Genomic DNA, 121,896 nt, shown 5'->3' with positions numbered 1-121,896 from the left:
GCTGAGACTGGGACTGCTCTCCTCAGCCAGTCTGGCAGTGGCCACTTACACGTGCAAATGCATTGCTGCTGAAATTGCAGCACCTCTCTGGGTGAGTTTATCTATTTAAAGCTTGCCTCTGGTGGGAGCTCATCACAATCCCTGGTGATTTGGGGCGGTGGTCAGTCATCCTTGGGCACTTCTCTGGATGGACATGCACTGGGACCTCCTGCCTCTTCTGACCTTCCCTCACCTCTCTGCATTGTCTTTGCATGGAAACTCTCAGCTGCAGTCTCAGGTCTCTCTTCTGAATGTCAGAGCTAAATGAACAGAGCTCAAGCACCTCATAACTTCTTGCTAAGCTGACTGGAAGGGGATCTTCAATTCCTTCATATCTTTGTGATGTTTCCAATTTTATCTTCTCCACAGTTGTTTTTAACACCCTCCTTAAGCTGTAGTACCAAAAGCAGCCAGTGGTTCCCCAGGGCTCTCCCCAGTGTCAGTGAAGGCACTGGAGAGCATCTGGTAGCTGCTGCCTGTCTCCTTACCTGAGGATTGCACTCATCCTTCTGCATGGAGGCTGCAGCTGTCCAGTTTATCCAGCTCGCCCTCCCATTGTAACTCCTGCAAGCATTGCCAGTGGGACTGTTTATATTCCAACCACCCTTTGAAAAGATGTAACACCTTAGTATCAAGAGCCAGTCCTTGCATAACCTTCCAGAGAATATTGTTCTGTCACTCTTGTGGGAAAACACTTTTTGAGACCCATCTGCAAACCAGGGTCAAATCCACTTAGCTGTCGGTCACCAATGCTTTGGGATGATTTAAAATGCTAATCCGAGAGTAAAGCAGCACCAAGCTGAATGCACTACCAGAGCCTGCTCCACTGATGTGCTTTGTCTTTATTGAGAGAGCTGCCAGCCATCTGCGTTGGAATTAAAAGTCAGTGTCAAGGCTGTGGCACCATTTGTTATCTGGAAGGTGGCAGCTTTTGGGCTCCTGGTGGGAAGGTCCAAGTCACTTTCTGTGCAAGAAGAAGAGCCACAAAGAAGAAGGAGGAGGGAAGCGGCCACAAACTGCAGAGGGGAGAGAAGAGCACTGCAGTTTGTCTGAGGCACCACGTCCAGTTGCTTGGAGACGGCGAGCCCAGCAGATGGTACACAGCCTCAGCAGCCAGCCTGGAACCTCACTTCCCTCCCTGGGCTTCGGGAAGGGCTTGGCTGGGCCCTTGTCCTGTAGTCCCTTGCTAATCTTGAAGGGTGGTGTTCCTGGCAAAGGACTGGCCTTGCTAAACCAGCTGAGCACAAAGGCTGCAAGACCTGACTGCTGCCAAATCCAAGCTCTGCTAGGAAAGGAAAAATGTGTAGGTGTCAATGCCCCACAGGGCACAGCAGGAAATCCAGGCTCTGTCTGGGTGTGAGTGTTGTACAATGCGGGACTTTGGAGCAGAGACCAGACCCCCAAAACAAACTCCTGCTGGAGCTCATCTCAGGTGAGAGTACGAGTGAGTGCTCAGGGCTGTAAGGGAGAACTGGACTTCACAGCAAACACCTGCCTTGGGCCAGTACAGGAATGCAGCCCTGGATCTTGCTGCACACCCAGCTAATTCCTGATGCCCTAGCACAGATATTTCTTGGTGTATGCTATGGCTCCCTGAGTCTGCATGCAGCTGGGTAGTGTCCCATGCAGTCAGTGGAGTTAAAGCCTTCTCTTCCAGGAATTCTCTGCATCACCCCTCTGCTCACAAACTCCAGAGGTAAGGCTGCATCCTCCAGGACAGGCGGGGAATGAACAGCCTCTTCTCTTGTGGAAGCTTGTGGGGCTGCAGCAGAGCATTTCTGAGCGGGGTGCTGTGCCCCGAGAGCTGCAGTGGGGCAGTGTGCCCCAGCCCAGGGCCGACTGCAGAGCCCCCTCACTTGCTGCTGAGTGAGAAACTCTGGCTGTGGGCAAACAAGCCCTGTCCCCAGGCAGAGCTGCCTGGCAGAGCACAAGCGCCCGTCCCAGCTGAGGAGCCACAGGCCCTGTGTATGGTGGCAGGCCCAGGAACTGAGAATGAAATGGATTGCTAAGCAGAGAGATTGAAGGGTTTGGGCTTTTTGCCTGTTTTTTTTTTCCCCTAAGCAAAATTTCTAAAAACTGGTAGAAGGCAGGAGTTGGAGCAGGACTGTTCATTGTCCTGACCTCCCTGTGCTTTAACTCACCTCCAAGGACTGAGCAGTCACAGGGTCCAGACACCTGCTGCTGACAGAGGGACAGGTGTGTGGCAGGTGCTGTGAGAGGGACACGGGGGCTGCAGGAGCGAGGCAGGGCCAGGTGTGTGCTGGGAGCAGCACAGGAGCTTGAGAGGAAGCAAAGGGCATTCCCACCGCTCTCAGCAGATCCCCTTAGCACCCTCCACCACTCCCCAAGGGCAGGCTGCAGCCAGGTGGGGGTTGGTCTTTGCTCCCAGGTAACAAGGGAGAGGACAGGAGGAAACAACCCCAAGTTCCATCAGGAAAGGTTTACATTGGATTTTAGGAAAAAAAATTCTTCATGGAAAGGGTTGTCAAGCCCTGGAGCAGGATGCCCAGGGAAAGTCACCCACTGTCCCTGGAGATACTTAAAAGATGTGGCACTTGGGGACATGGTTTAGTGGTGGACTGGCAGTGCTGGATTAATGGTTGGACATGGTGACTTTAGAGATCCTCTAAATCCTAAAAAATTCTATGATTGTTCCCTCTGGCATAACAGCAGCCGTGCCCTCCTCCTCCCTTCTGCAGCTCATTCCTGTAACCAAATCCGTTGCCAGCCCAGAGTGCTCAGGAGGAAGATGGTGCTTACTGGAAAAACCCAGGTGATTTGAGAGTGTTTTTACTCAAGATCATTGATATTGTTTGGAATGCTGCCATAAGTTAGCAGTCTTAGGAAAAGGGACTGCCCAGCTGCGGATCCTTTGGACCATCTCATCCTTTACACCTCTTTTAAGATTTTTGTTTCACAGCACCAGGCCTAGGAAGAGGTTGGTCAATGGAAGCTGTTTCTGCTGGAGACAACAGATTTAGGGCCGCACAGCAATAAAAAAATGGTTTGCATTTGGCCAGAGGCAGAAAAATTACGTTGGCAGGCAGAGAGAGGCTTCAATTCAACAGGTAAGGAACCAACGGGGTGATTGTAAGAGGCTGTTACTGGCTCAGTAACAAACAAAAGGGAGATTCTTAGGATCAATCCTGCAGCAACCCATGGAGAGAGCAGCAAATGCAGCTTTCAAGTCTCTACCACCTTCATCTCACTGCAATTGGCACCGCAGGGGCACCGCACGCTCCCCCAGCCACTCCCTGAGGACAAGGACCAACATCCCCAGCACTGACTGAGGAGCTCCAGAATAGCCAGGAGTGCAGGCTGCCATGGGGGAATGAGAGGGGATAAATCTCATCTGGCCGGGCTCTGCAGGGGTCCAAACCGCTGTAGAGCAGTGGGCAACTGCAACAGTGGGTGTTGGAGCAGCCACAGCTCTCTGGTCCATTGGGGAGGGTGTGCTGAGCTGAGTGCATGTGGATACAGGTAAGCAGCCCTGCAGGAAGGAAAGGACAGTAGGACATCACTTCCAAGTGCTACTTGAAGGATTGGGATGTGGCACATGGGAGGAGGCCAAGAGAAGTGGCCTTGACTCCAGCCAGAAGTGGAGGAAAAGTTGTGTGGGGTTGATGCAGCGTGTGGGAGAAAAGGAGGAATGAGAGGAATGAATGATAGGATCAGAGCAGAGAGCTGGAGCTGCCCTGCTCCACGGGTTTCAGCGTACACCCTTCCCCTCGGCCTGCTGCTGTTTTCTGTCTCAGGCAAACAGATGTCTGCTGAGATGCTTTCCTTGCCAGTTCTGCTCCAGGCAGTGCCTGGGAGGAGAGGTGGGAGCCTTGGTCCAGGGTGGTCCCAGGAAAAGTGAATTTACTAATCCAGGTGTATACATTCTGTCTCGGGGAGTTGGCAGTTTTGGCAGGTGTTCAAACCAATTCCTGCCTCTCTGGTGGGGTGGAAGGCAGGCACAGGAAACAACAGCTCCCTATCCAAGCCCAGGCCCGACACAGGAGGGCACTGTGGTGAGGAGGCTGGATGCCAGCACAATACTGATTCACCAATCATTACAACACAGGAAAAGTTGCATGAGCAGGACTTTGGTGAAGGCAGGGAAACAGGACATGGAGGAGATAGCAATAATGCAATTAGGCCTTGTTGAAAGCCTTGAGCATGTGAGGACCACACTTGTAGGGTTAATCCCACTCTCCTAAAAAACAAATGGTGTGAGGGCTGAATTGAGCCCAATGAAGTACCAGACAGATCCTGCACACTTGCAAGACCAGGAGCAGAGGGAACTGCTGTGCTCAGAAAGTGGCAGAAACTCTTTTAACAGCACCACACCCAGGTCTGTGGCTGCACCTTTTGTGATGGTCATACTGCTTTTAAGGGAGGCAGGAGAGACGGGCGAGTGTGGGTTTGGCGTGGCTTTCTGTTGACAGAAATGCAGACACTGCATTTCCAGTAAAGAAGGACCCCAAGTCTTTTTTGCTGAACTGGATTTTCTCCTCCCACACCAGCAGAGCCGTATCAGCCAGGAAGCCCTGGAACAATTTGCATTCATTCATTTACTGCAGAGACCAATTTTTCACCATTCTCAGGGCACAGTGACCCCCGAGGCCTGTTTGGCTCAGCCTTGTCTCCCTCACCTGCCAGGAGACAGGAGCCAGGAGAGCAGCACAGCCAGGCTCCCTCCTTGTGGGCAGCTGGTGAAAGAAAAGGGACAAGCTGAATTTTCCCTGTGTTTGCACTGTATTGGTGCAGCCCTGGAGGCATCTGCTGTGTTTGTTTCGGGTATGGGCTCCTCCCCAGGGTTGTTCTGTCTCCTGCTAGGAGAGGGAATGGTGCATTCTTATGCTGTTGATTTATGATCCCAATTCCCTCTCACTGTGCTCATTTTCTTTCTCAAAGTACATTCTGTAAAGCTTGAGAAAAAAACCTCACATGACAATTGAAAGCAGTTTCTATAGGAGAGTTTCCTGCAGGAATCCTGCAGTGGCCTTCAGTTTACATGCAAGGCAATATCATGTGGAAAAGACTGCTTTACCCTGATGGTGTCCTTTAAATCATAATAGAAGCTGAGACATTTATAGCTCAGCCTGTGCACAGCATCTGGAGTCCCCTGCCCCTTCGTTGTCATGCAGAGCCGTGTCCCTACAGAAGACCAAAGTGCTGCAACCTCTGACCATTCCCACACCTGTTGGAATACTTATCTTTCTAAAACCACATCAAGTTGTACAATGAGCCACATGCAGGACGTTTATTTTGACAGACCATCTTCAGACATACAGCAAATGCCTCAATGGATGGGTCTTCCTGTTCCGCTGTTCTGCTGCATCAAGTTTTCCATGTCTCTCCTATTACACTGGATCTTGTGATTCATGTTATCCCCCCTCCTCTTACCCAAGCTAAATTTGTCCAAGGTGGCCTGAGGCTACAGAGCTGATGCCTGCACAGCTTCTCCTCCCACACTGTGGAGAGTGTTTTGTTCTGTATTTTTGTATTTCCAGCCTTCCCTTTCACTGACTAGCTACAAATGCCATGAGAATTGCTCCAAATCCCCAGTCCCTGATGGGACCATCCTCACAGAGTCCTAACCAAAACTGGTCACCCCTCTCTGACTCCTTCCAGATGTTGCAGCGTTTCCAGAGGCTGCCTGACCCCAGCAGTCCCCTGGTGCCCCTGGTTCAGCGACCTGGAGACCAGCAGTGGTTTGGTACAGCTCTTCTTCCTCTCTCCAGCTGTTATTTACTCCCCAGTAGAATACAGAGGTATCCAGACTCCTTTCTCCTCCCTCTTCCCTCCCTGTAATTTTCTTTTCCTGCACCCTTCCCCAGCCTATCCCACAAAACAAAGACCCAATGCAGAATTTTTACAGGAATGCATTAATAAGCATCATTTTTGACCAGCTGCTGGTTTGTGTTATATAGGAGAGGCACTTTGGCTGGGATTAGCCAAACCACACCTGAGCTTTACAGACCCAGCACAAGGAAAAGGTGATCCACAGGGAGAAATGATGGCAGCGGGGAGGGATCAGCCTGTTACCACAGTGGCACCGAGGGCCAGTACTGCTGTTGGCTGTGTAAGCTGCAGCCATCAGTGAAGGAGCATTTTGGGTGTGGTGCTGTGGCTGTGCCCGCCCCTCCAAAATGCGGTGCTCGCTGTAAATGTCCCTTGATGCGCTAAGGCCACAGCCCTCGGGAATTCTGACACGTGAGTGCTGGAGAACTGAGTAAGCCTTGAGCTCTGTGACAGATGCACTGCGCCTGTTCGAGCCCGCTGCTTCCCGACATCTGGAGCTGGAGCAGCCCCGTGCCTGCAAACACGGCAAAGCCAGCACACAGCAAAGCCAGCATCCTTTCTGTGCAGCCCTCGGAGCTGGAGAGCCAGAGGGACTAACACTGTTCCAAGCAAAATCAGATTCTTTCCAGAACTGCTCTTTGCAGTGATAAAAGCAAGAAGCAGGAACACTTCAGCCCGAAGAGGAACACTTCTGGAAAATGCATCGGCCCTGCCACACCCGTGTCATCCTGCTATCACCTAGGTTTGTGCCAGACACTGCCTGCTTGTCAGAAACCACCCTGCTGAGGTCAGGGGCACCTTTTCTTTCTTCAAGGACTAATGATGTGAAAAGACGATGCAAAATCTGGCTGGTTTTGTTCAGCTCCTGTGCTTTATTAATAGCAGTGCTAATGCAGGAAGCCCCTGGGCCTTAAACCACTAAGGAAATCAGTGGGACAGGCTTGTCTGTGGATGGTCTCAACTCCAAATTTCCCACTTATGGAGTATTTTTCATTTAATGTTATTGAAACAAGGAAATACCACCAAAAGCCCAGGTGCAGATTTTTATTGGTCTGTGCCAGGAAAACAAACAAGGAATGCTAACACTGCTTTCTCACTCAAGCTTCTCTAAATAATCAGAACAGAAAAATTAGCTAATGAAATCCAAAGCAAGTTGGGGAAGGAGTGGAGGGAGCTGCCACACCAAAATGTATACAGAATGATTTCAGGACAACACTGCTGGCAGGCAGCAGGAGGGACACCCAAGGGAGAGAGAGAGAGTTTTCTGTTCAGGGTGCCCTGAAAAAGTAAAAACAATGTGCTTCCCTTTCCCTCAGCATGCTCCAAACTCAAATCATAGGGGGGAAGGGAAACCCACCTCACTCATCTTCTGTCCTAGGAAGCTGTGGGATCCTTGTGGAAGCCTAAGGATCCTTGTGGAAGCCTTGTCCAGGTTCACGTTCAACTGTGGCAGGGGGAGTGCTGTCAGCTGCACTTGGTCCAGCAGCTGTCCCACTCAGAGCTGTGCTGGCTGTCCCAGCAGGAGAATCCTCCTCTCTCCTGGTGGCAGATGTCTCCTGATGCAGTGCCAGATTAGCCAGAGCCCTCTCTGTGCGCCCGTGGATGATCTGATGAGCAGCGTAGATGTGTTTTCTTTGGGACTGCCTCACTGTGCATAAAAAGAGGTAAGGCTTTTATTTGGAAATGTACAGCAAAGTGTTCTCTGTAGGGGAGAAGGGAGGAGTAGCTTTTAGCAATCCTGCAGCTGTGGAAAAGTCTGTCTCAGGAAAAAAATCATGCCCTTCCAACTTTGGCTGAAAGCGTTCTACTGCCACCTAATAGCAGCAACCAACTTTGCATTTCACTTGAAGGACTGGCCCCCACAGTGGGAAGCACAGCCTAAGTGTTCTCCTTTCCAACTTTGGGAACAACAGGCCAGGACATATCATCAGGCTTTAAAATAACTTCTCCTTCAGTGTCTGTTAATTGCAGCAAGCCTCTGGAAGAATCCAGCTGAAATCTGCCATCTCCTGTGCCAGGATATGACCTGCACTGAGAAACTCTTACTGAGTTCAAAGTAAGACTCGGAGCCACAGCTGACACATGAAGTCACCTGCCTACCTTATCACCTCTCCTCAGCTACTGCAGGATTGCCTCCTTTCATCCAAAGTCATTTGTATGTATTTCCAACCCATCTCCTGGGAAATAATTAGCCAAGCCTAAGTGTTCACCCTACAGCTCTCCTTATTGCTCTTCACTATTCTTTGTTGGCCCTTTCCCTCTCTATTTCAGTCACGGGGACTGAAGTACTATGCGCCTTACAGAGGGTGTGAGGAATGATGCAGGAACAAGGGATGGCTGTCCTTTGTCCTGTCACTTCCCTACAGAAGTCCAAGACTTACTTTGGCCTGTTCCAAGGCTGAGCTGCACTTAGACTGTGAATCTGAAGCACTGGTGTCCTGGATGCTGGCACACAGTTCTGCTGTCCCTGTCTCAGTCACTCAGCGTTACCAACCCACCCTGTTTATGTTTATCCATCTCCCAGGTCCAATTTGTCAACAATGAATGCAACTGGATCTCACTGCATTTGAAAAGCTGACCTTTACCAGCCAGCCCTCATTCCCAGGAGAGGTTTCTCTACCCCAAGGCATTTTGGCTTCAATCATGTTTGTATCAACTGCATCAACTATACTGGGAATACTCCCCTGGAATTGCTGCAGTCCCTTTCTCCATCCACACTAAATTCCATCTAAAGGACAGCGTGCTGAAATTGGTGGGTGACTGTCCTTTTCCAAGAGAGGTTTTTCATATCAGCACAGTGACTTCTACTTCCACTGAGGTAGGGTTCAGAATCGAGGTGCAGAGGTTTTTCAGGGTGAGCCAGCATTGGATAATCCCTGCTTTTATGCATCAAAATTCAACAAAATGAGGAGGGAAAAAAATCCCAAACTAGGTAATGGCAAAACAGCTAAAGTGTAGGCAAAGACTGAACCTGCAGCCCTCAAATCTTTGTTCTACAAATGGATTTGCTCCTTTGACAGGTCAGATAACTGCGCTCTGAGATCACTTCCTGATAGTTTCAAGGAAGGTGAATGCTCAAGCATGGGCCAGGTTGCTAAAACACAGTTTCATAATGAAAAATTTAGCTCACTGTAAGGAAGGCTTTAAAAGCCACCACAGAAATGCAATACACTATTGTGTTTATGAGATCTAATGCCATTCTTTGATACTGTTGCCTTTGGATTTCCATGGAATAGTTAATGATTCTGCTTCCCTGAAAGTATCACTCTGGAGGGTTATAGCAGGGTGTGTTCATCAGAGTGTACACCAGGTAGAATTCAACTGTCTTAAGTGAATGGAGCCCCCTCCACCCCACGCAGGAATAGCAGAAGAGAGTATGAGCCAGGTCTCTCCCTGACATTTGATTTCTGCTGTCACAAGAATATTGTGACAAATTTCTTCTGATCACATTAGAAGGAGCTCTCTTACTTAATTGTCTGCTGCACTATTCCACCAGCATCCACTTTAATTTTTAAATGGATCTAGCTCTGCTTTCCAGGCAAACTCACTGTAGCTATCACAGATTCTGAAGATTTTTTTTCTTCTGTTGTTTGAGAGTGCATCTGAGGTGCTTTGTTCATTAGCTACTGTTGCATTTAAGCCCAGTATATGTTTTGAGCCTTGATATATGTCCTCACCATGTCCAGAATCCTAAGCCATTTCCAGATCTTCTTTCTGCTCTTCTTTCTGAGACAGGCTAACCTGTGTGCCTGAGCTGCAGCCTTCACTGACTACCATTACATCACCTGCTCTGGAAGGCAGGCAGAAGCAGTGCTGGAGTGAAGGGAGCTGATTTAAGCTTGTGCAGAAATGCCAGCTGCAGAACAGGTCCTGTTCTTGTGGCAATACACAAGCCAGGAAGAAGAAAGTTTGCACAATTCAGAGACCACAAAATGCATACTCAGGGCTTGTGTTCTCATTCACAAAGCAATACAAGAGGCAATGAACTAAGTGCCTTTGTTCTCAAGGCAGAGAAGTGCACTGCAGCAAGGACCCCTTCAAGCTCTATTGTGATGCAGTTGCCTTGCTTAGGTCATATTCACCACCTGTGTTGGTCAGTGGAAACATCCCAGTTAGGAACAGCCACTTACTCATGACATCATTAATGTAATACACATTATTTCCCTCTGTACTTTGACAGATGCTATTCCATTTTTGTTTAACAGAAACATCCTTTACAACTGCAAGGTTATCTCCTTACAACATGATGCCACTACAGTCAACCTCAGAACTTTATCACCTCTTACTCTCAGCCCACTGAGAAGGAGAGGGAAGCATAGGAAAGCATTCCTCCCATATATGACATATATTTAAGTAATTTGCTTGTTAAAGTCTTCTGCAGTTTTAGAAATTGCCATATAATAACCCAATTCACAGCTGTGCTACTTAAAGATTTTTGCCAGTTTGTTTCTGAACGTGCAATGGGCTGCTTCTTTTCAGGCAGTTTTATTGTTGCAGAAAAACCAAATTTATCATAGCAAGCAAGAAGAAAGGCAAGATGGAAGGCACCTCAACGATTATTTGATGCAAACTTTCTTGGCAAAAGCACGGGTCACATCTTACAGCAGGTCTGAATTTCAGTCACCATTTAAAAAGACTAAAGCTCATGAGAAACTGGAGAAAAAAGGGTGAAAGAGTTTAACTTTCTACCTGCAGAGTACCAAAAAGGAATCTCAGGGAACTGAGACAACTCTTGGCTGCATCATTCCTTTCAGGGAGCTAGAGTAAGGAAAGTGAAACAGTTCACAAAGAAAATAAAGTTACTGGACTCCTTACCTCTTTCTCTCATGAAGTTTTTCTCAGCTTCTGGGATCAGGAAATTATAAACCAGCTCTGCTACAATCTCTTCTGACTGCAGGCGAGTTCGACTACAGGACAGATGCACAGTGGTATTAGTATTTTAATTTTCTCTCCAGACCACCTCTGCAAAAACAGGTCTCCCATGTAAATATCCTTACTCTTTCCAAGGGAATGTATTGTCATGGCAGCAGTTGTCAGCTGGGTCTCCCTTTATCCTATGAACAGGTGACAGTGCGACTGCTCCCCTTGGCACTGCCAGTGTGTACAACAGCACACTGGAAAGCAGGATCACCTTACATTCCTTGTCCTCAAAGGTACTGAAAAGCTCAGTTCCCTCTGATGACAGAGTTAGGCACAGATATCGCTGAGGCTTTGTGTCTTTGTCAATTTAGTCTTTGGTCCATTGCTGAGTTTGCTAAATTCTTCCCTTTTGTGACTCTGCACTTGGCTGGCCCCCATGCTCTTTTCCATGCCAGTGTTTGGGGGGTTCCCAGTTGGCTCAGGGGCTGCATGCATTATCTACGCTTCACTCCCCCAAGGATTCCAACGTTCTGCTTGTATTCATCTAGATACAAAATACACAGCTGCTCCGCCATAGGAGAGTCACTGTGTCATTGGGATTTTTATGGCTCAATACCAAAAAAAGAGCATAGAAACTGAACCGGGGGTTTGGCAGGTCCTAAGAAGTATTCACTGCTGATGCCCCAGCCAAACACAGACTGGGGTGTTCTCAACAACTTACTTTACTCAAAGTGCCTCGTCAGGCAGCCATCAATATGAGTGACCTCCATGGAAATTGGCAGTTCCTTAAAGAACAGCCACCCCAGAATGAAAGGCTGTGTATAGCTGTATCTTTTAGGATCTCTTTCAAATGGATTTTCTGTAGTAGTGTAAATAAATGAAAAGATCGGTATGAATGGGTATTGCTTTAGGCAGTTCCCAGATTCACTTAAAGCTCAGTCACAGCCTCACACTGGTGTGGAGAAATCTAAAAAGGGTGATTCACAGATCACACAAGTGATTTGCAAAGGGAACCTGGCACACGCTGTATGGAAATAAGGCTCTGACGGATTTATATGTGTGCAGCAGGTAGGAGCAGCGTGGTTCCCATACAGCAGCCACATTAATGAAGCGAATACGAGCAGCAATGCTCTGCCCTTCCCATGGCTTGGATGATACACACAGCCACAGATGCACATGGTCAGGCAGGTTCTAAACTGCTGTGAACAGCCCCTCACGTGCTGTTTAATAACCTACCGACTCTCCAGTTCGTAAGCAATGTCATTGATTTCTACAGCCCTTTTCTGAATCTCTTCCCTGGCTTGCTTTTCAGCTGTCCTCTCCATGCTACTCAGGATAACATCTTCCAAGTAGGTGTCAATAGTTCTGTCCTGAACATCCACCACCTAGAACAAAACACCAAGATATTGTTCCTCTGCCTACTGCTGTGCCAGGAACATAGTGGAAGATTTTGAGAGAAGCGTGAACAACAGATTTTCACAAGACTCTTGTTGCAGGCAGGCCAACCTGAGATTTGTTTTCAGAGATGCTTTCTGTAAAAAATCATTTTATAGTAATTCTTTCTGAGAACTGATTGAACAAGCGCAGGTGAAAGAAAACCAATTCACAGATCCAATTCTGGTGCAGCAGGTTAGTCCTGTGAATGCAATGGCAGTTGCTCTCTCAGTTCTCACGGTCCCCTGAGCAACAATTGCCAAGTAATAATCATGGATATTGACTTCAGTAAATAAATCAGCTTTCATTCAAGCAAACCCTGAATGAGAACCTTCCATCAAGTCAGTCAAAAACCAAGATAAAATTAATGGTTTCTTTATAATGGTTGTAGAACTGAGATTCTAGAAATGGGTGTTTTCCATCTGCTAATCTGCAGGGCATAAGCTTATGGCACCTTGGCCTTACCTGCTTAACACTCAGAAATACATAAAAGATGAGAAGCTAAAATTAAAAAAAAATAAACATGATGCCAGCCCCTTTTGGTATTAACCACCTCCCACAAGGTTTGAAAATTATTGTTTTAGTCAATTAGACTCCCACTCACGTCTTTCAACAGGGAGAAATATGCTTCATGCAGTCAAGAGCTAGGAAATAGGAACAGGACTATAGAATAGTTATGGAATATGCAAATTCAGGGGGGTTTTTTGCTTGATTTCAAGGTAATTTTATCTATTGTTGTTACTTCAAAATAAGTGTTGTACCTCTTGTTATTTGCAGTCCACTTGGGCCAGGGGAGGGAGGGGCAAAATCTTTCCAAACCCTTGCTAAAAGGCATCCTTCCTGGAAAAGCACATACCAGTTCTGCTGGGCAGAACAAGTGCTGACAAAACACTATCCCTAGAGATGATCTAGGTACATCTGTTCTCCATAGGTGTTTACTGGAGAAATTTAGAAACCTACACCCATTCATGACAGGCCTAACAGGACTGCCTGTAGGGGTATTCAGATCATCATTAGTTTAATGGGCATGATTCTCTCAGGAAGGAATCACCCGCTCTCACCAAGCTTTCCCCCTCTATTTTAGAACTAGCCATCACCAAAATCAGCGCTGAAGCAGCTCCCATCCATCTGGACCTTCCCACAAGGAGGCAGCTCCTACAAACTGCCTACAGTCTCAGCAGTGTCCCTCTCTTGCCTGTCTGAAAAGCTCATCTTCCTCGTGCCGCCGGCTCTCCTCCAGCTGCCGCCGTCCGCTCTCCTCAGCTTCCCGCATCCTCCTCTGCCTCTCAGCCAGCATGAGCAAAGCATGGATCTTCTGTTCCTCTTGAAGCCTCACCAGCTCTTTGGACAGAAAATCAAGCATGTTCGCCAGTGCCCTTCCTTCTACCGTGGCCAAGTCTCTTTCCAGTGCTGACAGCTTTCAAAAGAAAAATGCAAAGAATTGTGCTACAAACCCCAGGAATGTTGTACAAAGTCCCAGGACTACCACAGGCATGTGAGACAGTTCTGCAGCATCCACTCAAACCAGCCATGGGACAGTCCCAGGAGTTTGGCACTCTTCATGTGTTACATGCCTGACTGGTTTCTGCACATTGTAACCATTAATACCTGCAGCTTCAGGCATTGAACCTAAAACTGTACAAGTTACTAACTGCTGACAAATTCAAATTGACAGTAATTATATGAAGTTTGCAGAAGTGCAAATGAGACCTCAAAATTCCGGATAATGGAAAATCAGAAAGTCTGTGACAGAGTTGAGACAAGATTCCAGGTGTTCAGCATTACTGTGCCATTCACTCCTTGTTCCAGGCACATCCTGTTCTATGGGCTGCGTATGTGTGATTGCACTACAGAAAGAGACAAGATCTATGGGGAGCTCATTATCTCCAGAATGGACTCTGAAGCCACAGGCCTTGGCAGGAGGGAATGTCTGGAACTGGCTGGGATGTTGTGTTCTGTTGAAATAAACAGGCAATTACAGAATAGACCTAAACATAAAAGTTGGAGCTGAAATATCCCAGACAAGTAATAATAAATCAGCTTTCCTATACAGCTGTGCCATTTGCCCAGGCAGTGTTTCAAAGGAAGTGGGATTGTCAATGAGGCACACATCTAGAAGTGACAGCACTTAGCCCACAGGTGTTTCAGATGGAAGATGGTGATGCAGTAACTGCACCACCCCACAGGGAGGGATAACATGGAACTAAAGTGCTCCCTCCTCTTCATTGCTCCAGGTGCTGCATATAAAACTGGTGTGAAATTGAGGAAGACAACTCAGGAACACTCTTGTGTTAGATTTTTTTTATATATGAGTCCAAAATTTTCAGCTCCTCATCTCTGACTGTTTTATGTGGAGTTTCCATCCTCTTTAGGCAGGAAGCATTTATTTTACACTGAAATGGTCAAAAACGTGAAAAAACCTGTGACGACCAAACCCTATAGAACTGAGAGTCAGCAGTGACTTTCTGAAATAGCCACACACATAGAAAACTACAGCACGTGCGTTCCAGAGAGTTTTGAAGTTCAAAATGTTTGAAAATCTGAACCCCGGACTCTGAACCTTCAGAAACAGTTAAAAAAAAAGTGAGAGAAGGCCGATACCAGCAGAGGGGGATAGTGGCACTCCAAAAAAGAAATTCTGAGATCAGAGGTCAGGATCTTCACCATTAGCTCTTTCTCCTTCTCTAAGAATGTCATTATGGTGTTTGAACTGCTTTCTCCTTCACTCTCACCTGGGCTTCCAGAAGAAAAAGAGCACTGCAAATTTCTAATGCCTAAGGCTTTTATTTTTCTCTTAATTCCTCAGCAGAAATATTCTGTATTCCTGCATTCCACACCTGAGTTTCCTGTGCACAAGGGAGTATCTGGAAATGCTAAATGATAAAACTCAATCATTTGGTTCAATTTTTACTGGGATCTAGGGGGAAATTTTGTTGTTGCCCTACCAGGAGGAAACAGTGGTCTGGCCTCATCTCCACCAGGTCAACTTGCCAGTGGATGCTGTTATTGTAAAATGGAAGCTACCAAATTGCCGCACAGCTGGTTATTGAAAAAACAGCAGAGTAGTAAAAATTACAAGAAAACTTGCAGGAATGTGATAGATACTGCATTCTCTGAATTGTAGTGAACTTTGGACAAAATTTCTTTATGATCCACTCCTAACCAGCATCTGCCATTTCTTTCACTTTCCTCTGGAAGGCTGTGGCACTGTAAGGAAACAGGATGGGAATTTGCATCCCTGGCTGTCACTAGATCCTTGGCAGAGAATGGAGCCCAAAACTTCTTTGCTCTGCATACAGTGGCAGGTACCTCAATGGTGACCTTAGTCACCATTGCTAAGATTCTAGAAGTCTTGAGCCCAGCAGGATTTAAAAAATAAGTTGGTTTTGGCTGCCTTTGTGAGGTTTTATGTGTGAGGAAGAGCCTGAGAGGGTGCCAAGCTAGAAAAGGGACAGGAAAATGACAGAGCAGTAACAAACACTCAGGAAAACATCCAACAGATGTGAGTGACAAGCACTTATTGTGATACCAAGTCATAGTACCCTCAAATGGAGCGAAATGTGGGAAAACTGAGGGTCGTCTGACACTGACGTTTGTTCAAAGCCCTGTAAATATAAATAAGCACTCTGTCTGCAAACAAAGCAAACATAGGCTGCATAGCAGCTGTGGTCAGGGTGCCTCAGTCTGTTTCTGAGATTCCCCAGAGCCTCCAGAGCAGTGAGAAAGCAATTTTAGGACCTCAGGCATTCAGTGCCTGGCCTGTGCTAGGAGAGCTTTATTGCTATTGGGATGCCTTCTGTGCTGTGGATAATAGAAAACACAAAAAATTAAATGTGAAAGTGTTGTGGTACTGCAAGCACAGAGTGTCTGGTCAGGACAGAGCTGTGAATCAACCTTCCCATCTATGCAAGCAAACCTGCTTCATCTGTGAGTCACGCTGTCGCTGTAAAGACAGTGTCATTTGCTTCTGTGCCTTCAAGAGCAGCTGTCCATCCTCCTGGAGCGCGTGAGTGGTGCGCAGCTCTTGGATCAGATCCAGATGCCTCTCCTTCCCTTCAAATATCTTTAAAATAAAGGTGAACAACTGAGCATATTAAATGGAGAATATAGAGCAACATGTTTTTGCCAGCAACACAAATCCTTCTTCTCAAAGTTACAAGGTCAGCTGTTACCAAGACCTAGTTCTCTGTAACAAATTTGTGGTTGCACTTAGGCAAACCTGACAGCTGTCAGGTAAAGCTGCTACTTTTTTTTTAATTTTTTTTTATTATTATTATTTTGTTTGGCTTTACCCAAACTCAAACCACTGGAATGTGGGACAATACCACCTATGTCAAAAGGGTAATAGTCTTCTGCATACCCTATTATATCAGCCTCAATGTCAAAGCTTCACAGTGTTTCAGCATCTCATGTCCTCTGACCTTCATTTTGAGGGAGCCCAGCAACAGCCCAAAGCCATGAATTGGTGGGGAGGCTGCAGAAACTGCTGCCATCCCTGTTATGGGGTTATGTGGCCCAGCCCACTCTGACACTGTTTTACTCTCAATCCCACTCTCTTCCAACAGGATTTCCAAGAGCAACAAAAGATCGCTCAACCCTGCTTGGTCATTCTCCAACTCAGTAATGTAGCTGGAAAAAGATTCCTAAAATGGTGGGACATTTCATGCTCTGAAAGTCAACAATCCTTCAGTGGCCTCAACCATCCTTCTCACAGATCATCACACAACTGGAGAACACTTGGGAACTCTATATTCCACCTCAAGCCACTTCCACAATATTGTATTGTTTGCTAAAGCTCAGGGTTCTGCATGGGAACACTTAAAAACATTAAATAGTTACTGTAAGAGAGAGTATCAATTGTACTTTTTGGGGACACAAAAACAAACATTCAAGACTGGTCTGGTCACAAGTGACAGACTTGCTTAATATAAAGCCTGCCAGGCACGGCTACTGAATTAATTTTTAGTAGACCCCCTTCTGTTCCCCTGAAAGCAGAATGATGGGTCCTGCACATCACGGTGGTAGGCTTCAGTTGCTCCTCATCTGGGGTCCAGCTCACCACCAATGGAAACCAGAAAGATGGTATGAAATACAAGCTGCCCTGCTGGGATGTGGGAGGTTTCTTGTGCCTGGGACCTTGGCATAATCATGGCAGAATGTACTCATGGTCCTGTCCAGTCTAGAATTTGCTATTTGATTAATTCTGCTGTGAAGAGCCTCACTACACCTGATTAGTGCTGTGGAAGAAAGACTGCAAACACCCTTTGCAACCAGTCATTCCCACCATCATTCTAAAGACTGACATAAAAAAAGAGGCAGAATACCATGTTCTGAAGAGCCCTGCCTCGGAGCAACTTCTGCAGACAGATCACTGCCAGGTCTATTTCCTCTTCCTCCTGCCAAAACATAACAAATATCCACACAATGATCAGCTATTTCTTTGTAAACTGGGATTTCTGTAGATTATCTGTCTAACTGTTTAACAGTCTAACTCATATCCTGTCTTTTCTTGGTTGTTTCTGAACACCATTCTTCAAATTTGCAGGGAAAGGAAGGTGAGTCAGAATAACATGTGTACTTTCATGTTTTACAAGGGATGGAGAAGAAAGATTGTATAATTAGATTCTATTTGAAATTGTAGAGGGTCTTTAGAGATGAGAACCTAATGATAAGGAGATATTGATGGAGAAAATTACTGTGTGCATTTTAAGTACTATTTGTAGTTTGACTGAATCTAAGTTTGCAAAAAAAGCATCAGCTACCTTAATTTAACAAGTCAAGACACTAAGAGGACAGAGTATGTCCAAGAGAGCTGTTAACCATAAAAAAGGTTTTAAATTAAAAAGGAACATTTACAATTTTTCTTTTGATATTTATTCCAGTGGTGATACTTATCAGAGTAACTGAGAAAGTGAGAGTCTGGAAGCAAAATTAACCACCGTCCATTGTGATTTGTCTCTTTGAGAGCTTTCCTGGCCTAGCGTTGTGTGATTGATACCAACTTGAAAGAATGATGGAGCATGGTAGGAAAAGGAACATGACCACAAGAAGGTAAAAAAAAGGGGCTTATTTTAAATAGAGGAAGTAGACAAAGCACAGATGGCACCATTTTTTCTAGGTGAGGGGTTTTCTAGTGGAGTTGATAGTAGGAAAAGGAAAAAGTTCATTGGGCCCCTGGGAAAAATAAAAATAAATCTTAAAATTGGAAGCATGTTTTTTTTTTTTTTTTAAATAAAGAACCTATGAGGTCTGCATTGACATGTGGTATTTAAGAAGTGCTGGAAAAACAGGGAAGAGTGTGGGATGAGAGAAGTTGTGTGGGCTTGAATCTTAGTTATCTGTTTTTTCTTGGGTGTTGAAGATTAAGTTTTCCAAATGCAAAAGGAAGCATTCCTGCCTTTCCACACCAGCACCCCACCTGGGAGGAAGAAAGCAGAACTAGTGAGAGGATTTGTGATTTGATATGTTCTTCTTCTCTGGAAAGAAGGAATGAATTTCCAGTCCTAGAGAGCTAAACTCTAGCACATCACCTGGCTACAGTGTGAAATCCCTTCAGGATAGTTTTGGAGATGGTGATGGCACACATACTGGTAAGCCAAACTGCTTGGTGTGATATTAACTAAGATTAGGTTTGAATTTTTATGAGGAGCATTTTTCTGTACTTCTGTTTTTGAATGCCGCAAATGATGCCTTAGCAAGTGTAATCATCAGCTTGTCCATCTGCCTGCTACAGACCAGCAGGAAAGAATGAGAGGAGATGAAAAACGTATCATGCCCTGCAGAAAAAAAATAGAAATCAAGGATATAGAAGAATCTAGGAGATGGCTGCAAACTAGAGGAGGCTGGAGGAAAGTTATAAAGTAATGAAGGAATTCAGAGGTGCTCTGTGAGCTTGCTGTGACTATTAAATCCATTATAAATGACCAGGAGAGAGAAGCTGAGGATGTCTCCTTCTCTCCACTTTATCCTGGCACAGTTTCTTTCCAAGATCCTCAGTTCCAGTGGGAAGCATTTAGCAGTTGGTACTCAAATGGGTGTGTGGCAGGAAGAGAAGCATCAACAACACAGGAAAGCCTTGTTTTTAGTGCTCCTCAGAGCCACCTGGTAGGAGAAACCTTACTTGGATTTGGCAAGGCAGGAGATTTTAGTGCTGCTCTTCAGTGGCTTAAGTGGCTTGATTTTACAGATGGAGCTTCACTGGAGAGCTCCATCTTTTATGTGTTCACACATAAAAATTCTTGAAAATAAACCAAATGTTGAAAAAATTCATGAAAATGGAATTATATTGTATTGGAATTAAAAAAAACCCACCCAACTACAATCTGTGAACACACTCAAGAATAGCTACAAGTGGTAGAATTTTTTTCTGATTTCTTTACATGTTACCTCAAAGTACATAAAAGTCTGCCAAAGTGGTAAGCCTAAACAGTGTAAACCCACCACTGCAATACGGTATCTAATGCTTAGAAGTTGGTAAAGCTGTGGAAAGCTCTCCCCAAGGAGAGAGAAAAATTCTTGTTCCAGTCATCTTAAAATAGACTGCATAAAACATAGAGTATCATACTGCACAAAGGAACACAGCAGCATGGATGATTTAATAAGACTTTCTCTCTTCACTTTCATGGTTGTGTGACTCTTAAATTCACAAGTTTAAATGGTAATTCTGTCTGATTCTTAGTACATCATGAAAATGGTGTTGGTAAGAAGACAAAACAATCCACTGGGGCAACCAACTCTTAAGTATGTTAGTTTAACAAAGGAAAGGAAGTTGCAGCTTCCCTAAAAAGTAATTTTTTCCTACAGCATATCACAGCCCCCATGACACATCATTACTGCTGCTTCAATCTCTGCAGGAGAATCATTATCTGTGAACTAGTGCATGCTCATCAAACACTGCATCCTGCATGATGACAAGAGCTTCACTCCAGAAAATTAATGAAGTGCATGCTCAGTGCTAAGCAGCCAATGTCTCTCTGACTTCAATAAGTTTAAACTTAATTGCCTCACTGGATTACGATAGTGTTGTCAGATCAGAAGGTTGGAAACTACTGAATAATAATAATGATAATAATAATGATAATGATAATGATAATGATAATGAATAATAATAATAATAATAATAATAATAATAATAATAATAATAATAATAATAATAATAATGAAGATTATTATGATGATGCCTTTTTGTCCCTCAAGAACAAGGGAATAACATGTCTACTAATTTTTGTCTTTATAAAATAAAGTTTACTTCAGGATTTGGCCAACAGATACTGTAAATTATTTTCAAATCCTTGGCTGCCAGTATCCTTATAGAATAGAGACCAACAGAGTCTTACAAAACAAAGATGACTATTTTTAACATGGATGCACACAAAAGTGATAAAGCTCCTTCTTTCATTCCCTGGGCATTCCTTTAACAACTGTGTAGGAAACAATCAGGGATCTACAGGGAAAAAAGTGCTCACAGCTCACTTACAATTGATGGTTTTTCCAGGATTAGAGTGGGTGGCTTAGGAACAGGGCTTTCTACTTTTTCACAGACAGGGGGAGGCTTCTTTGGCTCCTTGGCTTTATTCTTCTTCTCCAGTAGTGCCTGCAAAAGACACCCAATTTAATAAGAATGTGGGTAGATAGAACAACATAACAAGGCCAGTCCTCTAGATGCTGACTGTTGCTGACTACACTGACTACAGGGAGCTGAAAGTTTTGCAGGCTTGTGGCTTCTATTTCTTACTGCAGATCAGCTGAAAAACTGACCATGGTCAGTAGATGAGGTTATTGGCTGGTCAGAAGACATTGAAGGCAATGTCAAAATCATATGTAAGAAGGAAGCAGGAGTTATTTTACTGTATTTGGTAATAAGTCATCAGCACTTGTGAGTCACCTAAAATTAATCTAAAGTGGGTATGAACTTTATCTCTAATTCTCAAATAATTAATTTTCTAGGAATGCTATAACTCTTTTCCTTTAATGATAGGTAATGCTCGTTACTGTGGCTTAGAAATGTGCAGTTGGGAGGTTTTATGAAGGGGTCACTTGAAGAGGGTATTGTCACTGTTCTGTGACAGTGAAATGTCTTTGATAAGCTATTACTGCACAAGAATTGAACCAAATGACCCCTTCCTAGGAAAATATGTTTTGGAACTCTGCTCTGCTCATCTACAACTGCCCAGCAGCCCCATGGCACCCACAGCAACTGCACAGGTGGACTGGGAGCAAAAGAGAAACTGTCTTGTCCAAAAACTTTGTTCTACCAAGAAAATGCAAAAGCCAATTAAGTGTGGGTTTATCTTGCTTGCAGCTGATTGGTGGCAGATGCCACACTTTGTCAGCAGACTAGAGTGGAAGTGCAACCACACTCTCAGCTCTTTCAAGACATTTTCAAACTGTTTAAAAAGCCCAATTCCTGACAATTTCCCACCACCAGCCCCTTAGAACTAGATATTCAGACAAGCATTTTCAACTGCATGACAATGCTTGCCTGCTGCAGGACGTAACACTTTGGCTTGCACAGAAAGGCAAGGGAGTATATCCATTTAAAGCTTCTTCAAAACTATAATCCCACTACTGTATGGGTTAGATCTTAGTCTTATTATTGAAAGATCATATTTCAGCAAGGGAAGGTGTGCCTTTTCCTTTTTTCACTCTCTCTCTTTCAAATGTTCAAATACAGTATTTCACCAGGGAGGGAAATCAAAAGAAAAACTTAAGAAAAAAGTTCAGTGCTGAATTTAGCTCTCCAGTAACAGGAAAGTGATGGCATTTGCACAGAATTTAATTGTGAAATTAATGAAGTTTTGAAACTCCAGTAGTCATTGTACAAAACCCCTTCTTGCAGGTAGGATCTGATCTTTCAGGTCAGGATAATGAATTGCTCCAGAAAAGGAAAGAGGTTTCTAGGTGGAGGGGATAAAATACTTTACTATTGAAAGCTTCTTAAATGCTCCATGGTAATAATGGAAGAATCAGAGCTATAAACTGATTTTTCAGCCATGTGAAACGGTTATAGCTCAAAAATGCTGAGAGATTTTCTGAACTGTGTTTTGTGTGTGAAGACCTTAGAGCTCCCTAGCATGAAGATTATAAAGGAGATTTATAAGGAGATTTGCAGGATGGCAGGACAAGAGAAGCAGAAAGAAAAAGCTGCTGTAGTTGTGACTCTCTTGAAAACAATGGCTACTATGTTTATTAGTACAATCTTGCATTCATAAGAATTTTCCTAATAGAACTGTGGCCTCCAAAAATGTTTCCTGCTAACCAGAATAACAAAATATAACCAGACTAACAACCTTTAAAGACAGAAAAATCTATGATTAATTTGGACAAGAGGGAATCCTTATTAATGCAGATTTGAGATATACTGCAGTTCTTAGAAGGGGCTTTATGTTTTCATGTCAACACTACCTAGTGCCTGCGTGACTATCTTTACTAAGTAAAAAATAAAATGCTTAGCATTTGCTTTCTCTAATCTGATGCTTTAAATGATTTTAAGATTTTAACATGAGAAAAGAAAAAGAAAATATATGGGTTTTGCCTGGACTGGTTCTGCCCAACTTAACAAGTTCTCATTTTTGGGAACAGAGACACCAGGACTCAAGAATCATTACAAAAATACTTGATTTTAAAAGATAAAAGTGCTAAATTTCTGACCAACATACACCAAATATTACTGTCTACATATCATACTCCAATTCTCCTGATACAGACTACATTCCTTTATTCAGGTAGCAGGTTCAGAGTCAAGGTAGGATCTGACTGGATTGGACAGCGGAAGAACAAAGTCATCTCTTTTCCATTCTCCTGGCAAATGCAGTGAACAGCAAATGTCACTCATGCTTGTCACCATACACCTTGGCTTCTCAGCCAGCTTCTGACAGAAGCAGAACTCTTGACAGGATAACAGCTTAAGCAGCAACTCTCCATTCAAAGAAATCATTCAATCCATTCTTTAGATTCCTCCATTATCTACTCTGTGATCCTCTCCATTCCACAAGATCCTAGGAATATCTGATTTTTGTATACAGCACAAAGTATGCAGTCATGGTTCTCCTTCTTCCTCTTTGCTCACAAATGATAATTGTGGAATTACACAATCACAGAATCAATGAGGTTGGAAAAGACCTCAGAGATCATTGAGTTGAACCTATGACTGAACTCCACCATGGCAAGCAGACCGTGGCACTGAGTCCGTTTTTTTTTTCATGTCCAGTCTTTCTTTAAACACCTCCAGGGACCGTGACTCCACCACCTCCCTGAGCAGCCCATTCCAATGTCTAATCTGTGAAGAAATTCTTCCTAATTCCAATCTAAACCTCCCCTGGTGCAGTTTAAGACTGTGCCCTCTTGTCCTGTCACTGGTTGCCTGGGAGAAGAGGACAACCTCCACCTGGCTGCAGCCTCCTTTCAGGTAGGATCACTGAGGACAGGCTGCCAACCTGTTTAGCAAAGCAGCGTGGCTGCTGCATCTTGGCTGATCAAGACTGACATAAAAGCTCTCAGAGCCTGTCTGAGCATGAGCCAACCAACACTGTGTGGAGATCTGTTCTTGAAGAAATATAACTGCTTATACAGCCTTTCCTATGCTTTCAAGTTGGCAGAGATTTTCTCCAGAGACATTCTTGGCCCCTCTACTTCTCTACCTCTTTCCAGCAACCGGATGAAGGAAAACAGACATGGTGAGAATTGCACCGAATGCTGAGGTGAAAAGTTTCTGGTTCTGACCTCATCTTGATACAACACTTTAAAACCACCTGGTGCTTCATCCCTCTTGAGTCACCAGAGCATAAAGGGTCTGCCTAAAGTCATGTATTGTTCTGCACTGGGATGTCTTCTATCACCTCCTCCACTCCTTGGTGTATTCACTTACTGCTTTTATTCCCTGCAGGAGTTATCTGTATTGGGATGTTATGTCCTTAATGCCTTGGATTTTCATACTAGGCTGTGTATATAATGGCTCACTCGCACTCCTTAAAGCACTGCTAGCTGTGCTGGCTAGGAACTATCCTTCTCTGTCCTTTTACTGATCTGGCTTAAAATAAAGATTTTTGTTTTTACTGTAAATTTTGGGTTACTCCTGTTTCTGCCATGTTCTCTTATTTTAGAAAATTATTCAAAGACTACTGAGTGTACATAATATTTCTGCAAAAGGTTTCAGGATGGTCCTAAAATAAGTTTGCTTTTAAAATCACTTATTTTGGCTTAGTTTCATGTCTGAAAGAAGCAGCTCTCAGTCTTAGGAGGCCACAGATCCTTTTTGTACTTACTTGAATTATTGCTTATCTCTTCTAAAAAGCATTAAGCCTAAGAATACCCTCAATATGGCAAACAAAAAGGCATATGATGAGGAAAACTCATCCATCTTTCCTCATGTTTGGCCAGAGAAGCAAGCCTTGACAACTTCCTTTATTAAAACTAATTACTTCTGAGGTCAGTATCTAGCATTCCTCCTATATTTGTCACTTGTGTCTAGATAATCCAGGAAAAATTTTAAAAACTCATTTTAGAGCTAGATCTCCATGAACTCTGAATTTTCTAGGATTCCACTTTATTTCTAGGATTATGGGAGAGAATTTATGGATTAGGTGTGCTAGGAGAGTATTAAAATAAAGCTTTAGAATAGAAAACTGATCTGGCTACTCAGCTATAGAAATAAGGCAAAGCAACACAGTGCCCTTGCAAGATGATCCCTAATTACCTGCTTTACACTGCTCTTCTACTGTGTGTGATGGGAGGTTTGTTGGCACAATTGGGACTGCTTATTCCAAGTGGTCAGAGAGCTCCTCTCAGGGAGGATTGTCCTAAATTCTGTTAATGCAAGTACTCTGCATGCTTTACTGCTCTGTTTTTGACAGCTCCAGCAGCATTTGAGCTGGACCTGTCAGCAAGGCTCTGCTAAGCCAGAACATTCTATAGCCACTGAACTTCAGGAGCAAAAGCCTCTGATGGGAGAAGTGACCAGGAACAGCAGCAGAGAGCTCAAGAGCTAATTGGGGCAGTCATTTCTTGATTCTCTGAACAGAAAAATTGTTTAAATCTAACAGTGGAGGCAGTCTGGGTGTTTCACAGTGTCAGTACTTTCTGCTTGTCTGGACCAACCAGCCTGGTGTCTTCTTCTGTATATCTAAAAGCAGCAGTTAAATTTTGCATAATGGATTTATTTTATATTTTTTGTCTGCAAAAGAAACAGTTTGTGATTTTAAAAGAATATACATTTGGCATTTTTGTGGTGGGGAAATGAATATTACTTATGTTAGCCTCTCAGTTGCTATAACTCAATGCAGACCAAGGGATCTACACTGATTTAAGAAAGAAAATGTGCAGAATTATCTGCATTTGTTCTGCATTCCGTCTTCCTTTGTCCACCAGTTTTTCTTTGAAGAGACATTATTGTGTGAGCAGCCAGCATTCAGCTGCTCACACTTCTTCTCTCTGGCTCCAGTTTAGACATTTCACCACAGTCTTTCAAACCATGAGGAGTATTTTAAACAGACAGAATACGAGTGCTGTAACTGGAATTCAGCTCCAAAAGCTTGGACTAACATTCTGCTGACAATGAGAACCATGTTATGATGCAGACTACACTATTACTTCTTGAATTTTATGCAAACCCACCCAAACTCAAATCCCTTCAACACTTCTGTGTCTTTAAAACTATGAGTTTTGTCCTTACTTATGAACAATTCCTGTAGCACTCAAAATTTTCTTTGGAAAGTTTCTTTCTAGATAATAATGAAATGCAATACTTCATCTTTACAAGATCCAGCAAAATTTAAATTTGAGAAAATATGATTGATTTTTCAGACCAAGATTTCAATTTAAAATTCAGCAATAGCAGGTTACTGTCTGCTTTGAAATTATTATTACATTACACTAAAACAAAAGAGGTGTGTATATATGTGTATATATATATATATATATATATATATATATATATATATATATAAATGTAAGTGAAACTTGCCAAGCTTTACAAATTAGAGTCACTGTTTTCCAAAGATACAGCAGCCAGCCAAGGATATTCCTGATTTTACATGAAGGTAACCCTCAATAGCATCACAAGAAGTATACTTAAAAGTATATGTAATTTACAAATATTGCAGATTGCAGATGCAAATGAGGCATTTCTTTCTTTGGTGGTTAATTGCATATATGGACACCTCATCTGCATGAACAGTTGTGATAAATTAAGATATGCAAAATGCTATTAGCATGTTTGCAAATCAGATGCTGTTCTTAGGGAACAACAGTGATATGCATCCACCATGGTGACCTGATTTTATGAGTGGGATCATAAATCATGCTTTTAATCATGCTTTGCTACAGATGCTTTTACAATATATACTTTAAATGTACTTTTAAAAGAATGTATAAAATTTTTAGAATATGAATCCAGATTTGCTTCCTTTAATTATTGGAAGCTTGACAGTGTAGTCAGTAGTGTATTATAAAATGGAGCAATGAGAATGAGAAAATGGTGAGAATTTCAAATTAACATAATATGTTCCAATCCAAATATCTGATCTGTAGGAAGACGGATTTGTTTGTGCTTGATGTCTATAGGATTGGAGCAGAAGTAGGAGTGAGAGTACTGATGGGCTGAGTATCACAGCAGTACTGGCCAAGCCTGCAACAGTCTGCATGTTTGATTCATTCTGTCCTAGAAGCTGTTTTACAGAATAAGAATTCAGTACAGAAAATTGGGAAGAAGCTTACACATCTTCCCAATTGCATTAATGAGCAGTTCAAATCTAAGAGGAACTGACATGCTGCTGGATGCAGCTTCATACCTGGTGAACTTGTGCCAGGACTACCTCTAGTCTTCCTGACCTTTTAATATAGCCAGTCTTTGTGATAATGCATTTAGGTTTCGGAGCTTTAATCTTGATCGGGAAGATAGAAGGCGGGGCAGATTTTTCCAGTTCACACAATCCTAAGATTATAATATGAAGAAAGATTATAATATCTACAAGTGGTTAAGATGGGGAGGGAAACTTGAATTTTGGCAATATCTCAAGTAAGTACCTCCCCCAACTAAGTCTTCCAAAATGCCTTACCTGCAAAGGTGTTAAGATAGTAGTTTTTTACCGCATAGTAGTCAGAATTGTTGTCTGGGAAAAAACCAATCCGAGACAAAGGAGCGTATGTTTGTGATGCAAAGTCATTATACTCTCTGATGATATCTCGTCTCTCCAGCTTTCCCATCCAATTCTTCCTCTTAGCTATCACTTTTCTGAGCACTGAAAAGGAAATACAAATGTGAGACAGTTCACACAAATAGTTCTATAAAAGCCGTATCTTTGTAAATTCACAAGAGCTTTTGCTAGATATAATAAAAACATGACAAACCAAATGCTGGCCATGCACATTGATACTGTGGATACAACCTATTTAATTTTGAATAGATGGTAACCTTGTGAAAATAGAAATGGCTTGTCTGAAAACTGCCTCATACCCCTCTCTTCCTGTCTTTCAGACTTACTCAATGCACAGTCATGATGAATCTTTCTCATTTTCTCTTCTTTAGCCTTCTGATGATTTTGCCAATGGTTGTCCAAGCGCATGGCATTCAGCTCATTCCGATTCTCCTCTCGCCTCTGCAGCACCTTCTTAAAGACTTCCATTTGAACCTTCTGCAACCTGCAAGGAAAGAAAAGGTCAGGCAGTATTGAGTGTACTCTGCAGTGTTCTGTGCAATGCTGCCACCATCAAATCCTACATACCTTTACAAATAGCTCATATTGCATTTCTCATATTCAATCTTTCATTTTAAAAAGAGAGTTAAGCACTGATAAAATATATTGTGGTAGCAGACCTGGAGACAAATTTAAGAAAAATATCCTTTCCCAAAATCAGAGTATTTTCCAAGAATTAGAAGGCTTGTTGTACCCTTCAGCCAATCCCCTAAACCTTCTTGCTCTTCCTCTATTCAGCAAACAATTAAAAGAAATAAAAGAGTATAAGCAGACTCCTACTTATCTATTTCCTCTTCTCTATAGGCCCACTCCTTCCTTTCCATAGCCTCCATCATCTTCAACCTCTTTGCGATGTTTGAGGGACTGTCCATGGGTGGCAGAGCTGCTTCCCAAGCGTGTTTTTCCCGGATGCGATCAATAATCTCCATCTCAGCTTGTCCTGCTGGCAGCCCCCGACCTTACAGGGACAAGAAGCATTAGCCCTTTGGGAGATTGGCAAATCCTACAAATAGCCACCACCAAAAAGTATGAGAGGGCTGGATGGGTACAGGCCCATGTGGTAAACACAAGCAGAACTGTCAAAAGCCAGAAGAAAATACTTCTAAGGCCACCAAGATGGTAGGACCTGCAGTTGCTACAGTTCAGTGCACACTAACACTGGCACTTCATTCTTTTACTGCAGGCTGCAAAGGGAGAAAAGCTTTTCTAGGAAGATACTTTCTGAGAATGAGCACTTTCTTTGGTATGTGCAGTGTCATCATTGTTACGGGTGAGACACTGGGAGATGAGAATCACAGGTATGTTCCGGGCAGCTTTTTAATGATGTTCAAATCTAAGAGCAGCTGGAGAACAGTGGGTAAATGGAAAAACTGCTCCTAGTTCCCATTTGTGAAACATGACCTTTCTATATTGAATGGTCCTCAAAACCCTTCATGAAATGCTACAGACCCATTAAGTAGTGAAATATCATACTTATTTTAGAAACAGACAAAATAATTGCCCCAGATGCACACAAAAAAATCCTCTGAATTGAAACCTGACATTGAAAAGAACTTCCTGGTAAAGAGGTGTCATGATTATTATAATTTATCTTAATTTCACAACTCACCCCAAGTGAGTGTAGCAAGCATCAGAATTTCAGGGACTGAGCCACTGCGGACTACATATTCAGGGGAATAGGGATCTGTCTGTGCTTCACCATCCCTGTAATCTGTCTGTGTCCCCAGGGTTCGGAACATGAGGCCAAGGACCTGGCTGTCCCCTGCAGCTGACATGACACGCGACTCTGTCCTAAAAAGAGGTGCAAGATGGAAGATTGGTCACATTCATTAAAAAAACCTCCATGCAAACAAACCAGAAACACGTCAGTCAAACGCGGGAGTCTTAAATGTGTTTTGGTTTATCTTCACATTATTCCCATTGACATTAACTCCATTATCTTTGGTAAGAGGAGACTGAGGCTATACTGAGTCTGAAAGACCCTCCCTAAGTAAATAATGCAGAAATCTTCTAGTTTCAGCTTTCATGATTATTACATACAAATCTTCCCTACCTATCCATTCTACAGCATTGCATTTAATGGACACAAAATCGTTGAAGTAACATGAAGAAGGACTGCTTCAATTTAGTTTACATGTTTCTCTTTCCAACAATTCCAGAATAAAAATTTAATTCTTATATAAGCATGTGCAATTTCCATTAACTCCACCAGGAAGTGAATTTTATTATGTGACCTCAAAATTTGATACTCTCTGAAAACCACATTAGACTACATTACTGATGCTCTACATCTCTGAGCAGCATTACGTCTATCACAGAGATTGTAATAAAATATCAGAAGACTTTTCAACAATACTACTCTATTAGAGAAATCTTTTTTGCAATGTTATCTCTTCTAGAATTCAGAGACACCTAGCTTTCTGTTTCAAGCCTCACAGCCTTAACACACTAGAGGCATATCCTTTATTCACAAAGCACTACTTATATACTGTAAGCAAATTCTGAAAAAGTCCACCATGTATTTCCTCTAGAATTCTCAATGATGAGAGCAACACCTTAACCTCTTAACAAGCTTTTCCTGTCGGTTCATTATGAAAAACAGTGGTCACCAGACAAATAGTTTCCTGATCTTTTTCTGCTGAGATGTTACCCATTATAATAGTAATTTTCCAAAAGTCACTACTTACTCGCTCTTTGTATCAGCAACAGCTTCTGGAATACCTGCTGGAGGCAGCCTAGAAGACCTGAGAGGTCTGAAGAGAGAGAATAAAAGTAAGACAACAAGGATGAGCCTAAAATATCATTATAGTTCAGAAAAACTGCAGTCCACTAAATTCAATGGAGTTAATACTAATTTTCCACAACTGTGGTTCTGTTAGTTGCATGTTTAAGAATTGAGCCTAAATATTAAAGCACTCTTTCATAGCTCAGGAGGAACAAAGAAGATTCACCAGTAAACATCAGGACTGAGTGTTATTCTTGTAAGTCAAAGCAGAAACTGGAGTTGCAAAACAAGACAATTACTAAAGTTAGTTTTGAGTGTGTTCCCAATATTTTGTGTATGTTCACTAATTAGCTGACTTTTTTTACTTCACTTTTACTTTTTTGAAAGAGTAGTGGGTTTTTTGAATAACTGCTTGAAATCCTGAAATTCATTCCTACAATTTGCTGATAAGCTGGTTTGGACTTACTTAATTTTATTGTTTCATTTTTTGCAATACTTTATGAGGTATCTTGAAAGTGATTTGGGCTCAACTACATATTAATAATTCCTTCCTAGGCATTCTTATAGTTTGCATATTGCAGTTCTCCATCAATTTCCCTTAACCTTCGGGAGACTTTGAAGCTAATTTCATATTGCAGATGATAACGTCGTCTTTGTTCTTTTAAAACTGTTGATGAAGGAGCCATAATAAACTTCAACTTATTAAACTTTGAAAATTTTTTATATTTAAAGTGGATATAGTGGCCAATAGCTGCTGAGTAAAATAGTGAACGCAATTCAAAGTGTATGTGACTAAGTCAAGAATGCTTATATGGCAGCTGTTAGTTCAGATCTTGAGTCCATTGCTGATCTGCAATGTCTTTGTGAAAGGAGCAGAGCAGACCCACAGTAGGGGACATGGATGAAAAGTTAATCAAGGCTTCCCTTTGCTCCCTTTCTGCTCCTGGAAGAAACTGGGAGTTAAAGGGTTCCTTCTTAAGAAAACACCTTTCTAGGGGTCTGGAGAACCACTCTGCCTTTGTAAGTATCTTCTTCCTTTGCACAGGACGATCTACAGCCCAAAGTTTTCTTATTAAGTACAGAATGTCTGATATATTTGCTTATATGGTAACTCATAACTGAAAATTCTGTCATAGTGTGAATTTAGAAAGTCTTTGTATTCTAAGACCTGGTTACTATTAAAATTTTATGTTTTATCAAAGAACTGATCAAAGTACTGACAGAAAATACAGAAAAAATAATGCTCTGACCTTTACTTAGGTGCTCTTGAAAATGCACAGAAAGAAGCTGAACCCTGTTTCAAATCAGCTCATTCCTTACCGTGCAAAATATTTGTAGCGATTCCTTCCATTAACCTCAGGATCTTCATACACAACCTGAGGTAGCTGAAGAGAAGACTGACCTCTGAAAGACAAAACACAGGACATCATTTAGAAAGTACAATCAGAGCAGTTATCTTTTTTCCTTATGCCTTTTTTTTTTCTCTCTCTTCCCTCTGGTTGCACTATCCAACATGCACACTACAAATTCCCCCCAAGCCTCACACTTATGCAAGCAATTATATTTTGGTTTTTTCACATTTACCTATGTAGCAAAACAGTTTGACACTTTATTTCCCACTATGTATGGTCAAGAAATGGTCTTTACTGACTTCATTAAAACTTTCTTATGAGCTTGTTATGAAAAGTATTAACCACTTGCACATGCTTAACTTTGTAAAGGAAACCATTTTTATTGGAAGTGGAGGGAGCAGGCTTATTGTCTCAAGAGTGAAACAGCTTCCAAATATGTGTAAAGACAGAATGAGCAAAGGAGAATGCACCTTCTACCTTTGAAAAGTAGGTAAAGATATTTGAGCAAATATTTAGAATCAGCAATTTCAAGTTCTCCAGTAAAGGAGAAAAATCAGGACAATCATGGGAGTGTTTCAAAATCTATGCTGAAACAACCATATCTTTTGCAAGAACACTTTTTTTTTTCCCCATTTTGAATTTAAATTTTGCTGATGGTTTAAATTTTTCACTATAACATCTTGAAGAGTCTTCTTTAAGACTCTGGAAGATCATGTGAAAAACCTCATTAAGGCAGCCAGTGAGATAACGGGTAGAGCTGAGAAATTTGAAAGTTATTAATCAGGATTGCTATTTGATTTCACAACTGCCTTATATTCCAGTCTTACTCTTCTCAGTCTGCACAGCTGTTAAAGACAAAAAACAGAAGATCTTCCTAGAGAAGTTGTAGATGCCCCATCCCTGCAAGTGTTTGAGACCAGGTTGGATGGAGCTGTGAGAGGGGAACTAGATGATCCCCTGTGAAAGGGGAACTAGATGATCTTTAAGGTCCCCTCCACCCCAGGCCATTCTATGATTCTCTGATGATTTTATTTCTTTGAGCTATGTATAAGGCAAGTCCTGAAGGCCAAGTTTTCTATAAGTCCATTTTTTGGCAACTTGTATGAATTCTGACCTCTAGATGTATGGACTTGTGGGTACTGGGGTTGGTTGCTGACGCCTGATTTTAATTACAAAGATATATTTACAGAGATACAATTAACAATACTTAACATTGCTCAACAGCTGAGATCAAAACAGAGGATTACATGCTGAGACCTGTTGTCTTCCAAGCCCTCATCTAATTCCTGCAAACTGTGCTGTGGAATCTGGGGAGGCACAGTATGGCTACCTGCCACAGGAAAGCTTCGAGCAAGATGCTTCATTAACCTCCCGTGACACACAATTTACTGCCAAGGTAAGTTTAAAGTCATCTCCTCCCAAGGCTTTCAGTCACATCACATGAGAAAAGAGAAGGGAATATTTTGAGATGCAATGTCATAACCTGATATACTTGCTCAGCACTAATCAACCTATTATTGTGAAGTTGTGTTTGTAATTCAAATGAGTTAATTGAGCTGATGGCTAGTTCCATTAGCTGACTCTTTATATATCAGACTGTTGCTCCATCCAGATGGATTTGTGTTTCATTCAGCACAGGTGGGCACTTATTCTTATGATCTAAGTTTATTAGCATAAACCGTTCATCCTGTTATGGTATAGTTATAGGCACAATGGGAACCCAGGGAAATAGCCCTTTTTATTCCACAGATCCTGCCTCTTGCATGTCCTTGACTTATATTTGCTGACTTTGCTGAAATAAATGAGCATTTATTCCCAGTAACCTTGAAGAGGCAATGCAACTACTGAGAAGACAGCTGGCAAATATTCTGTCTTCCGTATCAGCATCACTGTCAATCAGTGCAGGTTGAAACAGAGAGGATGTATTTCTCATTTTTTGTTAATTGCAAGACATTTTGCAAATACAAGTTGCTCAAATGCAAATTAATTTTAAAGCAGTGCAGGCGTCAATTTACTACAGAATTGCAGGCAAAATGTAAGAAGCCACTGAGGTGTTCATGTGCTGGGGACCGTTTGAAACACTGAAAATAGTATTAAGAAAAAAATACTCCAAATTTTTTTTTATTATGGAAATGAGAAGAATATGCCTTCAAAACTGAACAAAACCAGGAGTGAAATTCACTGTATCACTCTTGAGCATCTTTGAATATTGTCTGGCATGTGGCAGAACTCAGTTACCAGCAACCCCAGAGCAAGCACCATCTGAAAAGCCTACGGTCTAAACACAGTTGCTTAAAGTAGAAAGAACCTTTGAAGACAAAAACCTAGGCTGACGCCTGCAGTCTTGAATACAGCTACAAGAGGAGTTAAAAAACCTGTGGTGTCGCAAAACACATAATTTTTTTTTAATATCTGCTAAATCAGAACCCAAATTGTGACACCAGGAGAAAGCTCAACTAAGAAACCCCTGCACTAAAAATGTGGTGCCCTGGTTCAGGCCCCAAGGACCCTGGAAGGAGCAGCAAAAGCAACCTAACCAGCTGCAATTGCACGGGACTAAAATCAAAGAGCTCCCACTGAAGTAACACACATGAGTCACTGAAGTCTTCATAACTCATCTGATCTGCAGAGATTGAAATAACTCTCTTCTTTTTCATGGCAACCGCTGCAAAGCAGAGAGCACAGGGATGAAGGAATGTGCAACATCCACCCTGTAAGAAACAGATGGGTAACCATACCCCACAACAGCTGCAATCTCTTAATTTCAAGGGAAATATAAGTAGGAGCAAATTGCAGTCATCTCCACTTCAGCGTGCATGGCTTTTTGTTGTTTTTTTTGGTGTGTTTGTTTTAAATTGTCCAACCATAGAACACTTACACAGCAAGGCGCTGAAGAGCCTCCAGGCGCTGCTGAGCCCTCCATCTTTGACCAATATATGCAGGCACTGGATCTTCACTCTTGACACACAAACTGCAGGCTGGAAAATGAATCAGTCCAGTAGCCATGCTTCAGAATATTGGTGCCTTCACCTAGCATTTGTGTGGACACAAAGAAGAGAGGCTGTAATTTTGCCACTTCAAACAGCGTTAAAGAGAGCAGAATTCCAGCCTGCTGTGATTTACAGGACTGCACATTTGGGATGGGGAAAGAAGGCGGCATACGTATGCTAATGATGTCAGCTAGTTAGATGGTTCTTCTCAAGATGTGGAGCATACCAGACTAGCAGCAGATGCACAGATTTGTCTTCTGGCTGTTTTCCAGTGCTAAACTTGTATTGAAAACCAAAAGGTCTAACGGTTTGTTACATGAAGAAGTTAGTGCGCAGTAACTGTGAATGTGCGGCAATGTGAACTTCTAGCACATTACCCCATGTAACTCCCTCCTATTTCTAGTGCTCTAGAAATTAAGTAACATATTCTACTTGCAGGGTAAAGTTACATTCTTTTATACTGGAACGATTTTAGCATTTGTTAAAAATAACTCAAAGGGAGCTAGCATACAAAAATGATCACATTAAACATCTACACCCTTCCTTTTAAGGAATAATTTCCCTGGGTAGATATGCCTTAAATTGCTAAATTTATGGTTGCCAATAAATCTTTGCAATCATAAGTGATATAGCTCTATTGGCTTGAGCTTCTGTACAGACTAAAATCAGAATTGAGTTGTGAATTGCCCCTTTCATTTCAGCAGGTGCTAACTCAAATGCACACAGGTGACATTTCAAGCATGCTCACCAGAATGTAAGACAGTGTCAGCTGAAGAAGATCTAGGCACCCTACCATGTGTAGCTGCTTGCTGTGCACAAAATTGCACAAAATTGAACTCAAAAGGAGTTCAACTTTTGAGCATTTGGAGTACCCTATGAACTAATACTATCACAACCTCCGTCCATCTCAAATTGTGAAGCTAGAGAGTAAGAATTCAAGGCTGTAGGATTTTGAATTGTACACTATACACTTGCTGATTGATTCTAAAACATGTTTTATGCAACAGTCTGCCACCACACCCATCTGCACCAATACACCTGTGACATGGCAACTTTAGTGACAGGATGCCTGTTTACTTCATCTGGCCTGAACTGTTAGCACAGCCATATTGTTGCAAGTGTCTCACTGATGACAGGCAATGTTCCCAGCTCTGTCTCTCTAGGGACAGGCAGACAAATACTTTTTGTTTTCGTGGAGATGTAAGAAATATTCTGAGATAATGCAGTAAGAGAGATCCAGAAATATTCTTGAAAAAAAAAAAAAAAGCTGCTTGACTCTATTGTTGGAAAGCTGCTCAGGGCTTTTCTCCTTGCTGTACAGCAATGAAATCTGAGTTCAGAATATCTGTCTTGCAGACTCAGTCACATGCATAGCTTCAGGAGGACTCTGCTTAAAATCCAATTCATTGTGCAGTTGCACCAAGTCTGTTTTCCTCTGGCATTCTACCTCTATGCATCCCATGCAGCTATCAATCACTGCTGTCTGAAGGTGTGACTGCAACCCCCACAGACATACCCTAGCTGGTTTTAAAGTAGCTGAGGGGAATACTGACAGCAGGGGAGCAAATGCAGTAGGAAGCTAAGCATGGGCTAGCTAGGTAAAGATTAGGTAGGAAGTTAAACTCTTCTAATTCTGTATGAACAATCAGCATGGATTTGCAGTCTTTATTGGCTGCTTAGATGTTGCTGGATATTTCATTTTAGTCTAAGTAGGCTACATTGATCCATAGTGTAAATATCTTCCAAGGTAAGTAAGGAACTGACAGCTCTGCTTGAACAACAGCCCAGCCGATGCCCACTTATTTTATTAGATCGAAGTAACATATACAAGCTATAATTAACAGCATTTGAAGACAGACTATTAAAAATACTGACACACAGTTTAGGAAATGACTCAGAACATGAAGCTGGGTATTTCTAGGCTGCTGTTAGAGTCACCATAGGCCAGCTACTCCCTGTGTTGTCTTGGTTTAGATAAAACTTTCTCTGCTTTGTATTTTGCTGTTTTAAGGGAGCAGCTTAGGACTGAGACGGAGTTTCTACCCACGTGTATGCAGAAAAAGACAAGGTGAACATGGGAGCTGTCTCTGGCCAACACCTACCAGTCTATCACCAAGTTGAGCGTGGACATTTGACTTTGGAGGGTCCCTCTCAGTTCACAGTGTGTACAGAGTCTGAAAGACAAGTGAACAACTGGAACTAGTTACATATTTGAGGAATCAGCATGAATAATCAGGCTCCACTTCCTTCTGTAAAAATCTGTCTATAAGAGAGAGGAAAGAACTGATATATGTCTCTCTATCAAGCAGATGTCACCATCATGCAAAGGAGCCTCACAGCTGAAATCCTACTGCTCCATGGCAGATACAGGTGAAAAATCTAGTAGAAAAATCGGTTTTCTTTGGAGGCACCGTCAACTTAAAACAGAAAATGTGATGACATGAAACAATAAAAGGAAGGCATGGTGCAACAGTAACCAGTGGAAATACCAAACTGTACATGATGCTTCCCTCTGGGACACAGAGCTGGCTTTGCCTCAGCTAATGTTTCACGGTCCCAGCCTCGCTGGAGCCGCCAGCCCTATCGCTTGCCCGCTGCTCGGACGGCACCCACCTCGTGCCGAGCTCGGCGAGGGCCCCGGGGCGCTGGAGCAAAGCGTCCCTGGGGCGGGGGAGGCCTCACGCCCCGTCCGGCCCAACTCCCGACCTCCGCCCGGCCAAGGGCTCGGCCTGGCCGTACCGGGGCCGCCGCCCGGGGCTGCAGCGGGGCGGGGCCGTGGGCAGGGCGCTGCCGTCTCGGCCGGGCCCGGTACCGAAGGAGCAGCCGCACGTCCGGCCGGGAGCCCGTCCCCACCGAGCGGCTCTGGCCCGGCTGCCGTTCCCATGGCCACGGCGGGCGGGCGGGGCCGGGAATGTCCCGCCCCTGCGGCCGGGCGTTGCTGCGGCCGGACCCTGCCCTGCCCTGCCCTGCCCTGCCCTCCTCGGCTCGGCCCGGCTCTGGGGGCGGCTGATCGTGACTCTACCGGGCGTAAACGCGTCCTGCGGGGTTTTCCCCGGCCGCTCCCGGTGGGCTGCTGCTTGTGCTCCTGCTCCGTCCAGCCCCCCGCTGCCGCTCTCCGCAGAGCCCTGAGGCTTCGCCCTGCCGCCTCCATCTTGTGCCGCCTCCGGAGAGCGGCGCGGGCGTGGGGATGTGGCTGGACTCTAAGGACAGGGCACGGGCGAGGCCGGGAAAGGAAGGACACGTGTATTTCTGCTTTTCAGCAGCCGCTGCTGGAGTTGTTGCATGTGATGCTCCCGGGACCCTCGCTTAGTGCTTAGGAAATCTAGTTTAGCAGTTACAGTTAGGGATAGGATTCAAGGCTGGATATTTTTATTTTTGGCTTTGCTTGTTGTCACCTAGGACTTCTGCAGCTGTGAGGTGGTGAAAGTGAGTCCAGAGAAGGGCAAGGGAGCTGATGAAGGGTCTGGAGCCTAAGTCCTGCGAGGAGTGGCTGAGGGAGCTGGGCTTGTTTAGCCTGGGGAAAAGGAGCCTGGTGACCTTATCTCTCTCTACAACTCCTTGAAAGGAAGGTGTAGCTAGCTGGAGATTGGCCTCTTCTCCCAGGCAACCTTGACAAGACAAGAGGACACAGCCCTATGATGGAGGAGGTTTAGACTGGACTTTGGGATGGACTGCACGGGGAGGTGGTGGCAGCACCGTCGGTGGAGGTGTCCAAGGAAAGACTGGACGTGGCCTCGTGCCACGGTCTGTTTCACACGGTGTGTTTGGTCATAGGTTGGACTCGGTGATCTCAGAGGTCTTTTCCAACCTAATTGCTTCTCTGGTTTTGAGAAAATAGACTTGGTACCTACTGCCCAGAGAGGCTGCAGGGTTTTTTTCATCTGTAGAGCATCTCAAGAGGCATCAGGCTTTGCAAAACATTGCTATTTCCTCAAGGAGGGGCCTATCCTTTTCTATAAGAAACAAAGTTGGAAGCTTCTTCGTGCTTAATGTTAAAACCAGAAAAGACTAATGCTTTTGTGAACATAAGGAGATTTGCAGGCAACGCTGCCTAGGAATAGGACACAAAAACCAGAGAAATTGAAAATGGGCCTTCTCCTCTGTCTATAATCTTGAAGCAAGTCCCTTATGTTAGTTATTTTGTGTAGAAAACCATATATCAAAGGGTTATTCATAGCTTATCATGTCTGACATAAAATGCTGGCCCCTCAGTACCTCATTACAGGAAAGCAACTTGAGGACTGTAGTTCCAAATTCCTTGGCTCTGTGAATTTACTTGTAGACAATTTAACCTTGAATGCTAGTTTACTTTTTTAAAGGCCCGTCCCTTGCCTGAAGCAATAACATTTTTAGGTTAGTGGGTCAACTGAAGATGTATCTGAACTAAAAAACGCTGTCACAGCTTTGTTTCTGACAGACATCATCTACATCTGCACATCTGTAGGATGTGACTTCCCACAATGGATTGATCCATGCCCTAAAGATACCCAGCAGGCTGTAAAGACCCTCATTTTACTAAAGAGTTTTACAATGTGATACCTTACTATAATTTTTGATGAAGCAACAAAAGCCACTTTTCAATTGGCATTTCTCATTATCAAGTTCAGTTTTCCTTTCTTGTATCATGATTTCCAAGCTGAACATCTCCACTGGGGTAATGGGGTATGTAAACTGTACTTTGGCCAAGAAATTATTCTTTGTTGGCTCCACCCTCTGATATTTTTCCACTTTAAGCTTTTCAGAGATTACTAAATACAGGCAGCCTGGACTTCTTTTTTTCTTGTGTGGAATGGATCAGATGGAAACCAAGTAAAGAAGGAACGATGGAATAACTAAATAGGTTCTTGAGAGTTCTACAAAATACCAGGGCATAGCCAAACAGGTAAGTACTCTCTGGAGTCATGTACAACCAAAAAGGTGCAGTCCCATTATTAACTTTTATTGCATTAAATTGGACTAAATGTGAAATGTTGCCACATTTTTCTTTGCTCATCATGAGCTGCCTGGCCCTGCTGCCTCTGATCTATTGAGTGCTGGCACCTGAAAGACTATGTAGGGAACCAGCTCTGGAGACTGATCTGGCTGAAAACTAACCTGTCAAAAATAAAATAAGTTTTTAGGTCACTGCATAGGTGCCTGAAGAGCAGTGCTTATTCATGGGAGGTGACAGGTATATGTGGCTGAGTGATAAAGCTCAAGGTTAAGGTTCATGGAACTTGCTTTGATTAAAATATGTGTCTGGGTAAAATATTGGCTAATATTTAGCTATATTTCTAAGAAATCTCTGTGAACTACAGGTATAAACAGTGGACAGCCTTACAAGTGTTAAAAGTTTTGTTGATCATTACTATATCGAATGTTCTTTGCCTGAAATCTCCATATTCTTCTGGACCTGCAGCTGTGTGAGACCTGGCCAGGGCCCCTAGCACACTGCTGTGTGCTGTGGAATGCACTGCAAGGGCTGAGTGGCGTGGTTTGGTCTAAATGGATCTTGTTTGTTTATTTATTTATTTATTTATTTTTAACATAAACCACACATTTCTGAAGAAAAATATTCCATACACAAGGCTCTGAGGAAATATTTGATCCCAAGCATTAAACTTTGGCAATCTTCTCTATGATCAGTACTTTGGAAGAGTACTCATAGCTTATCTGGTAGGTTGATCTGTGTATGTCAGGGACATATCCTGTTGCTTTGGTGAGAGGGAGGTGCAGTCAACTGAACTGTAAGCAATAAAAAAAGATTCCTATTTCCTAAAAAAAAAAAAACACCTGACTGATGAGCTTTCTGCTTAGATCTGTGGGCCATAGAATTGGGTTTTGGTTTCTTGGTGTTTTTTTTATTAATAACTTTTCCAGAACAAGACTCTGTTGGTGAGCTGTGGTATTGTCTATCTGGATTTTTTTTTTCATAGCCACTTGGCTGCAGGGCACACCAGGTGCTCAGATGTATGAGTAAGCTGTCCACACCCTTGACTGCACAAAGTCTGAGTGGATTAACTTTGCATGTTGCAAAATGGCAGAAAAGTGCACTAGTTTAGCTGCCCGTGACAAAGGCTGAGCCAAATTAATTTTACTTCACATTAACCTTGAGATAAGATGGTTTAATTTGCTGCAAGATGAATTACTGCTGCTCTTTTGATGGGCTTGTTATGCTGTGATGACTTGCTGATGTGTTTGAACTGTGAAATCAGACAGGGGGAAGTAGAAAATTTAGCAGGGTAGGATTAGATACTAGTTGGGAGCAGAGCAGTAGCTGAACAAAGACAAGATGGATTGGACATGAATGTGTGATTTTAGAGGAAAAACTTGGTTGGCTGAGCAAAGAACAGATAGTGGGAGAGTGGAGTGGTAGAGAACCAGTATGTTACAAGGAGGAGGGAGAGACAGGGTGAGCAGCCAGTAAAACAGAACTGAAGAGATTTGGACAAGAAAATGGGAGACCTTGGTGAGGAGCTGAAAAAGTGAGGAAGGGTGCGGAAAGGCAGGATTAGGGAGGATAAAGCAAAGAAGTTGAGCTAAACAGATTATAAGTCTCTAGTCTGTTTTCCTTCTGCCCTCCAAAGCCTGGGAAGGAACAGGGTTTCTTGAATGTGACTTTTATCCTGCAATTAATGACAATCTGTGAAATCCCTGACAAGAAGTCATCCATCTGGCTTTAAGTTTCATTCCCTAGATGGTCATCTTCCGCTCTTAAGCAGGCTCTTAAGCACTGTCAGGGTGTTGGATGCCTGTGATGCTTTGTGGTGACCTTTTCTAGTTATTAAAAAAAAATCTAAGCTACAGGCAACAAAAGTTCTAGCCTTTCAAGCACTGTTGAGGCTTTGCTATCTGGAAGTTCCAAAAGTAATCTATTTAAAATAGGTAACCGTTTGTGTGCCATTTCCCATTTTTGCCACAGGATGTCACAATTCCTCCATGTATGGTCCTGCCCATCACAGGCTCTAACCTGGGTGCCCCCAGTTCAGCTGTTGTATCCAAATGTGAATTGATGTAAAATAGATTCAGACCCATCCAGAATAATCCCTTGGATTACTGTTTGTTCCCTGTCCGTGCCACACAATTCGCTCTCTGTGTATAATAAACATCTTTTCCAGGTGTGTTATTCAAAAGGAAAGGAGCAGCACAAGGCTGCAGTCAATGTCATTGCTAAGTTTTTAATTCAGAAAAAGGGAGCCTTCCTTCCAGCCAGCAAAAAGGAGGAGGCAGATGTGGTCACTATTTTGATCAGAAAGCAGAGGTAAGTGCCAAAAAGATGTGAGGAGACAGATGCTGTGATATCTACTGCTTTGTGCATTGAGGCCTTGTCTCTGTGTTGACCTTGGCTATAGTAAGGCACGGTAACCACTGTGGAATACCTCACTCGTAACTTGTGACATCTTTTGTAAAAATGGCCTTGGAGTACTGATCGTGGTAAATGGAGCTTCACTAAGGTGAAGTCTGTGGTTAATTTGTGCTGTTTTTACTAAGAACCATGCTAAGAGAGGCATCTTCTCATACAACAGCTGAAATGGAAAAAAAATAGATGAAAGTGTTTATAGGAGACCTGTTCTTGCTTGCCTTCTTTTTCTCAGTATGACTGTGGGCATATTTCCTGTAATAAAAGCAATACACAGATGAGGATAGCCTAAAAAGTCAAAGGAAATTAAGTAGTAGTACTTTGCGATCACAGTTAAAGAATTCACTTCAAAGCCTGCTAAAAGACTTCTGTAATTTTTTTGATTAGCACTTTATAAGTTTTTTAAAAAAGAAGGCATAATTAAGGACATTTTCAGCCTATGGTTCAAATTGTGACAAAATCCAAATTTTACCAATATTTCAGACATCCTCTGGAGGACATTAATATACTTAACTTCACTTGGATTGGGTCATCTTCTTAAATGATTATTCTTAAATAATAGAGCTGATGTTTGGATGATATGCAGGACTGTAGTCAAGCATGTTGTCTTTCCTCAGGAAAGGAGAAAAAGGACCTTGCATTGAACTCCTTAGGGAACTAGTGAATTTCTAATGTTCTCACTCCTCTCATGTAATATTCAGAGGATTAAATGCCTATACCATTGTGTTGGCTTGCAGGTTCAAGTCTCAGTGTATTAAGACACTTTTCTGGGGACTGAATTTTTGTGCTTGCCTGATCTGAAGCAAGCATTAGAAACTTCCGATCTTCTGTGACTATTTTAGCCACTCCTTTCACAGAAATTAAATATCTGGACAGAAATTCTGTGGAGATTAACTTCAGTTTATTATGACACAGTATAACTCTTCCATATATTACACTCTTATTTACTCTTAAACAATTAGTGCAACATAATCTTAATACAATCTATTAAAGCTTTCAGCATTTTCTTATCATCTTTCATCTTTAATAAAGCTTTCAGCATTTTCCTATCATCTCTCAGCTTTAATTGCAATCCACCAGATGAAGGCCAGGTGAGGGCTAGCATGCATCCAGGGGCCCAGGGGTTCAGGCCTACCAGAGACAAAAAGGTGAGGAAGCAGTAACAGGATGCTGGGGCCATTGACAAAAAAAACCTAGAATTGGATGGAGTCTCAACAGAGCCCTTTCAAGGACTGGGGAAGAATGTAGAAGTATCACTTCCCTCGTGTAAGAGAACACAGCCTGCACTCTCTTCAGTCTTGAAAGTTCCCCTATCTTTCCCCTCTGCCTTCGTCTGCACGCACAAAGTCCTTCCCTCATCACTTCCCAGTCTCACATGTGGAGACTGAACCAAACAGGATCTAGAGCTCATCATTATTGACGTACCAACTCTGAGAACATGAGAAGAGCTCAGCCTTTAGCATGCTGAACTGGAAACATCCTCTCTTTGATACAAAGTCTCTGTATGAATGGACACCAGACCTTGAAGAATCCATTCTCATTTTAAATAAGGGACTAGAGCAGTTAATGCCAGACCATACAGGAAGCAAAGATTAAAATGTAGAGTTATACAGAGTAAGTACAAACCTAAGACAGTACTTGGATAAAATACTGCACAGCATATTGAAAATCAGGGCAAAATAGGATGTGGGCTTGAGCTGAGTGATTGGATGAAATTTTCTGCCATGTAGATGACATAGGTTCCCATGTCACTTTAAAAAAAAAATAAATGTACTCCAGATAAGTACTGTATTAAGGGAGATGCCAGTGTAATTAGGCTCTCTTGAGAATCTCTCCACCTGCATATGGAGTTGTTCTAATGCTTGTTAAAATCTGACCATTAAGCACTTGATAGTCAAGTCCCATAGATTTTGGTGGGAACCAGGATTCTAAAGATCCTTGAGAAGAAGATCAGCAAGAAGAAAGTTCAAGTAAACAAGTGTAAATGAGTATTTAAAGTTGAAATCTATAATGACCACTGATGTGAAAGAAACAGCTTCAAAGTGACAGAACTTTCTACATTATCTAGTAACTTTGTGAAAAACAGCTGTGGGGATTCTGAATGGATTCAGAAGGTATGTGATGTTGCAGGCTCTTTATAAGCAGCTTGCAGCACTGCACAGCATATGTCTTGATGCAGTATTTAAAAGAAGTGAGATGCTGGAATGTGAGTACATAGAAGCATGCAGCTGCAGTCAGTGACATCTCAAATATGGAATGACTCATGTATTTGTAAATATTAATGATTCCTTCCAGGCTTCCAGTTAGGTCCTGCAGTTCATTGAGAATGTTCAACCATTTTCTGTAGTGGAGCTTCACATTTCATAAATATGATCATGAGAGACTTGAATAGATTCAAACAAGCCAGGTTTGCCACTGGCACAGGCATCAAAATGGCCTGCCATCAAGCAGAATAAAATTGTTATAGCAGCAACACTTACAGGAAAAAAAGGACAAATGGAATGTGTACAGTGGAAAAGAAGTGGCCTTACAGTTTTGTTGCTTCTCAATTGACTGACAGCTTAACACCATTCACAACAGTTGCAGAAACACTGCCTGGTTTGCAGCAGTCAAGGTTATAAGTTTTATTTTGGAGGATTTTATGGAACTACAGTGAGATGTTTTTTCTTTAGTACACAGGCTCCTGGACTAGGGCTCTGAATGAGGTTTGCTGTGATGTACAAGAACAGAACTTAGGTAGCATTTACTTTTTGTGGGGTGACTAACTGGAGATGCATGCATGTTATTATGGTTATATTAACAGTGGCTCAGCTGTCTGATTCTAGTCAGTTCTGATAATTCATATGGGTCTTCTTGCAGAAGTTTGAAAATCCTGCTCTTTCAAGTCATGAGAAGTGAGAATAGAAGAGATTTCCTCTTTGAGAAGATCTTTATAGGCCCCTGTCTTGAGTAACTCTGCAATATTGGGGGGAGGGGGGGGAAATTCCCCATGGGTGACTAATGTGTATCTGCTTCATGCCTAAGTGTTTTTAAACGTGGGCTATTTTTTTCTGATTTTTACCTGAAAATAGTGAGCCTAACTGCAGTATAGGAACAGTCCTTTGCAGATTCATGTCTTTTGGAGGACTAGTGATGTGATTTCCCAAATGCAGATTAAAATTTTCTAAGTTACTATGTGTAGAGACTATCAGAAAACAGACAGTTGTCTTCTGTCATGCTCTTTGGGTGTGTTGGTAACACATGCAGCCACTTGAGTGCAAACACCTGTCCTTCCCATGAGTCTGTGCAATAAGATTTATTCCAAAATGCTCAGATTTTCATGAGTGTTCCCTCCACAAAAGGGAACAGCTGGTCAGTCACCCCAGCAAGCATTGAAATAAGCCTGACCAGCCTTTAAATGCACATTGAACATCAGCTGTTGCATATCTTCATTGTGGAAAAGCTGCCACATGTCTTGTGTCTAAAGGCTTGTAGTTCCTGCTTCTAACATATGTGGGGCAGGCAGGGTATTTTGTGGCACAGAACAAAGCACCAGCTTCCTTCTTTTGCCTTATTACCAGAGAGACTGCACACTGAACTCGCTGATCCAGATTTTGCAGTGTTGCATGCATGGCTAATTCCTAATCTTTACTAATATGAGTGGATATGCTTTCAATGGACAGTGATAAGAAGGGGCATAATATGAAAGTGATGATAGTCCTAATCCTATCACATATTGGTGAGAGATGTGCAGAAAACATGTAAGGAAGGCATTAATACCTTTTAAGTTTATACCAAAGCTTGTAGGAAGGTCACTGTCTTCTTTACTGGGGAGGGTGGGACCAGAGTCCTGGTCCCAGAATGAGACCCCAGAATATATGGGATGCTGTGGGCCAAGTCTTGCTGTTAGAGACAGCAGTTCTTGCTTTTAAACTAGAAAGTGACTTCATCCTTTCAAACTGCCTTCCACCTCCAGGCTGATGCTCTGAAGATTTGGCTGTGTTTCTAGCAAGAGATGTTCTGTTGCAGTACTGGCTTTGTAGAGCATTCAAGAGACACAAAAGCTTTTAAAGTAATCTTGATTCTGCTCTTGTGTTTTTAAGGGCTTGCTTGCCAGTATACAAGGAGACTTCCTCCATACTAACTTCCAAGGTGGTCTCCCAGGAAGGGGATGATTCAGTCCTGTGGTACAGAATCCTTGTGTACAGAATTCATGCTGTAGTCCTGAAACATGAGGATTTGCCTTTTCAGTCTGGGAATGGACTGATGCACTGCTTCTCGAGGTGATATCAGTCCAGTGTTTGAACCCTTTTCCTTCACCTAAAGGTGGAGTTTGAAGCTTAGAGGGGTTGTAAATAATAACCTTAGAGTCTCTTCCATGGTACTAGATTGGAGCACAAGCCCTTCTATCCCAGCATTCATTTTCTCTCTGCTCCCATGCTGAGTGATAGCATTTGGTAGTTGCAGGTCTGCAACTCTGATCAGAAAGAGAAACTGTCCTGTTCTTGGGCAGTTAATATAAGAGGCAGCAGGGTCCTGAAAAGACATCTTGCTCAGAGCTTTGAAATCCTTTATTTTCATGTTATCTAAGCATTGACAGAAAACACAAACAACTTATTTGACAGTAAAACACAGCATATGGTTGACTGGGCTGCTGGACCATTGACTGTCTTATGTATATACTCAGTCAAAACAAAAAATGTTTCTTTAGACTATAATGAACAAGTTTCTTTTTTCAAGATGATAAAGTGGTTCCCAGAATAGGCACTACATGGAAAATATCAAAATACCTTCAGCTCGGTTTCATCACACAAAATTTCCACAGCTTAATGTACCTTCTATCATGTTTATTAGAAGTGTAAAAAATCTGGAAAACCCCAGACTACCCCAGACTGTTACTTTCAACTAACATTGATAGGGGTTTACCCAACCTAACAGTAACAATGAATGTAAATACATTTTTGAGGTTCCTTGAAAAATCTGTCCATTGGAGACAAGTAGATATTTTTTGGGTAACCATTCTTTTAGTGGGTGAAACTGAAGACACAGGAAGCCAATGGCAGTGACTGCAGTGCTGCTGTGATGTTCACACATTATGAGCCACTGCTGGATGTTCTTCAATTCTGATAAAAGACTGTACAGGAGAAATAATTTGGAAACCCATGACAGCTGGGCAGTCTCTTCCCTATTTCACCCATTAGTCCTCTAAGTCAAGAGCTGTAAATGTCCAATGCTACTTGCAGTCCTTGTACTCTCGCATGTGACATCAGGCTGGCAAATGATATGGCAGCTTGAGAGAGGGTCTTTTCTCATTATCTCTTTCAGAGACTGAGATTTTCACTGGATCTTTTTTCCTGGGTACTTGTTCTGACAATTTTCTCACAGTCTCATCTCAGTAGCCTGCCCTTAGCTATTCCTTCTTGACTGCTAGATAAATCTGTTCATTCTGACACATAGCTCTCCAACATAATTCTTCTGCCACTGTCAGCAGGCAGAGGAGAAATAGAAAACAAAAATCACTGAGTTAACAATCAATTCTTATGCACAATGCAATATCAGAAGAGAAATGGCTGTGGTCTCACCTCTTCATTGTACTCCAAATTGGTGCAATCAGTATCAAAATGTGTTAACCATGCTTTAATGGGTATTCTCTTCCTTCTCCTCCCTTCCAGCCTCTTTCCTTTCATCCCACCAAAAAATTATTCCTTCTTCTGGGGCAATTCTGTTACAAACTGTTACCCTGCAGGGGGCATGGCCAAAATAGCAGTGCTCCACCTTAATCTATTTTGAAGGCTGCTAAGAGTGGAATGTTTTTATTGTGTACTAAGGGGGTCCAGAATAGTAGGAACATCCAGAGATGTTTAGTCTTCAGAGGCCATACCTTTGTGCAGACCCATCTGAAGTCATCTCTCAAGATGACTAAATTTTAACCTCCCTCTGCCCTTGGCATTCTCTAACTTGGGCCAGAGTATAAAATGTATTTTGTTTTGTGTCCTCCTGGTTTCTACAGGCCAAATCAAGGTCTTTCAGACTTTCTTTTTAATATTAAAAAAGCTAAATAAAAGATTCTATTCAACTGCAAACTTGAGAAATCCTCTTGGAGGTTTTATTACAGTCTTTCCCCCAGAGTTTGTGTTAGAGCTATCAACAGCTCTATCTAGGCCAGCAGATAAAGCTTTAGGAAGAAAAGACAAAGCTATTTAATTTTGAAAGAAAACATGCTTAGTGTGTTTAACAAACTAGGAATAAGGCACTGCTTTGGAGAACTTATGTGTGTGCTTTTGATAGATGTTTCAATCTCTGCTTTTATCTTATAGCATGTTTGTGTGAATTTGGGAAAATCATATTTTGGTCAACAAGTGCAACCTGTGTATGTTCCAGCTCATCACACCTGGCTGCACGGCCTTACAATGCACGTGTGCTGAACCAGGAGGCTGCGTGGGTGCCAGTCACCTGAACAACCTTGCCAGAGAAATGGCATGGTGGGGAACAGGCTACTGAGCAGAGATCCATGGATAATTCAGTGGTGATTAGGTGAGTGAGTGAGTGAGTGTTGCATGACACTTTCTGCTCCTCCTTCTTCTTGTCCATGTTCCTACAATTCTGGACCCCCTTAGTATACAATAAAAACTGGCAGTTCTTTCTTGACTCTTGCAACACCCCACTGAAAGGCACAGTAGCTGCATCCCAGTGGGCATATTAATCTTTTCCCTTTGCAAGGTCCAGCAGTGTCACATCCACCGCTGTCCTGCCTTCCCCATTACCTGTGTGGGTCATCCCTTTGGTCTGAAGAGGGCCTCTGTAAGTATCACGCTGGAGTGGTCAGGACTGATGGCAAACACAAATATAGCACAGGGAGGTGACAGACCGTGGCCTAACAGTCAAGCTGTGGCTTGTATGTGGCAGATATCTAAAAGGCAAGAGTGGCTACTGATGCCGTGATTTGGGATAGACTACAAAGGAAAAGCAGGTCTGTATCCTCTCCCTTATTGCCCATGCTGTTGTCCACAAAAGTTAGATTCATTACCTGGTGTGCAAGAACCGTAATTACATAATCAAGAGAGACATTGATTATTTATTTTAGAGTTGTGCAAGCCTGGGTGTTCTGTGGTATTCCACAGATCAAGCACACCAACTACCAAAGCTTTTTACTATTTACACATTTTAGCAAACAAAGGAATTTTTGTTCATTGGCTAGAATTTACATAGTTCTCTTATAAATTAATATTCTGTCTTCTATTGGTTAACGATTTTCTCACTTTTCATGCTAAATAGTCTGCACACTCAGTCTTCTACTTGAGTCAGTGGGTTTCTGGAGTCAATGGTATCTGACTTGATGGTCACCATCTCCCCCTACCAGAATTAACTTTTACCCAGTTGGAGCTATTTTAACACAATTGCTGAGCTGGCTTTATTACTTTCTTCCTTATCTTGGGCAGTTCTGCCAGATGTCCTTGTGGCCTGTAAATTCTGCATTCTTTGTGTTCAGTGCACATTCTTCTTTCCCAGACTTGTTACAATCCCCCCAGGTCTGAGATCACTGAAGCATGTCAAGCATGGACGGCACTTGGAGCTTGTTAGTTGCTCTCTGTTTCACAAACTAAATATCCCTTCTTGTTGATTAGGCTTGAAAGCATTAAAGATCAGGCATCAGAGCACATCCTTTTGAAGCAATGCCAGGGACCGGCCCTGCTGGGCCGCTGCCATGAAACCGTGACATTAATGATCCCAGTGATGGTGACTGTGCTTGATGGTGTCCGTGTAGCCACCCCCACAAAGAACTGATCCTCCGTTTTCCCCGCTGGCTGAGTAGGAAGAAAGAGGTTTAGGTGGCTGGTCACAACTTTCAGGGTGGAGCCCGGCGCTGGCAGAGCCGAGGGCGTCACTCGCGGCTCTTGCTGACAGCGGCGGGAGCCAGCTGCTCTCGCCTGACCACGCCATTTTTCCTCCCCGCTGCAGCTCCCTCCTTCCCCTCAGGGCTCGTTCACTACCGAGCGTCTCTGGAAAATGTCACTTTGGCCCCGCCTCTGTGTGGCAGCGCCCTGGGCTGACGACCAGGAAGAGGCGGGGCAGGCGCCGGGAGGAGGCTCCCCCCACACCCCTCCCAGCAGGCCGCGGGCCGGGAAGGGGCGGGAGAGGATTCCCAGAACCAGCCGCGCTCGCACGGCCGCTGCCGGCCCGTTCTCCCCGCGGGCTGAGGGAGCCGGGAACTGCCCGCCATGTCCTCGGTGGCCGCCGCCAGCTGCGACGGCAAGGTCGCGGGGGAGGCGAGGCAGGAGAAGAAGCCGCTGAAGGCCTGCTGCGCCTGCCCCGAGACCAAGAAGGCGCGGGACGCCTGGTAGGGACCCGGCCCCGAGCTCCCCGCGGCCGCCGCTCCCCGCGTTCCGCCTTCCTGCCCCGCCGGGGCTCCCTCCCTTCCAGGGGTTTGTGCCCCTGCCACCGTGCGCCGGGCATCTTGGGGGCGCTCCCCATCCCGGACGGAGGGTGCTGGAGCGTCCACGGAGGGAAGGAGAGGAAACTGTCTTGAAAGGATTATTTAGAAATGAACTCTTAGCCCGTGCTTAAAACAGGTTTCAAAGATCAGCTTTTAATACTGCTTGTAATTCTTCACTATTGTTGATTGAAGTAACACGTACCAGCAGGTGATAACTTCTTTGTTGTTCACCCGAGTATAAATTACATTCTCTTTTAAATACAACAAAATACTCTGGGTTTTTTGAGTCTCAGAGGATGATATTTCCCAGAGAAGTTCAAAATTTGACAGTGACCTGTATAGCTGCATTGGTAATTATAGGCTTAGTCATGATCATAGGACCTGTAAAATCTTATGAAATGCACCCTCCAAATGGAGCTCCTTTGTCTTTGACAGTGAATCTTAAAAGTTTAAAAAAGTTTAATCTGATTACCAAGTTGTATTTTTTTTTTTTTTTATTTTTACTTTGCTGGTGGTATAGGTGGTAGGTGACAGGTGGCATAATACTGAACACTTTTTGCTAATTTTAGGGGAGCATGTCTAATTACATGGTAAGAGTGAAGGTGAATCCAGAGCCCCCTAAGAAAAGGATGGTAGGAGGGATGTTACTGGTTAGATGGAAGTGCTCTGGGCAGCCAGGGGACGCATCCATGCTCATTGTAAAAAAACCTAAGAAGAAAATGAAACTTTGTGCTGTCATTCAGTTCTGTCATTCAGTCAAAAAGCAAGTCTGAACTGCATTTGTGGTATACGTGATATACCAACAATGAGAGGCTCTTACTTGAATAGATGAGTTACATCAAAAGTAAATGGTGAATCATTTTTTCAACAATAGCTGGACAGGTGTTGTGTTTTGTTTTGCTTTTTGCTTCAGGGTCCTTAAATTGCAACTGAAGTTGGATTAAAATATCATTTACTGGTTAACCTGTTCTGTATTGTTCTCTTACTGGAGAAATTTTGTTGCTTCCCTACTGAATAATTTGAAACTGGCCAGCTCAGCGTACTTGATGATGTGACAGCCTTGTGTGGTATAACAAATCCCCATCCGGACTTGCCCAGAATAGACCCTGGCTGTTAACAGGAAGTTCTGTTATGCCTGTTATCAGAGTTTTAGGTGCACATCTCCTTTTATATTGGGATATTAAACTTTTTTATATTGGGATAGTTTTATATTGTCCAAAACAGTACTACCCTGGACAGGATAGGAAAAAAAAATCTCTGGATCCTAATAGGGATTTTTAATTGTCCCCAGCAGTTTGTCAGTTATATTTCTTCACTAAAAGTAAGTGAACATTTTATTGCTGTACCCTGGAAATCTTTTTTTTTCTTGCAGCATTATTGAGAAGGGAGAAGAAAATTGTGGGCACCTAATTGAAGCTCACAAAGAGTGTATGAGAGCTCTGGGCTTCAAGATATGAGTGAGATGAGCAGGACTGAGTGGGGTGAGTACAGCCTCAGGACCTCTCCCTCTGAAGTGCCCTGGCACCTCAGCTGGTGCCACTGGAAGGCCCAGAGTAGTGTTTGTGATGGTGTTGCCCTTATGAGAGAGAAGGCAGAGCAATCCTCATTGCCTCTAAGCCAACATTGCTGTCCTGTGAGGGTGGTGAAGCCCTTGGCAGCACACAGCCTCTGTGAGTCACCCTTCAGCAGTAGAGAATGGTGCTGCCTCTGCTGTCTGCTAAGAGATCCAAACCTCAATTTAGATTTCTGGTGCTAGGACACATGGGAGTTGGTTTTTGTGGGTTTGTGCTGGGTTTTCTTTTGTTGGTTGTAGAACTGTTGCTCAGTATCCAGTGGAAATCCATGTTTTGTGAAGCTGTGTTTCCTTTCTCTTCTAGATGATGTCTTTGGTATGACTGTGTTCTGGAAAGCTGCAAAATAAATTATTTCTGCAAGTTACTTCAAAGAACAAATATAAACAAAGAATCTATTTATGAAGAGTCTTTAATGATAGAGTATGCATCACATCCATAGCTTTTCCACTGCTTGCTCTTGACCACTGCTATAGAAAATATATTTTTTCCTCTTAATAAAAGCCTGAAAATGACCAGTGTTCCTGACTTTTGTTTCTTTTTAAGTAAAGAAATGACAGTGCCCTCCTTACTGAAAACAGCGTGCTGCAGGAATGAGAGACAGAAAAGCCTGCTCAATCATTAACATAGGAACTCTTTCTTCCTACTGATTACTGTGGTGGTGCGGTTGAACAGAGAGAACTTTGGTGGGTTTTCCCACAGATGCAAATTGTGAAATCATGCCAGTAGCATTGCACTCTTGCAGCTTTCAGTAGTTGTGCTGAAGCTTGCTGTGCTGTTTGTGACAGTAGCTGTAACTATGTTTGTACAAAGGCAACCACAGTTTTATGAAATAAACTTCCTTAGAGTCAAAACTGTATTTAATTTCCCCATGTTCGAATTCTTCTGGTTTTTGAATACCATTACCCGAGCTTCATTCTTTATAATGAAAAATTAGGTACTTCCCGTCTCAAACTCGCTTGAGCCAGTAGTTCTTCAACAGAAAGGGAGCAGAGGACTTCTCCCTGTCACTGCAAGTGACTTGTATGTGTACAGGTTACTTGCCTGAAGATAAAGCTTTTTCTTATGCTGAGTTTTTGTTGTGTTGGTCTTGTGCTATGCATGCACGGGCTTTGTTTTCTGGCTTCTTTCAGTTGTATGAGATGATAGTGTTGTATGAGATGGTAGTTGCTGCTTTTGATTCCTTCTTACAATCTAGAGAAACATTAGGTGTAATTTCTGGCTTGTTACAGGTGGGGCTTTTCTGGTTTCATAATATGTAATTGTGCAATCCTAATGTTACTCTTCCTGTAGTGAGTTGACTTTCCTTACTGGTATCATTAATTACTTTTTCTCCAGATGAGTTTTCTCTTCAGAAACTGAAGAGACAAAATCTGTCCTTTGTCTTGATTTTTCTCCTGGCTTTGATCCTGCTGCAGGGGTGACTCCAGTCATTATTGTTTCTCTGCCTGCAGGGCCCTGCGTATCATGAGCAGTTTTTGGCTGTGGTACTTGGTGCTCCCTCTGCTGAGACTCACAAGTTGTGTGAGGAGAGTTTAAACTCTTTAGAATTCTCTTTAGAATGTTCTGAAGGTCCTATCTTGAGGCAAGAGTTCTGTCCATGCTGGCTTTCAGCCTCAGAGTAGGGATGCAGGTGTGGCTCTGGCAGAAAGCATTCAAAGCTGCCTGTGGCGCTAGCTGTTTGAGGAGCAGGACCTCGTGCTCCTCGTGGTGTTTATTACTGTCTTGAGGTAGGAATCTGAATATGGTTCAACAAGGAATGGCCTTTGTGTATCAGAGCATAAACTGAAGAGAACGCTAGAAGGTGGATGAGCACCAGCTTTGTGGTAGCATGGTCTGGTAAACTGTGAAAATGGAGCCACAGAATAGAGCAGGGCAGGAAGCGGCCAAGTGAGAGTGGAGTGCTGCTTATATCAGGTGAAGAAAAGAAAACATATTCCTGCACGATTTTACACAAATTCTGTTCACTTAAGAATTGGGATGTTTAGACCTCCATGAGGGTAGAAGCGTGGCAAGTACTTCAGAAAGTTTTTGCTAATGTGCAACATGTACAGAAAGGATACTGGACAACTCTACATTTAAAGCAACAACAGAAGAACATTGTATTCAAATTCCTTGCTGAGTGCCTTCATTTCTTACTATGGTATTCCTGTGGAGTGGATTCAGGGCTTCATTCAGGGAGTGGGAGTTCCTGTGTTAATACTTACTGACAGTGTTAGTGACAGACACTGCCCTGCACAGGGTGGTGTGTACCTTGAGGGTGTGTAGCACACACAGCAGTAGCAGGAAATGTGACTAAACTATAGAGCACCACAACTAGATACAGTGCATGCCATCTTTGAACCTTTGTAATTCACTGTGAGCTTGTCTGGAGTAGGCTTGAGACCTTTCCCAGCAATTGTAAATCCAATGTGTATATTTTGGAGCTACAGTGTTATTCGTGTGTAAGTAACAGTTCTACAGACTAATTCCAGCAATGCACTATATAATAAATCAAAAAAGAGGTGTTTGATTATTCCCTCTCTGACTTCAAGCCACCAAGGTCTTAGTGTCCTCAACACAGTGATTGAACTAGTTTTCAGCTTATGGGATCAGAAGTGAACCTGTTGACTTCCTAAAGGATGGGCAAATAACTAGTCATGCAGCTGCTGTGAGATTTGGTGCTGATAATCTCTGTGTTGTGTGGCTCTCAAGGACAGAGGATTTATTTGCCAAACATAGTGCAGGCTGTACCTGTGTTGCATCATCACATGCAGCTAAATATTAAGTGCTACTGTTTGAGTCCATTTTAAGTGGGGAAGTCAGTGAAGTACCTGTTTCCACACTGCCTGTTTCAGTGCTGAAAAGCTTGACACGTCTGTTTTTCTTTTTCACAAACACATTTTGTAGTAATGTTTGCGTGTTTACTTCCAGGGAAGGGTGTTAATGTTGCTCAGGTGTTTTCTATGAACTTTCCATCTTCATTCCAAATTGTTTTCAACTTTGCTACGTCCCTTTCCCATTGAATCCGTACTGGCTTTTGAACACTTGTTGTGGATGAACCAGTGTCCTTGGATGAAGGGCATTTAATCCAAAGCAAGGCATGAAAATAAAATGTCTATGTGGTAATAAGAGGTTTTTTTACTTTTGCTGGGTAGAAAACTGAAAGTGCTGTGAAGATGATCTGTATGGCCATGGTACTATCAATGGAGAAAGGAAGATTTAGTCTTGGTAGCTCAATCACTTTACAAATCTTCCTTTTAGAAATTTGAGTCTGAAAACACTAAGTTAATCTCTAGTGTGTGCTCTGAGATCTACCTTTTAAAGTGCTGTATCATTCTCTCTACAATGTCACATTGGGACCCAGCAGAAAAGTTGTGTAGTTTCTAATGAGAGCTTTGTGCTGTTATTGCTGTGGGTTGAAAGCTTCCTGTCTGCCTTTCACAGAGAAATCATAACAGGTCATCCTCACCCACAGTTCTGGCTTCAGCATCACTGCAACTCCACTATTTATGTTCTAGAAGATGTCAGATGAAGGCCTTTCTTGTCCTAATGAGTCACTTACACTGTGTTCCAGTTTATTTTTTACGCAGGAATTTACCTAACGGAAGAATGAAATTACTAACTTCCTTTTTCTCCACTTTCTTTGATGCCCCTGCAAAAGGGTTTTGGTAGTATGAAAAGGTAGGAGAAAATGTGGTGGTGCTTCTCAGGATGCTTCCTCTAATGTAGTTCTACATTTCTTCTCATAGCAGAGAAGAAATGTAGTTTTGTCTCACAGATCTTAAGTATCTTTCTCCTTAGGTGTTCACAATCTTGATATCCCAACTCCCCATTTTATCGGATGTCAGCCTATCTTGGAGAGAAGGCTCCTTACAGATTTTTTGCAGAGGCCTAAAGGCTGACAAATTGTTGTCGGGATCATATAGCGAGTATATGGCAGTGGTATGAAAAACAGAACCTGGATCCCAAGATTTTTATTGTGGTGCTTTAGCTATAAGATCATCTGTCCTGCTTTGGAGAGGAGGTTGAGAGAACGGTTGAGGCTCTTCATTTCCCCATAACACTCATCTTGCAGATGAGTGTTGTTCTGCTTCAGTAGCTAGTATTTATTTCTTCACTTAGTTAAGGGGCCTCTGAAGACCAGGTTCCCTGTTTCACTTTATCCTTAACAGAAACCACCTTTCTGAATGGACTGTGCTCCTGTGCAGAGCTTAATTTGTCTTCTTTCTTTCCCGCATGTCAACCTGCCAGGATGGCTCTTATGAGCCATGCAGCTCTGTATTGCACTTGGCCTCATCATTGCAGAAATAAGATTGTACTGGCCAAGACCTCAATGAATTCTTGAAGGTTGCCATAAAGCATTGCTGCAGCCTTGCCCAGGAGACAGTGTTATTCCAGAGCACTGTTAGTTAGGAGACACAATCAGTGTGTCTTTAACTGAATGGTGCCAATGGGAATGGCATGTTAGGCAGGGCAGCTGCAAGCTCGGCCTGAAACACGACCACCCTTGAAACCCTATCTCTACCCCACTGACCCATGCAGGCTGACTTCACACTGTGATGGGAGACCACGTGGGTTGCATCAATGCCTGAAATGTAATTGCATCCTGGCAGTGGGGCAGATCCTGCCTGTGTGACTGATAATGTGTTACTTGAAGCAGGGGAGGAATTGCATTTATGCATTTTTTGTGTAGCTGACCATGGAGGACTGACCTCAAAGGCTCCCTCCTGTGCCTGTGCCCTGTGTTACCTGAGTGGGAAGTGTTGGCTGTCCTCTGAGCTAAATGAAGGTCTGGGGCAGGTTCTAAACAGCTATTAGAAAAATGAGAATGTGAGATGATGTTTCTCAAGGGTGTTTCCCAACAGAGCCTGTAATCCCTCAACTAGGATTTCCCCACAAAATGTGCTTCCAAGTGTTACACGCTCACAAAGCTTTTGGCAGGCAGGATAGTGTCATCTTCATGATAGATGAAACTGGGTGCCAGAGGCTTGTTTGCTCTAGTTTTATCCCTTGCATTCACAGTTCTCTGGCTGTGCAAAGCTTTTCCTTGTGCCCCTTGATCTAAAACACCCCTGAGAGGAAGCTCCCTGGAGTAAGAGGAGGCTGTAATGGACCTGGAAAGTAATTGAGAGCCAGCCTCTCTTCTTTTGCCAACTTCCTGCCACAGTTATGAACCACAGGGGGAAAAGGGGGTGACCTTTTCCCTTTTTTGTGCTGGGTGAAAGTCACTCTTTTGCAGGAGTGCAGAGCGGCGGAGAGCCCGATGTGTGACTGGAGCTCGCCACGATAAGCTGGTTGTTTTCCCTTCTCCTTTCCCCTCCTCGTGCTGTGCTTATCTGGCCGCCTGAGTTATGTTAAGTAGCGGGTGCATGCTTGCTCTCTGTTCTCCTCACTGCTTTTGCTCCTTGGATTTCAATTCCAAACATGGTTATCCATTTGGGGTCTCTCTCCGTTCCACTGCCAAGAGATACACATTCCACACTCAACACCAGCTCCCTCTGCTGCTCTCTCACGGTCGCTATTCCATTTGCTGCAGTGCAGGCGAGACAGGCAGTGCAAGGAGATCTCTGTCCTGTCCGTGAGTTTTCCAGCTAATGGCCCCGACTCTTTTTCTGACTGAGCTCTTTTGGCCTCACGTTTGCCAGCTGCTTTTCTCACTGTTGTGGCTAAGAAGGGGGCCAGCCGACGTTTTGTGAGCCACAAAGAGGAGAAGCGAACGCTTTTGGAATTTTTTGAGTGCAAAACCATTCGGCAGCACTTTTTTAGCATGTTACTTTGAAACACTGCTGTGGGACCAGACAGTGCACAAAAGGAAGAGGAGGAGAACAGCTACCCAGCAGCTCTGCTTTCCAAACTCTGCAGCACCCTTTGTGTATGACAATTCATTTTGAGCACAGGACGGCTGGGGAGGGTGGGGAGTGGGGCAGGATGAGTGCAAACAGCCCCTCTTGGGACCAGGCTGTTCTCCAGCCTCCGGTGTGTGATGCTTGGAAGGAGATTACGGAGGAAGCAGCCTACCAGCTGGCCAGCTGCATTGTCCTCCTGGGTTACATGGGGGGAAGTGGCATCTTTGGGTCCCTCTATATCTTTGGCCTCCTGGCCCCAGGCTACTTCTGCTATGCTCTGTGGGGCTGGCTGAGTGCTTGTGGGCTGGACATCTTCATCTGGAACATGCTGCTGGTCCTCGCCTGCTTGCTTCAGCTGGCTCACCTGGCTTACCGGCTCCGCAGAAACACCATCCCAGAAGAGTTTGACCTCCTCTACAAGACCATGTACCTGCCCTTGCAGGTGCCCCTGGAAGTCTACAAAGAAATCGTGAAGTGCTGTGAAGAGCAGGTGCAGTCGCTAGTCAGAGACCAGAATTATGCAGTGGAGGGCAAGACGCCCATTGACCGCCTCTCGTTGCTGCTGTCTGGCAGGTAAAGGCTCCCCATTTCTGAACAAAGTCTGACAGCAAACTGCTGTGGCTTATTGTTGTATTATCACCCTCTGTAGAAACTGGGGTGAGGATTGTTTCCTTCCTCTGAAAAGGATCTGAGAGATACATCAGTTTGTTGGGGAAGGGGGAAATTTGCTTTTTGGGGTGTTAGTTTTGTTTTGTTTTTCTAACTTAAAAGTATTTCAGGGAATGGTTTGCAGACTCGAGCTGTGGGCAGTGAAGTGGAGCTCAGCCTTACCTGTGATACTTTTGATGAATCCTTACCCCTTTGTCTGTCATTTTGAAGTGATCTTAATTCTGATGGGAGCAGACTGGCTGTGAGAAAGTGTTTCTCACAGGAGAGCAGTGTGTCTGGACCTGGGGGTACCAGGCACACCTCTGTGTTGTGAGGAGCTGTGTTCTGAGTGTGCTGAGGCCTCAGTTCACCTGCTCTCCCTGGCCAGCAGTGTTCAGGGCGAAGTTCCTGTTCCTGACACCCCAACCCTCAGTGCTTTGACATTTTTCACTTTGAGCACCATTTCATCAAAAGAGAGAGTATTTTCCTGTGGTGGATCCTGCCTAATCAGGTGTATTTCTTTCCTTGTGCTGTCAAGCATTTGTGATATTCCTTCTTCTGGACCTCCAAGGAGAACCTCAGGGACCTCTAGAGAGTCACACTGGAGAACTGAATGATCAAGTTCACCTGAGATCCTGTGGCATGTCTTTAGCAGCATATCCACTTAATGATTTGCAAAATCCAGATGTGTACAAATAGCAATAGTGTTGGTTTCCAGTCTGCTGCCAAAAACTTGGCACTAATGTTACATAAGAATGGGAAAGGAAGAAGACCTCTAAATAGGATCAGTGCTGAGCTGCAGGAGGTGTGTCTCACAAGGATTTTCCTTTGAAAATACAAAACATCACCTGGGGCTCCTGTTTTAGTACAGTGGCCAATCCTCTCTGGTGAGGGAGTTTGCAAAGAAGAATGGCTGACCTTGCTTTTTTTGGTGTTGGTCCCTTTTCTAAGATGTGTTAAGAGCACCCTGGGTCCACCAGGATATTGAATGGCAAAGCACTGGAGGTCAATTTGATATGTGTGTTTCCAGTAGTGCTTCACCTTACCAAACATTTCTGGTGAGCAGCTGGCTCTGCAGTTTACTGTATCAGTAAATAATATTGCTGGGGAAGAGTCTGTGCTGTCTTGACCTGCACTGGATAATGTGATGCTACTCGGTGGGCATGAAAGTGCTACAACAGACAGTAAGATGGTGATGGTGGGTAGTTGTTGGGCTCTCTTTTGCAGTGGGAAGTATACATCTTGGCTGGTAAAGGATGCTCCGTGGAGGTGGGCATGGATTTACATTTCCTAGTACCCACTCTATTGCCTTGTGAGGTCCTTGCTGATCCAGCAGCAAATTGCTTTTATGGTGCTCTTTCTTAAACTGAGCAAGTGGGGTCTTGGAAATGCAGAATATGCCTGGATTGGGAAATGTGCTTTACAATCCATGACCCTTGCAGGCAGCACTGCCAGCTGATTAGAAGCCAAAGGTGAACAGAGTCTTTTAACTCCTGGAGGCAAGAATTGCCTTTGTGTATCATACAACAGGGGGACATGGTGACAGGAAAGCAAGAGGCCCCAAGTCTGGTGATGCAGAGCTATGAATAGAACTGCAGAGTGCCCTGGCATTGTCCTTGCTTCAGGTCTGTGCAGGTCCTTCTCTGTTCCCACAGCAGAGCTCAGTGCACGTTTGACCTTGACCCTGGCAGGCAATTGTAGCAAAAGTAGGTGAAAAGGATACTTAGAAGGCCAAGAGAAAGTGAGCGGTAATGTGCAGCAAACTATGAGCTCTCAGGGTGATCTGTGAGGAGCCATGGGCAGTGGGATTTTGGGGGATCCTGAGTGTAGTGACTTCCCAGTACCAAGACTGGGAATGCCCTTATGCAGTCCTGGAGACAGGAGGAAGATACAGGCACAAAGAGCCACAGGCTGGCTCTTAGAAGTACCTAGAAAGCAGCAGTCCTGTGGGCTGAAGAAGTCCTGGGTTAGGACCAAGCATCGCACCTGTGAGGGCTTCTATGTAGCAAGAAACAGAACACAGATGGAGTATGGTGAAGTGGCAGCAAATCCCACAGAGAAAGGAAGGATAGCCTCATCACTAAAGCACCTGCAGCTGTCCCCAGAGGGTATGAGACATCTGTGAGACAAGTATTTCTTTCCTCCTTGCTTGGGACACACTGTTTGAGCTATCAGATTTGTGTGACATCTGTTTTGTGGCCTAAGCCTGTCTGCCTCACCTGTCCTCTGCAGGATCCGAGTGTGCCAGGACGGACAATTCCTTCACTACGTCTTTCCATACCAGTTCCTGGACTCTCCAGAATGGGAGTCACTGCGACCTTCTGAGGAAGGAACTTTCCAGGTAACCGCAGCTCAGCTTCACTCCTTGGTGCTTTGCTGCACGTCTGAGAAGGAGGTAGAGAGGCCCCATTGTGCCATTCAAAGCCGACCAGGAATACTTTCCTCCCCTTCCTCGTGGTTTAGCCAGCACAGGATTGTGTGATCAGCTGTTTAACCTTTTTTCCTACCTAGTTCTGAAGACCTCAGGGCATGCTCCTACTATCTGCTGATGGCAAGGAGGGTGGAGCACGGGGCTCCTTCCTGTTTATCAGGGAATGGAGGTGTCAGATTGCCAGCTCTCTTCCCTTAAAGTGTTCTCTAGTACCTGTACTGATGCATTTGCCCTGCATGCTGCTAGCAGGGTGCATCAGGATGGCAGCCGCGGCAATGTGCAGCAGTGATGTAAATCCATAAACATCCTGCTCCTCACAGAAGTTTCTGATGGTCATGTGTTTTGGGTGGAGAAGCAGAAAGGATGATTCACACCCGAATATGGTTCTTTCTGAGCAGAAAGATCCCCTGCCGAGAGGCCAGACCAATTCTCATTTGCAGTAACTGAAAGGATTTTGGCCTCGCTGTCAACAGCCCACAGTGTTTCTTTGGCTTTCCTTCTGGAGAAGATTACTTAAGCCTACATCCCTCTGTCTTTGGCACACATCCCAGGATGGCCTGATACCTGTCAGGATGTCAATCCTCATTATGTCAATTAGGGCATATGAGGAGGGATTTTGCTAATCCCTTGGGAGCATGGGAGGGTCATGAGGGAATGATGCTTTCTCATGAGGGTAGCCCCAAGCAAACTTGGTTAAACCAGGGCAGCTCTCCAAATCTGCTTTCCTAGGGTCTGAATTTGGCTCATGTGTGAAAGGTTCGTGGTGATTGCTCCTGAAAATAGTGCCATCACCAGTGAATATAGTTGTAGGAGGTAGCTGGCTATGTGACTGTGGCACAGGGCTATAGATAGTGAGCAGAAACAGGGATGTTGGACCAAGATAATGAAGTAGAAAGGACAACAACAGCATGGCTGCGTGCTAGGGCTGGTGGTATCTCATGTTTTGCACAGGTCTTCAATCTGGCAGCAGACTGATGCTAGCTCCTGGGCTGTATTTGCCCAAGAATCCAGCAGGGAGAGTGATGGGCTAGGTGCAGGGAAATGGCTGACTGCAGGCATGCAACCTGCAAAGACATGCACAGCATTTTCTGAGCTAATTTCTGTGGAACTGAATGTTCCCAGACCTCCTGAGGGTCTTCCTCTGTGGTGCATGAGACAGCTTGGAAGCAGGCTAGAGTCAGGCTGCACCAGCCCTGCCAGCACCATGCTCTGGCACATCTCCTGCTCTGCAAGACAGGGCTGGTCGGTGAGGTCAGGATGGCATCCTGGCATCAGGATGGGGAGGTAGAGCCCTAGGTAGGGAAGGCCATATGCTGGAAATGCCTAAAACCTGGGTGTGCTTATGGAGAAGCCTGAAGAAGTAGCAGCTGTGTGAGACCAGCAGTCATCAGGTGTCACTTCACCAGTCCATGTACCTGGAAGGACCTTACTCTTGGTGGCCATGCTAACCATGGTGATGTGCTGCTTTGGGCAGCTGTTTAACACACTAGTCCCTCTCACCTGAGTCGTTCATAAAACTCTGTAACTTATCTCAACCTTGCCTTAGCAACACAATAATTTGGTTTAAAAAGTGCATGTTGGACTCTGGCTCTTTGCTGAAGGAAGGCATGTAAGGTTTTTCTTGCCTGAGGTTTTTCTTGCCCTGTGGCTCTCTGGATTGAACAAATTCAATTCTGAACCCACTGAAAAATGGCAGAAGCATGACTTGGTCTACGAGAATAGCTGCCTTCCTTGAGCTTTTTGCTTTGGCTATCTGCTTCCCACAGGACTGTTGGGTCCGAGTGCCTGAAGGAGTTTGGTTTCAGGGCTGGCACTTTCCCCCAGAAGGCTGAATTACAGGCTCTTGCTGATGCCGGAGCACTTGTGTCAGGGGGAATTCAAGAGTGAAATCTGTCTTGCTATCCTGGTTTGGTGGCAGGTTTGCTTATTGCATTTCAGTCCCTCACAAGAAGAGATCACTTTTGATCACTGTGCCAGAGGTTGGTTAGGAAAATGAGATTCCGGTCATTTCAATTTCTGTGTGACCCTTCTTTTTGCTTGCCTGGCCTGGGAAAGTTCTCAGGTTTTATCTCCTATATTTCTTTCATCAGACAGCTGTTTGCAGGCCAATGGCATTAAATATCAAACCCAAGGACACACACATGCAGCCAAGCCATGTTCAGCTTCCCGGTGGCCCTCTGCCATGGCGGCTGACCAAGGAGACCCCTGGGCACAGAGTGAAAGGGAGCCCCCGGGATATTTTGGTTCCGGCACTTGTTCGCATGCCAGTGTCTCCATTACACTCGGATGCTCTTCTTTGGCCCAGGGCAGTTTGACCCTTCCTGCATTTCTTGTCTTTATTATCATTATTTATTATAATATACACTTTCATACCATATAATGTTTTTGACTGAAACTGTTCTTGTCCTACATTTAGGGGGAAAAGTTCTCTTTTTACACTGGAAAAACCAGAAAGAAAATGAAACGTTCTCTAAAATCGACCCGATAAACCCTCGTGAGTTTTCTACATATACACGAACACAATAAAACCTTTTATTTCTTCTCTCACTGAGCTGTGCTGCAATGTCCTTCAGAGCCATTCAGCCCTACAGAGTCTAGCAGAACTGCTGAGACAGGATGTCCCTCGGGCACAGGATGACCAGTCAAGCTTTTCTGGTGGTCTTTCCAGCACTTAGGGTCTTCTTGGAGCAGGGCCTGTGGGGCTCTGCAATCCAGCAGCAGAATGGGTCAGCAGGCTCCCCCAGGGCTCCTTGCTGGCAACTCAGGCTGACTTGGCATGCAAAAATATCCCCCTCTGTAGTGTTTCTGAGGGATAGGGATGTCTGTGGTGCCCTGTTCATTTCAGCTACATCCCTCAAATGTCAATAGGGAGCATCATCTGAAAGCAAGAGGGTTAATCGTAGGCATCCATGTGGCTGGGTTAAATGAGGACATGCTACTAATTGCATAGGAAAACAGGGTTTTTTCCTTCTTAGGGAGAGGAAACAGCAGGAGGTAAGGCTTTATACCAGTCATTCAATCAGGGCAGTCAGGCTCTCCAGCCCTACCATCTCCAAGGAGAGTAGGATTCAAAGGGGCTGAGGGCATTTCCTGGAGTGAAGCACATGGCTCCAAGGTGGGTGACCTCGCCCAGGCAGTGGGACTTACTCCACTCACTCCCTGCCCCACAGGTCACGCTGACAGCCGAGACCGACTGCAGCTACATCACCTGGCCGAGGAAGAAGCTGTATCTCCTCCTGAGGAAGGACCGCTACATCGCCCGCCTCTTCTCCTCCCACCTGGGCTATGACATCTCAGAGAAGCTCTACTCCCTCAATGAGAAGCTCTTCGCCAAGTTTGGCCTTCGCTTCGACATCCGCTTGCCCAGCCTCTACCACGTCCTTGGGCCAGCCTCCTCGGAGGGGGAGTCGGAGGACTGTGAGGAGCTGCTGCCGGGCTCTGGCCAGACCAGCCTCTCTGAGCCGCCGCCGCAGCCGCCACCACCGCCACCGCTGGCTCCGCGCCCCCGGGCATCCCGGCCCGACAGTGATCTGCTGGGTGAGGACTCCACCAGTCTTGTCTTGGAAGATTTTGCTGAGTTGCCGGGGTCTTTTATGGACTATGTGAGCGAAGGGGAGTATATGAAGTGAGGGCACTCCTGGCACGGGCACACCTCACCCTGTGTGGGACCCTCGCGTAAGTACCCACTTGCAGAGCAAGTCTTTCCTGTGATGCATCTGCCTGGACAGAGCACTGGACCCCATTTGCCATGGGTTTGCACCTCTGAGGTGTTTTTTGGCCCGCTGCCCCAAGGAATCCCAGAAGGTGGGCTCAAGCTATGTGGTTTTCCTAAGGAAAAGCAGCAGAGCAGAGGCTTGACTCCTGGCACCAGCTGTACTGTGGGTAGAAGGGCCAGTAACCTGGCCATAGAAAGCTCTTCCCTGCCCAGTTCTCTCCCCATCCCTGAAGAGAGGCAGAAACACTGAAATGGTGTCCAGGCTGGCAGGCGGTATGCCAGTGGTCACTGAGACCATGAGGTAGAGCAATACCAGGAGGTACTCCAGTATTGAGCTGAGCAAGAGCTCTGCAGGTGAGAAAGCCCACATCTCAGGAGATGCCAACAGGACTAGAAACAGCTCCAGGGTTTATAGAGGATTGGTAGTAAGGAGTTGCTATAAACCCTGCAAGTGCTAAGTCTCAGCAGGGGCACAAAGCTCAGAGTCCTTCCTCTCCCTGCCCACCACAGCTCATCCCAGCATTGATCTGTCCTCCTTGTTTCTGCTGAGATTCTGATCATTGCCAGATCAGTAAGATGTTGAAAAGTCTGCCCTGGGTGGTACAGGTCTTTCCTCCAGTCACCCTGGGTGGACTGACAGGCTAAGCATTGTTATTAGATGCCCCAAACTCTGCTGTGCAGTGAGTGGGAATAAGATGCTCTCTTCCAAAATGCCAGCTCCTTACTCCACAAGGGAAAAATGTTCTGGTGCCTGGTTGCTGTTCAGGCAGAAGAACAATGCAGGCAAACAGAAATAGATGGGAGAGTGGCTTGTGCTTGAAATTCTAATCCAAGTGGCCAAGAGAGAAATTCCACCCTGAGCTACTTTTAGCTAGCCACTGCCTGCCAGCTGCTACATACCAGCTGCAGACCCCAAAATGTGCATTCCTGCTGCCTCCCACAGTAATCCAGCTGCCAGGCACCAAGCTTGGGACTGGGATGTCTGTCCTAGAAGTGACCCCTTCATGTTTCTCAGTTGGGTCTGCACAGCAGGAAGGAAGTTGCAGGGCTGGGCTGCAGCTGGGGTGGCTGCCTTCCATCAGGCAGCCTTGAACACAGCAACATTGCACCCTGCCCTTCTCTGTGCCTGCTTGGGTCTACTTCTACCTCTGCTGTGGACCCAGTGGCAGGGAGCATTGGCTCCTGGCATGAGCCCTAAGAAGTCTGCAGTATTCTTCATATTATCTGGGATATGAAGAAACTGACCAGGGAAAGAACAGGTGTATTTGTTTGTGGCTGAATCAGATAAAGAGTTAGCAAGAGTTTTGATTAGGGTTTTGTTGTTGGGGTTGTTTGGTTTTGTGTGGTTGGTTGTTGTTTTCTTTTTTAAGGAGGCAGAGAGAGGAAAAAAAAATCCACATTTGTTCTAGGAATGTGAAGCCCCTGGATTTGCTAGTAGGCTGCTGAAGATATGAATTTGAAGCTTTTTCAGTCCTTACTTGGAGAGGCAGGAGCACTGAATCACTTATGAAACACCATCCTCCTAGCTGTTGGAGTGTCTGTGAAAACATGCACTCATAAGTGAATGAAAGTAGTGTTGTGAACACAGCAAAGTCACTTTGCCTGTGCTTTGATTCTATTTTGCCTTCTCAGAAGGAGGATATCCATTCTCAGATAACTGGTAGAATTCTCCTGGTTGATCAAGCTCAATAAAACCAGAATTTCAAATGCAATAAAAAAGGAAGGAGGCAAGTAACATTCTAGCTTTTTGGAAAAATTTCCACCCATTTTTGGCAGTGAGGCAATACTGTGACCATACACACAGGGTGTGTGTGTGGGTGTGGGGGTGGGGGGGGGTGTGTGTGTGTTGGGCAAAACTTTGCTACACAGCAAAAAGCTATTCTTTCTTTCACACAGTCCTGTTGTGAGCTGGAAGCTCTCATCTTTCTAGATCTTGTGACAGAGACAAGAGTGCTGCTATTGGCAGCAGAGAACTGCAATAAAAGCCAGATATTTAGAGGCTTGTATTTGAGGTGGGAGAGGAAGATGATCTTCCATGTCTATCAGTCTGGAGACAATAGACAGTGTGGTATTTTAATTTTTAAGGTAATTAGACAAGGAATTAAAAATCTGTTTAATGTGCTCATAGTGGTGGAATGAGAGCTTCCTTGTTACCCTACTTGGCATTTGTGTGTCTTATCACATCACATCTCAGCACATCCCATCACATCCCAGTGGCACAACAGCAGTTGTCACATCTGGACAATATTCCACAGTGATTTGAGTGCCTCACCACAAAAACTAGTGGTCAGAGGGGCTGCAGGTTTTGCCTCTGTCCAAACACTTGTCACAGCTCAGCAAATAGTCCAAGCAGGTCGGCCATGGCTCAGGTAAAGCACTTTCCTAACTTTTTCCTACATCTGTAATAAACAGGGAAATCCCCTGTAGTGTCATTCTTCAAGGTGAGTCCCTGAGGTCAGAGCTCCCCTGGGGCTTTCCCCTGGTCTGTGCTCTCATCTCCTTTCCCAGTAACTCCCAATGTGGGTAATCACCTTGTAGCTCTCTAAACTCCTCATGCTGAAGTGCTTCTGTGGGTGACATTCCTTTTCTGTCAACTACAACAGGCACCTTGCAACACTATGGTTCAGGAGGGCAATTCTTGAATGCCCAAAGTGCTACAAAGGTCATACACAAGAAAACATTCATGGAAGATATATTGGCCTAATATTCATGTCATCTAGTTCCTAGAAAGTGTTTTTAGTCTGCTTATGAGTAAGATGGACTGTGATATCCCACTGATGAGCACATTAATTCTCTAAGGAGAATGGTGCCTGTTTGAAGGAGGCAGGTTCAAAGGTTCTGTTCACTACTTGCTTTAACAGTATAGTATAGATCAGTGCTCCAGAGGAAACTAAGCTTTATTCCTTGCCAGGAAATTTAAACAACCAAGAGCCACCTGCTTTTTCTCCTGTTCACATTTGTTCTAGTTTGTTGCTATCAAGTGCCTGCAGGATGTGTAGCTGTTGCTGTCTGTTTTTTACAGTCACATCTTGGGGCTGCCTTTCTATTTGGTGGGTGAGATGGGTGCATGGACACTTGATGGTCTGCAGCTTGGTATCTAAGTTAGTAGTTAATGTTTTGTACCTGCTTTGAGAGCAAAAGCAAAGGAGCTGTGGGCTTTGTTTAACCAATATCACAGAAAGCAATTTGGAAGGGTTTGTTTTTGCCATCTCAGAATGGGTGCATAATCCTGTTTCCTGACTTATCAGTTGTTGAGGAATTACATTGTTTTGCACTGTCATTTAGGAGAGGAGGGGAGAAAAACAGGAAATTGTGGGCTCCATGAAGTTTGTGTCTTGGAAAAATTTGAAAGTATGATAGTAATGGTGTGCTCTCTTTCTCTCTCCCTCTCTCTCCCTCCCCCCTCTGTTCCCTGATCCCCTTTTCCTCCCTCCTCCACTGCATTCCTTCTGCAGCCTCTGAAAACCATCTCCAGAGCTCTCACCCTCTCAGCAAAGGACGAGCCCCTCTGGCTCCCACTCAGACCCCCGAACTCTAGGGAACAACAGGCTGCTTTCATCCTGAAGCCCCTCCAAGGGAGCCGATGCTCACACAGGTTTTTGACCAGAGACACTCTTTAGCATGCAGAGACGTCTGCCAGCAGATATCTACACTCAGGAGCACATGAAGCACATGCTTAGGACTGCAGTGTGACACTCCAGCACCTCCCACCCCATGGCTGTTCACCAGAGCTGCCTACCCCAGCGTGCTTCCATGGTCTGTTTTCTAGTCCTGCCTCTCTGAGGTTGTCAGCAGCTCTGTCACCAAAGTGCACCAATATCCTGCAAGCAATTCCAGCCAGCTTGCAGAATCTGTGTTCCTTTTGATTCAATGATTCCCATTAAAGTCAGAGATGAAACTACTGGTGTTTGAGGATTTGAAGAGGGAGAAAACAGCTGAAGGGAGGGAGGGAGGGAGGGAGGATTTGAAGAGGGAGATCACTTGGGGTGATCTCAAGGCACAGAGTGGACAGGGCAAGGGGAAATGGGCCTGACAGCTTTGGTAAAGTGTAGGCAAGACTGGGGGTTGCACGGTTGGGACGGACGGAGACGAGAGATCTCTGAAGCCAGGTGGTGGAACTTGCGGTTTATTGCAAAGGGCCTGGGTACAGGGCCCTGCTGGGAGCTGCCAGCTGCAGCTTGGAGCAGGCCCGAGAGAAGAGAGAGGATGAGAGGGTAATAACGTAAAAGGCAAGAGCTAAGAGCATAGAAAAGTAAGAACAAGAGTAAGAGTAAGGGTGCAAGAGTAAAAGCAAGAGCAAGAGAACAAGAGCACAAGAGCAAAAGTAAGAAAGCGAAGCTCCTGTTACAATACAATAAATCGTCTTCTGTGTTGAATATTCTGATTCCCACTAACCAATCTAGTAGAGCATACAAATCCTATAGCATTTACATACAGCCTATAAGAATCACTATATTACCATATTGTGCTACATTTTAAACCCTAAAAACTACTCTTCAGACCCCTTCTGCCAAGCTGGCAGGGTCTGCTCTGACCCTTGGACCTGCCTGCTTGCAGAGGGTATTGTTTCACCAAAAGGGGATTACCTTCAGCCAGCCACACCATTGTTTTTCTGTTGTTCAGTAACTAAGGGATGTCAAAGCTTGCTTTCATTTCAATCTCACTTATAGTTTCTATATTCTCAAAATCTTTTGCCAGGCAATCATATTTGTAAGGCTTTCCTGTTTCATCTTCCCCAACAGTAAAGGGCTTGCAATGGAGAGTTTGATGATATGCATCTCACTGAGCATTCACTCTAGTAAGATCAGAAATTACTTTTCCTGGAGTTAGGATTTCTCATTTATAACAAGCACAACTTCTCAAAGAAGCTGGTGAAAAAAGACTTCTGGTTGGTTGTTTGCATTAATTCTTGAAATAAGAAAGAGAAGGAATTGAGATTGGGAACAGGTGTAGGAAAGAACCCTTTTTTGTGTGTAGTCAAGGTGGGTGTGACCTCAGGGTGCACAAAACATCAAATGAAGAAAGTAATGGATACAAAACATCTGTGAAGAGAGCAGCCATTGGTAGGAAGGGGAATGCCTTAATGAAAATTGTGTCGAGATGGAAGGCCTCTTCCAAGTTCAGCTGCAGCAGGATTTGTCTCATGAGCTTCCCCAGACATTTCCTCAGTCAGAGAATTAGAAGTACCTGTGGAAGAATCCTGTCTCGCAGAGCCTGGTGCAGTCAAGCTGAGCAATGGGAGTGGGAGCCTCTCCAGGGCAGGTATTCAGGGAAAGAGCAAGGAATGTTGGTCCCTTCCTCAGCACAGGGAAGGGTGTCCCTCAGTGCCACTTGGCACAGACATGCTGGGGCACAGCCATTCTGCCTGTGGGGCTGGCTTTGTGTAAGCCCTGGGCTGGTGGAGGCAGCCCCACCTGCCCTGCCCTGTTCACCCAGGGGCTGTGGCCCAGCCTCTGGTTTGGCCTGTCTCACAAGTCTCAGCTGGGCAAAAACTGTGCCCTGGGGATCTGGCACTCTTGCCGAGGGCCTCTGGAATGGTGGGTATGTGGGATCTGTGATGTACACAGCTCCTTGCACTGCTCACCTTTGCTGCCACACCAAAGCAGGAGAATGGGGCTGCCCCAGGCCTGGGAATCATCCTGCTCATGGTTGTTACCATGCTCTGTCAATACATTGGTGCTTCAGCCTGACCCCACTGCCTTTCACAGCTCAGAAATGTCTGCAGCAGATTGACATGGGAGCTGCCAGGGTCTCTCCTGCAAAGGAGCTGAAATGTGCAGTGGAACTGGGTCCATCTGTTGAGGTGCTTTATGCACTTGCCTGAAGCAGTAGACCAGGCTGGACTGAATTACACACTGCCCTTCCCCACTGTCTGCTGAGCTTATATGCCAGTCTTCAACAAGAAGATCCCAGGAAACCCTTCAATCGTGGTGCCAACTAACCTGGATCTTTCTCAGGTTGTCAGAGTCCAGTTCTATCCCTCTCCCAAGTGTGTGTTGGAGATGGTGTTTGTTAGCTATCCTTCCAAACAGTCATAAGGCAGGACCCAAAATCTTGGATGTGAACTGAAAGCAGGAGCTAATCCTCCTGTGACACTGTCTAGTGGAGTGACAGCTCATGGCAAATGACTTGAGACAATTCTTCAATGCTTTTAGCATGTCCCTCACCCCGATCATGGAATTCCTGGTGCACTTTTCTATCGCTCAGTGAAGCCAGTACAGGGAACCAGAGAAAATTGTTCATCAGAAGATGTGACTTGTGGGCAGAAATAATGAAAGACTTGTCGCCTCTTTAATTTGCATATGTGTTGGGGCTGGAAAAGGTGTGGGTGTGTTGTTTCTGTGGTCATGCATCCCACTGTAATCTTTCACCAATTATTTCCAGACTTCAACTACCTTTTCAGGTCTGAATGGCTGTGCTAAGTTCCTGGGATTAATTTGTGGTAGGTGTCCCTGTGGCTACAGTGCTCCACTCTCCTACCACCTTCTATTCTGGGCAGATGGTGAAAGCAGTGCAAAGTTGGATGTGAGAGCTCTGTGCTGCTCCTGGTGCCTGCTTCACTTCATGTGAGCTTCAGAGAGATTTATTTGCTGTGAAATCAATAGGGTCTCCCTCTGAAAGCACTTGTAGATGGGACTAGTGAGTTTCCCTTTGGAGCTCTGGCTAAGAATGACTCCTTCATGTGCCAAACTTGGACCACACAGTTTCCTCTTGCTGAGGAAGAATAATAGCTCTCACCTTTAATATGAAGATTACAGAACAGTTTATATATAAAACACTAATGAATCATACTAATACTCCCACTATAAAAATAATTATATTATCCACTCCTTCTTTCATACAGATTCAAGCCTCAAGATTAAATGACTTTCCTGTCTCACTTTGAGATCTGGGTACAGAACCTGTGAGACTAAAGTGTCATTCCAGTCTTTTAACTGGAGGATTTTGCTGTAACCAGTTAACCTTGTATTTGTCAATCTGTCATGCACTTCTTTTCCTTAACATCTTGCCCCTAATGCAGGGAGTAAAAAACCCATCCAGTTTTACAGTGAAAGTATCATCTGGGAGAAGAGAGCAGCAATAGGTTTAGGACTCCTTTCTGGTTCTGTGTGTCCTGAAGGCAGAGCTAGGCACAAGCAGTAGGCCGGTCATACGAGATGTCTGTTTTGCTGGGGAGGGTGAGGCTCCAGGGCAGACATGACATTGTCCTGCTGTGGGAAGAGCACAGAGAGGTCAGGCTGGGCATTGGCAGGTGGAGATTGCTATCCTAATACAGAAGCAAGCAAAGTGCTGGACCTTGGACTGCCTTGCAAGGGATAGGGAATGGGGTGTGTACCCTGGCTGGGATGAACTGGCTGGAAGGATGTGCATGGGCTTGTGTCCTTCACCTTCCCCTTGACCTGAGCAGCACCACTGCTGCTCCGAGTGCTCCCAGCATAGTGACAGGAGCACAGTTGTGAGCCTGTGCAACTCTACGGCTTTCTATCTGTATCAAAGCTAAGTCCAGTGCTTCCAGGAGTGCAGGTTAGCACCTCTTTCAGGCAATGTCCCTTGCAGTCCCATTCATAAGTGATAAAAACATATCCATCCCAACTCTGGAGTGCAAAAGATGCTAGTAAGGAGTAGTCCTTCTACTCAAGGCAGTACCTGGTATTTATATAGGATTGCCTTTTTTCTTCCCCTGTCTGGGCCTATGGATATATTTTTACTGCCTAGAAATTCAGCCTCCTTACTGTCCATCAAAAGAGAATTTGAACCTGCTTTGAAGTATCCCCTAGCTTGCTTCATCCTTGAGCCAGCATTTCAGAAGCACTGTGGAGGGACAGTTTAATGTGTCAGTATAAACTCAGCTGTTTTGTCCTGCCTGCAAGAACTTTGGATCTGCAAGACTCCTGTCAAGAATATTGTATTATGGAGAAGACAATTATCTCTCTCAGGATGAGCAGTATTTGGCTGCTTTTACTCTGGGAAAGGTAACTATGGCTGAAGGCATATACTTTACCATGTCTGACCTAGAAAATGCCAAAATGGTTGTCTATAGCCTTAGTGCTTTATAAACTTTGCTGTATAAGACACAGAAATATATTATTTGTCTTCTGTTGTCTCATCCTGAAATATGTTCACCTGTCATGTTTTAGATTGTAGACAGGGGAAGATGGAGAGGGCAAACAAGGACAAAAGAATAAATTCCAGCTAGTACAAGCTGTTGCCATAGTTTGTGACTTAAGTATCTTCAAGTTGATGTGAGTTGCAGCCCTTTTCCTTCCATGGCACAACAATTTTATCCCGGGGAAGAATTTTAAAAAACTCCTAGAAAACTACCTTTGTAGCTTTTCTCTTTCACAAATACAAAATGAGTTACTTAGGGACACAGAGGTGATGGAAAAGACCTCTTTAAGTGTTTCCCTAAACAGGAGGAAAAATGCAAAACAAACCACAGACTGCGTCCATAGGCTCAGTGCGTCCCTGTACGACATTCCTGAGGCTTACCTGCTATTGAGAGGCAGTGGTGCTACACAGAGCTTGCCAACAATGAATGGCTCATCCTTGCTCCAAAAAAGATTCTTGGGGATATACTTGAGGGTCACAGTGTTTATCTGGCAGAGGGGAACTCGGTGGGCCAGCAGCCGTTTGCCTGTCTCCTGGTCCTTGGGTCTGCAAGGCAGGATGAGAGATGTGAGGGATGTGTTCAGCCAGCCTGCAGACACAGTCCACATGCACATCCATGGAAACACTGGAGGAATCTGCAGTGTTATTGTGAAGCCCTCACATAACAAAATGGAGTGAGAAGACTCGTCTGTCAAAACAAGGCATTGCATGAGCATCTTACAGGCTGTCTCTCCATGTTTATCTCTGTATTCAGGAATATTGCTGTATAAATAGCCTTCCTTCCATCACCAACTCTTCTTACTGTTGTGTATGGATTTAAACACTGCTCAGCTTGCCACAGAGAGGTAAGCAGAAGATAAGTCAACATCTATGAAATGGTGAATGGCATGGATGGGTATCAGTACATAAACTGGGGTCTTCCAAGAAATCTAAGAGGTGTCAGGCTCAAAAAGGATGCCCACTGCACAGAGTACCACTCCTTTCCAGCTGTTAAAATCCTTGCTTTGGGATGTTGTGAATGCCAGGAAGTTTATATGACTATACAAGTCAAGGGACGGGGACTGGACAGGTTTGTGGAATACAAAAGCTAATAAGGATAATGATCTCATCTTTGGCTCTGAAAGTCCCTGAGATATAACTAGACATAGGGAAACTTTTTGGGGAAGTATTGCTTCATACTTACACAGAGGTTTTTTTTTATACTCTTCTGTAGCTACTTGCTTTTGATCATGTTGAAGGTGGGATGTTTGGATAGAGAGACCTTTGTCTGTCCCTATGCTCTTACCCAGTCATTGTGAGCTGAGAAGTGACAGAGGTTTGGTAATGAGCTAATGACCAGAGCCCAGTGAGTTGTGTGCCACAGATCTGTGCTGCCCAGGTATTTTAAGTCCCTGCTATGGAGTCCATCCAGGGGGCTTTGCATTTGATCTATTTGGCACCTCCTAGAGCATGGAGATCACTGATTTCCTTGTACTCATGAAGAATGACGTGTGCAGCTGGTTTGGCACAGTCCCAGAACCACCTGGGTGACTGTCTGATCAGAAACATGATGGCAGGGGAAGGGGAGAGGTGACAAAAGGGTCAGGAAGAGCCTACAATTGTGCTAACCAAAGTAACTCTCAGGCAAGGGCTGACAGCAGCACTCACAGCAGCCAACCCACACCAGCACACCCAATCCCTCCCCTAGACTGCAGCAGTGGTTGCTGGGCTTTGTGTGTCTGTGTCTGGCTTGAAGCTGCTAAAAGTAAGAGGCATGGCAAAATTGTGGTTATAATAGTAAAGAATGGATAGTGAATAGAGGCCATCTCTCTATGGCACATTGTCCATGGACAGAGGAATACAGTACAGGTAACCATGTTGAAAGAGCCACTCTGGGACTGACACTTGGTCTGATCCTGCACAGCGTTTGGGTGGATTTATGAGACTTGGCTGGCTTCAGAGGTATGTTTCCTTGGATATGGGGGATGATGTCATGTGATGTGTAAGCACACAGCAGTTCAGCTGGGAAGTGTCCTGTGTAACAGACTCCCACTCATCAGGCCCATGTCACCTACCAAAGCTTGGGGACATGTCTTTTGGGGCATTCTGAGCAACATGTGGGAAGGAGTAAGATTGGAATGGATATTTGGGAGAGGAGACGAGAAGGGCAGTTTGAGGCAAGAGACAGCCATGTGAGTCCTTTGCCGAAGGTCTGAGAGTAGCTGAACACTCCCAAGTAAGTCCCTCTGCACTTCTGGGAAACTGCAGGATGACATGACAGATCATCTGAGATAAGTCACTGATCGATCAGTGTCTCAACTGTGATGTGAGGATCTATGTTTAGATGCCCATTTGATACTCTGAACCTGACTGCACTGGAAGGCTGAGCTTTGCCTACAGCAGGGAAATTTGCCCTTTGCTACTAGTGGGAAATAAAATGGATATCTTCAATTTTATACTCCCAAATCTGTAGGTTTATTGCTGTAAGCAATTTTTTCAGTGTAGCCTTGTGCTTCTAAGAAAGGCATTTAAGAGAAGCACAGCTGCTGCTCCCCCCCGCAGGGCATCCATGGCTCCGCTCCCTGCTCTAACTCCACTGTCTCATTAAAACCGGAGGGTACAGCAAAGCCTCGGGATTGCCTGCCTGGCTCACTTCTTTTGCCTCCAGCGCTCACATGCCTCCTGCTGGACTCCCACTAAACCTAGTGTCCGACAGCTGCCGGTGGGAGCGCCGCACGGGTCCTGGTCTGTCCTGGGCTCTACTATTTCTTCCCTCCTGCTTCTGTGGAAAAGGCAGATTTGGCTTCCAAACCAGGAAGAGTTGGACGGACTGAGCTCCACCAGGCTGGAGTACAAACCCAAATTGTGATGCCTGGCTGGAAATCTGTGACCAAGCATCTGCGTCACTCTGGAAAGTACCCTGGAGTGTGGCTTCCCCTTCCCCATTTCTCCCCCCTGCCTCCTGGTGCCCATGACTGAATCAGCAACACAATTAGCTCCAGGTCACAATATTTTGTCTTAGCAGTAAGGACTGTGTGGGAGCCAGCACTGGGACCCCTGTGATCCCGGGAGAGCAGGCTGGGACTCTTTAGCAGGCTGCTTTCCTGCTTCCTGAGGCAGCCAGCAGCATGTGCTAGCTGCATTGTGCTTCCCAGTCCAGAGCAATGGGCAAGGAGTAGGAAGAAGACTCTGGGGAACTTGTTGGGGTGGGGAGATCCCCTGGTGCCAAGAGCTGTGGAAGCTGTGGAGTCTGATCTTTTAATTCAGACACAGTCTGGTGGAGGGTGGTGCTTTCAAGAGGCATCTTTCTGTCTACACAGTGTATCTTGGTCCCCTGCCCCTTGCTTTTGCCTGCAATGGGAGTGAGAGCATTGCTGCCTTACTGCAGAGGCAACAAGTATTAACACATTTCTGACTATGCTGAGGTGCACTTGTCTCCTCTTTGCAACTGCTGCCCTCTTGGGCATCAAGAGAGATGTCTAAGCCACCAAGTCCATCCCCCTGGAGCCTCTGGTGGATTGGGGTCCTGCTGTAAGCACCCCCTGTCTGCCAGAGCAGGGCTAATAACTATCTGACAGTGACTGCAGGTTGAAGTGGAGCCAGGTCAGGGTATGGTGTGGAAAAGGAACTGGTGTAGCCACACATAAGTATGCAAATCTGGGACTCTCAGGGTGTTCCTGCTGCTTTGTGCACTTGGGAAAGACATGGACCCAGTAAGGGTTACTGAGTAATGGTAGCACGTGCCTGATTCTTGAAGGCATTTAAGGAAAATGTGGAGGGACTCGAGAAACACGGTTGTGGTTCATCACTCAGGAAAATACACCGTTGTTGTGCTTCTCCTGGACTGGGATAAACATCCATATTCATGGAGCTGGGAAAAACAGGCCAGAAGCATGCACTGTCACTCACATGGTGATCTTTGCTGTGTCCTTGGTGCTGTTGCTGCTGAAACTGATCTCAATGCTGGTGACTCTGTTTCTTTTCTTCTGCAGCTGGAACTCAACCAGGCTGTGGTGGACTGAGCAAGAAGCAAAGAATGTGGGTGTGAGGACGTGTACTATCTGTAGGTCCTGCCCATGACAGAAGAGGGGCTCTAGCACTCCTTCCCTGGCCCCAGCAGAAAAGAGAACAGACACAGGAAAGAAATAAGTCTCTGTGCAATGTGAGGCACGGGGGGCATGTCTGTATAGCCCCAGTGTGAAGAGACAGGCATTTTCAATCCCTTGTACTTCAGCCCTGAAACACATGTGGCTGTGTTAGCTCAGGGCTGTGCCCACACTAACAAATCCATTGGAAAGGGCTTTATGGAGGAGATGTGCAGGGTTATTGCTCTTCAGTGCTGTGTCTCAGACCCCATGGCCCACAGCAGCTGACTCTGATGGGGCAGAGTGCTGTAACTACCTGGGCTCCTCAGAGGATCTGCCTGACTGGCCAAAACCCTCTGGCTCCTTTTTCTCTCATGCTACTTACCACAGAATGGGGCTGAAGGACTGGTCATTAAAAAAACTTTCACTTCCTGGGGCAGCCTGCTCATGTTGACACCTGCCTGCTCCAGCAGGCCTGCAGGGGGAAATAAAGTCAGTGCAGGGAAAGCCATGAATGACAGAACAGAAATATAAGTAAATATAACAGAAATATAGTACATATCAGTCACCTTCTTTTCGCCCTGCCTGACTCCCCTGTCTTGGAGAACAGGTCCCTTTCTTATACCAGTGCAAATCAGAGCAAGTACAAGTTTTTGGTCTCTGACAGGTTAACATTCCCTCAGAAAACCTCCTCTGGCTACCCCAGGTAATCATCCCCAGAGAAACTCTTGGTGGCTTTCTTTTCATTCCTCTGCCAACAAACTTTGCTGTCAGCTGCATCTGTGCAAAATGAGCAAGACTTAAGACTACCAAGTCAGGAGATGTTAATGACAGTGCAAACACAAGGGAGATTGAATTCATTGGTCAAATGAGGAAGCCACCATAACTCGTGGCCTGCATCATTGAATAGCTGGCAAAATGGTTTGGTGAGGTGGGGAGAGGTGGCTGATCTGAGAGAACCTATACCAAAAAAGGCCTCTCTTTATGTTCCTCTGGTACCATACTGCAAATTGCAGCAGAGGACACTTCCTTTCCTCATGTCACAGCCCAGTTTCAGAAGCCTAAAAGAGGCACCTATTACTTTCTCCCAGTCCAAAGAGTTCATCCTTGGGGTGACCATGGCAGAAATTTATGAAAAAGAGGTGACTCAGCAATACTGAGTGGTGTAGAAGAATGGGACTTCAGGCTTGAACTAAAATTTCCAGCTGCTTTGCTAAACAAACTTTTTTTTGAGCTGATTGCCTATTGATTCTGGATGGCAATTCTAGAAACTCTCTTTCAACACATATCTGGGCCCTAGGAAATGTTTAAAGATCAGAAATGTTCAAGATTTTGCTATTCTACCCTGGTCAATATATGAGTTTTATAATGTATCTACAGAAGCCTGAAAACAAAACAGCATGCCACTCTTCCCAAACAGATCCAAAGCAAATCCTGCTCGGGGAAATCTGGACTACATCCTGTGCTCTGCACTGACACCATCAGGAATGTATTGCCATCTGCTCTGGGCAGGTCTCGTGCTGGCACTGTACCTATTCTGGGACAGGAGGACAGGAAGGGTTTTGCACAATCCAGGCAATGACCATTTAGAAAATCTTGATGACTTGCACAGGGGAAGCCCACGATGGGACAGGGGTGGCTCAAGGCACTGATGTAGAGATGCACGGCCCGCATGTGATCGCAGATCAGGAAGTTGTAGCCTGCAAGGAAAACATCAACCTGAGAAAAGCAGCCATGAGTCTTCCTGGCAGCTTCAGCCTTTTTGCTAATTCCCAAGGAGCTGGGAGTGAAGGTACACTGCTACTGCAGTGATGACCTTCCCATTAATAACATTTTGCAGGGCATCTCTGTGGCTGCAAGCCCAGATCCCACTGCAAGAAAAGTTCTGCAGGAAGTTAGAAGTGTTTCTGTCTCTCAGACTGAGTCCCTTGGAAAAGAGGGACCACAGGGCTGTCATGTTTCTGTCAGTGTCCCATCAATCAGGCCATCAATCAAGCTCTCTGTAAGGGGGTGCAGCAGCTTTGACTCCCACCTGCACTGAAACCCCAGCTATGGGAAATGAGGTAACATAGGTGTCTCAGGAAAGATGACCCTCAATGCAGCTGACTCATACAGAACATATTTGAATGTTAATGAGTCCACACTGTTTACTGTGGAAAGTCCTCTTGTCTAGAAGAAAAGGACAGTAATTGTACAAACTGTCTCTCTGAGTAGACACAACTTCCAGCATGAAAACAAAAAGCAGCTTTTGTTAGTGCTACCCGAGAGCCTTTCTAGCAGTCACCTCTACAGAAGCTAGGGTGTTGTGCCTCAGAGAAGCATCATCAAAATCACATCTCTTGACAGCGGTGCTGCCAAGACACTTGATCTGTCTGTGATTTTAATGTCACTTGCTTCTTGTACTGCTGAGAAGAGATGTGGGCTGTGAATATGTTTGTCTCGCTTTGCTGACTGCCCTGGCTGTAGCAAGAGCTGCTTGCTAAACAGCATTTTCACAGTCTGCTAAATGGCCATGAAAGCTCTCAGCTTGGCCAGAGAGTGTTCTTACCTGCAGAGATGAACCGGGGGCATCCTGGCTGATCTTTGCCTCCATTGACAAAATAATCAATGTGGCCTACAGGAATCCGGATCCCGAAATCTGAAAGGAGGTGAAATGCCTCTTCATTCTCAGGCTTGGCTCTTCTGTAGCCTTTACCCTACATGTTGATGACAGGTCCCAATAACTGCTTGAGCATTAGTAGTACTGGAGCCAGCCCTAATGCTGGAGACATCAAGGCCAGATTTCCTGCTTCTGCATGTGCAGAAAATGCTCCAGGCCCTGCCATCAAAATGACTGGAAACTGTGTCTTAACCACCAGCTCAGCAGCTGTAGTTCCTGATTCTGTATAAGGGAGAACTAAACTGACCCCAGCCTTAATGTGGGATTGTGAAGGATGATTGAGAGTTGTGTTGGTAGAGGTTTTCATGGTCTCCAGGCAAAAGGTGTGGCTCAAAGGCACCACATTATTCTCTAGCACTTGTTCTGCCTATGTAGATCCTACATTATTCTCTAGCACAGGTTCTGCCTATGTAGATCCTCAGCGCTTTAGAGAAGTTGCTCTGTTGTTGCACCAGCTTTTGGGTTGACCCTCTTACTTTCCAACAGCACTCTGGGTGGCACCTTTCTTACACCAGGCAGGAAAAAACAAAGTGAGGCTAGACCTATAAATTCCCTTCAGGCAGCAAAAGTCATGCTGAGCTGGTTCTGCACAAACTCACTCTGCTGTAGCAAACTCTGCCTGTCAAAGTGCTCTGGGGTATGAATTCATCATCAAAGCCTTTCTTAACAAGAAACTTCCTCAGAGTGAACTTGAACTCATAGAAGTTTGGCAAAAAAAGACACAATGACCTACAGACTCTTTAGCAACAATGATGTCAGGAGGAACAGAAGGCCAGGCTGAGGAAGAGGGCAGCCAGCTTACAGTCAGCATCAGTATGAATGGCTTCCACGAAGAGGGCATCCCCAGGATCCAGGCGTTCCTCGGGGCGGGCTCTGGTGTACTTAGGGCCTGCAGGATCCAGGGCTGTAACAAAATCAAACACCTCAACAAGTACTCTTCAGCCCCTCTCTTTCTTATTTCTGGACCAGTTATTTTATCTAAAACTTTAAAATAGTGCTAGGCAGATATAATAAATTTTTCCCAGGTCTCAGCAATTAAGCTCCAGAATAGTTTCTGCCAGCGCAAACTTCCACTGCAGCTTCCTTGCATTGTCCCCGCTGTTCCACACCCTTTTGGCAGTGTTTTAACTAGAGGTTTTATGCTGTAAAGCCATGACTGAGCCTTAAATAGCTCTAACAGAGGGGGTGTATAGTGTCTCTTGGAGTTTTGGTGAAGGAGAAAAAAACTTTTGAATGCCTTTCCAAGTTGTACTGTCATGTGTATTAGCACTGCAGTCTGAGAAATGTCACTGCAGATCAGCAGTGAATTCAGCACCCCCTAAATTCAGGCATTAACCAACTCAGGAATTACAGAAGTTTCATACTACCTAACAATTTTAAACCAAAGGGGCTTCCGAATCTTTCCCCACAAATAAAATTGGGTCTTTAGCAATCATCTACATTTTTGCCTGAAACTTGCTCCTAGAGCAACTTCTGTGGACTCAAAGGAACCCAGAAAAATATCCTTGGCAATACCAAGAGGCAGAGTTTTTTTTTTTCCTGAGGTTTATCCTGTTCTCATTTTATAGAAAAGTAACCTCACAAGACTTTTTTTCACTCTCCAGGCAACAATAGTTTAGGAACCAGGTGTGCTCCAGGTGCCAATTAACCTTGGAGCTGGCTGGTTTCACAGCCTTGGACTCAGTCTCATTAATTCTCCATGGAGAAAGCAGTATCAACAATATACAAATGGGCATGTCTGCATTTGTAGGGAGGGGAGAGGGAAGGAGGAAAAGAAGGAAAAAACCTTCTTTTCTGTTCTTTTTGTAAAAAAAAGCTAAAAAAAAGACTTTAGTGCTCTTTAATTTTGATAAGCACAAAAACCTGAGAGGTTCCCCACCCACTTGTACAGACCAAGTTGTAGCTAAAAGCTTTAAAAGATACTGAAAATTGTTATTTGGTGTGGCATAAAATTCTTAGTGAGGAGGCAGAAACCTAATATGAACATACACTTCAGCAAATTGTGGCTCTGGGGTCAAACTCCTCTGTGAGGAATTTGTGAGGAGGCAGGAGATGAGATCAGGCATATCTTGGGTCTAAGCCAACCTGTCTTCAGGATCCTAAATCTGAACTGGAATCTGCAATGCCCAGTGTGCCTATGAAATCACAGGATAAATAGGAATGTGGAAAAGGGATTGTATTTGAGCAGAGTTAAAAATTGAATAAATAAATCTACAGAGCTTCTATTACATGTGGACAACATATAGGGGAAGAGCGCTTAACCAAGGAGTTAATTACTGTGGTTTCATGGAAATGTGTCTGCTTCTGCTCATCTGAAGACATCACTGATCATACAATTCTAGTGCAGGACAGAGGCTACTCTAAATTTCTCCTAATGTAAACTTTGGTTCACAGCTTTAACAAGGACTCAACATGAATTTTTCCTCCTGTTAAGAAATGCCTGTACTTCATGCAGCATGGGTAGCTGTGAAAACTGAACTGACATTTCTCTGGACTGCCCAGCCAAGAGTGGAGTGAGACCCTTCCTGAGGATACCTCTGTGAGACAGACCAGCACGGGCTGAGGCAGCAGGAGTTGAAGCCACACTGCTGGAGACTTTGTCTGTTCCTTCGTAGTGGCATTCCCCTACTATCAAAATGAATCTCTGTTGGGGATTCCCAGAATTTAGTAAAACCCTTGACAATCTGATATGACATACAATGCAGCCCCACTTTGAGGAGGCATGATGGTGGTGGTGGTGTGTAGACTAGAGTCCTTCCAAAGTCTCTTCTTACCTAAATGATTCTGTGACTTTATTCATGATTCACTCCTGAAGGCTGAACAGGTCCTGAGTGCACCAAAACCTCTAAGTGACAGGATCAGCCTATAACCATTTTCCTCTGCAATTCCCCCAGTGGAGTCTCTTCCTCACACCTCTGGCTGTGGTTAAGGTCAGCTTTGTTTTTGGTACACTTGGGTGGCATTAGACCAGCTGCTGTGAAAACAGCCAGCTCGTGGGGGAGAACAGCAAGGAACTTCATCTGGGTCCTCCCAACGTTGGCTCAGGCTCTTGCATTTGTTCCTTGCCTGAGCTGTGTGGTAGGGATGCCATGCCCTGTCCTTTGCCTTGTTGGTCAGGCTCGGTCCTGACTTGACTTCCCAGCTTGGTCTTGGGCTTGCCTTATCCCTACAAACTAGACTGTGGATGACCCTGGTTCCTGTCACTGGACCTGCTCTGCTCTCCTGCCCAGACACAGAAGGACTCATCTCTTGTCTGTGAGGCCACTGCCCACCTTACCGAGAGTCCCCTTGGCTCTCAGCTCACATTTTCCTGCAGAGCAGCTCACTCCTGCTGCTCCCCCCACAACTGCATTGTGGGTTTTAATTCTAAGAACCACATGTGCATGCCATAATTTGGGAGCAAAGCTTCTGGGTGTTGTGGGCTTTCACTAGTAATGAGGGCTTGTACAATGCTAAGCTGGCACCAATTTGAAGAATGTAGCAAAGGTGGAAGAACCTTTTTGCAAACACTTGTGTCCCTTTGACAGCATGGAGGGGGCTGATGTTGGAAAGGTGCTGTCAGAACCTAGGAAGAAGCCCATAAGCTTGGATCTAGTGAGCCCTTATGAAATTGAAAGACCACTCTGAATTACTCCCTTTTCTTGCTCTTCCATTCTCTCTCCTGAAGGACAGGTGAGGACCCCAGGCTCAGAGTGGTGATACCTGTTATCCGTCCCAGGCGACCGCCGTGGAAGTGCCCCACCAGGCCCCCGACATGTGCTCCCAGGCTGACCCCAATGATGTGGATAGATGTCCCTGAGACTCCCAGGGCCTGCAGGGTGACAATAATGCAAATTACTGTTTCTGTAGCAGAGAGGTGAAATATCCTGTCCCAGCCCACACAGCAGCTCTAGAACTCTCCTAATGTGGGATTGCTTTTGAGGTGTACAGTGCAAAACCAAACACTCAAGGAAATGATGGATTGCACTTTCTGTTTTTCAAGACCTTTCTTCAGTTCCACAGATGCAAACCCAGCCCCAGACAGGTTGGTCAGCACTGCAAACATTTCATGGAGAGTTTACATGTTAACACAAGGATTCATCGCCCTGATTGCAGAAGTCTTGTTCGGCTGTGCCTTGCACGAACAGAACAGGACACATCTGGGTATTTCCACATACTGGGAAGTCTGTCTGAAGCCCAGAGAAAATATAATATGGCCTCAAATCTCACTCCCTCTAGCTTCCTGGACAAAATTTCTCAGCAGAAGAAGACTGTCCAGTGACTATGGATCTGAGCAGACCCAAGGCAGACTTTAGGTTTGTTCTGAACTGGAGAGGCAGCTGACAACTGCATTTTTTTTCCAGAAAATGTCAAAATTCCAAAGGAAGAAGAAAAATGGTGGCATGGTCAAACCTGGATTGAAAGAGGGAAAAAGGAAAAATCTGGAATAAAAAATCCACTTGTCCATCTCCTGGACAGAGCAGGTTGGGAGCAGCTCCCTGGCCATGCTCCCTGCATTAGAAATGCACAGAGGCTTACCAGGAGCTTGCTGATGAACTGTGAGATGGCGAGGGCCAGCTGTGTGACATTTTCCACTGCGGAGGGATAGTCTCCTGTAGACCCATAAACCCAGTCCACTGCGATCACATTCACCTGGCTGGTGTGCAGTATAGCTTGGACAAGCCCTTCAATCCAGGAAGGTTTGGTACCCAAAGCCCTGAGGAGTCACCAGAGACAAGGATGTTAGCTGTTCCCCAAGCAGGGCCTGTGCCACTGTGTTGTTCACTGGTGCTGGAGCTTCACATGCCTCAGAGGAGGCTGCCAGACAGTGGCTGGAAGTTATTTTTGGAGCCAGACACCCACACCTGGAATTTTTTTTTTTTTTTTTTTTTTTTGCTTCACCTGAAGTAAATGAGGTGACTGGGAACACCTGGATGCTTCTCTACTGCCACTGGCAGGAAGTCCTTGCCCAGATCACCTCGTCTTTCATTGCTACATTTTCTCATGTCTAGACAATCAAAAATAAGAATCTATACCAAAGAATTCCAGGAAAACCAAGGAAGCTCTGTTCTGCCCAGTTCCCCCATTGCCATCTGGTGAAGAGTGTGCTGTCTCACTTGAAGGCAACAGCTGGTTTTCTGAGAGGACCCTGCAGCATCTGCTGTGGTTTTATCCTGGTTTTCTATACACTTTCTATTCAGGCTTCTGCACTTCAAAACCAATGATACTATATGGTCACACCTGACTGAAAAATGGCAGAGAAGCTTGCAGAATGATGGCAGTTTAAAAGAAAAACCCAACTCCAATCCCAACACTTTCAAGAACCGAAGGATAGTCTGTCTGCTTGGGGTTCTAAATGGCTCATTAACCCAGGCTATTGGGCATGAAATCCAAGATGACAATTTAAAGGGACAAGAATCTTAAAAAAAAGAATTCTTAACTAAAAATGTTGAAAAAAGGAAAGAAAGAGCGAGAAAGATAAGATGAAAGAAAAGAAAAGAAAAGAAAAGAAAAGAAAAGAAAAGAAAAGAAAAGAAAAGAAAAGAAAAGAAAAGAAAAGAAAAGAAAAGAAAAGAAAAAAAGAAAAGAAAAGAAAAGAAATTTATACTAATTTCTAACTTATTTTTGGGCTCCAAAGGGTGTGAAGCACACACAAGAAAAGGCAACTGGTCACAAACTAAAGGAGTTCAAGTTGTGCTGTAATGTGGGGTATCTGCAGCATTTTCCACCAACAGCCTCCAATAAAATTCCTGGGTCCAGTTTGAGGCTGAGAATCCCAGTCTCTGCTCTTAGGAGCTGTTTTTCATGCAGCTATTTTGCTGGGGAGACAAGAAGGTCACACAAGCAGGACAGTTGCGTGCCAGCCCACCCAATGTTTGGGAATGCTCAGGCAGTGTTTAATTCACCAGTGAAAACTTAGTCACAGTGCAATTCTTTCTCTCACCTGAAGCCATGGATGATGATTTTGGTGTCCAGGCTGCTGTTGAAGCTGCAGTTCTTGATGTCATCATCAGCTGAAATCAGCTCTCCACAGCTGGGGCTTGAGGAAGTGAACAGAAGAAACTGGACCTTGAGTTTGCTGCCCCGTAGGAAGTTGGCTCTCTGGAAGTCTGTGCAGTGATGCTCTGAGAGTCTGTCTGTATTCCCTGCACAGGAGGGAGGGAGTGGCACATTTAGTCTGGGTCTGTGCAATGGGAAAAAACCACCCCTCATTCTAATTCATCAGGAAAACGAAGGTAGCAATTTCACTTCTATTGATAAAGATTAAAAGTATCTAGCATAAATTAAAATGAGACAAATCTGGAAACTTTACGCAACTGATAAAGTTGTTTCTGTCCTTTGATGGAATTCCATCTCTGTCTGGGAAAATAACCATGGATATCATACCAGCTTTGACTTCTGAGAGTTGTTTTACTATGAGGTGAGTGATATTTTGCTGGGTTTTTTTTAGCAAATTGGCCACCTACACCAGCTACTAAGTACATTTATGAGGTGGCTGTTAGATCTTTTTAAAAACAGGGTTGCTGACAGGTAGTCACCACTGAATGGGAATATTTCTATTCAAATTCTGGTAGGCCTAGTAGGAGGTACAAGTCTGACAATTGCATCAAAAATCCATAAATAAATATGAGAATGCTGATGATAAACATGAGAATGCTGATGAAAAAATATGTCAATGATAATTTCACAATTAATTAATTTACTTGATGAAAATGCTTTAAGAGAAGGAAAAGGTTGCTGCTGCAAGGCACTTTGAACTAGGCAGAAAAAAATAAACATCTGACCTGTAGCTCCTAAAACACCTGAGCAGATTTAGGCTAGAAGGCAAGGACAAAAGTTCAGCAGTGTGTGTCACTAGCAGTGCTACTTTAAGAGCTGGCATAGTGGCATCCTGCTGACAATACATGCACCTTCCCTTTTTGGATTGGAGGAGGTGAAGCAGCCTTAAATCTGACATACGATAAAATAATTATTCATTTATGTCTTTTTAAATCAAACAACCAACTTTCCAATTTCCCTCAGAAGGTACTTTGTACCAGCTAGACAAAAAAAAAAAGCCTACAGGTCAGCACAAAGGGGCAAGATTCAATATTCAGATTCCCCTAGAAGGATATGACTATCCCTCACTGTTGTTTATTTTGGTCTTCCTGGGCACTGACAAGGAAGAAAGAGATATTTTTAGAGATCAGCTTGGAAAAAATGTAGGCCATGAGCCAGTCTAAGTAGCAAAAGTGGGTCCAGAGCCAGCACGGCGAGTATCAGAAATGTCTTAAGATGAGGGGGATCATCAGTAAAGGTAAGGCAGGAAGTGCACTGCAGGTGATGTGGCACTGTAGATGTGATCACTGAGACAGTCTCATTCACAGTACAATTAAAGAAACAAATAGAAGTGTGGCTTTTGTTAATTTTTGTCTCAGCTAATGCAGATCTCACTTGCTGACCTTTTGAAGCAATGTGGTAAAGATGCCATTGCCAGAGGCCAAGTGGTCCCTTTTCCTTATACTTCAGGGATAGTTCTTGTAAATCAGGCTAATGGAATTAAATCACTGAGAGTGATTGAATCAAAGCACAAGAGAAGAAAGGACCATTCTTGCACTACTTTTTCCTCCCTGGCAACTAACAAGGTTATTGCCAGGACCTCTTGACATACAGCTTGTTTAGGGAGAATTGAATTCAGATCCTTTTCTGTAAAACCTTCAATCCCTTGCCAGGCACTCATGTTTTTCTTACCTGTTTGTGCTGAGCTGGGCAGCAAGAGGAGAGCAAGAACCATGAGCAGTTTTCTCTTCGGATCTTCAACCATCTTCCTGTTCATCCAGTACAAGTATAAGGATTGTGCAGGGGAAAAACAGCTGTGGTTAATGATCAGCTTGACTCTGTAATGATCAATCAGCCTGTGCACTTTTGGGAAAATGACCTAATTTGGATTTTGAGAAATTACCTCTGCTCTTATTTAACCATTAGTCAAAATTTGAAGCGGAGGCTTCACTGACTTTTTGGTTAAAGGAGATGCTGACCTTCCTTTCCTCCCTACCTCCCTTTCCTCAAGGGAAACTTCTCATTTCAGAAATCAGCCAGTGAAACCAGTCCCAGCAAGCGATAGAGTTACAGTGCTCTATCCTTGCTACCTAGACCTTTCTGCCAAATTCTGACTAGGGATGCTGGTTTATCACAAGGCTTCACAGTGAGTCCATGCCAGGAAGATTCATATCAGCCTTGCATCGTATTTTCCTACTGCATTGCTGTCTTTCCTGTATTTCTGCTTTTGGTCAGATACCTGTAACAGTCTAAATAAGGCAAAACAGTGGATTACATCTGAAGAGTGAGGAAAAGGCAGACTAAAATGTAACTGCTGGTCATATCACTATAACGTGCCCAGACTACATCTTTTAGGGTGGAGGCACCCTTCAGTACTGCACCAGCATCATAAGCATGCACATACTTCAAAAAGACCTTTGAATAAAAAACTTTTCCACTTTGATGAATACAGATGGAGAAGCATAAGTGCTCACCCAGCTGTGTAACATGACATTGGTGATGTGGAGATAACATATCCCTGGCTGAGATGGGCTTTCAGGTAAGGACACACCTGTATCCTCTGTGTTGGTCTGTCGTGCTGGACAAGGCAGCTTTGCCCTTGGCTGTGCTAATTGTCAGGAAGGGTAACGAGCAAAGTAAAGTTCCCTGTCCAGGTACTAATCTACAGTGGCTTAGTTGAACAACCTAATTAAGGAATTTCTTCAGTCTGATCAGGAAGATGACCAAAGACATTTCAAAAAGCATCAGGCACTACTTTTTTTAGAGCTATTGTTGATAGCAATGATTTCCTTACCCCACTTTATTCCAGCTGAAGGCTTTGGGGCTGTTTTAGGCAGAAGTTAATTTTATTTCCAAATCTTCTGAGGTAAATTTCTGCATAAATAAATAACTGAATAAGCAAATAACTGAAAGTTAGGCAGCCTCAGCTGCCTGGCCTGGAGGACTATTGAATGCCACCCCAACTGCATCCTCCCAGAGATACATACAGAGATAGCTTCTGACCCTGAATTACTTGCCTCCAGGATCAAGCTGGCTTATTGTCTGAGAAGCAGATCCTCAGTGTCTCACAAATATGTGCCTGAGTTTGTCAACCCAATCAATTTTTCAAGATTGAAAACTGCAATGCCAATAGCCATCTCCTGGCTTCCAGCCCACACTTCATCTTTCCATCCCAGTATCAGATTTATCTTATTTTATCTTACAATTCTCAGATTGTAAGATAAAACATTTTCATTCAAATGGGCCCATTCCTTCTTTGCCAAGTCCTATGGAAATTTTGAAATTACTTGCAATATAAAGCAGGCACCAGTATTACAGCCTTAGAGTTAAACAAAAGTTTGGTCAAGATTTGCAGATCTGATTTTATTTTGTGTATTTGCAGAGCTGTTAAACAACTTCCTCGTGTTTAACAATTCTGCAAATGAACAAAACTGGCATTTTTTAGAAAAGAAATGTCTTAATGAAATTGAAAATTCTGTTTCCTGAGCAGTATTTTTTCCTGAATTCTCAGATTTAGTAATTCCTAGCTTTTTTTTTTTTTATTATAGCAGCACCCCATGGTAATTCCTTATGCAAACAGCAAAAACCACTCAAGTTACTCTGTGCTTAAAATGCTTTTACTAGTAAAGCTATTTTGGTATAAATGGTTTTCTTTTTATTGCTTGTGAACTTAATTACAGAGTAATTACAGTTATATTAATTCAGAAACATAATGCCACTTATTTTGCTTCCCAGTGGGGGTGATTATCATGGCAATGGGAGCGATACTGCAAAGACTTTCAAATCACTTTAGATTTCTTTTAACAGTCCCTTACAGCACACAGTCATGAAGCACAGTGTAATTTGCTTGAGAATGTCAGGGATAGTGAAAGCAAACAAACTTGATTTTATGCACAAATTCTTTTAATTAAAAAGAAAATTTTAAAAATGTGCTGTCTGCACATTCAAAATGCTGAAATTGCCTGACTCAGCTGAAAGTGTTGAATTCTCACACACAAAGCAACAGCAGGCAGAGGCATATAAGCACTGCAAATACCCAATGGTCAGGCGGAAATCTGATCATAGGAAAATTCACTCAGCCTGTGAAATAGGCTTCCTTGATACTGGAAACAATGCAGTTGGGATAGCAGCACCAGACCTTGGGGAAAGCCAGGTGTGAGCTAAGCAAAGGCTGACTATTGATAACCTCTTCCTGTGGCCTTTGCCTTCAAAGAAGGGCATGGAATACACGCAGAGCTTAGGTCAGTGTTCATTAAGTTCTGGACCCCCTCCTACTGCTGGAATACTTGGTCTCAGAGCTCCTGTATTTTTTGTCATTTGTCTGTGAAGTGAAAACCATGGCTCTGTGCTAAGCATGCAGACTCCTGTGTATTGTTCCCAGGATCGACAGAGGAACCAGGATTAGTTCTCATCTCAAAGCAAGCTGACCTCCCTGCTTTCAGGAGTGTGTCCCAGCAATGACAGAGCAGGGAGTAAACGTCAAAGATGTTTTGGCAACTGAGGAAGGGAAAACATGGGCAAGTCTGTGTGGGTACTCTGTCAGGAAAGGAGGAAAAACAGCCATCTGAGCCTTTTTTGAGTACTTTATGGATCTTCCGCCTAGTATGCCTGCATAAGTGTGCATAAGGAAGAATGCATCCTTACCATGTATCACCAAGTAGAAGAGCCTAGGTGAGGGCACCAGCCTCCAGGTTGAAGTTTTCTCTCAGTTTCTCTGCCCTGTGAAGCCCTAATCATCTTCTACAACATGGAGCAGCTCAGTAGGAAGAACACAGGCCTGCCTTAAGTGCATGTGTGTGACCTCCTGTCATTCCTTCAGCCCTAAAATAACCTGTTTCAAAGTGAAATGATCTGCTCCAGATTTCTCTCTCCTAATCTCAAAGATTTCATCACCTACAGGGAAGCTGTATTGTGCAAGCATCCTCCCAGCAACAAGGTTCAAACCAAAGCCTCTGACATCTTGGGAGGACATTTTACCTGACAAGAGGACGAGTCAGCAGCAGAGAACACGTGCTCCTGCCATCAGAGTGCTGCAGGAAGATGGCCATGTAACATTTCTGGCATAAACACTGTGACTTGGAGCCTTTACAGGGGAGGGAGCTCCCTTCGACACTTGTCAGAGATTGAGAAGGGAAAAGGTAACCAAGGGACAGATGTGTCCATGTCACTGAGCAGAGGGAATTTATGGGATGGGCCTGTCTCCATTTGTAAGTCAGTTACACGTCATGGCATTCCAGTGCAGCTAAAGAGAAAGGATCAGTATTATTCTGTTTTTGTAAGAACTGAATGAGACAGCATTGCTCAGCTCAAGATGCAGTGTCATTCCAGTTCATGCTGCAGCCTTCAGCGATGAGTCAAAGGAGTTTACAGTAACTCCTAGATGGAGGGGGGAAAAAAATCCCTCAGAGGTGGGATAACTTCAGTGTTTACTTGGGTAGGACCTCTGCTTAGAGATATCCATGGCTGCCAATTTATTTTTCTGACTGTGTTGTGTGAAGTGCAAAGCTGAGGTCTCTCAGAGGGGTGGTGAATAGTCCAACACAGCTGCTCGTCAGTGAGTGTGGGGGCCAAGTGTACTGGGAGAAATCTGAGAGATAAACCTGTGGTGAGAGCCTCCCTCACAGCACTGTGCTGTGCTGGTGTTCCCCAGGACAGACAGACAAGCTGCTGGGAGCTGAGCATGCTTTGGGGCTGTAAGGTCTGCATCTGGAATCTTCTCAGCCAGGGTAATGCACTGGGAGTGGGATGCAGGCGAAGGAGGTTGAAGTATCCACTCACAGCAACTCACTGCCATGAGAGGAAAGCTGACTCACAGCTGCCTCTGGAACATTTGTCAGAGCAGTTTTTCAGTAGCTGCTGAGTACTTACGTTTTCCAAACTGTAGTGGTTTTCCCTTTCTTCCTCAAAAACACTCAGTAGTGTCAAGAGGCCAGTCATCCATTCATGAAAGGGAATCTAAGTGTGTTTAAGTTTTGTGAATGGGCTGCTGAGCAGCTGGTGTCAAAGAAAACCCCTGGAAGTCAGAGTTGGTTTCTGTTCTATTTTGTTTCCTTCACTCACCTCCCCCAGAGATCAACCTCACCTTGGGTGGAACAGGAGAGCATGGCCAGACTTAGCCTTGAGCCCACCCCTCAAAAGGAGATATTGCCAGGTGTCCCTCGGAGAGAACAGGGGTCATTTCTGGGAGCACGAGGGTGGGTCAAACACCAGGCTCCAGGGAGTGTTAGGAGCCGGAGCTGTCCCTGCCCATGGCAGAGGGGTTGGAACTGACCCAAACTATTCTGTGATCATTTTCTGTGGCAGCAGAGCTGTGTGCCCCCTGCTGAAATTCGTTCTTCACCTAATCTGTGTGGCTCCCATCCACACTAAACTGATTTACTTTCAGGTTTTCAGTTATCAGAGCTGAACCTCCCTGAGGTAAGGGCAACACGACAACTTCTGTGGCCAGCACTTCCTGGAGCCGCGCCCCACAAACCTCCTTCGCTGGCACTCCAAGCCATGCGTGGCATCCGACGCCGCACAGGGCGCACGGGAGGCTCTTCCCCACTGTACCGGAGTTCCCAAAAGAAGCGGCCTCGGGGCCCTCCCAGCGGAAGCTGCTCTCGGCAGTGCGGAGGGCCGGGCTGAGGCGGGACGGGACGCTGCTGCTGGCGGGTTCTGCTTTCTGCCGGGGCAGTGACCCTGTGGGCACCCATGTGGCTGCTGACCTCGCTCCTGTGCCTTTCGCCCCTCCTGGGTAAGCTGTGAGAGCGCGGTGGGGACCCTTCCAGACTCCTTTACTTTCCTTCCTCCCTCTCTCTCTCTCTCCCTGTCTCCCTCTGTCCCTGTCTCCGTGCCGCCCGGAGCAGGGGGAGCGGGGCACCCTCGGCCGCCGCTCCCCGGGCATTCGGACGGGCGTGTTCCGGGGCCGGGCCGGGCGCGGCAGGGGTTTGGGAGAGCCGGGAGCCCCGAGGTGCCCGGGGAGCTGCCCCCGGCGCCCCCAGCCCCTCATGACCCCTGTGGCAGTGGCTCCTGGCGGGGCGTCCCCGGCCGCTCCTGCCCTGCCCAGGGCGGCGGGCGCAACCCGGCGGCTGCTTCCGTCGGGCTCCTAAAACCAGAACTGCGCATGGGCCTGTGGATCGGCCATCCGCACGTTCAGGAAGTCCCCTCCCTAGTGTCGGCAGGTTCCTGTGCCCCGTTTGTTTCAAACTTGTATTAACGGGAAGCTTGGGGTGGTAATGTGTGTGATTTTTGTGGTATAAGTAAATGAGTACCATTAACTGTTGCTGAAATACTGATCAAAGACCTTCTTAATCCAAATGCCACCGCTGTGCCTTAGGAGTATAGTCCTTACCCACATAGCCCTTGCCCTGGGCTGTGAACATGAGGAGGATAAACAAAATCTGTTCATTTTTTAAATTAAAGATGGATGTACAAACTTCCTTGTTGTCATCAGAGTGAGCTGCTATTGCTAGATGGGCCAAAAAGCATGATTTAATCTATGAAGACCTTATCATTCCTCTAGTCCAAGGGATTTCTTCTGAATTTGGGTTTTGGTTTTTTAGTTTTTTGGTGTTTGGTTTTGGGTTGTTTTTTTTTTGTTGGTTTTTTTTTTCTTTGGGAGTTTCATGAATGTGCCTAAAATAGGAGCTAATATATCCCCCTGTTTAAAAAGCAGCTTCTCTGCTAGTGAGTTCAGAGCACCTCCCTGTGATTTCCTCCTCATACTATTCCTGAGGTCTTCAATTTGCTTTATTTAATTGATATGGAGAGATCCTGTTCTGTAAGAAAGCATTGGGGGTCCAGGTGTGCAGGGAGGACCAGGGGAGAAGTGGGGACACTGCACATTGCGTGAGCCTGCCCATGTTAAGCCTTGGCTGCAATTTCTTATCTCACCTGCAGCATTTTTGCTGAGTTCTAAGTGAGTGTGACTAAGGCATGATTAACTGAGTATCTTCTTGTAACTTTCTCAGTGAGTCGAGGCACTTTGTTACCTTGCATTATGTAAATTGGCGTGCTGCTGCTGCTCTGAGCTCAGTCCGCTTGCTATAGGTATGCCTAGACAAAAAAAGATTCCAGGTTCCGAAGAACTTCCAGTTGAAATGAAGAGGTGATGGTGCTTGGACAGCTAGAGAGTGTAATTGTGGCTGCAAGTATCATAATATCCTCCTTTAATGAAACACTTAGGTAGTTCTGTTGTCTTCTCTGTAAAACTTTGATTCTAACGTGGTTGATTAGGGCGGGAGATTGGGAATGCAAACACTTTACTGTTGTTCACTGAACTAAATAGCCACGGTTTCACACCCTGTTCTTGCTTGTATGCTTGCATTATTGCTGTTATGTATGTGTTGACTATATGTAAATATTTCATGGTAATGTTAACAAGGTAAAATAACCCATCCTCTCTCCATGTGCAAATCAAGGCCATGAATCTAGTGCATGAACTTAATCATCAGCAGTTCAACTTAGCCTGCAAGTTTCTAGCCTTGCAAACACCTGTTCTAAACACCAAGATGCTGTTGGTAGATCCTCATCCTTTGTCATCCTTCCCCTCCAGAATCCTTTCTCCATCCAAATTCAAAGCACTGCACTTATCCCAGTCACATTGCTGAATGTCTGGAGTAGGGAAGAAGATGTCCTTCTTCATTCCCCTGGGGAAGCCAGAAGTTGCAGTGTAGCTTTGGTGTCTTCAGAATTCCTGCTCACCACATAGGGATTCCTGCTTTTCACAATGCCAGGCTAAGTCAGTTTTTTATCTGATGAAACCTCAGACTTGTCAATTACAGCACAAAACCGCACCTCAAGGCTATGGACCAAGAGCATGCTCATTCGGTTGTTGGAAGTTCAAGACAAAACTCTGTTCAGATTTGGGATCTTGGATATTGTCTGTGGGTGGAAAGAACATCAATGTGGTATCTGTGGCCTAGTTTGGTGAAGGAACCCACAGAGTCTCGGGACTTCTGCTGGTCAGAGTGACCCTGAGACACGTACAAGCCTCTTTTTTCCCAGCCTGGCAGCCGAAGAAGGAGTCAGGATTTTCTTGTTCTCAAGGTTGTTCATTGTTTCTTATCTATAACATTCTTTCTCTGACCCACTGAGGTCTGTCTGGCAGGCCAGGTTGAGGCACACTGCCCGTCCTTGCGGCAGTGTTATCTTTTTATACTAAAAACTACGTGTACACTATTTACAATAACTTCCCAATACCTATCACCTATGTTAGACAGTGAGCTTCTACTCTAAACCAATCCAAAAGTGCCAGCATCACCCAGAACATGGAGGCTAGGAAGAAGAAAGAAGAAGGACAGGGCATGCCCAAAGTCCTCCATCTTGGGACCCTGAGCCCCCATTCTAAAACCCCAAAAATCTATTTTTCACCCTGTGATAAATTCACTATCATTCTACTTAAACTTCCTTGACTTGTAATTCTTCATATACGGTTGGTAATTGTTTTTTCCAAGGGCTAAATCAAAGGCACAGGGGTCTTGGGCTCTATGCCAAGGTCTCTGAGCCCCCCGGGCAGGGGCTCGAGTCCTCCAGGGCAGACAGAGGTTCCAACAACAGAGAGATCTTTTTGTTCTCCCTGTGGAGAAGGTGAATAAATAATATCATGCCAAGAGGGGGATCACAGTGCAAGCCACACTTGTGAGGATGTTCTGTTGCACTGCAGATGGCAACCAAACTTGCTTTAGCTGCATTAAGATCCTGCCCCAAAAGCAGAGGGGATATGGGACGTTAGCTGGATATGTGAACTAGCGCATCTAGAAGCATTCTGCATCTGATGAGTAGTAAGGCTCATCTGAAAGCCACACAACTCTTTCAGTGTTCAGAGCATCAACTCTTTTTTAATGCAGTATTAGTTCTTGCCTTCTAGTTCTTGCATATTTAGATGTATTCTCTAATGTCATTTTCATTGTATGTTTGCATTAATCGTTGCTTTGTTTCTCAGTTTAACTTCTTTATAAAAATTGGGTTAAACTGAGAAAACCTGATTCACCTAAAAGCAGAAGTTACCATCTCCAGTACTGAGCATTGACTAACAACCTGAGAGCTGATAATGATTTTTCTTTCAGACTTCTTCTGAGTGACCAGCATAGAAACTAAACTTCCCTCAATGTGGATTTTTGTGTCTGTGTCATTAGACAGTTCAACAAGCTTGGGCTTGCTTTTTTTAAATATTATTATTTTTAAATTTCCTGTCTTTTTTTTTTTCTCTGTATATGCTCCTTTCTTCATTTTTAAAAATCAGAAAAGCACTAGGGTTGCTCAATGTTTCTTCTGTGTCTCTCCACTCCGTGAGAGGTGTCGTAGGAAATACACTGCAAGGCATTGCAATGAATGTGGGAAAATCTGGACTCCTAACAAATTCAAGTTGTTTGTGGAATATGGTTATTTTGTGTGCTGCTAATAAAAATGTCAATCACAATATTAAATAGTATAAATGGAAAGATCAGTTATCAGCACTGTGAAGCTGACACCTACTTGTGTTGTTCTGTCCCCTTACTCTTGACTCTTCCTGAATAAACAGAGGAATTATAATCAGTTATAAATTCCACACACAGAGGGGAAAAAAAGTCAAACTAAACCTTTGCCCTCTGCTTAAAAACTATTGACAAGAGCTGAGGTTGTTAAGTCATATCAAAACCAAAATGAAACTACATTTTTGCCTTTGCTATTTAACACTACAGGATGAACAGAGTGAAAATTTTTTCAGATAGTTTCTTGCCTTAATGGTCTTAGACTTTAGAAAGCCAAGATCATCTCTGGATTGCATACACTGACTCCTGTGATCCTGGCTGTGTTAAAGGTGTTCATTAAAAATGGGTGTAGGTTTGTTTGTTTTTTTTCTTACTGGTCCTCCTATCTGTTTTCAGCCTCAGGAGAGCCTTTTGGCCATGTGTGACAGTGTGGCAGTGGGCTGGCTGGGTGATACAGGGCTTGTAAGAGACAGAGGTTGTAATCTGTAGTCTTTTTCAGCTGGTGTTGCCACAGGCTGGGAACAGTTCCTGTCTATGGCATCAGTTTGTGCCATCCTTTATAAGTAGAACTGCAAAGATGATCTGGCAGAAAATGAACCTGATTGAAGGAAAGAGTTACCAAGACAGATTATTTTCCCAGTGCCATTGAGCACAGACCCTACATGAAGGTGTGCTTGTACAGCACAGGAAGTGCTGCTGTCTGGATGCTGGGAATAAAATCCAGAGGATTTGGAATCATAGAATGGTTTGGGTTGTAGGAGACCTTAATGATCATCCAGTTCCAACCCTCTGCCATGGGCAGGGACACCTTCCACTAAACCAGATTGCTCAGAGTGCCATCCAGACTGGCCTTGAACACTGCCAGGGTTGGGGCATCCATTCTCTGGGAAATCTAGTCCAGTGTCTCTGGACTGTTTTCAAACAGCTGCCTTTTTTATAGTTCAAGGCAGGCTTAAATGCAAGTCAGTTCTGTCCCTAAGCAAAGCCTAGAGACTGTAAATAATCAATAATCTGCAGGACTCAATAATCCTTCATAATAGTTTACCAGTGCTAAAAGTGGTGATTCCCAGTCCTCTCCCTCCCTGGCCTGTTCCAGTGCCCAGCCACCCTCTGGGTGAAGAACCTTTTTCTAATATCCCACCTAAACCTCCCCTGACACAGCTTCAGGCCATTCTCTTGGGTCCTGTCACTGGTCAGCACAAAGAGATCAGTGCCTGCCCCACCTCTGCTCTCACTCTTGCTCTTCCGCATTTCGCTCACATTCCATGCGCGAGCACTGGTGTTCCACAGTGAGTCGCATCCGGGAATTGCAGTCCTTCTCTGGGTATTTTTGTTGTTTCTTTAGCTGGAGTGGGGATGTGTGTGAAGTACAATCTGTCAGCAGATTGTACTCTCTGCATGCCCATTCCGCTGCAGGAACAAGCAGACAAAGAAAGGCAGAAGGAGGAATTGGTAAGTCATCCCCATGCTTTTGGTCACCAGCATAGTTTAAAAATGACTGGGCAGCCTCTACATGGGAATGCTGCCTGTTGTTGGGCCCTTGCTGAGGGATATGACTGAAGGTATGGATTTTGTGGTAGGGAGGGACCCAGGCCTGTTGGTAGGTGCCACCCTTGGGTCTGCCTTTGCTGATGTGTAGAGCTCTGTAGATACAGCCCCATATTGTCCAGGAGAACAACACACACCTCTCTGAACGTGCTGCAGTGTGCAGGAGAACACCTCTGATTTGGATGTTACGTGTAGGATTTACATTCATTCCTGCACAAATCTGATTTTGTCTTGCAAGAGCCTGGGCTGCTGCTACAGCTTATGGTCATCTGTGCTCTCTCTCTCCTGGCTGTAGCTTTTGTCTGTGCTTTTATACCATGGCTCCAAGTGCTTTCTTTCTGGAGTTTGGGAAGTGGGTTGTGTTTGTGTCCTGTGGGGGAATTCAGAGGACTGTGGTTGGTGAATATTCTCCTAGTCCTTCTGGACTGAACATTTATTTCAGGGTTTTCTGCACCTGGTGGTTTTCAGGGTTAGGAGGGAGCGTAATTGTCTGTGGTTACAGTTGCTGGGGGAATTCAAAATTCTAAAAAAACTGAAGAGAGGGGGTAGTTGGGAAGTTACAACAGTTAAAAGAAAAATCTACTCTTTAGAAAGTCCTACTCCTGAAGCAAATATTTCCTTGCCATAAACTACTTAGTAAAGACTTTTCCACCCATTTTCAGTTGGTGGAATGTTAGTGTCTTAACGGTAATAGGAGAACTTAGCTGCCGCCTGTATAGACCTAATATATACCTGTATGCATATCAAATAGGAATTTGAGACCAAAAATATTAATGATAGCATTAAAAATAAAAAGGGCTTAGCTTACAGGTGTTCTCCAAAATAACTAGGCTTTACGTCAGCTCCAAGAAAAATAGTGAAGCAAGTCAAACCAGGTAGGCAAATACAGTAATGAAGCATTTATTGCTGGTAAATGGAGTTTTAAGTTCTACTTTTAGTCTGAACTAAATCTTTCAGCATTTTAGCAGCCTTTAGCCTGCTAAAATGCTGAAAGAGTCAGAACTAGTCTGGGGAGTATTAAAACTCGAGTACAGCACTTGGATGTGTGAGTCTGGCTGCTAGAGAAGGCGAGAGCAGAAGATGATGTAGACAAGGTGAGATGGTGGGTTTGCAGAAAAGTCTTTGCCCACACAGTGTTCGCTCCTCTTTATCTGTGCCACTTTGAGCATGTGATTTGACTGGAAGGAAGGAACACAAAGACTTGGCATAAGAAGGAATTTGGAGTGGGTTTTAGGAGACACAGGAGCCAGCAGTCTGATGGTTTCTGCGGAGGCTACTGGAGGCCTTAGCACAGCACATATTGTTGTGTGAAATTTATCTCAGAATAATAGGCTACAACAAGAAGAGAAGAAGAAGGCAGAGAAATGAAAGAAAAGGCAGTTCTAGCCTTCCTAAAAGAGTATGTGAGAGAGTGTTTGATTGTCACTTCTCCCTCTTTGCTCACCACTGTGGAATAGGAAATATGTTTCCATTTAAAATGAAGTAGAAAAGATGGGGAAGGGTTTCTCAGGAATTCAGAAAACATGATGACACATGCTTTCCCAGAAGCTCAAAGATGTGTTGTTATGAGCTTATGCAATATTTCTGTATGATTTCTTTGAAAAAAGGAAGCTGATGGCACTGAGTGGGAGACTTCTTCACATTTTCACTAGAACAGTGAAACACAGAAATAAACCCAGAGACTGGAGTTCTAAGGTGGGAGGAGATGACTGTTATCCTTGAGGAATAATTTTTTTCTTGTCCTCCTGCTGGGAGCCCTGAATGCCCTTGGGAGGAGCTCATCAGCTCCTTGCTGCCAAGCCTTTGTTCCACCAGCCAACAAGAAGAGAGTGTGCTGAAGGCAGCAGTGCCCCCCTGTGCCATGCAGAACCTGTGGAGAGAAAATGTGGGGGTTTTTCAGCTCTGCTTTCCTTCAGTCTCACTCCTGGGCTTGAAGAAGCAACAACTTTTCTCTCATAACTCCAGCCTAGCACTTATGACTTACTGAAAGAGAGTAAGGACATAGAGCATTTACCTGGATCAACACCCAGATGCAGGAAGTTTCTAGTGGTTGGCTGAGCAGTGGTGGCTGTCCTTGCTTGTGTTCTCAGGGCCCAGCAAACAGCTGCTGTCCTTTCTGGAGGCTCTTGTCAAGAGCCACTCTGGCTTGGCTTATGCTGATGACAAGCCACCACAGCCTGGTTGTGTCTGTGTGCCAAAGCTACCTAGAGGCAGAATTTCACAGTGGGAAGAGCAGGGAAGTTTTCTCTATACTAGGAATACCATAGGTTCTTAGGCAGCGAGGGATGACTTCTTGAGGAATATGCACTCCTGGAAATTGTCTTTATGAAACAAAGGTCTCTAGCAAGACTCCAGGCTTTGTCAGATCAAAACGGTGTTCCACCCTACCCGGCTTCTTGCAATCTTGTGGTCTCCAGACACAAAGGCTGGAGTTCCTGAGTTCTTTTTTCTTCTGGAAATCATTAATTGAGATAGGTGGAAAGAGATGCTCAAGTAAAATGTTTAAATCTGCCTGAACAGGGTAGAATACAAAGAAAGCAGATAGGTTGTGTTGACAAGATGTGGGTATTGATAGCTTACCTTGGTTACTTCTACAATCCCTGTGCCTGGAAAAGGTGAGCATGTAGGTGCAAACAAGTTGGAAGTCCAGTGGCAAGAGAAGAGTGCTTCCATGGGTAAATTGCAAACAAATTGGATGTTCCATACAAAGTAAGGCATGGAGGAGACATGTGTGTGCAGTTCTCTAGCCAAGCACACGGAAGTGTGTTTGTATTGCTCGTGCTCGTTGTGCTGTCAGAGAAAGTCTGTGTTTCTATGGTGGGGCAGAAGGGCTGACAGGCACTGTCCTTTGCCAGTGGGAAAGGAAGGCCTAGCTGACGTTCTGTCCGCCAGGAATTGGTGTGGCCTTAAACTGATGCCATTTAGGAATAAATAAAAAAAGATAAAACCCAGAATACTAGCTGTCACTTGGAACCAGTTGGCTTGAGGAGTAGACATCTGAAATATTTGTTTCACCATGGATAGCAACTGTTTAAAGGGAAGTTTTACATGGTGCAGATTGGGAATCCGGCCTTAGTGTGAGACCTCATTTGTGTCTTAACCATGCCCTTCCTTCAACACAGAATTAAAAAGTTACCAGCTACTGCGGACCAAAATTGACTCCTAAATGCAACTGTAACTAGAATTCAATACCAAAGTGGTTTTGTCTATTCCTGTCTGCCACTGCAGAGATCTTGCAATTGTTCTAGAGCCATTTGCAGCTATTTAGGAGTGGGAGGTGATTGCTGAAGACTGAAGCAGAGACACAGAGATGCTGATGGTTAAAAGGTGTGGTTCCTTCCCCACAGAAGGATTTTTTTCTGTTAGATCAGTATGAGGGGTTTTTTTTCCGCACAAATGTAGCTGTTTCCAATGAAAATTAGGGGGAAATCTCTTATCTCTCTTCTGTTGCGGTTTATTTATTTATATTGAATGCCTGGGCATTTTTAGCAGAATGTAATTGATTCAAAGCTGAGATCAGTGGAGGTTTCTGAACAGCTTCATTCTTGCTGACAACTCTGCAAGATCTCAGAGGATGGGATGCTGTTTCACACATACTGGCTGTGAAATAAACTTGCTTAAGTGACATTTCAAGGGAAATCCCTAATACCCTCATGACTTCAGAGCAGGTGCTTTGAACTCAGTAACAGTTTTGCATCAGAAGTGGGCTTTTTACTAACTGTGAATATTTTCATACTGGAAAAACTGCAGTTTATTGGATCAGCAGGAAATTCAGTGTGGGTGCTCTGCAACAAGATCCTAAAACAGCTTTTGGTGGTGACAATTCTTCATATAATATTTTTCACCAGATCATGGGCAGGAAGCCTAATTCAAGTGAACAGAGGGAAAGTACTGAGGATAGAGGGGCTTAGGATAGGGAAGATCACTGAGGGCAATTATTCTGCCTGGGACCAGAATGTGGAAACTGGATTTCTTTGCTGTGCCTGTCATACAATTGTGCTGACAGCCTGGGTTTGGGTAATTCTTAACTGATGTGTACCTTAGTTTGCAACTTTGTGATGTGTTTCTAACCTAAATTTGAATGTATCTGATATTGAATAGGGCATTAGTCAAGCAGTGTTTTAGAAAACAACTGTTGAAGTAACTTTTTCTTTTTTCCCCCCTATAGCACATGGCTACTATAAGGAAATAGTTGGCATTGTGGGAGAAAATTTTACTTTTCCAGTACAAATAGACCAAAAAATAGTGGAAGGTGTCTGGAAGAAAAACAAGGATAAAGTGGTTGAATGGGATGATCAAACCAAACCAACATATTTTGATCATCTCGGCAACAGGACTGTACTTACGGAGAATGGATCCTTGACTATAGTGAACTTGGAGAAGGATGATGCTGGCCCATATGAGTTAGGGTACTGGGATTCTGTGGAAGAACGCTGCTTAGACTTCGTACTTGTTGTGTTAGGTAAGTACTGGAAGAACTGCATAAAGAATGTAAACCACTATTCGCTTGAAAATGTCCAAAAAGGGCTTTGTATATTTGCCAGGAAAGCAAACATAAGCAGAGGGGGCTGTTCTTTGTCTCTATTTTTAAGTTGCTTAGCGACTTTGAATAAATTTTCAAAGGTGGCATCTCATTTGTGTGCCCATCATTACTCACCTTGGGATGACTTCTAGAACATGTATAGATGGCACACTGCACTTTCAGGTGGACAATGAAACTTTTTGAGCAAGCTGACCAGGTAATTCAAGGCATTATGTATCTATTGAAGATATTCCTGCAGGCTTATTACACATGCTTGAACATCTGTGGCATCATCCTGTGCAGATCTACTTAGCCTCACTAGTAGTCTTTGGGAAATATGTGACCAGTGTGTCTATCAGTCCTGTGGATGGTGAACCACGAGGACTCTTGGACTAGGAATGGGAGAACCCCAGACAGGCCGTTTACAGGTCACTTTCAGAAACACATTTCTCTCTCAGGCATGTGTGCACATACCCCCACACTTTTTTCTATGCACTCTCCTGCGGCTTTTGTTGCTCCAGCCCTTGTCCTGTGCTGAAATTCTATATAGTTTATAAAGTAATAACTAACATAATTAGAATGTTTTAGAAACTAGTAAAAGGAATTTAGAAACGAAAGTAATACAGAATGTTTTCTCTCCTTCTAGATTCCCTTCCAAAACCTGAAATAAATTGCAACACCAGTGATGGTGAACTTGTATTAAACTGTACAGCAAATTTCCAGGGGTCTCTGAATTACACTTGGAAGCTCAGTAACAATCCACACAGTTATCGGAACCAGGAGCTTTCCATCCCTTTGAAGAATGTTGATATTACCACCAGCGCTACATGTATCATTAAATTTTCACAAACAGAAAGGAGCTCCGAAATCTCTTTGATTCAATGCCTTCCAGAAGGAAAAGGTAATAAATGTGTCATGTTGCAAACACGGGTCTGAGAGGTTTGTTTGGGAAGCAGCATGGCCTTTGTAAGGTTTTTCCTGACTTCCCAGGAAGTCGAATTTAAAGAATAAAAAAGCACCAGAAGTGATTTGTCGGCTAAAAGTGTGTATAAAGTTTGTGAAAAGTATGAGGATGACAGTTTGATCCCCCTGGAAAGATACTTTTTGCAGGGATCTCCACAGAATAAAACCTTTAACTGTGACTTGATTGTGTAATAATAAAGATTAGAAGGTCTTAGCAGATCTCTTCTGAACCTTCTGGTCTTATGTAACTAATGCTAGGAACTTGTCCTCTTTGTACTGCTCTCCATCGATTGGAGTGAAACTATTCAGCCATTTCAAATGAGTCATCTAGCAGCCATAAGATAAAATAATTTCTCATATAGCATGTGCATGGGTCAATGAGCATAGTTCTTTCCTCCGTCATGGAGAGGTATGAGATAGAAAAGAGAATTTTCCTCCTGTTGCTAATTGCTTTGGGACAGCCTTCAACTAAGGCTTGAATTTTTAGGGTTTCTTTAAATACAAAGTGAGAAAATGTTTGGAGCCATCTGGTTTATAGGGTGCCTAAGGTGCCTAACTGACAAAAGTTTTCATTTCTGTGCAAAAGTAATTGTCATGGTTTACTAGTACAGAATTCTTCCTTTACTGGAGAAACTTGTTAGATGTGAGGCATGTGGTGCACTGACCTTGGCTGGCTGCCAGGTGCTCTTCAGGCTGATCTGTCACTCCCCCTCTGTGGGGCAGGAAGGAGAGCATATGATAGAAGCCTCATAGGTTGAGGCAAGGATGTAGAGAGGTCATTTGGCCATTACTGTCACAGGGAAAACAGACTCTGCTTTGGGAAAATGAGTTTAATTTATTGCCAGTCAAAATCAGAACAAGATAATGAGAAACAAGAGCAAATCTAAAACACCTCCCTGAAACCCCTCCTTTCTTCCTAGACTCAACTTTGCTCCCAATATCATTACCTGAGCAGGTGTCCCTGAGCAGCACAGGGGGATGGGGAATGGGGCTTGAGTCAGCTTAGTATACCTTGTCCTTCCTCCTCAGGGGCAGGCCTCCTCACACTCTCCCCTGAACCAGTGTGGGCTCCCTCCCACAGGAGACAGTCTCCATTAACTTCTCCAACATGAGTTCTTCCCACAGTTCTTCATGAACTGCTCCAGTGTGGCTTCCTCACAGGGTCACAAGTCCTGCCAGCAAAGCTGCTCCAGGGTGGGCTCCTCTCTCCATGGGGCCACAGGTCCTGCCAGGAGGCTGCTGCAGTGTGGGCTTCCCATGGGGTCACAGCCTCCTCTGGGTACCACCTGTTCTGATGTGGGGACCTCCATGGGCTGTAGGGGAATCCCTGCTCCAGCACCTGCATCTCCTTCTGCACTTAACTTGGTGTCTGTTGGGCAGATGCCCTCACATATTGTCACTCCCCTCTCCCCCTTGCTGTTGTCCAACAGTTTTTCCCTTTTCTTAAAAGTGTTATCCCAAAGACACAGTCAGTGATGGGCTCTGCCTTGGCCAGCAGCAGATCCAGCTTGGCATTAGCTCTATCTGACATGGGAGAAGCTTCTGGCATCTTCTCACAGAAACCATCAAAACCTTGCAATGCAAACCCAATACAAGATATTTGCTGAAATTTCATTTGTTTGAAATCTGGCTCACCCTTTCATAGGCCAAGAGCTGGAATAGCCATTGCCTTTCAAGTGGTGATGGGCCCTCACTGAAATGAGGTACTTAACATGTAACTATCCTGCAGATGGCTCAGGGTTTTGCTAATAACTGACTCTGGTGCATTAATTTATTGAGGTTACTTCTTAAGAAATAAAACTATAAAGCTATAAAACATATTTGGGGTTGTAGCTCTACTGAACTAGCATATCATACATTTACTTTCTAACTAACCAGTATGATTTCTTTTTTTTAAATTTTTTTTTAAAAGGAGACAGTTCTCACAAACGACATAGAAATATTCTTATATGGGCTGGCCTCCTTACTGCATCTATTGTCCTAGTGGTAATCCTAGAATTCCTGCACAGGAAAGGTATGCATAACACTTCCTAACTGAGCTTTATGTGCTTCCAGATTATACTCATCTAAGGTTCTGTAGAATGTATGAAAATTTCTGACCATCAAGTGTTTTATAAAATCAGTAGAAGAAACAAGTCCAATTTAGGCAAAAATGAATAGATTTGAAGGAAATTATGTACTGGACTTTCTTGCATTCTGATACTGGGCTCTGAATCCTAGGAAACACTGCAATTTGTATTTGCATAGGTCTTCTTCAGACTGGGTGTTTGATTTACAGTGTGTTTTTACTTACCAAGTATTTGTAGCCTCTCCTGTCCTTACCTGAGTGTGTTTTCACAGCCTTTTTTGAGAGCATTTTAAAGCTGCCGTCAAGATCCCATTTACTGTTGGGACAGGCTTGTACCAGATCTGAATATCATATGTTGAGTCCAATCTGACAACTCAGTGTGATCAACTGATAAATGGGAATTTCTGTGCCTCCTGACAGCTTGTGTTGCCATAATCTTGGAGCTCTGTATTTGTTTTTGGATCCATCCCTACACTGAATTTAAGTATTTTTTTGTAAATCTGACAGTTTAATCAGATATAGTAATTATAGGCTATCACTCTGTATCTTTTTCTGCCATGTTTTTGGATTTCTGTGTTAAATTGTCTTCTGACTTGAAAAAGAGGGGCACTCCATCTTTTTTCCTTGTGTTGGAGAGAGTCCCAAACAGGAATATATTTCTTCATTCTATGCGTGCTCTGCATGGAAGATTCATGTTGACTTCCAGAAGGGGCCACCACTTGGAGGTGGCTGCAGGGTGAAGAGGCATCTCCCATCTGGGAAGGACTAATTGATAATATTCTGATCAGGTCATAAATAGATATATATTGCATGTGGACCTTTGCTTTCCTGTTCATTGTCCATTTAGTTTCTGTTGGCATGGAATCATAAAATAAACTAGGTGGGAAGATATCTCTGGAAGTTTCATCCAAGTTGCTGCTTAAAGGATGATCGACTTCAAAGCTAGATCAGGTTGCTTAAGGCCTTGTCCAGTCAAACTTTGAAGAGTTCCAAGGGTGGGAATTTTTCAGCCTCTTTCAGCACATGCTGAAGTGCTGATTCACTCTTGTAGGGAAGGATATTGTCCTTATTTCTGTTAGGGATAGCCCTTTGGCAACTGGTAGCCATTGCCTCCTGGTTTTTCTTGAGAGGGGTTTCCTTTGTTTTCTGTAGTTAGTTGTAGACTGCAGTGAGCCATCATCCTCTTATCCTTCTTGAAGCTGAACAAGCCCAGTTCTCTCAGCACCTTCTTGCACAGCTCCTGCCCCTAGACATCTTGATGGACATTTGCTGGACTAACTTCAGAAACATGGTGTTTCCACATTAATTGGGCTACTGAAACTAGAGAGAATATTCCACATGTGGTGTCCCAAATATCAAATAGAGTGGAGGAATTATTTGTGTTGACAGGCTGACTGCACTTCTGCTAACACAGCCCGGTATTTGGAAGCCTTGTATGGCAAGGGCACATTTTTCTGTGTAATGTTGAGCTTGTTCATGCTTTCAGGTCCTTTCCCGCAGAGCTGTTTCCTAGCAGCTGTTTCCTCCTAGCTCTTCCTAGGCAGAGCCCAGCCCCTGGTGGTCCATGGGCTGACTTAAGAGATTCAGGACTTCATTTGCCTTTGAATAGCACACCTTTTCTGCCAGCATGTTTCTCCAGGTTGTTGAAGTCTGTTTGAGTGGTAAGCCTGCTTTCCAGCATGTCCCCTACTCTCCCCAGTTTGATGTCATCTGCAAACATTCTGAAAGTGCCTTCTGCGTCCTTGTTCATGTTGGTGGTTTTAAACAGCACTGCTCTTGGAGTTAACACACAAAGAATGTCACTTAAAACTGACCATCAGTTAGAATCAAAACAATTCAGTTAATTCTCTTGAAACAATAAGGGTTTGAACGTGCAAGAAAATAAACCTGTTATACCTTGGTAGGATAAGCATTGCACAGGTATAATCAAACAGCAGAAGCTTGCTGGTTTAAGTACAAGACATATAATCAGAAATTGTTAAGCTCCACCATAGATTTGATTAGATATGTTCTGACTTGCTGTCACAGGAGACCCATTCTGTTGATGTCTCACTGACTGTCTTTCCCTCAAAACACTATTTCATTTTTTATTCTTCCTCCAAGTCAAGTATTCAGTTTCATGTTTTCAGTGAAGTGTATTATTTTTTAGTTTGGGGGTTGGAGAGGGGAATGGAATGGATGGAGGCTGTCAACAAGCTTCCAAAGGAGCAAGACATTGTAATTTCTCCAAATATTCTATTTGTGTGCAGGTATAATTAAACTTGGAACAAGAAGAAAGACTGCTCAGAATAAGAGTCCAGTGAATGGCTCAGGTAAGATAGTGTCACAAATGTGTGGAAATCAGACTGGTGCTTGGTCTGGGCTTGTCAGTTGCATGTGGACCCAGTGTAATCTTTCATTGGAGAGGTAAAGGAGTAAGTTTTCTTTGAGCGAAGTTATTTGTTTCCAGGTCACTAATACATACTTTCTAAAACAAATAAATTTCTTTATAGGAGAGCATGAGCAACTTTACTCTGGGAACAGCCAACAACAATCTAACTCAGATGGAGGTAAGAAACCTGTATTAGGGTATTAATGTTTCTAAACATTAACATCTTCTGGTTGGAGCAGGGAGTCTGATTTGCTCTTTCCTTTTTTGCCGGGTCTGAGCTTTTGAATTGGTTTTCAAAGTGTACACATGCAGAGTCAAAATCTCACTTGAGGTCCAATATTGGATGATTATAGGGACCTGCACCTAGTGAATGTGTTAGTGGGGCTGGCAAAGTTACTGACAGTGAATGGCCTGAGATTTTCCTGGTCAGCATCTGTCTTTGGAGGTGAATTACCTTTCTAACAACAGAGAATTGGAGCTGACCTCAGGTTGAGGGCTGGAAAAGTGAACACTGTAGGGCAATCTGTCATGCCTCTCTTCCTGTCCAGATCTCTGCCTGGTCTACTGCTGTCCATTCTAATTTGCATTGAGCTTTTTTTTTTTATTTTGGGGCGGGGGGGGGGGGGGTTGTTTGGTTGGTTGTGGATTTTTTGTTTTGTTTCTTTTCTTAGTGGTTTGTTGGAGTGTTTTGGGATTTTTTTAGTTCCTTAATTTGCAGCAAGATTGCGCTGTTCTCTGGCTTCTTGTGTATTGGGGTGTGGAAATCACTTTATACAGTGAGCAGCTAGGGAAGGGGGCAACTCCTTCAGTCCATGCCTCTTTCTTAGGGGTGAATTTGGCTATCATATTCTAGCTTTAACATATAGGAGTTTTGTTGCCAGGACTGTGGTCTGTTTTTAGGAACCAAATGAAATTAGCCCCCAAGGCAGTCAAACAGATGAGGGAAACCAGGGGAAGATTCTTAAGAAATGTTCTGTTCCCAGCCCAAACAGTGTTTCAGTGGAGAATGGCCAGAGCTCCTGCCATCAGTGCCCTCTTGGACTGTTCTGGTGTTGAGCTCACAGTGCCTTCATGTGGTACCTTACATTTGTTAAAGCTGTGGTTGTAGCCCACGGTTCAGAGCCTGCTGAAGTTGAGACTATGGATGAATCTGAAAATGAGAAAATGAGGAGGATGGGTAGGAAAAAAACCCCAATAACCCCCCCCAAAAAACCTCATTTTGGTACTGCACTTAAATTTGCTTTAGAATGTTTCTATTAAAGATTCTTTAATGTCTGCAAAGAGGAAGCGTTTAAAGTTACGGTGTTAGTGCTCACAGATGAAGTAAAAAAAGTAGTTGCAGATTCTCTTCTCAGCCGTCTCTGGCTCTTTTTGGCAGATCTGTGCAGCTTTACCAAAAGATCTACATCGGCAAGACTTTCATAAAGTTGTAGGCATAGATATAAACAATGTTGCTCATGGTCTGGCACCTTGAGTGGTTGCTGGAGGGAAGTTGAAGTTGAAATTAATTGTGAGTCCTTAAAGTGGCATAACATAGTGGTTCTCGGGAGTATCTTTAAAAAGTGTTATAATGAAGTTGTCACTTTAGGGCTGAGTTGTATGTTTTGCAGACTATTGTGCCACCTTCAAAAGGATTTCTGTTTTTTTGCAGCTGCATGTTCACATGCTGTTCATTTTAAGAATGAAGAGCCTGAAGCAGGTAACAAGTGAGATGGAGCCCTAAAACAGAGCAATATGAAGAGGGAAAGTAATTTTGCACATGGCCTTTTGTAGTCCAAGCCATATTAGCATGTCCTGAGTATAGAGTTTGCCATTCCCCTGTTGGCCTTGAAGAACCTGTTGCCTTAGGAACAGTAAATGTTGATGGGTAGATGAACAGAGGAGAAATAAGAAAGATCTGGAAGCTGTGTTTGGTAAACAGCACAGAGCAAACACTTCTTGGGGCTTTACCTCCCCTCTTGATATGATGATAATGGTGCTGCTTTTGCCGTCTGTGGGGAAAACTAAGCATGAAGGAAAGATAAGAGCCTTAGCACACCAGTTTAGAGCTGGGATGCTTACCAGCTTGCGAAATTCATATTTGGGAGATACTTCATCCAGAAATTTGCTTCTCTGAGGTACAAAGCCTGCTGTATCTTCCACTCACTTTATGCTTTAAGAAAGTCTGTTGACTGCATTCATCAGGCAGTTAAGCAAAGCTCCAGTTTTGTTTTCTTAGTCCAGTCAATGTAAATTTCAAGGAAGTTCTGGGACTTGTATTTTTCCTAGAAGATCTTTTAACTCCAAAGGGCTAGTGAAATTGAGCATTATTGTTCAACTTGAGAAGAAAAAAGTCAGTTTTTTCCCCAGTCTTTTGCAATAGTGATTCATTCACTCACTAACTCTTCCATCATTTCCACAAGTGGCTGATAATAAGGGATTGGAGATGGCAAAAGTCTTTCCTATAAAGGAAAAAAAACCCACCAATGATAACAATAAGGAAAAAGAAATTCAAAAAAATTCAGAAACCCCTGGGGTTTGCTGTTTATTCTTCCTGAATGTATTGTAGTGGTTATGGAACAGCTTTCTTTCATCTGAAGAAACGGATTGTGTAGCTGATGGTGAAGGTGTGGTGCACTGCAGGATTGTGTCATCACATGTGTAACTGTTTCCATATACATAGACATGGGTATAGGAAAAGGAGGCTTATTTTTCACCTGAGTTAAAGTAGAAAGGAGGAAAACACACAGTTCAGGCAAGAGAGAAATCAGGTCCGTAGATAAAGGTTGTCCACGAGATGCAGAAAATAAAATCCTTTATTTTGTTGCAGAATAGAATGGGAACATCAGGCGGGGGAGTTAGTGCACCTCTGTGCAGTGCAGCTAGCAGCACCTGGGGAACAGGCAGTCACTGCTCTAGGGGTGGGAAATGGCAGGCATGGCTATGATGTCCTCTGAAATGTGTGTACAGAGCAATTTCAAGCAGTGCTTTTGCTGACAGCACAGCAAAACTTAACGTGCAGAGGGAAGGTGTGCTCTGAGCCCTGGGGAGGGGCAGAAGCCATGGACCATGCTCCTGAGGGACTGCAGTTCCCTGATCTCTTTTTGTCCTCTGATCTCTTTTCAGACAGAGCATTGAATGAGAATGACAGGGCCCTGAAAGGCAAGAAGATAGTTAAGAATGCTGTAAATCAGGAAGGTAAGTGCCTGTTCTATGGTGCAGTCAGTGCTACTGACCCAGCAGGCAAACTGGCCATGATCCCTCCACAGAATCATAGAATCTGGTGAGTTGGAAGGGACACATCAGGATTGACTCCAGCTCCTGCCCTGCCAATGACACCCCAAAAATCACACCATATTCCTGAGAGTGTTGTTCAAATGCTTGTTGAACTCTGTCAGGCTTGGTGCCGTGACCACTTCCCTGGGGAGCCTGTTCCAGTGCCCAACCACCCTCTGGGTGAAAAACCCCTTCTTGATATCTGGCCTAAACTTCCCCTGGCTCAGCTTCATGCTGTTTCCTTGAGTCCTGTCACTGGTCATGAGTGTGAGGAGATCGTACCCGTCTCTTCCCCACACGAGGAAGTTACAGACTGTTGTGAGTTCTCTCTTCAGTCTCCTCCAGGCTGAACAGACCAAGTGACCTCAGCTACTCCTCATAAGGCTTCCCCTCCAGACCCTTCACCATCCTCATGGCTCTTCTCTGGATGCTCTCCAGGAGCCTTTTTATATTGTGTATGCACACAGTAACCATGCAGATGGCTATGATATGAATGAAGGAGGGAGTGCCTGGAGCAGTCTTTGTTCAGTGCGACTTTTGCCTCATGCCACCTAATGGGTGGCACCACAGGCACTGAGTGCTTCCTGTGCTTGTGGAGGGATTGTGAAGACAGTACAGATCAGGAATGGAGGGGAGAAGGGAGGTGTTGGATGGTGATCCCATGGGAGTGAGAGACATGTTGGTCAGGGTTACTATTGTTGCCAAACAAATGGTCCAAATCCCAATCATATTGTTCTTGATCCATCTGGGGCAGAAAGGCAGAGTGTTGTAAGTTCCAGGATTGTCTAAATATCGCCTTTGTCCTTGCAGAAGTGATACAGGATGCAGGAGGTGAAAATGGGGGGTATCTGGACAACTCCACTTAAGGAGGTATGTGAGGGTGAAGCTCTCTGTTTTGGGAGATTGGGCTGACTGACACAGAGGTTGACTGTGAATAATTTATCTTTCATGGGAAAAATAAAATGTCATTTTGTCTGTTATACAGTCCTTACTTAAGTGATGTAACTGTGGGCCTCTTATATTAATTTCTGATTTTTCTATTGTAGGTGAGTGGTCACCAATCGTTTTGTGATTGTCTACCACATCAGTAAAATACTTTGAACATGCACACCCAATTTATGTATATTTATAAGTTATATACAATTATTACCATACTCAAGTATGACATACTTTATAAAACATGCACAAAATAAAAGTTTAAGAATTATAATGATGATATAAATAGTACTTATATCTTTAAAATTTTATTACTGGTGCAAAGATACTTTTTTCCTGCACCACAATGGATTACCTTGTACACACCCACTTTTGGAGTCTGCTGGTGCAGGTAATTCATTTAAACATTCTTAAAATGCACAGCAGCTTGAAAGCAAGTGGCACCTTACTGCTGCAGGGTTTTTTGCTCTGCCAAGTTTGATACTTCTGTTGAATTACCAGCCAAGCAATGGCATCTATAAATTCTGGTATTTGCTGAAGACAATGTTGAAAAGAGGGGTGAAAAAAAATCTCTGAATGTGAACAAACATGGATGAATGGGAGGCTGGGAGGGAGTTAGGACTGAGTATAAAAAGCCTGATTCTGTGATGCAGACAAAACTGCTCATGAACCTGTCATGAAACCAAGAAATGGACTTGGAACAGACTGCATAGCTGCAGAGGAAGGTGTGGTGTCTTGTAATAACTGAGTAAGATCCTGTTAGTTGACTATGAGTAATACTGAAAGCCAAATGAAGAAACTCAGTGAATTATTCCTGGTCCATGTGACGTGCTGCTTTGCTGGGCTAAACAACTGTGCTCCTGCATCACCCTTAAAGGTTTAGCATCTGAAACTGCTCTGTTGTTATGTCGTGCATCTGGTGAGATGCAGCTGTGCTTGCTTCAGTTCGGTTTGCAAACCATGTGAGAACAGAAAATTTTGTGTGTTCTAGGGGTAGGGGTTGGGTATGAAACCTGATGCTTATCCCTGTAGCTGTAAAGTGACAGAACCCTATTTCATATTCAGACCCTCTCACTGCACAGACACGAGGAAATAGCGCGCGCGCGCGCGCGCACACACACACACACACACACACACGCACAAACTGGCTTTTTGGTTGTGTTCTTTAGTATCATCACTAAGATAAAGCAGTAAGTCTACTTGGATTTTAAACACACAAATAATAAAAATACTTCAAGCCTGTCCAGGAACCTTGTGAGAACCAGACTAGGGACAGCTTTCTTTTTGTCATCATCTACAGAGTTGTGTACCATATGTCACTATCCTCTGCTCTCCTACACTGTCTCCTGACATCTTATCCTGGAGTCGTGCTGAGCTAGAGATTAGTGGAAGGGACAGGTAGTGCAATCAAAATGGGAGCAAAGACCCAAGGGCATGGTGTCCTGGCACATCCAGGTGGCTCCCCTTACCGAGCTGCTATGTGTGCAACAAGGTGGAAACAGTGATGTAAGTGGGCCTGTGGGTGCTGCATTGGAAACCAGCCTGGTTAGAAGCTGATGCATGTTTCATGTGGTGAGTTAGGCTGGGCATGTTGTCTTGAACTTCCTGCACTGTGACTTCCCTTGGCCTTCAGTCTCCTTGTTAAATAAGAGCTATATTTTCAATCCTCAAAAGAGAAAACTCCAAAAGCACCTGGGATTATTGTGTGGAAGAAATAGCAGCAGCAACACATGCATGTGTGATTCACAGCTGATACTGAGATCATGGACATAAAACATTTGAATAGAAGTGGTGTCTTAATTGATCCAAAGTCATGGAGTCAGAACAACTTCACAGGTTACCAGCTACTTAGCAGGTGGCTGGCAGTAAGTAGTAAATGTTCTAAATCTGGTCCAGTTGCAGAAGAATATGCTTAATCATAAACAGATAATTTGGGTAAAATGTTTAGAGGCTATCAGCTACCATTGGTCATGTACCTGCTCTGACTGGATTGTTACAAGTCATGGGACAGTGTCTTGGTGCATCTTCACAACACCTCATTAGTATCTAAAGCCTGAAGTATTCTCATGTACCTAGTTCAATTTCTAGAAGAAAAGACAAGTAATTTACCTGTGTGCTTTTCTTATTCTTTTGTTTCAGATCTTAAAGCATAAACAAATAATTGCTTTGTTGCCCAAACAAACATGGAAGAGAAGCAGTAGAATTTTCAGTGATGAAAGAGGTGCTACCTTTTCCCTTCCACAAGAAATGAAGTTGTCAGAGCTTCATCAAGAAGCCCTTTGAAGACAGGCTGAACTGTTTCCAGTGCCTTTTTTTTTTCCTCAGGAAAGACAGCCTCCTTTGCTAGTGTTACTATGTGAAGACAAATAGGCCAAATCATGGACAAAATCTTTTGAATTGTTTTGTATATGCTTTTAACAAACCATATGGTTTGTTATGGTTTGTTACATGGTTGTTTTATGGGGTTTTTTACTAACACACTAAAGCCTCTTTGTAGTTAATATATAGAGATTTACAAGGTTTTATATACTTGCATGAATGTGAACAAATCAAAAACTGATCAGCTTTCACTTTTTTATCAGTACCTTCTTACAGTCAGAAAAAAACCTTCATCCTTCAGCAGGCCCAGATAGGTGGAAGTTAGCATTTTCTAGTCTTGGTTCTAGACAAAGCTATGTCCTATGTTTGCCAGATGCCTGGCAAATGGATCATCATGTGATAAAACTACATTTCAGCTTGTTGTTGCACTGTAACAGAGCTATTATTACCAGCAGGTTTGGGCTTTTCCTAAAGCTTTTTATATTTTTTTAACTTTTAGGACTTTTTAAGCCTTTGTTCTTCATATTTTTTGAAGAATGTCATCTCACTTCTACTCATTCTTAGGAAATAATAGTATGTTTTTAAGTTGCTTGAGACAAACAAAAACTTGAAAACTGAGGTCATGCATATAATGAAATTTAAAAAGAATCAAAAAGAAAACCACCATGCATTAATGTTTTCAGAACACCAAGCTATGGAGTGCTTTTCATTGTGTTTACATGCTGGCTGTTTATGATAGTTGAAAGCCAGTTTAGTTCATTTTGAACATGGTATCTGTAAATAATCATGAAGGTTTGACACTGGTAACCGAAGATCAGAAGACACTGGTAACCTTCAGCTTTCCTCTTGTTTTGACTTTTGCCCTTTCCACTCCCACAATTTCTTCTTCTATTTGCAGCTGTACTGCATGAGTGTACAGCTTGTATACTGTACACTGTGCAAACGTTCAAAAACCACTTTTGGTAGGGCTAGACCTTTTATGTCTACTTCTCTCTGTAAATATTTGTAATTTATTAAAAAAAATATTCAAGATGTAAAAAACTTTGTCTTTTTGTAATATATACATACATCTTTTTATTTAACCTTAAAATTTACTAACTGATCCCAAAAATAATCTTAACCAAAGTGATGTATTTTATACGGGTTTTTTATTTGTTTGTTTGGTTGCTGTGTTTTGGAGGGTCAGTATTCCTGACCCAAGTGTCCTTCTCTGTTCCACTTTCAATAAATTTATCAGGATAATCCTGTCTGCTTCTTAATAACTTTTAAGCAAGTATCCACAAAAAAGATATCCCTTGTTGTGATTATTATGGTAAAAGTAAACCTGTAGCTTGTTGGCCTGCTTGGGCAAAGTCTTATTTTCTGTTATTAAAGTGAGAAATAATAGTAAGAAATTTTTGGTGGAAGTGGCTGAAACTACTTCCAGAAACTATACCAGTTTTTGTCATTCTCTCCATTCATCCCATGCAATTTCATACTAAACAACACAGAAGGGTCTCATATAATGTGGTTTTGAAAATTCTTTGACACCTGGTATAACTGACATTGTTTCAAAAGCAAGAAGCAACAGCCTTCAAAAATAGTAAGCAGTTGTGGTTAATTAACCTCAGTTGCTGGAAGTCTTCAGAATAGTTTGTGGAATTTTGGAGCTTGATCAGAAGTAGAAAAACCCATTTACATGGCAGGCTGACATAAGACCAAGAACTACAATCTTGACAGTCTCTCACTGCCAGCTTTCACCCTTTTACCTTGCACAGGTTCTTTTGTGCATGAGGAACTTCTGGTAGAACCGCAAACTGCAGTTTTCAAAGCAACAGTGAAGCCTTTTTTTTAATTGGTATTGTTGTTTCTTTGGGTTTTATGAGGGGTAGATTTTGGGGTTTTTTTCCTATAAGGATATGAAGTCACATTTGGGAGAATAAATGCACCTCACTTCCAGCTGGTTTTGGTGACAGTATTTGCAGTGCCATTCCCTGTGTCCTTCTCTTCAAATGCCCCTCAGTAACTAAAGAAGAATAAACTTTGTTTTTCTCCGAAAAGCTTGTGTCCGATCTTACTTTGCAGTGCATGGAAAACCAGGCAGTTTTCACTAGCAGAGAGTAGAAGCTCACTCAAAATGCTATTTTTGGCCTGTGAACAACTTGAACCCAGGAAATGCTGACTGTATTCCAGGAAGTGAGCCTGCCCTCTGATATCCCTGATGCTGGTGGTAAGACCTGTTTTTGTAAATAAGCAAACTCACAGTGAGCGGAAGCTGCTGCTAAGTACTTGTGCTCACAAGACACAGACTGATTGATTGCTTGGTCCTGACTCTCCTTGCTTTATACTAGCTTTAACCTATGAAAGCAGTGCCTACAGGAGATGTTGCTCCTAATTAATCCCAGAATAAATGAGATCAGAGCTCAAAATCTGCTGCAGAGCTGAAAGTATGAATTATGGTTACAAAACTCAACCCACAGTTGGGCAGGCAGCTTTGTGTTGTGCTGACATGCCCCGCTTTCAGTTTGCAAACAGACTGTGCTGGATCTCTCTGTGCTGGTAGAAAAGTTGTATCTTCCACGCATTAGCATTGGCTGTGCAACAGTAGGGAACAATCTCTTACAGATTCCAGTGTGAAAGCAGTCCTGTGAGTTGAGACAACCTTCATCAGTGCCTAAGAGACAGCTTCATATGGAGCTGCACAAGCAGAGATGAGAGGATTGGCTTCCAGCAGCAGGACTGCAGCTAAAGCTTAGGGCAGCAGGAACACCAGCAGGCAGCGTGGTTACCATGTGAGCTGACTTGTATCTGTGCCTTAAAACCAGGGACTGATTATCCCTGGCAAACTGGAAGGAGGTGACACACACTGTGTGTGGCATCCTGCTGCTGGAACACAGGTTTGCAATCCTCTTCAAGCAGCAGCAGCGTAATTTAGGGACACCCAAAGCAAAAGGGCAATGTGGGCTTGTCTGCTCCACCATCTCTGGGTGCAGTTTGAACTGTGGGGCAGGTACAAGGACATGAAACATTTCTAGGGACCCTAATGAGCATGTAGCAAAATTCTGAGGAACTTTGCCTTAGGCATGACTTCTAGAGAATTTTCCTTCTTAAAAGATGGTGAGTAGAGTTGATTGTGGGGCATCATGTTGGCCAGTGTGGCTTAACAAGTGCAGTCATGGGAGAAACCAGTGTATCCTGTGCTCAAGGACACATTTAAATTTCCAATCTATGAAGTTGTATATGAAAAATGCTGCTGCTTCTTTATCCCTCTTATGGATATCTGAGGAGATGCTTGTGGGTCACAAAGCTTATCAAATTTTTCCATCAACTGCGCCTCTCTACCTAGAAAAAAAATAATTCCTAGCCTTATCAGTTGCAAGTTTCTTTCCAATTTAGAACGTGTTTTCCTCTTCTATCATACCCAGTTATATTTGTTTACCATTGCTTTTCACTGGGGAGTATCAGTATACTTCAAGTATGCAGTTTGGATCCTCTTTGCTTCCCTGGGAAGAGAGGGGAGAAGAGAGTGGAGAGTTGGAGCAGGAAGATGGAATGTAAGTGAATGGAACAATCACTGATTGGTGGGGCTAAGTACAAAGAAGATCCAGAAATTCTGTGCAGAGCACTTCAAAACAGACAATTTTAGGGCTACAAAGATAAATTAATTCCAGAATAACCGTTTTTAATGCTGACCTTATACTGCAATAAGCTGCAGCTTATACTGCAATGAACTGTCTTGCAGTCCTGACAACAGATATCGGCATTTTCCATTGATATCTCCGTTTTCCTCTAGGTCTGGTTGAGAATTACATTTTCAGATGTTTCACTTCCAGTTACAAATTCTCAGTTTTAAGTAAACGTTAAGCTAAATTAAACAACTAATCTAACTAATCACCTTGATGTTGGTGGTGGTGTCTCTCATTTAAGCCAGAGGATTGTCTCAGAGAGACAACATTTGAAAAAGAGGCAAGAAGCTTTAAGTGCCAGAATGGCAGCCTGAAGCTCTGTGTGTCTGGGTGACATTGCTCTGCTGGGGCAGGACTTGGACCCAGCAGTGCAGGAAATTATTCCCAGCTTCCCTCTGCTGGTGGAGTGTGAAGCTTCCCAAGGAAGGCCATTAATTCAGAGGAAGAGAAAAAGGCTCCTAGAGATTAATGATCTATACATTAGCTGGTTTGCATTAAGAGCTGTAGGAGGCATATTGCTGCCCACTTACTAATGGGCATTTGTTGACTGAGAGGGTGATTTGCCATGTCGGATGGTTGGTTGTAGATGTTTTCAAGGGCCAATATATTTGGGTTTTTTCCTAGAGAAATTATAAATTGGTAAAGACATTCAATATTTTAACTTATCTTTAGGACATCTGAAAGAGGGGCCTGTACCCTTGGGGAATTGATCTCACCAATATCATCAGGACTCAGGGTAATGCAAAGCCAGCAGGCAGGATGAGCCAAAGCTTGGATTTAATAAGAAAACTGTGAGGAACTGGCTGTGGGACTTTGAGGTTGAGAGCCAGCCCACAAGGATGAGAGACTTGTTCCCTGTGAAAAGATGTTGTGACTCAGGGATGCTGCAGATCTCCCTTTACATCTCCCTTTACATCTACTCTGAAGTCTGCCAGGGTCCTGGGAAAAGCTGCACCGGCTTCCAGTGTGTGGACCTGGTTGGTTCCTTTGGCCAACCTAGAAGGCAAAGAGGTCATGGGAAACAATACTTAATTTGGGATCACTGTTATATGATCTCCAAGTAAATAACTGTATGGGATGCAGTCAGGCTCCATCATGGCTCTGAACCATGAGTTTTGCTGAGCAGCACTAAGTATGAAAGTCCTCTGGTCAACTCTGGAGCATATTAACCAGAACTCATTATATGCTTTTTCTAATCACTACAGTGTCACAGTGGTAACACGCATATGGTGATTTGGAACACTGTAATCACTAGTAATGTGCTCCACATTCATCATTATTATTATTATTTAATAATTGTTCATCATCTGGTTGTTTTGCAGTTCTGTCTTTCTGAAGCCAAATAAATTAGGACAGAAGTTCATTGCAGCAGCAAAGTCAAACACTGAAAGACCAGAGATTGCTGAATTTAGTATTTTCTGCAGTCTTCTCTTACTCCCCCAGTTGTGAAAACAGACTTTTATTTTCAGTAGATTCCTGTTGTTGGTAGAAAAATGATCTGTTTCAACATTTATTTTGATTTTTTTGCATTAACTTTGTGTAACCCACAGGCTTTTGGAGATGTACTTTTAAGTAATTCACTTTCTCTCAAATGTTTCTGAGTTATAATGTTCACATCATAGCATCTGACCATTTCCCAAGCTGGAGTGGATGTGAGGAGAGGCTCCTTTCATCTTCTGAAGCAGGACAGCTCAAATTTGTGCAGTTGCCAGTCAACACTGACATTTGCCAGTGTTTACCTTAAATACACATACACCTGAATGTTTTGGTTTATGTACAGCATGGGGGAGCTCAAACAGATGTACAGATAACATCCAGTTCTTCAGAAAGGCATTTAGCAGCCTTCTTGTTGTTTTTGTCTGCCTGCCCACCTCCCACCTATATCTGCCCTGCTCCTGTTGAGGATGTAAAATGTCAAACTGACAGTTCAAGTGCAGCGAAACAGCAAACAAATGTGAGTAATGAGAAATCTCTATCTGAGGCTGCCCCGCCTGCCATCAGTGGGAAAACATGGGTCCAAGAGAGAGTTTGCTGTACTGGCTCAGCCCCTGGAAGGCCCATGAAGACGGATGCAACCCTCTACCATTACCACTCTTAGCCATTTTAAACTCCTGCCTTAGGAGTAGAGCTCTGTGTCTGTGTGTGTGTGTGTGTGGAGAGGTGTGTGCCATTACCTGGAAGAGCTGTAGGCTTGGGAGGACATAATTCCAATCCTGATGGAATTCTATTTTCTCTCATAATGAAAGTTCAGGAATCACAAGATACACTGCCTATTTTCTTTTGTTCATATCTAAATTGTCTCCAGATCCTCAGGCTGAGGATGAATTCCAGTTTAATACCTTGTTTTGCATGTGTGATGGTAGCATAAGAGTGCTACATTATATCTCTGGACATAATCACTTTCTAATTTCATCTTTTTTGTATTTTCTGTTTGTAAGCATGCAAGACACTACCTCTGTGATCAGAGCTGTTTTACCTACAATATAATTTCTTTGACCAGCATGTCATAGGGACAGTAAAAGAAGAGTGGCTTTGGCAGCTGTTTCCCCCAGCCTGCACAAGTGGCATTGTTGCTGTTCTGAGCAACAATGTTTCTGTAGGGCAATGGTCTGTAAAATGGCAGACTTTTCAAAAGGTCTAAGTGATGTGAAGTGCCTTATGTTCTCAGCATCCAACACCAAACAGGATAAGGATCTTGTTGAGAAGCTGAACTATTACAGGGAATTGCATTATGAAGATAACATCAGTTATACAAAAATAATAAAGTCATCAATTATGTTGTGATTGGCTTGAAAAATCATAAAACCTTGATGAGTAAAGACAAGAAACAGTGTGGGGCTGGAGATCTCATAGAAGTAAATACCAGACTGATTCACAAAATTAGGACAGCTTGTTTGCAGCAGGTGGGAACTTGGATGGCAGGCTCTGGCAGAAGCACAGCAGAGCAGAACATGCACCTCTTCCCCAGAAATGTTTTCCTGAACTTGACTGCAACTTTGTCCACTGTGGAAATATTTCCAAGTGCTTCTGATGTGACTGGCCAGCAGGCACCGCTCTAAGATCAGCAATTGCTTGGCTGCTGTGGTATTTGACAAAGAGCTCGTCACAATCCCTTCCAGTTTCCTTTTATGGTGGGGGGAATGGTGTCCTTATAGCTCATGACACCAGTCTGGAGTGTATTTACCTGCTCCCTGATGCAGGGAAGGGGCTGCCACAAGATTTACGCTTGGTTACTGTGGGCAATTCTTGGACTTCTCCTGAGTTTCAGGATACACAGAGATAGCAATGAAGCATTGCTGGCAGGTAGTTGGACAGGAGGGAGGTAATTTTAACAGCTGATTATTTAATGCTCTCTTCTTGGAGGTTTCTGGAGGAACTACCTACAAAGAACTAGAAAAACAGATTTCCTGAGGAAAGGCTTCTGCTTCCTGAATTGGATTTTAGCCCCTGAAGTACTCAGTGACTTGCAACAAAATGCCCTTGTGCAAACAAACATGGTCGGTGAACTCCTCAGCCTCCTCATCTAGACAGGACCTCTTCAACTGCACTTCTTTCAATACACCTGCAACACCCCCTGCACCCCTGTGCCCCCCTCCCACCCCTCACTGCCCTTCCCTCCATCCTCTGGTCACACAGGATTTGATCCCAGACTATCAAAGCAGTGCAAAGCCTGAATATTGCAGACTAGCTCTAATTAAACCTCCCATCCACAGAGGTAGTTTAAACAGGTACAGCTCGGACAGACTGAATGTTTCCTTTACTGCTTTCTGGGCTTAGACCAGAGCAGAGATCCTGCTGCTTCCTTGGAAGAGGTAGGGGAGGGAGCTGTAAGAAAGGGCTGAGAAGAGACAGCTTTGTCACCATCTGAGTGACCTTTCTGCTTTTTGGATTGAAGTGGGACCATTTCCTCTGTGTGCTGACATCTGCTCCAGCCCTGTCCTTCTGTCACTTTCTTCATCTCCGCTTCACTTCGTAATTGCCTTTTGTTTTACTGGTTTACTCCACCCATCCCCATGCTCCTTCCCTTCAACTTCTCCTCTCCAGGGATTCCTCTGCATGAATCTGGCCAACACTGCAGGCAGAGAAAGGACAGCCATTGATCTGCTTTTACTACCCAGTTCTCCTCATTCCTATATGTTGGGTCTGTCTTCTTTGAGATCTCAGGCCACTTAAGGCTTTTGTTTGAGAAGATAAAAAGAGGTATGGGGATCTCTCTCTTTTTCTTCCTCTTCTTCTTGCTCTGCAGATCTCCTGGGGTACTCAGAGTTTGACCTCTGTGGATTCTCACACCCTGTCTGGAGCTGCAGGAAAATCAACTCTTGAATAGCACATAATTTCTTACTGATATTTTGTGCGTCATTTTGTTACTGTGTTTATGCAGTTGTTGCTTGCAAACAGCACGTTGTGAGTTTGGCTCCATCTCCTCTCCCCTCTCCTCTTCTTCACCCCGTTCTTGCCCTCTTGTCTTTGTTTGGTCCTAGTTTTGTCATGATCTAGTCAGACTGGAGACTTCTAGGCTCCAGAAGACCTGCATTTCTAATGTAAGAAAACAAATGGAAAAACGCTTAATCTTTTTCCATTGGACTGAAATCCTACAGGCTCCTTAATCTATTACAAAG

At 44.0% G+C, this 121,896-nt stretch overlaps 5 protein-coding genes and 1 long non-coding RNA gene across 10 annotated transcripts; 4 read left to right on the top strand and 2 right to left on the bottom strand.

Moving 5' to 3' along the window:
- Nucleotides 1-6,858: 6,858 nt before the first annotated feature.
- On the bottom strand, nucleotides 6,859-37,546 carry CFAP91 (cilia and flagella associated protein 91). Of its 3 annotated transcripts, none has more exons than XM_009102588.4 (17): nucleotides 37,404-37,546; nucleotides 36,484-36,555; nucleotides 34,270-34,421; nucleotides 31,360-31,443; nucleotides 30,002-30,067; nucleotides 28,924-29,105; nucleotides 28,095-28,272; nucleotides 27,602-27,759; nucleotides 27,177-27,359; nucleotides 26,910-27,052; nucleotides 20,600-20,716; nucleotides 17,448-17,519; nucleotides 16,040-16,186; nucleotides 13,319-13,540; nucleotides 11,926-12,074; nucleotides 10,645-10,736; nucleotides 6,859-7,477 (listed from the first exon to the last, which is right to left on the bottom strand). In XM_009102588.4, exons 3-17 carry the CDS (start codon nucleotides 34,395-34,397, stop codon nucleotides 7,233-7,235), a joined length of 2,166 nt encoding a protein of 721 aa, XP_009100836.3. In that variant the 5' UTR covers nucleotides 34,398-34,421; nucleotides 36,484-36,555; nucleotides 37,404-37,546; the 3' UTR covers nucleotides 6,859-7,232. The 3 variants fall into 3 exon arrangements, with proteins under 3 accessions (XP_009100836.3, XP_050835718.1, XP_050835723.1); XM_050979761.1 differs by lacking the exon at nucleotides 37,404-37,546 and adding an exon at nucleotides 36,995-37,075; XM_050979766.1 differs by lacking the exons at nucleotides 36,484-36,555; nucleotides 37,404-37,546 and having other exon boundaries at nucleotides 34,270-34,474.
- A 447-nt stretch (nucleotides 37,547-37,993) lies between these two features.
- LOC127060119 (uncharacterized) lies at nucleotides 37,994-48,227 on the top strand. Its single transcript, XR_007778764.1, has 4 exons — nucleotides 37,994-38,139; nucleotides 39,116-39,263; nucleotides 41,479-41,621; nucleotides 48,081-48,227. It is a non-coding gene; the product is annotated as an uncharacterized LOC127060119 (long non-coding RNA).
- Nucleotides 48,228-49,804: 1,577 nt separating this feature from the next.
- On the top strand, nucleotides 49,805-52,219 carry LOC103827112 (cytochrome c oxidase copper chaperone). The gene is made up of 3 exons (XM_018908149.3): nucleotides 49,805-50,037; nucleotides 51,506-51,614; nucleotides 52,011-52,219. The coding sequence occupies exons 1-2, from the start codon at nucleotides 49,919-49,921 to the stop codon at nucleotides 51,588-51,590; spliced, it is 204 nt and encodes a 67-aa protein (XP_018763694.1). The 5' UTR covers nucleotides 49,805-49,918; the 3' UTR covers nucleotides 51,591-51,614; nucleotides 52,011-52,219.
- A 3,884-nt stretch (nucleotides 52,220-56,103) lies between these two features.
- POPDC2 (popeye domain containing 2) lies at nucleotides 56,104-68,227 on the top strand. 2 transcript variants are annotated; one of them, XM_009102586.4, is made up of 4 exons: nucleotides 56,104-58,105; nucleotides 60,413-60,521; nucleotides 63,782-64,286; nucleotides 67,782-68,227. In XM_009102586.4, exons 1-3 carry the CDS (start codon nucleotides 57,561-57,563, stop codon nucleotides 64,238-64,240), a joined length of 1,113 nt encoding a protein of 370 aa, XP_009100834.2. In that variant the 5' UTR covers nucleotides 56,104-57,560; the 3' UTR covers nucleotides 64,241-64,286; nucleotides 67,782-68,227. The 2 variants fall into 2 exon arrangements, with proteins under 2 accessions (XP_009100834.2, XP_009100833.1); XM_009102585.4 differs by having other exon boundaries at nucleotides 56,109-58,105; nucleotides 63,782-64,148.
- Nucleotides 68,228-71,041: 2,814 nt separating this feature from the next.
- On the bottom strand, nucleotides 71,042-86,995 carry PLA1A (phospholipase A1 member A). Of its 2 annotated transcripts, none has more exons than XM_009102581.4 (11): nucleotides 86,869-86,995; nucleotides 85,082-85,283; nucleotides 83,677-83,854; nucleotides 82,861-82,969; nucleotides 79,961-80,062; nucleotides 79,048-79,137; nucleotides 78,032-78,199; nucleotides 76,885-76,974; nucleotides 76,324-76,432; nucleotides 72,817-72,981; nucleotides 71,042-71,537 (listed from the first exon to the last, which is right to left on the bottom strand). In XM_009102581.4, exons 1-11 carry the CDS (start codon nucleotides 86,951-86,953, stop codon nucleotides 71,453-71,455), a joined length of 1,383 nt encoding a protein of 460 aa, XP_009100829.3. In that variant the 5' UTR covers nucleotides 86,954-86,995; the 3' UTR covers nucleotides 71,042-71,452. The 2 variants fall into 2 exon arrangements, with proteins under 2 accessions (XP_009100829.3, XP_018763692.1); XM_018908147.3 differs by having other exon boundaries at nucleotides 78,083-78,199.
- Nucleotides 86,996-87,703: 708 nt separating this feature from the next.
- On the top strand, nucleotides 87,704-114,854 carry LOC103827110 (uncharacterized). The gene is made up of 11 exons (XM_050971844.1): nucleotides 87,704-87,715; nucleotides 91,599-91,912; nucleotides 101,513-101,640; nucleotides 102,347-102,601; nucleotides 104,576-104,677; nucleotides 106,981-107,043; nucleotides 107,224-107,280; nucleotides 108,754-108,801; nucleotides 110,208-110,279; nucleotides 111,168-111,227; nucleotides 113,433-114,854. The coding sequence occupies exons 1-10, from the start codon at nucleotides 87,704-87,706 to the stop codon at nucleotides 111,221-111,223; spliced, it is 1,107 nt and encodes a 368-aa protein (XP_050827801.1). The 3' UTR covers nucleotides 111,224-111,227; nucleotides 113,433-114,854.
- The last annotated feature ends 7,042 nt before the right edge of the window (nucleotides 114,855-121,896 follow it).

The sequence above is a fragment of the Serinus canaria genome, chromosome 1 (genome assembly GCF_022539315.1).
Source record: "Serinus canaria isolate serCan28SL12 chromosome 1, serCan2020, whole genome shotgun sequence".
Lineage (NCBI taxonomy): Eukaryota > Metazoa > Chordata > Aves > Passeriformes > Fringillidae > Serinus > Serinus canaria.
The sequence above is the reverse complement of the archived record's forward strand: the minus strand, read 5'-3'. Positions and strand labels throughout refer to the sequence as shown.

Coding starts and splice junctions, on each gene's coding strand:
- CFAP91 (XM_009102588.4), bottom strand. CDS start 34,397: ATGGCTACTGGACTGATTCATTTTCCAGCCTGCAGTTTGTGTGTCAAG. Junction 20,717..26,909: donor TCCTGGCACAAGTTCACCAG/GTATGAAGCTGC, acceptor TGTCTTTTGCAG/GCACTACTGGAGAAGAAGAA. Junction 10,737..11,925: donor GCTTACGAACTGGAGAGTCG/GTAGGTTATTAA, acceptor TCTGTCCTGTAG/TCGAACTCGCCTGCAGTCAG.
- POPDC2 (XM_009102586.4), top strand. CDS start 57,561: ATGACAATTCATTTTGAGCACAGGACGGCTGGGGAGGGTGGGGAGTGG. Junction 58,106..60,412: donor TCGTTGCTGCTGTCTGGCAG/GTAAAGGCTCCC, acceptor TGTCCTCTGCAG/GATCCGAGTGTGCCAGGACG. Junction 60,522..63,781: donor CTGAGGAAGGAACTTTCCAG/GTAACCGCAGCT, acceptor CCTGCCCCACAG/GTCACGCTGACAGCCGAGAC.
- LOC103827110 (XM_050971844.1), top strand. Junction 104,678..106,980: donor AGAATTCCTGCACAGGAAAG/GTATGCATAACA, acceptor ATTTGTGTGCAG/GTATAATTAAACTTGGAACA. Junction 110,280..111,167: donor GAATGCTGTAAATCAGGAAG/GTAAGTGCCTGT, acceptor TTGTCCTTGCAG/AAGTGATACAGGATGCAGGA.
- LOC103827112 (XM_018908149.3), top strand. CDS start 49,919: ATGTCCTCGGTGGCCGCCGCCAGCTGCGACGGCAAGGTCGCGGGGGAG. Junction 50,038..51,505: donor AAGAAGGCGCGGGACGCCTG/GTAGGGACCCGG, acceptor TTTTTCTTGCAG/CATTATTGAGAAGGGAGAAG.
- PLA1A (XM_009102581.4), bottom strand. CDS start 86,953: ATGAACAGGAAGATGGTTGAAGATCCGAAGAGAAAACTGCTCATGGTT. Junction 82,970..83,676: donor AGTTCATCAGCAAGCTCCTG/GTAAGCCTCTGT, acceptor GTCACCCTGCAG/GCCCTGGGAGTCTCAGGGAC. Junction 80,063..82,860: donor TCGCCTGGGACGGATAACAG/GTATCACCACTC, acceptor ATTTTGTTACAG/CCCTGGATCCTGCAGGCCCT.